The 141850-nt window shown below is 39.8% G+C and overlaps 8 protein-coding genes across 12 annotated transcripts; 3 read left to right on the plus strand and 5 right to left on the minus strand.

The window, feature by feature from the left end:
• Nucleotides 1-9498: 9498 nt before the first annotated feature.
• Nucleotides 9499-28201, plus strand: LOC111217703 (myosin-1B-like). The gene is made up of 39 exons (XM_022739687.1): nucleotides 9499-9702; nucleotides 10079-10222; nucleotides 13360-13516; nucleotides 13600-13627; nucleotides 13711-13819; nucleotides 13923-14015; nucleotides 14110-14173; nucleotides 14266-14364; nucleotides 14465-14568; nucleotides 14656-14794; nucleotides 14903-15021; nucleotides 17107-17256; nucleotides 17332-17502; nucleotides 17598-17904; nucleotides 18317-18378; nucleotides 18808-18895; nucleotides 18982-19099; nucleotides 19177-19300; nucleotides 19389-19525; nucleotides 20593-20848; nucleotides 20929-21171; nucleotides 21266-21442; nucleotides 21528-21673; nucleotides 22486-22576; nucleotides 22667-23056; nucleotides 23147-23273; nucleotides 23367-23485; nucleotides 23572-23768; nucleotides 23852-24035; nucleotides 25088-25253; nucleotides 25354-25478; nucleotides 25568-25876; nucleotides 25969-26172; nucleotides 27083-27208; nucleotides 27304-27474; nucleotides 27570-27674; nucleotides 27777-27872; nucleotides 27956-28087; nucleotides 28181-28201. Exons 1-39 carry the CDS (start codon nucleotides 9499-9501, stop codon nucleotides 28199-28201), a joined length of 5802 nt encoding a protein of 1933 aa, XP_022595408.1.
• A 1079-nt stretch (nucleotides 28202-29280) lies between these two features.
• On the minus strand, nucleotides 29281-31232 carry LOC111217732 (myosin-7-like). The gene is made up of 5 exons (XM_022739718.1): nucleotides 31071-31232; nucleotides 29968-30072; nucleotides 29755-29850; nucleotides 29521-29655; nucleotides 29281-29304 (listed from the first exon to the last, which is right to left on the minus strand). Exons 1-5 carry the CDS (start codon nucleotides 31230-31232, stop codon nucleotides 29281-29283), a joined length of 522 nt encoding a protein of 173 aa, XP_022595439.1.
• Nucleotides 31233-31340: 108 nt separating this feature from the next.
• Nucleotides 31341-43795, minus strand: LOC111217704 (myosin heavy chain, fast skeletal muscle-like). Its single transcript, XM_022739689.1, has 33 exons — nucleotides 43592-43795; nucleotides 43011-43154; nucleotides 42756-42912; nucleotides 41801-41828; nucleotides 41575-41689; nucleotides 41382-41474; nucleotides 41183-41246; nucleotides 40994-41092; nucleotides 40807-40910; nucleotides 40592-40730; nucleotides 40388-40506; nucleotides 39469-39618; nucleotides 39188-39358; nucleotides 38795-39104; nucleotides 38524-38612; nucleotides 38215-38302; nucleotides 37988-38105; nucleotides 37752-37875; nucleotides 37508-37644; nucleotides 37170-37425; nucleotides 36839-37081; nucleotides 36358-36534; nucleotides 36133-36278; nucleotides 35953-36043; nucleotides 35472-35861; nucleotides 35243-35369; nucleotides 35041-35159; nucleotides 34747-34943; nucleotides 33451-33634; nucleotides 33199-33364; nucleotides 32979-33103; nucleotides 32797-32877; nucleotides 31341-31388 (listed from the first exon to the last, which is right to left on the minus strand). Exons 1-33 carry the CDS (start codon nucleotides 43793-43795, stop codon nucleotides 31341-31343), a joined length of 4803 nt encoding a protein of 1600 aa, XP_022595410.1.
• A 5977-nt stretch (nucleotides 43796-49772) lies between these two features.
• On the minus strand, nucleotides 49773-67382 carry LOC111217701 (myosin-1B-like). 2 transcript variants are annotated; one of them, XM_022739684.1, is made up of 38 exons: nucleotides 67182-67382; nucleotides 66882-67025; nucleotides 66551-66707; nucleotides 65858-65885; nucleotides 65661-65775; nucleotides 65460-65552; nucleotides 65110-65173; nucleotides 64884-64982; nucleotides 64637-64740; nucleotides 63384-63522; nucleotides 63143-63261; nucleotides 62907-63056; nucleotides 62652-62822; nucleotides 62260-62566; nucleotides 62095-62162; nucleotides 61778-61865; nucleotides 61580-61697; nucleotides 61367-61490; nucleotides 60086-60222; nucleotides 59700-59955; nucleotides 58154-58396; nucleotides 57839-58015; nucleotides 57067-57212; nucleotides 56371-56461; nucleotides 55884-56273; nucleotides 55659-55785; nucleotides 55436-55554; nucleotides 54105-54301; nucleotides 53841-54024; nucleotides 53599-53764; nucleotides 53371-53495; nucleotides 52976-53284; nucleotides 52683-52886; nucleotides 50671-50796; nucleotides 50422-50592; nucleotides 50236-50340; nucleotides 50019-50114; nucleotides 49773-49916 (listed from the first exon to the last, which is right to left on the minus strand). In XM_022739684.1, the coding sequence occupies exons 1-38, from the start codon at nucleotides 67380-67382 to the stop codon at nucleotides 49773-49775; spliced, it is 5802 nt and encodes a 1933-aa protein (XP_022595405.1). The 2 variants fall into 2 exon arrangements, with proteins under 2 accessions (XP_022595405.1, XP_022595406.1); XM_022739685.1 differs by having other exon boundaries at nucleotides 66882-67015; nucleotides 67178-67373.
• Nucleotides 67383-72844: 5462 nt separating this feature from the next.
• LOC111217733 (protein SCO1 homolog, mitochondrial) lies at nucleotides 72845-78432 on the minus strand. Its single transcript, XM_022739719.1, has 7 exons — nucleotides 78421-78432; nucleotides 76259-76378; nucleotides 74795-74885; nucleotides 74425-74622; nucleotides 74239-74331; nucleotides 73608-73723; nucleotides 72845-73496 (listed from the first exon to the last, which is right to left on the minus strand). Exons 1-7 carry the CDS (start codon nucleotides 78430-78432, stop codon nucleotides 73362-73364), a joined length of 765 nt encoding a protein of 254 aa, XP_022595440.1. The 3' UTR covers nucleotides 72845-73361.
• Nucleotides 78207-80668, minus strand: tmem220 (transmembrane protein 220). Of its 2 annotated transcripts, none has more exons than XM_022739644.1 (6): nucleotides 80162-80668; nucleotides 80030-80059; nucleotides 79884-79944; nucleotides 79434-79557; nucleotides 78816-78875; nucleotides 78207-78688 (listed from the first exon to the last, which is right to left on the minus strand). In XM_022739644.1, the coding sequence occupies exons 1-6, from the start codon at nucleotides 80267-80269 to the stop codon at nucleotides 78556-78558; spliced, it is 516 nt and encodes a 171-aa protein (XP_022595365.1). In that variant the 5' UTR covers nucleotides 80270-80668; the 3' UTR covers nucleotides 78207-78555. The 2 variants fall into 2 exon arrangements, with proteins under 2 accessions (XP_022595365.1, XP_022595366.1); XM_022739645.1 differs by having other exon boundaries at nucleotides 80217-80313.
• A 1369-nt stretch (nucleotides 80669-82037) lies between these two features.
• LOC111217504 (dual specificity mitogen-activated protein kinase kinase 4-like) lies at nucleotides 82038-95815 on the plus strand. Of its 3 annotated transcripts, XM_022739402.1 has the most exons (13): nucleotides 82038-82451; nucleotides 83395-83430; nucleotides 84490-84522; nucleotides 87720-87822; nucleotides 87938-88112; nucleotides 88220-88339; nucleotides 88483-88602; nucleotides 88693-88744; nucleotides 88834-88961; nucleotides 93157-93234; nucleotides 94265-94413; nucleotides 94592-94637; nucleotides 95000-95815. In XM_022739402.1, the coding sequence occupies exons 1-13, from the start codon at nucleotides 82301-82303 to the stop codon at nucleotides 95111-95113; spliced, it is 1305 nt and encodes a 434-aa protein (XP_022595123.1). In that variant the 5' UTR covers nucleotides 82038-82300; the 3' UTR covers nucleotides 95114-95815. The 3 variants fall into 3 exon arrangements, with proteins under 3 accessions (XP_022595123.1, XP_022595124.1, XP_022595125.1); XM_022739403.1 differs by lacking the exon at nucleotides 84490-84522; XM_022739404.1 differs by lacking the exon at nucleotides 84490-84522 and having other exon boundaries at nucleotides 87732-87822.
• Nucleotides 95816-96840: 1025 nt separating this feature from the next.
• elac2 (elaC ribonuclease Z 2) lies at nucleotides 96841-111078 on the plus strand. Its single transcript, XM_022739446.1, has 24 exons — nucleotides 96841-97345; nucleotides 98611-98661; nucleotides 98768-98838; nucleotides 99742-99806; nucleotides 99933-99990; nucleotides 100081-100149; nucleotides 100251-100373; nucleotides 101164-101219; nucleotides 101307-101365; nucleotides 102450-102522; nucleotides 102611-102723; nucleotides 102836-102934; nucleotides 103048-103186; nucleotides 104041-104126; nucleotides 104443-104564; nucleotides 104764-104860; nucleotides 105915-106053; nucleotides 106146-106184; nucleotides 106363-106472; nucleotides 107459-107558; nucleotides 107647-107767; nucleotides 108225-108303; nucleotides 108680-108824; nucleotides 109947-111078. The coding sequence occupies exons 1-24, from the start codon at nucleotides 96990-96992 to the stop codon at nucleotides 110202-110204; spliced, it is 2628 nt and encodes an 875-aa protein (XP_022595167.1). The 5' UTR covers nucleotides 96841-96989; the 3' UTR covers nucleotides 110205-111078.
• The last annotated feature ends 30772 nt before the right edge of the window (nucleotides 111079-141850 follow it).

Consider the following 141850-nt stretch of genomic DNA (forward strand, 5'->3'; position numbering starts at 1 on the left):
CAGGACATATGCAGCTGCATCCATAAATGAAGAAGAAGTAACCCCTGGATTTTAATGTTCACTACATAATGTGGCCATTAACTATAGAGGATCCTGTGGGCTGTGAAAATGGATAGTTCAATTTATCCTGAGTAAAGGAACAATGAGCAAAAAAAATCTGTAATGTGAAGCTGCTGCTGCTTCAATAAAGTTTATGTAGAGCTACATCATCGCTACGAGCTTGCATATACAGAAAATGTAAATGTAGGAGTCATGAAAACCTCTGCAATAAGCGGTGTTATTACCATCAAATTCCCATATTGGGTTTCAGCACTTCTCACTTGCTAAATAACGCTGTTATTCATATGGTGAAATATGATCTGCTAAATGGATAAATAATGACAAATGCTCGCTCCACCTTATCAGTAGTCCCCAGAAGCCTCCACCACCATGAAGCCATTGTGTTCAGGCTGCACTCTGAGTATTTGACTGCAGTCTGCTTTACAAGGGAGAAGTCGTTTTTAATCTGCAGCGATCACCGGCTCGCTGTTCATTTTTAGATGCAGCGGTGCATGGCTCGCTCAGATCTGTCTGCTGCATCTGACAGAGGGACTGCTGAACTTCAGGACGGTGCACTCCAATCAGACATCTGAGGGGAGGTGGGCGGATGTGATCGGACAGATGTATAAATGGGGAGATTATTAGCGGAATGATAAAGAAGTCATATCGTGTTCTTCTGCTTGCCCGGGCAGCAGGGCAGAGTGGGTGGATGAAGCTGACTGATGTGCAACATTAAAGGGGCTCATTGGATCTTTTCTATCTCTGCTCCTCATTTTAAATTTGCTGTGAGAGCAGTAGATAGCTGTGGCTGTGGTTTGCAGTGGTATTTTAGCTGCTGAGTTCACACTGAGAGGACGTTTACTGCACAGAGAAGATAAGTGACCTCCTCTCTTAACAGTTAACAGTGAACCATCTACTGTAAGGTTGTCCCATCTTATTTTATGCCCCACATTATAGTGGTAAAAAAAACCCCAGATTATAAGAAGATAGAAGATTCATATTGACAACTGACAGATCTCATAACTAAATGACAAAATAGGTTGTTTGTCATTGCTTCCAAAATATAACTGTTGCAACAAAAAATTCATATGCAAACGTGTTGATGTTTAGAGGACATCTTTACCATGTTCACCATCTTAATCTAGTCTGTTAGCATGTTAACAGTGGCACTAAACACAGAGTTTTCATTAGATGAAAAGTAAGGGTCTCGCCAAATTCAGTAGGATTCATCCTCTCGACACCATGAATGTCTGAACCAAATTTTATAGCAATTCATCCAACATCTGTTGAGACGTTTCAGCCTGGACCTAAGTGGTGAATCAACCAACCAACATTGCCATAGAGCCATGGAAGAGCAATTTCTGCAACCTCTCCATATTGACTGTTTCTACAAAATGTTCACTGGATGGTTTTTAAAGCTTCTCTAATCCATATTTTATATCAACAATGGATGAAAGGATTATGTGAAAGGTGAATTTTCTCCCCTAGTGAGAAATCCACAGAGAAAAACCATCCAACTCTGCAGTTCCCCCTCAGCTTTATGGGGCTTTGGTGCATCTCACAGCTCACTGGATTGATTTCACAACCCATAACTTTACTGTTTTGGTTCACAAACTTCATCAACGCTGATTCCAGCTGCAGCAGTTTTCAGAGAAAAAGCTCTAAAAAGCCACTGTCCACTACCTGCTCAGCAGCAAACAGCAGACAGACACAGTTAGAGACCAGCTGGTGGACATAATGGAGCATTAACAGCTAGATAGTTCCCTCAGGAGCCGATGGAGACCAAAAACAGTGCTAAAAGAGAGGGAATACTGGACTCACATTCATCAGGTGAACAAAAACATGACTCCAAATCAATGCTAGTAATTTCATGCTAAGTGTAGTTTACCATAGCAAACTTAAAAGGTGATGATGATGATGATGTCAATGTGTTGAGTGTGTCGTGTTTACAGCTTCTTGTGCTGCCCCCAAGTGGCCACCCCCCCCCCTCATTATCAATTTATCAGTCATTTAAATGATAAATCAGTCATTTGGGATTTTATACTATTTTAAATTAAATGTTATTGATTAGTGCACTGTTGGTCAGACAAAACAAAGAATTGAGGACAAAATTTGGAGCTCTGGGCTCTTGTAATGGACATTTTCGGGGATTTTTTTGTTTGTTTTACCAATTAATCATAGTATAGGAAAAAAAAACATGAACTGATTAATGGATAGTGAAGGTAATCATTAGTTGCAGATGCAATTCAAAGATTGTTCAGTTTAGGTAACTTGCCTAACCCTGTAGGTCAAAGAAAGATGTGGTCATAGTTAGTGCCAACAACTAAGTCCTTCCAACAATCTTATTTTGCTTAGGACTATATGAATGACAAACCATTCCTGTATTGGTGACAAAGTTCCCATTGGACATGGTATGAAAAACGTTTAAAGTATCTGAATACAATTTGTAGGAGAAAAGGTTAAAATTTAAATTCACTAAAAACCATGCACACTGAACATCTTTTCATGATCATACAGGCGAGCAAAATCAAAGAATCCCTGCATTGTGATCCAAAGGTTCAGAGATAAACCCTTATCATGAGATTTTTATCATCACCCACTGATCTCCTTCTCATAATGATTTCACACATCCTCTGGCTGGCAAGGAGAAGTGCAGCCCAGTGGTATCTGAGCCTTTATATAAATCTTTAAAAAAAAAAAAAGAAAAAACAAATAGAGATCTGTAAGATATCCCTGCCAAATCCCACAATCCTCTGGGGTTCTGCTCTTAATGTAACCCTGAAACCAGGATCTCCACTCCATTCGTGTTAGCTCACTTTTCTCTGAATAGGAAGAAACTAACAAGACAGGATGTGTCAGACTCATGCAGAAGGGAGGATGCCTCTCGCTGCTTTACTGAGCTTCTGTTGGTTCATGAGGACTGACAGGGGAAGAAAGAAAGCATTCAGATCCTCTTTCTACCTGGAAAACAAATTTAATATTTCTCAACCTACTTATGGAGGTGAAGGAGAGGAACTCTAGAAATGTTTACATTTCTGTGCTTTTGTCTACTATTTTAGCAGTTTATTCAGGGAGTTATATCATTTCTAGCACCTCACACAGGCCCATTTTATAGATGAAAAAGACAGATGCAGGCAGCAGTAGATGGTGCCATGAAACTTCAGGCAGAAAATAATGGGAAATATAACATAAAAATGGGGCATCACAAAAAATGTTTTTAGTATTTCATTATGATAAATCTATTTTGGATGTGCTAATCTGAATGCACTGCATAAGAAAACTCACATTATCAAAAGGAAAAAGCTTCTGTGTGTAATTTTAGATGGCTCCGACAAAAGCTAAAAGCACAATTTTTCACATGGTTTGTTTCTGTGCCCCGAGGCAGCTACTGAGAGTTTCAAACAGCAGCAATTATAAAATACAAGAGGAAGCCTTAGAGAGGAAAGTACAGTCACTCCACACAGGATGCTAATACAAAAAAAGAAAGAAGCACAGGGCATGGAAAAAGCAATGAGCCCTTTATTCTCTCAGAGGCTAAATGAGCATATAGCAATGCATTAGTCAGCCTGCTGGCAGGTTGGGTTCCTGCAAGGGAGGCAAAGCTTTGGTCATGATGTAAATGAGAAGAGATGTCACTAAGCCTGAGTTTGTCAGCAGAAAAATATTCAGCATCTTAAAACTAAGTGTTTGAAACACTTTGGCAGTCATAGTATATATGTGAGTAAAGATGCTACATTTGAGGAGAAAACTAGACATGGACTGAGACGAAGAGACTGAATGAGTTTTGTTGTTTTTTTAAAAAAACTTTTTAGTTATTCTATATTTCTGCACGGAATAAAGGTTTTAGTTCAGTTTTTTGTTTCATTTTGATCAGTTCTTGATGTTATGTGTGTGGTAGCAAAAATGGGAAAGAAGAAGTCAATCCAACAAAAGTCAGTGGGATTCATCCTCTGGGGATCAACAAAATTTCATCCATCCATCTGATGGTTGTTGAGATACTTCAGTCTGGACCAGTGTGTTGACTGACAGACTGACATAGACTGTCTTTCCTATCTTAATAGTTGAAACATTGTTTACTACCCCACAAGTTAAAATATAGAGTGCTGTTGGATTGCTACACACATCACTGTTTTAAAGGTTAATATCTCACAGTGCACCAAATCTCTAAAAGTTATTATTTATTTCTGCCTCAGATTAGAGTTTTTTGTGAGCAAACATACAAAATTTACACCCAGCAACTTCATGTTCACTCATCACAAAGCTTAATCATGAATGAGGAAGTGGGAAACAAAATGGGTTGTTCAGCTGTAACTGCTGGAGTGGTGTGAGGTGAGATTTGAAGTTCTCTACTATAAATAAGTTACAACATAAAGCAGAGAGTTTTATAAAAGATGTGGATCCTAAACATCCTACATATGTCTGCAAACTAAATACAAAGTCTCACATTAATCACAGTATCATCACTTCTTCTTGTCTTTTTGCTATAATTGCTCTATGTGATATACATAGATACAAGTAGTTCACGTCTTTAAATAACACATAAGGCAATTAAAATGAAGGTCTTACCATGCTGCTACGCTGTGGAATAGTGTCAGTCAACCAGCTACTAGAAACATGAATGAGGAGACAGAGGGGATTACTGGATCTCATTAGTGTCCAAAATGATCCAAAGCTTGCAGGGTCACAGCTAACAGCACAGAGGGAATGGAAAGACACTGAATTTCTTTCAAGTTAAGTCCCTTTTTTCCACTTGTAGCAAATACAAGGCCTGGCAGAGAGACATGCTTTGGTTTTGATCAGTGAAAGACATTTTCTATGAGTCTTTGTTGAGAGGAAACATCCAGTGGCTGTAACTCTGTGTCTGAAAACACAAAAGAGCACACTGTGAGATAGAGCTGTGATGGACTGGGACACAACAAGGATGTTCCTGTCTTACCAGCTTGTACACTTCTGTTAAATCAGATTGACTCTGCATATATTGAGTCAGTCTGGTCATACTCAATCCAAACAGATGGGGTCTGTCTCTCTCAGGAGAATGAAGACACTTGTGGCCACTGCAGCATTTTGAAAAGCCTTGTGGGACCCTGAGCAAGACTTCAGAGGGTTACACTTTATTTTTGCTATGTGCAATTTAAGTTATTAAAAGGTTGGTTAAAAAGAACAAAAACTCTGTCAATCTAATGGAAAGTGCAAAAATAGAGCATGAAAGAACGCAGGTTAGGGGGCGTCGAGTGGCCCAAAAAATATACTTAAAAAAAAAAAAAACCGCAGGTTAGAAAGTTTTAAGAATGCTCTTTGAATAAGATACACTCCCTGATTCTATTATTTCAGTTCCCCCCAAGTCTCAAAGTTTGATATAACATTCTGAAAATGTATTTGTTATAAATTTTGCTCTGGGGTTGACAAGTGGCGAATCATGGTATCGCATCTGGAAATGGATTAGCTATAATCCCAAAATCAGTTTTTATAACCCTAGTATGATCTGTTGGCCCCTGAGCAGCTCCACTCAGAGTAGTTGGGGGGTCAAGTGCCTTACTTAAGAGCACCCAGTGGTGGTAATGAGAAGCAAGTACTGTTTTCAATTTCCTGCCAGTCCAGGGATTTATTTGTTTTATTTATTTGAGTTAGTACAGACTATACCTGCAAACTGTTTGTCAAAAACCAGAATTATCATAAAAGTCAAAATACACATAGTGTCCACTTAATTAGGTATACCTCTACGATCTGATACAGTCAATACAAAATTACTGCCATGATGTCTATCATTACGAAGTTTATAATGTCCAGGTTTTTTTTGACATTGTTGGAAATGTGCAAATTCAAGCATAATTTTATTACTAAGGCCATAGTTTAAGGTGGTGTTGTAGTGGACAATATTATATTAGGAGGAGTTTGTCATTTTTTTGTCCTCCCTATTTACAAACATGAGGGGGGGCAAGAATATTAGAAACACCTCCGAACATAATGCAATCCAGTACTACACCATCAATATGACCCCAATGCTAAAAGATGTTATGTATGTTTCTCTTACATGTAGACATTGTCTCCTCCTCATTCTGTCATCACAGCACAAAGTAGCTTTATCTAAAATAAAAGAGCCAAAAAGGGGAAAAGTAGGTTATTCTTGTTACATTGTCTATTTTTTTTTTATTGCTGATCAAATCACTCAGATGTCTCACTGCAAAGCAAAATCCTAGAAGAGAGCTAATATTAAAGAGTTTTTCATCTTCTTGACTGCTTTAAGACACTGATGAGAAAACAACAGATACAAGGCTGAGTTTATCTCACTCTGACTGATCTCTCTTTGTTCTTAGATCTAAAAGAAAACTCTACGACTGCCAGGATTTGGATGTTTATCTCACATGCCTCAGTTTTACCAGCTCTGCTTTGGAGATTGAAGGTGTCAAAAGAGTAGTAGTGTATTATAATTAGTAATATATCACACCCACGCATATTCTAGACATTTTGCTTTCTATGAATTGTCAATAGCATTTGCTGTGATTGATGAGGGTCAAAGGTCATTCCTCTGTGGTCAAGAAAATGTGCAAACCAAATGCCTGCTGGAACAGATGACAAATACAGTGTTGAACAATTTGGGATGTATGGGTGTTGTGTTGTATCAAATTGCCTGCCATGCAACAATAATAAAAAAGGAAATTGCAGTACATAGCTTTGCTATACATTTAGATTTAATAACAATTGAATTAAGTAGCTTATCCGTTTCTTCCATGTTAGTGCCATGGCTCTGTCTGTGGCAGTGTTCATCCAGACTAAAATATGTCAAGAGTTTTCCTGCGTTTTTTCAACAGCAGGTCAGTTTTCAGAAGGTGAATTGCTGCAAAATCTGTACAGAATTTAATGGTCCCAAGAAGATGAATCATAATGTCATCATCAATTCTTTAGTGATCCTCTGACTTTTCCTCTAAAGCTACCATGAGGTTGACATTTGTGGTTTAAGTGAAATGTCAACTACTGAATGGATTGCTGTGAAATGTGGTACAGACATTCATGTTCACCATAGGATGAATTGTTATTTTGGCAATCCCCTTGCCTTTTCATCTACAGCCACCAGCAGGTCAAACTTAAAGGACTGGCATAAAAAACTACAGATATTCATGGTTCCCAGAAATGTAAGTTTGAACATGCTAAGGTTTTCATTTGTTTGAGCACACCAGTGATGTAGTCTCTCCTACTTATAAAATAAATATTAAGAGTGAATGAGCTGTATAGATAAATAAATACCTGTGACTCCAGATGTCTTTTATAGTTGCTCTGCTGGGAGCTTTGGAGGAGATGGGAGGTGAGTGGTTAGCTGGGGCTGTAAAACATCTACTCAGACTCTGTGTCGCTTATACCTCGTCCGACTGGAGTACCCGAACCTGATGGCCAGAAAGTAAAGATATTTACTGCTTAGCTGCAACTTCACATGTTGACATCTGGAAATACTAAGTCACATGCAATTGAAACGAATCTTTGGTCCATTCTTCCAGAATCATCTACCTCAAAAACTCAAACTTTTCATGAGCTAAGAGAAACATCCCTGTTTCAGCTTTGTGACTATGTATTTGTAGATAATCCGATGGGTTTTAAATGGTTCACTTAGCTTACGGTAGGCCAGTTTTCTCAACCCATAAACAATAATTTGGTTTATCTGAAAAAATTATAATCGCAAATGTGTTTTTTTCCTCTGGAAAAAGATGTTGTGTAACTAAAATGTACTACTGTACTACTGACTCAGAACTCACATGTCCTGTAACCTTCAAGCTTCAACCCTGAATAAAAATCCTCATCCGCACATGATCAGATTTTTATGTGATGCTTAAGAAACCTGTTATAGTTTAAAAGGTTTGTATCTACCTCAGTGTTACTTGATTTATAAGTACTTTGGAAAGAAAAACGAGGTGAGACAAGTGAGTTCAAAGAGACTCGCTCTGATGGAAGGAAGGTTTACTGCCCAGCTGATATCAACTGTGCAATCAGAGTGAAACCTAAACCTGCTGGCAAAGTCACTCAGACTTTGTACTAAAACCCTGTCCCTAACCTCACCTTGCTGTGACATTATAGCTACAAGCCTTAATAACCTCCAACAAGCCAGAAACAACTGACAGAAGTGTTCACACTGAGCTATGATTGGTTAACACTGAAGATCACTGAGCGTCCTTGCACATGATCAACAATGGGCTTCTGACACTGGAGTGTTAACTTTGGGCCGCTGCCAGTGTCTCATTGTTAAAACAACTGTATCTCACTCAGGCTTTGATGGCCTTTATTTCCGTACCAGCTGCCTGCAATAATCCTCTAAAAGGAATATAATCAATCCTCTTCAAATCCACTTTTAAAGGTTGTCTGCCTGTTTGTGTCCAGACACTAATCACCTCAGTCTGCTTTCTCCACCAAAATAGCAATTGTAAGATCCTCAAAATATGTTGGGTAACCACAGGGAATATTCAGCTTATTTCTGTATGAATGTGGATGAGATCTAACAAATAGTATTAATAACCTGCAGCATCATGTCAGCTTTGTCAATAGGCAGGTTCATCTTTTTTTAATCTATAGGATTTAGGTGGAAAGAATCTTTAAGAATTGTTTGTTAATTTGTTGAGTTATAATAATATCATATGAACAAATTATACATTGCAGAGTTGCAATACAGAGTGCAATGTGATTAACTCTAAAGAATATGATGATTTTGGAAAATATAGAAGGGAAAATTATTTTATATAACTGGAAATTTCAGTATTCTGCAAATAAATCTTTAACTTATCAAATCAAAACTTCATGTACTTATAACATTCCTAACATATTGACCAATGGCGTGAGATCATTTCACTTTTTTTCAAGACATATAAGCTTGTTTCAAGATAGTTTTTGAGAATCATGTGTTATAATATGTTTTGTCGACTCTTATTACTTGGAAATCCAGAACAAGAGAAAACAGTTGGAGCACACCATTTTGTAAAAATGTAAAAAATGTCATAACGGTTGAATATGAGCCCAAATTAAATGTTAAAATCAGTGCTCCTGAAAGCGCTATATATAACTGTGCTGCATCTTGTGCTTAATCCAGGATCCATCCTTATCCATGATGAGCAACAGGTTTGTGTAACTCTACCGGTGCATGCCCATGTAAAGGAAGGAGGCTTCACACCAAGGACAATGGTGAGATATAAAAAGGGACAACGCAACTGGTTATGGTTATTTTTGCCACATAATCAAGAAGATAAATCCACGATCCTTCAGTACATACTGTGCCAGCTACTGCTGCTACTGTGCAGGATTATTTTCTGTGTTTACATCTTTACAAAACTTCTGTTTCAAACTTTAGTCCTGAACTTTGTGGTAAACACAGCACTGCAGTAAGTGGGTGAGTATAATGTGATTCTGGATTCAATTTCAAACATTATCCACACTGCTGCTGAAGATGCTGAAGGTGTTTTGTCTTTGATTCAGTAGGAGAAAATGAGCACAGATGGGGAAATGGCAATCTTTGGGCCTGCTGCCCAATTCCTCCGTAAGTCTGAGAAGGAGAGGACAGAGGCTCAGGCTCGTCCGTTTGACAGCAAGACGGCATGCTTCGTCAGTGATGAGAAAGAGCTCTATGTCAAGGCTGAGATCCAGGACAGTGTGGACGGCAAAGTCACAGTCAAGTCCGTGGACGACAGAGTGGGTGGACTGAATGGTTACACTGATTTTAACCTTTTAGTGGACACTGAACATAGCTAGTGAATATGACTTTTCTGACAAGGACTTCATCCCAGTGTGATGGAAAAGATGGTACACAGGTTGTCTGTCTGAAAAAAAAAACCTGCTGAATTTTATTAGTCTGGCTTTCAACACAGACATTTAGTTTCCCTTGAAGCTCTAAATGCTGCTTCACTTTCCAGTAATATTTTGTAATGTTTTTAAAGTTTGTGAAGTCGGTGAATATGTTGTGGCCTTTGAAAACTCTATCTTGTCAAATAATTAGTTGGTTGTCTGCAGGTGCATTAAAATTGCAGCGTCACACTCTGTTTTACTTTACAACTGTCTCTGTTTCCAGATTTTAACCATCAGGGAGGACCAAGTGTTTCCCATGAACCCCCCAAAGTTTGATAAGATTGAGGACATGGTGATGATGACGCACCTCCATGAGCCTGCAGTGCTGTTTAACCTCAAGGAACGCTACGCAGCATGGATGATCTATGTAAGTCAAGAAATATGATGCCAATCAGATTGTGATGCTTAAAAATCAAAGCCAGAACTTAAAATTTGTTTATTCTTAAACCACTTATTTCTAACGCAGTCCAATAATAAAATGGGTTAAGTAAGACAGGCCCCTTAATTTTGCACTTTAAGAAATCTGTCTTTTTAAAGAGATATCTAAATTAGTAAAAATTTGGAGCACGATAGAAACTGGTCTCAGACGTTAGACCAGACATTATGCTTTTACCATTTCATCAAAGGTAGAATAAGTAAACCCAATCAAATGCTGATCAGTAGACATTTAAATTTAATCTTTTAAAATGTAAATCTTTGAATGACAAAATATTAAAAGGAAGATTAAAATCATTGTAATATGCATGAATCCACTCTGCTCACACTGGGTATTATTTTTAACTGCCATCTGCTCTGAAGTTAATCCTCCAGACATCATCAACACAGCTAGACACGCATGTGTTGATATCTTGGACTAAGCATATTGTTTCACTTTGACAGTGACCAAACTATTACTGACTGAATGTTTGACATCTGATCATCAAAATTCCAAAACTGATCAGTCCATAACTCTGGAAAACAGCAGCCTCTACAGTCTTTTTAATTCACTGCTCGACTACAGACAACATTCATAGTGACTGTAGTTGTTTGGTTGACGTATCTAGCAGCTAGATAATGTGACTTGCAAGTATTTTTGGAGCTACAGTAAATGTATTTGTCTATTGTCAGTGTATGGCTGTCAAGGTGAATAAGTAAATTAACTGTGACATTTAATGGGAAAGTTCATTTTTGTTCCTAGAAACACTCAAATGACATGATTACCAAACAAACTTCAACCACTAAGTCAGTGAGGTTCAAAAAGCTTGTAACAGGTGCGATTTTTCGTCAAACTATAATAACACTGGTTTTTGTTGATATCGTCCAAGCAGGTTTTAAATTATAGAACAATTATCACATTGGAAAAAAAGAAATGGTGACTCACTTGGCTTGTAAAAAGACTGATGCCATGACTGAATCCTTCTTCCATTTTTAGACATCTCAGTCAGAAGAGCCATGGCTTAGTTATCATTAATCTACAACAAACCAAAACACAAAATAGATGTTTTATACAGTGTATATGCTGAATATGTGTATGTAGGCATGATACTGTATGCTTGGTAAATATGGCAATGTCAAGGGCATACACTGTAAGGTCAAGGACAATAGCTCTCCTTTCTTTAGCCATAAATGTTTATTGTCAATTTAGCAGTAACTTAATGGCAATAATAATCCAGTAGTTGCTGTATTTCATATCATGATAAAATTACCATAAAACTAACTACAGTAGTTTTTAGCATACTGTGAAATTAAGTACAGTATTATAGCTACTGTTATTTTTTACAATGGCGAAAGACAGTATTAAACTGTTATGGATGGAAATGTTACTGTAATTTATTTTACAGTGCTACTGTATAGCCTGGTGTATACTATTGTGTTTATAACAATAAAATACTGTCATTTAGCTGATGAAAATACGAAGATTGACGATTGAAGACTTAACTGCACAAAAACCTGAAAATGAATTGTGCAGTTTGAACAATTATAACTTTAACTCATAATACAGGTCCGTTTTATTCAAGCAATTGCAACTTTAACCTTTTTACAGCCCCCAAGGCACAAAGCTGTCACAAGCAATCACTTTTTATGTCTACTTTAAACTCATCTCTAACTGTCACATAACATGATGTCTGTTAGAGCAAAGGCTAAAACTATAAAGTTCAGAGTTAAAAGTATGTTGAATCCAATAACTCTCTAAACTAAATGTAACTACAGTGGGCCATTCTATAATAATGGGCCAAGGTGTGGTAGCTAGCAGTAATGGACATACTGTGTCAACAGTTGGAATCATGAAGACGGTCAGGTTTGTACAAAATGGCGCAGCTCCTGCTCTGAGGACGAATGAAAGCGATAAGCCAGCTAAAATAAAATTTAAAAGATTGCATGTTAACATTAATGTTACATGCAAACATCCAAAGCCAAGGTCAAAGCTCCATTAAATAATAGAAAGTGTAGTTAACTTTGGTCTTCAGCACAAATATAATAACGCTATGAAATAAAATGTGCAAATTTAAGCTGTAAAGCTATAAATGGTTATTTATTAGCTTCTATCTTACTGTTAAGCTAACAGGCCAACTATGCTACGCTAACGTTGGCTAGCTAATTTAACTAGCGGTGTAACGACGGTTACAGACAAAGACTGTATATAAACAAATAATTACAGAACAAAGTCACGTGCAGTTCTTCTGAGCTAACATTAAGATTATGTTAGTGCTTTTTTGTTTGCATAAAAAGAGTCACCATTCACCAGATATTAATGATGACGCAGGAGCCAGGTAAGCAGACAGACATGACGACAGGACAGAACGGGCTCGGATTATGCGTTTATACATACAGGTGTATATCACCCTGCTGAGAGCTAGCACTAAAGAGTGCATGCTAAAGGTCGCATACTATAATAAACAATAAGCCCTAACATGAATCAATGTCATTTATTATTACAGTGAAAGAAAAATCTGTTTTCTGTCTCATTAAGTTACTAAACTATTAAATTCAATCTCACTAACATTCGCTATCGATTTGATGAAGCATCATACTGGGCTAACGCTAAGTTACTTCGCTAGCCTTAGTTATTAAACCCAAACCTAACGTACCTAACAGTAAGAAACTGTTGAGAATACAGTAAAAATGACTACACAACCATCATTTACAGTGTATAAAATAATTAGGAGTACGTGGGTACTAACTTTTTTTACCTTATATCTATATGATAAAGACGGATATGTTGACACGTCTGTTTATAGTAGATGGGAATACGAAATACAAAAAAACGAAAAAAAAAAAAAACCCACTCGGATTTCAGAGAGGTCACTATCATAAACTTTCAGCTTGAAATCCAAGGCAAATGGAACACAATGCTAAATCCTGTTTTTTAATCTACCTTACCTTACATTGAAAGTGCATTATACCTCTGTCAGCACAACAGGAGCCCATTATGTTAGATTATACAAGAGTCCTTGCTTGATCCATGGATTTTCCAGGTTCCGTAAATTTAAAAATGCATCTGTGTTTGCTGTGTGTTCCATGCAGACCTACTCTGGACTCTTCTGTGTGACTGTAAACCCTTACAAATGGCTGCCGGTCTATAACCCAGAGGTGGTCCAGGCCTACAGAGGGAAGAAGAGGATGGAGGTTCCCCCTCACATCTTTGCCCTGTCTGATAACGCCTACCAGTTCATGCTGACTGGTGCGTTTGCAGCCCAAAATCAATTACAACTGAGTAATTATTATTTTTGCCACCATCTAATTGTCATCTTTGTTGTCTCCCAGATCGTGAAAATCAGTCTATACTTATCACGTAAGTACAGCAGCGATTTTGAATATCTAACGTCAGAACAAACAATCAGAAATTGAGATGTTTTTTTTTTTTATTTTGCTTAGTGGAGAATCAGGTGCAGGCAAGACTGTCAACACCAAACGTGTCATTCAGTACTTTGCGACAATCGCAGTGTCTGCAGACAAGAAGAAGGAGACCAGTACTAAAATGAAGGTGAGCTCATGCAGGTTTTTGACCGGCTGTGCAGCTGGTAGAGTCAGTCATTTGTTTTTCAGAGCAGAGTGGTTGTCAGATGTACAGGTCTACTCTCCTATAGGGGACTCTGGAGGATCAAATCATCCAAGCCAACCCACTGCTGGAGGCATTTGGGAATGCCAAGACTGTAAGGAATGACAACTCCTCTCGCTTTGTGAGTGAGCCTGAGGGACTTCATTTAAATTTGATTTTCCAGGAATATATTCAACACAGAGTAAGATGTAAATTTTTTTTTTTTTTTTGGGCAGGGTAAATTCATTCGAATACACTTTGGCACGACTGGTAAACTGGCATCTGCAGATATTGAAACATGTAAGTTACATACAAATGTTTTACAGAATATTGTCTGAGACTGATGATGTTGCTGCAAGATGAAGTTAATTTTGCCTTTTTATTCCTTGAAGATCTGCTAGAGAAATCAAGAGTGACATTTCAGCTGTCGGCTGAGAGGAGTTATCACATCTTTTATCAGCTTACTTGCAACAAGAAGCCTGAACTTATTGGTATTCTGATGAATCCATTTTCAGTTGTTTAATTTTTCTTTTTCTCACATGTAGTCGACGTTCATACACAAAGATCTTAACCTAATTTCTTTAACTTAAGATCTGCTCCTCATCACCACCAACCCCTACGACTTTGCCTTCATCAGTCAAGGGGAAATCAATGTCAAAAGCATAAACGATGCAGAGGAGTTAATGGCTACAGATGTGAGTTGACTGAGTGAAACCACACGCAGCTTGCTCCGTCGTTTCAGTTGCTTTACATCTGACTTTTCCTATTTTTTTTTAACGCAGGAAGCCATTGATATTCTGGGTTTCACTGCTGAAGAGAAAGCGTCCATCTATAAACTGACTGGCGCCGTGATGCATTATGGGAACATGAAGTTCAAGCAGAAACAGCGAGAGGAGCAGGCGGAGCCCGATGGCACAGAGGGTGTGGACCACCCATAAAAGCTTAAATACAAATAAAGGAATCAGGCATACATGAGAAGATAAATCCAGAAGGCGGCTTTTTGTTTGAGATGTTTTTCTTTCACTGCAGAAGCTGATAAAGCAGCATATCTGATGGGCCTGAACTCTGCTGATCTGCTGAAGAACCTCTGTTATCCCAGAGTAAAGGTTGGAAATGAGTATGTCACCAAAGGACAAAATGTGCAGCAGGTAAGACTGCAACCAAACATCTTTTAAATAGCCCAATGCTTCACATGTATCTCATTCTTATCTATCATAATCTCATGCACAAGATCATCCGAGATGAGCCACTGGTTATCAGCCATCCTGTTACCTCTCAATAACCATTTGGTTGATTGTGATTTTCCTATAACTGTATGTTGAGTGTATTATCACTATTATTCAATGAACACAGAATTGTTTACTAATATTCTTTAAATTTATACCCTTAAATCTGAATGTTGAACAGTGGTATATGGACTGCACTTATATAACACTTTTCTAGTCTTAGAGACAACTCAAACACACATACATACATCACACCCGTACACTGATGGAACAGCCACCAGGGGCAATTTGAGGTTCACTAGCCACTAGCTGAGATGGTGCTGCTACATCACACCACATGACTCTCAAAAAATAATGTTCAGCTTCCAGCTAATTTCACTCTAATATACAACAAAGCCGAGTTGTAACTATATACAGTGCAGTCTGAAAGTAAAAGGACAGTGATTATTTAGGCTCTTCATTACGATGACACAGCGACCATGAGTTTTAAAGGCTCACTTTCATATGTAAGCTGTTGAATGTTTATTTATCAAGGATTTTCTCTATTTTAACGTTCTGGACTGGTGAAGTCATCCACAAAACATCAATCCAACTGACTGTGATGGAAATCTTGCAAGCTTTTTTCAGGAGACACTTGAAGTCTTAAGCAGAGGTATTTGGATACCTAAACCTGAACATGATCTCATGTCTGACCTAACTCACATTGAGGATCTTCCTAATCGTCTATCCTAATAAACTAAAATAAATATGATGCATGCTATCTGTCCCTGGAACACTAAGGCACATCAAACTCTCCCTTAAATGTTTGCATCTTCCTACACTTGCTATCACTAAGAGGCCTGCTACAACCTTGGCTACTGCTGAAGTGAGTAAAGCAGCTGCACACTCACAAGGCTGCAGATAAACTATGGGCTTTAATGGTGACCTGTGACTGACCTTGTGTGTAGACACTTGCTAAATGAAAGAATACAGACTAACTGAAAACACTGAACTTGTGTTACACATACTAAAGTTCACATATACTTATAATACTTCACATACTACACTGAAGGAAAAAGCAAGAAGTGAAGATGGCTGCCTTCCAAGCCTGGCGAAGCATCAACGTCTGCTGAGGCCTGTGGGTCCCAGACATCAGACTGACTGCAAGCCAGATATTAAATACTTTATTAAAGATTAATAGTTAAACTTCTCCACCTACTCTCTGGCTCCTAATTAATGATTTGATCATTTTCATGCAATACATGCAGCTCAAAGTAGATAAAGAAAAGACAGTGGATGAAAAACAATTAGAAAAACAAGGGAAGAAATTTGACAATAACAATAATCATACTAAAGGTAACAACAGTAATAATAACAGATTATAATAGGGAGAGATAAGAGTAATAACAACAGTGAATACGAAATGGGCGACACAGGATTACATTAACAAAAATGTTTAAAAATGAAAGTGAAGATATTGAAGATGAAAAATGATGCAGTCTAATAACCCTCCTCATGTGTTAGAAAAGGGTTTACAACTTTACTGTTTTGGGTTAAATTTGACCTGTGTTTGAATTCATTAACACCAATTATCATCCAGTAAAATGTTTTATCTGCATAAGAAACTTGTTATTCATCCAAAACTATAATATATATATACTTACTTGTATGTAAGTTTAACTCACAGTGTACAAATCCCTTTTAGTTTAAAATAAAAACCCTGGCCTCTGATTCCCCTCAGCTTCAGGAATCATCGTCACAGGAGTCGCAGATAACTGCAATGAAACCTGTGGCGAGACATCAATAGAAAATATTGTTATTGTTATTTCAGTAATGACAGACAGAATGTAACGAGCCATCAAAACACTCATGCGTATATGTATAAACTAGAGTCTTAATCTGATGTGAGTCAGCAGCTCTTGAATGTCTGTTTCATTTCAAATCCATCGTGCTAGTTTCAAGAGCCAACACACTAAAATTACGTGACCTTCCAGATACTTGTTCCTTTTTAACTTTCCCTCTTTTCAGGTGTACAACTCCATCGGTGCCCTCGCAAAGTCCGTCTATGAGAAGATGTTTTTGTGGATGGTCATACGAATCAACCAGCAGCTCGATACAAAACAACCCAGACAGCATTTCATTGGTGTTCTTGACATCGCCGGCTTTGAGATCTTTGACGTAGGTGTTTAACGTCTGTAGGCTTCCTGAATAACGTCTGTTTATTTGAATATGATCTCTACTGCTTTCTTTTAGTACAACAGCATGGAGCAACTCTGCATTAATTTCACTAATGAGAAGCTGCAACAGTTTTTCAACCACCACATGTTCGTACTGGAGCAAGAAGAATACAAAAAGGAAGGAATAGACTGGGAGTTCATTGACTTTGGTATGGACCTGGCAGCCTGCATTGAGCTCATTGAAAAGGTATTGAATACTGTGGAATTTAAAATAAGAACCCAAATGGAATTAAATGTTGCAACTGTCATAATAATTATTAATCAAAATGCTTTGTTTCCAAGCCAATGGGAATCTTCTCCATCCTCGAGGAGGAGTGCATGTTCCCAAAATCAACAGACACCTCGTTCAAGAACAAACTGTACGACCAGCACCTTGGCAAGAACAGCTGCTTCTTGAAGCCCAAACCAGTGAAAGGGAAGCCTGAGGCTCACTTCACCCTGGTGCACTATGCCGGCACCGTGGACTACAACATCACCGGCTGGCTGGAGAAGAACAAAGACCCGCTTAACGAGTCCGTTGTTCAGCTTTACCAGAAGTCATCGGTCAAAACACTGTCCATGTTCTACGCAAGCTTCTCTGGGTCGGATGGTAACTAAGCTTTTTAACCATAGTTGGCTTTTCTGAATATTTATAAACTATTGGCTGTGTCTGATTCTCCCCCATACTGTATTATTGAAGATGATATCACTGGCTGGTTTCAGAGCCAAGTACTGAGAACTTGTGAACCCATATATTATTGCTGGAGTTCATGAACAGCCATCCTCATTTATTCTGCAGGCATCTGTACTTATTACCATGTTATCATGAATGTTTATTGTAATTTGTTTTCAGCATCATTGTGGAAATGCAGAAATACATACAGGGAAAAAGTGTGTGTGATTTCTGATTATGGATGCATTATGGAGAATTATTGTACATGCAAAATCAAAATGATCAATCAAAGTGAAACACAAATCAACCCATAAATGAATGCACCATAATGCAGATGCAGCTGCAGGAGGAGCGAAGAAAGGATCCAAGAAGAAAGGAGCATCTTTCCAAACTGTGTCAGCTCTGTTCAGGGTGAGATGAGAGTCTTCTAAAATCTTAAAAGCTCTGTGGTATTTTTTTTTTATTGTTTTTAATAAACTAACGACTACGACTTGAAAAAGAAGTTTAACAGTTTGGGAAATATGCTTATTCAGTTTCTTAGATAAGAAGATCGATATGACATCTGTACGCTAAATACTGTATGAAACTACAGCCACCAGTGACAGTTGTTTGCCCAGTTTTCAGTGTTTGTGCTATACTGAGCTAAGCTAAGCAGCTGCTGGCTGTAGGTTCATATTTAACAGACTGACAATAGAGTGGTGTCAATCTTCTCATCTTACTCTGTACCACAACACGAATATATGTATTCCCTAAAATGTTGGGGAATGTTCCTTTAGTAAAAAAAAAAAGGTCTGAATACTATAAACAGGTTCTACAGTTCACCTGTAAATGTTCTTCCAGGAGAACCTTGGGAAGCTCATGACCAATCTGAGAACAACTCATCCTCACTTTGTGCGATGCTTGATACCAAATGAGACAAAAACTCCAGGTAGTTTTGATAACCCCTTCATTTCTAGATACACAGAATATCCTAAAGAACAATATGAATAAAAATAACCATCTCCTTCATCGTAGGTGTTATGGAAAACCACCTGGTTATCCACCAGCTTCGCTGTAACGGCGTGCTGGAGGGCATCCGGATCTGTAGGAAAGGCTTTCCAAGCAGAATTGTCTATGGGGACTTCAAGCAGAGGTAAATAAAGCCTCACCTTTAAATAATTCATAATGATTTGGTCTCACACTCAGTCATGCCTGTTATTCCTCCTATAGATACAGGATTCTTAATGCCAGTGCTGTTCCTGAAGGACAGTTTATGGACAACAAAAAAGCTGCAGAGAAACTGCTGGGCTCAATCGACGTGGATCACACTCAGTACAAGCTCGGACACACTAAGGTTTTCTTTTGTTCAGAGCTACCTAGTTTAAAGGCAGAAATGTCAAGACTGAATAAACTACATAAAAAATAACAACCTTTAATTTCAGGTGTTTTTTAAAGCTGGTCTGCTGGGAGCTTTGGAGGAGATGAGAGACGAGCGGTTAGCCCAGGTTGTGATGTCCACTCAGGCTCTGTGTCGTGGATACCTCGTCCGGCTGGAGTATCAGAAGATGATGGCCAGAAAGTAAAGATATTTACTGCTTTAAAGCTCCCATCAACCAAACTCTGCTTTGAGCTAAATGCTAATGTCAGCATGCTAACACGCTCACAATAGCAATGCTAATGTGTTGATGTTGAACTTGCCATGTTCACCATCTTATTGTATCTTAATTAGGTCAAAATTTGAATTTGCCAAACACAGGTTTTTAACTTTGATGCTCAGTTTTATCTCATTACATTAGGTTCTGCTACTGGGTTTATCTTTTTAGTGGGAACACTAATAAAATTAAACACACAACACGTAATTTGCTGCTGCTATTGGTCTCTTAATCAAAACAATAACAAAAGACGGCGTTTGCTGACGTCATGAAATAGTGTGGGATTATGGGAGTTGTTGGCTTCACCATCATTGCCATCAGCTTGAAGTGAATTTTGATGCCTCTGTTAGACAACCACAACACCAACACATACACAAAGGGGATATGAAACAGACTATTAACTTGATTCAAATTATGGATTTCTCTAGGTTTTTTTAATTTGCTGGAAACATTTGGGATAATGTAAGTTCACAACTCAACAAAATATTTAACAGTGGTCTAGTCATTTTTAAAAATTTTGAAATTTGAAAAATTAATTAATTAATAAATTAATTAATTGTAATGAATGTGCAACCTAAAATCTAATGAAACTTCCAGAAATAAGAGATAATAATATCACAGAAGACACAATCTCAGTTTCTCAATAGTAGCTATGGTCTTGATGCATCACTGTAACGTAGCTTTGACAGCGACATACACATTATTCACATGTTGTGATGGCTGCCTGGTGGGAAAACACCCTCAGAAAAATGACAAACTTTAAAAATGTCATGTAAAATCATTGTCATACTTTAAAAAATCGGCCTAGTTGTGCCAATTGGATGGAAATGAGAATTTGGATGAGAAGTTAAAATAATTTCAGTCAGGATGTATCCAAATTCAGTGGTTTAGAATGAAAATATATGTGTAAAAATCACACCCAGTGCAATAAGAAAAATGGCACCAGACAAGCTGAAACCTGCAGAGTAAACTTATCCAAGTCTTATTTTGACAGGGAGGCGATCTACACGATTCAGTATAACTTCCGTTCTTTCATGAACGTGAAACACTGGCCGTGGATGAAGCTGTATTTTAAGCTCAAACCTCTTCTGAAGAGCGCAGAGGCCGAGAAAGAAATGGCCCAAATGAAGGTGGATTTCACGAAGCTCAAAGAAGATCTGGCCAAGTCAGAAAACCGGAGGAGGGAGCTTGAAGAGAAATTGGTCTCCGTCGTACAAGAGAAGAATGATCTACTACTTCAAGTCCAAGCAGTAAGTTATACCACAGAGAGAATTAGTGCAAGTTTACATAGTTGTACATGAATAATTTTGGTACCTAAACTTGACATCAGGAGGCAGACAACCTGCTGGATGCAGAGGAGAGATGTGAAGGACTCATCAAAAGCAAGGTGCAGCTGGAAGCCAAGCTGAAGGAGGTGACGGAGAGACTGGAGGACGAGGAGGAGGTGAATGCTGAGCTGACCGCCAAGAAGAGAAAACTGGAGGACGAGTGCTCAGAGCTGAAGAGAGACATCGACGACTTAGAGCTCACCTTGGCCAAAGTGGAGAAGGAGAAACACGCTGTTGAAAACAAGGTAATGTTACATACAGTACCTTGTGTTGTCTAATGTTACTGTATCAGCATGTTGGAGGAGAACTGTCACATCAGTTCCTTAATAATGGCTCTAGGTGAAAAACTTGACTGAAGAAATCATGAGCCAAGACGAGAACATCGCCAAACTGTCCAAGGAGAAGAGAGCGCTGCAGGAGGCTCATCAGCAAACACTGGACGACCTGCAGTCAGAGGAGGACAAAATCAACACTCTGACCAAAGCTAAGACCAAACTAGAACAGCAGGTAGATGAGGTGAGTTATAGAGTCAAGGCTGGAAAGACTGATATTTTATTAGCTTCAGTTAAGATGCACATGATGACCAGATTTGTGTTTTCAGCTTGAGGGGTCACTGGAACAAGAGAAGAAGGTCCGGATGGATCTGGAGAGGGCCAAGAGGAAGCTGGAGGGCGATGTGAAACTTGCTCACGAGTCCATCATGGATCTGGAAAATGAGAAGCAGCAGCTGGATGAGAAGCTGAAGAAGTAGGTTTTCCCTGGTACCCATAATGTTACAATTATAGATACGGTTTTACTAAATGAATTATAGCTATATTCATCTGTATGGTGGTGTGTTATAAAACATAATGGGCAAAGTTACCGTGGTTTCTAGATGCTAGGTTTCTGATCGTCTGCAGATCTGTCTCGATGTCTCACCATCTCAGCGACTATGAGATGGTTCAGAAACCTGGGTAAGGTGTTTACATGCAACAGTATCCTGGTTCCTATTAGAGTACTCCTGGTAGTTTATATAGGATTCTCAAAACCTGGATAAGGTCTTATCCAGGTTTCTCAAAACTGGGATAAGCTGTTTACATGCAAAAAACATAACCGGTATACTAGTGTGCATACTAGTGTCTTACAACCTGCAGCTGTTTGGCTCAGCCCCACAGCTCTTATTAGTGGTGTTTCCAACAGCATTTGGCAGCAGTCTCCAGTGACACAGAACGGCTAACAGACAAAGTTATCAACTAGCTGGTGAACATACCGCACATAAGGAGACGAATATTTCCCTGTAGCTCAAAGAAAAGCGCAAATGTTGGACTTAAGACTCATTACTGTCCCCCAGGTGTCAACTACAAGTCCTCAGAAAGGCAATAAATAAACTCATCAACAACCCCACACACGTCCGTTATGACTGCTTTGAGCTAATGTCACCAGGAATGTGTTTGAATTGAAACAAAATGAAATATTACTTGACTCCTTGACTCCTTGTGTAAAGAGCTTAAGTCCTGCTCCAATTCCAAGTACTAACATGAACAGCACAAATGAACAGCAGGCTTTACTTCACTTGACAGGAAAGACTTTGAGTTGTCACAGCTGCAGACGAAGATAGAAGACGAACAAGCTCTTGGTACACAGCTGCAGAAGAAAATCAAAGAGCTCCAGGTGAGGAATCAGTCACTGACTTGGGTTTTAGGTGACACCGCAAAGCTAAATTACTTCCAGGATCACATCGTTGTAATCTCGTATCTTCAGGCTCGAATTGAGGAGCTGGAGGAAGAAATGGAGTCAGAGCGTTCGGCTCGGGCCAAAGTGGAGAAACAGAGGTCTGATCTGTCCAGGGAGCTGGAGGAGATCAGTGAGAGGCTGGAGGAGGCCGGAGGAGCCACCGCCGCTCAGGTTGAGATGAACAAGAAGCGGGAAGCCGAGTTCCTCAAACTGCGCAGAGAGCTGGAGGAGTGTTCCCTGCAGCACGACGCCACCTCGGCTGCCCTGCGCAAGAAACATGCAGACAGCGTGGCTGAGCTTGGAGAACAGCTTGATAACATCCAGAGGGTCAGGCAGAAACTGGAGAAGGAGAAGAGCGAGTTAAAGCTGGAGATGGATGACTTATCAAGCAATATGGAAACCATGGCTAAAGCAAAGGTTGGTTATTGTACTCATCATGATTTTTTTTTTTTGTTCACTTCCATTTAAAGAGATGACAAGTGAAACTTTTCTCTTTCCAATTCAAAGATTCATTTAGAGAAAATGTGCCGCTCACTTGAAGATCAACTGAATGAGTTAAAAACCAAAGAGGAGGAACATCAGAGACTCATAAATGACCTTTCAAGTCAGAAAGCTCGGCTGCAGACAGAAAATGGTGAGGAATACTTTGTCAGATCTGAGCAATAAAGTCATAGTCACATTCACTCACTGACAAGCTATTTCTAATTTTCCTACAATTATCATCCAGCTGAAATGTCTCGCCAGCTTGAAGAAAAAGAATCGTTAATGTCACAGCTAACTCGGGGGAAGCAAGCCTTTATGCAGCAGATCGAGGAGCTGAAAAGACTCCACGAGGAGGGGGCGAAGGTAAGGTCCGGCCAAAGAGATGAGCATGGTCATGGTTCAAAGATGGAGCTCAAAGTGTTTATGCTGGTTCTGTAATTTCTTTTCAGGCTAAAAACGCCTTGGCTCACAGTTTGCAATCAGCTCGACATGACTGCGAGCTGCTCAGAGAGCAGTACGAGGAAGAGCAGGAGGCCAAAGGTGAGCTGCACCGCTGCCTGTCCAAGGCCAACAGCGAGGTGGCTCAGTGGAGAACCAAATACGAGACCGACGCCATCCAACGCACCGAAGAGCTCGAGGAGGCAAAGTAGGAAGTAGGAACTCCACATCAGTTTCAAACAGGATATTATCCCACGGGACCTTATGATAAACCATGAGTCTTTCCCACAGGAAGAAGCTCGCTCTGCGTCTGCAGGACGCAGAAGAAGCTGTGGAGGCCGTTAACTCCAAGTGTTCCTCTCTTGAAAAGACAAAGCAGCGGCTGCAGGGAGAGGTGGAGGACTTGATGATGGATGTCGAGAGGTCCAACGCTGCTGCTGCTGCCTTGGACAAGAAGCAGAGAAATTTTGACAAGGTTTTAACCTTCAGATTTTATAAGATATCATGTAAATACTAATGTAAGTGATACACTGACTGAGAAACACAGACAGTTTCATGTCGGGGAAGGAATCATTTTAAGTGATAGGTGCTAAAACTGCGTGCTGCAGTAAACCTTGAACCTGGGCAGATATATAGATATATAGAGTATTTTTAGTTTAAGGTCTCGTCTGGTAGCTGGCTTTTTACCAAAGTACAAAGGTGTTAAATATACTATTTAATATACTACTAATATATTTTAATGTGATTAAAAAGTGACCTACTTTGGGCCGGAATGTTTCATTAAAAAGTCTAGGGAAGCATTTAGTCAGAGGTGGGGAAGTTAACCAGATGTGCATCTTTGTTGTCCTCTCTGTTGTAAAACCTAAACAAACTCTGAAAACACTTCTGATTAAGTATAAATTTCAACTTTGTGCAACTCATCCAAATCAGGCATCATATATATTCTAGTCATAATGAGGCGAATATGACAAAGGTGAGATTTCTGCTTTATTAGAACTTGGACAACTTAATTGGCCCGTTTGGGAAATGCAGCAACGTGCAAGGTGGATATTTTACTGCAAATGAAAAGTACACGCAAGTTGAAGCTAAAACCATTTTACTGAAATAGCAAGTTAACACAAAGCTGCCAAAACCAGGAACATCTATATCATCACAGGGACGAGAAGTATCACTGCTGCTGAGGAATCTGGTGTCACATCTCTAGCAAAACTTTTACAGAACAGGATATTGTTCCTCCATTGCCTGATTTTGATTCGTCCGCTGTTTATGTTACCGTCCTGTTCAGGTGTCTCTAGGAAACTAGGTTTCCACCCTCAATGGGACTTACCTGGTTTGAATTAGTAGGTACTTTAGGACAACCTTGAAGTTATCTATAATAATGTTCAAGGAAACATTAACTTGAACACCATGGATCACCTTAATAGTCTTCTCTCTTGCACAAGTTCACATTTAACCAGACTTTTAGATATCAAACTTAGAAAGAAAAATTTGTGTTAAATATTCAACTTTCAAATGAACTTCCTGTAGGTTGTGGCTGAGTGGAAACAGAAATACGAGGAAGGTCAGTCAGAGCTGGAGTCAGCTCTGAAAGAGGTGCGCACTTTGGGCACTGAGAACTTCAAGATGAAGAATGCCTTTGAAGAATGCCTGGAACAAGCGGAGACACTTAAACGCGAAAATAAAAATCTGCAACGTATATATACACTCTTTTTTTTTTTTTTAATTTACAATAATGCTGTAGCCAATGTTTTTTAGTGGCAAATGGTAGAACATCATATTTCCTTTTGTTGCAGAGGAAATCATGGATCTCACAGAACAGCTGGGAGAAACAGGAAAAACCATCCATGAGCTCGAGAAATTAAAGAAACAGGCTGAGCAGGAGAAGTTGGAGGCTCAGACCGCTCTGGAGGAGGCAGAGGTAGGTGGAAGAAAATATCTAAATTAAATATATTTAAACATACTCTACAATATCTGGTCAACATGGCTGCATGTCCCTTTTTTAATCAGGCCTCTGTGGAGCACGAGGAATCCAAGATCCTGCGAGTCCAGCTGGAGCTGAACCAGGTGAAGTCTGAGGTGGACAAGAAGGTAACAGAGAAGGACGAGGAGATCGAGCAGCTGAAGAGAAACAGCCAACGAATCATTGACAACATGCAAAGTAACCTGGACGCTGAGGTCCGGAGCAGGAACGACGCCCTGAGAGTGAAGAAGAAGATGGAGGGAGACCTGAACGAGATGGAGATCCAGCTGAGCCATGCTAACAGGCAGGCGGCCGAGGCCCAGAAACAACTGAGGAACATACAAGTTCAGCTCAAGGTACTACCACATATTAGACCCTGTACAGACTGAGCAATGTTTCCTTTATGAAGACATACAGTAGAAGGACACTGTTTTATTTGATTGTGTAGGAAGTTCAGATTCAACTGGACGATGTCCTTAGAAACAACGATGACATAAAAGAGCAGGTCGCCATGTCTGAGCGCAGGAGTAACCTGGTGCAGGCTGAGATGGAGGAAATCAGAGCGACTCTGGAGCAAACCGAGAGGAGCCGCAAGTTAGCAGAGCAGGAGCTGCTGGATGCCAGCGAGAGAGTCCAGCTGCTTCACTCACAGGTTCTTCTTTTATCATGTTTTCATTCGTTTTCACTTTCAAGGTAGCCTCATAGAAAGCCTCTTTGAGGGAACAGGAACCTTTTGAGGAAATCAGGTCCTCTACCTGCCTTTCCACCAGGGGAACCAGGGTCTAAATTAAGTTCTGGGGAGACAGTTTCACCCTGAAAAAAACGACCCCCTGCTCGGGGGGTAGTACTTTCTGAGGGTTCAAGAACTTTCGGCGTGGGCCTCGCAGTGCTGAACGTTGGCCATTGTTCAAGTATACTAGCATTTTTTTTTTTTTTTAAACCTGCAGCTACAAACACATTGTTTGGCTTAAAGTTTGTGGCCAACAATAGTAAAGATGGAGCAGCCCGAAGAGCTTTTACAGCTGATGGACTGGCAACGAAGTCCAGGCTTTGTGGTTCATTTTTGTACAATGACTTGAAATGTTTTGATACGTCAGCTGACTTATTTGCAAAATCTTCTGGGGCTTTGGCCCTGCTGTGAAAACACAAATCCACAACGTTCTGGAGGAACTTTGACCCCTGGGAAAGTTCCTTGACATTAGTTCTTGGGAAATCAAAGTTATTAATTATTATAACACAATTATTGCAGGTTTAAGTCTAAAAATAGATACATTTATTCCAGTTTAAGATAAGATAAAAAGAAAAAGACTGATCATAGCTCAGTAAGATGTGCATTCACACAATTAGTGTCTAATTTGTCGGACTGAAGAAGAGAACTACAAATCAGCTGTTTTTCCTTCCTCAAACTGATTTCACAGTCTATATTACAGAATCAAGGTATCACTGTGTCATGATTCATTTGGCATTTATATAGCACCATTATATTGTATAAATCATCATACAGCAAACCTTGAATCATCATATATTATTAATCTAATGTGAAATGAAATGATCTCTGACAGAACACCAGCCTGCTCAACAGTCGGAAGAAGTTGGAGGCTGATCTGTCTCAGGTTCAGGCTGAGATGGATGATAGTGTCCAAGCAGCCAGGAACGCTGAAGAGAAAGCCAAGAAGGCAATCACTGATGTAAGAGCTCTGTGTGTGTTTTTGTGTCTGGATTTTACTCAATTTCAACTTGAGAAAAGCAGCAATCTACTAACCGTTTGACTCCATTTTTTCAGGCTGCCATGATGGCGGAGGAGTTGAAGAAGGAGCAAGACACCAGCGCTCACCTGGAGAGGATGAAGAAGAACCTGGAGGTGACGGTGAAGGACCTGCAGCAGCGTCTCAACGAGGCCGAGAACCTGGTCATGAAGGGAGGAAAGAAGCAACTCCAAAAACTGGAAGCACGGGTAATGTGTTGTACTTTATCGCCAAAAAATCCTGCTTGATTGACATTTTTTTGGTTTTGTGAAACTGCTACATATTCAAATTTTGTCTTTTGCAGGTGCGAGAACTTGAGAATGAGCTTGAAGCAGAACAAAGACACGGGTCAGATGCTGTGAAGGGTGTTCGCAAATTCGAGCGCAGGATTAAGGAGCTCACCTACCAGGTAAACTTGTGGGAAAACCTTCTTCCTTTTCATACAAAGGCTGTGTGAAGTTTTAGTGGTCAATCAGATGTGAAGTATTTGTTCTCTGTTTCGAAATATCAGTCTGATGAAGACAAGAAAAACACGGTGAGACTGCAGGAGCTGGTGGACAAACTCCAACTGAAGGTCAAAGCGTATAAGAGGCAGGCTGAAGAAGCTGTGAGTGACCTCTTTTCAACATCAACAATTGATTACTGTGACATTTGGAAAATTGTATTAATCACTTATTTGGTATCTGGCAGGAAGAGCAGGCCAACACTCATCTGACTAAGCTGAGGAAGGTGCAGCACGAGCTGGAGGAGGCTGAAGAGCGCGCCGACATCGCTGAGTCCCAGATCAATAAGATGAAAGTCAAGAGTCGCGACATGGGCAAGGTGAGTCAGTCAGCTTCTGGCAACAGACTGCATCTTATAAATATTGATAGAAATATTAACTTTTAATGTCTGTCTCATTTTCTCATTCATCAGGCAAAAGACAGCAGCGAGTAGCTGTGATTGGAGCCATGAAGAAGATGAAGTCTGCTGTGTCTCTGAAGCTAGTACGCAACATACTCTTAATCAGATATGCATTTATTGCTTCATTTAAAATCACTATGTGTATAATTTTATATGATCATTGCGTCTTACAAATTATTCTGATGGCCAAAGTTTTGTTTGTAGAGAAATGAAACTATCCAGGTGAAAGTCGGTGTGGACTTTGACTTCAGTTTCAGTTAATTCGTCTCAGCAGCAGTCTGTTATTTTCATTGTTTCTGCCACAGTGTCATTTTGTAACACTGGAGATGCCAAAGCAGGAAATTTTCAAATTCTACACGCAGCGGTTTTAAATATGAAGTTGTGCACAATGATGATTAGCACCTGGAATTGATTGCATTCTTTCATTTTGTGGTAGTGGATGTATGTTGCCTTAATTACAATAAAATATAAAAGAAAATCCAACTATGTTATTTCTTTTATTGCTCTAAAGATATATGACCATTATTCTAATTATTATTATTATTTTGATTTTTTTTTTTGTATTTGTATTGTTTTTGTAGCAGACAGCAGGGCACTGCAGACCTTAACCCAGGTAGAGACCGAAATATGAGCAAACAAACAAAATTTGACTTTAATTTTACAAATACTTATCACAACTGTGCAACTAAAAACAACAGACAACAGGAACAGGCCAACAACTAAACTATGACAGTGAAAGTTACAACAGAAATGTGGAAATTATGCCTTGGATTGGGAAAATGCTCCAATTAGAAATCAGATGATTACTCTATTATTCATCTCACAGCTGTTTAAGGGCATTTAATGTAAAAAAAAATGTCAAAAACACCAATTTCAAATGTCCTTTACATTACTACTGGATTAATAAATATCAGTTAAATATGAATAACAGTATTCAGTTATTTGATAGATGATTGCTTAATTTATTTTTGTAAGATTTACTATGAGTTAACATGCTGTGATATCAATATGGTATGGTCAACTATAAACTACTACATATCTATGACATGATTGTCATGCACATTTATATCCACTGCTCTTCAAACAGCAGAGGAGTCCTGTTCCACACTCAGTTACTCGCCCTGTCCCTCTTGTGCCTGGAAAACAAACACATTCAAATGAAAATAGTGTATATTAATATATAATTTTTTGTATGTATTTCTGGGACAAAACCCTAATTCTTTATAGTATTGTTTCTATCTTTCTCTCTCACAGAGTTCCTGCCACACTACCAACAAGAACAGTTGTTTAGCTTTCAGAGGGAACAGCTAAAGACTAGTATTTAGAGTTTGTATCAAATACAAGCTCCGTACCTTTGTCCCAATTTCACGGCTCTTGGCCCGCATCTTGTTGGCCAGAGATTCGGCCACATCAGCTCTCTCCTCGGCCTCCTCCAGCTCGTGCTGGGCCTTCCTGAATCTGGCCATGTGTGCGTTGGACTGCTCCTCCTGCAAGTCAGTCATGTTAAATGTATCGGTGATCAGACGCTAAATCACACATTTTTTATTTATTTATTTTTTTATACTGATTGATAGTGATTGACTCACAACTTCCTCAGCGTGGCGTTTGTAGGCCTTCATTTTGATCTGGAGCTTGTCCACAAGATCCTGCAGTCGAATGTTGTTTTTCTTGTCTTCCTCAGACTGAACGAAGAAGAGAACCAAAGGATTCTATCTTTAAACACTCTTTTATTTGGACAGTATTGTAATCTAGTGCAGTGGGTTTAATTGATTACAAACATGAAGAATCTTTTTTTTTACCTGATAGGTTAGCTCTTTGACCTTCCTCTCATATTTACGGACTCCTTTGATGGCCTCAGTGGAACGTTTTTGCTCGGCTTCTAGCTCATTTTCCAGCTCACGGACCTGAGTACAAGAGCAGAGTTCAGTCTAGTTTCTATGATTTCTAGTTCTATGATTTATGGGTTCCATGAGTCTTGAATTTTTACGAAGGTCTCTGGTTGAACTGCTTAAATTAATTTGGTTGCAGCCTTTACGGACAACTGATTCCAAGTTTGCCACATAACATAAATATCAATGATTGAAAAAAAAGGTGCTAAATTCTTGTGAGCATGGCCTATTGGACAAAAACTCAATTTCCTTTAATTGCAGAGCCATCTAGAGCTGCAACAATTAGTCAGTTAATCAATCAGCAGAAAAGGAATTGGCAACAGTCATGATAATCGAGTGATTGTTTTAATAATTTTTTAAGCAAAATTGTGAAACATGGTTCCATCTTTTCTTTGTCTTGGTGATTCATGACCTGTGTGGAAGGTGTTGCAAGTTGGCCGATCATTTGCAAAATAGGAGAATTTTGATGAAAAAAAATTAATGATAAAGAAATAAAAATAAAATTAATGTTTTTAAATGTTTTAAAAGAGATGATCAGTAAAAACATAAAAAATATCTAAAAACGCTGCTGGTTGGATGTTGGCTGCTAACAATTTTCAAGTGGGCCATGAGTTGGAAAAGGTTGGCAGGGGCTGTCTTACATGGTAGTAAACTGAATAGTTTTGGGTGTCAGTCTGTTGGCCTCAGACAACTAAGGATGTTACATCGGTCAGCTTTAAATTATAACAAGCATTTCTTTTTTTTTTTTACTATTTTCTGATTAATAGAGAAAATAATTGGCTGATTAACCGATAATGAAAATAATCGTTAATTGCAGCCCTAGAGCCATTCTGAAACAATTTCACATATAGATATGTATATATAGACTCTACTACATGATGGTAAACATAAATAGCCACACCTCAATTTCTAGTACTGGCAGTTTGTTGCTTTTTTAGGTCACCTCTCAGTACGTGAACATTCTCATGGTCAATATTTTTAAGTTGTAGCTGGACACAGAACACTGTACTTACTCTCGCCTCCAGTTTCTGCAGCTGTTTCTTCCCTCCCTTCATGGCTAAGTTTTCTGCCTCGTCTAATCTGTGCTGCAGGTCCTTCACTGTGACCTCCAGGTTCTTCTTCATCCTCTCCAGGTGAGCACTGGTGTCCTGCTCCTTCCTCAGCTCTTCAGCCATCATGGCAGCCTAGAGGTAGAAGTATAGGCACAACTGAACTACTGATTTTTCTTAGTTCTTATTTCATTAAGTCTTTGTTAAGTAAAATAAGAACCCTGCAAGAGCAGATTACATCAGTAATGGCTTTCTTGGCCTTTTCCTCAGCATTCCTGGCCTCTTGAACGGCTTCCTCTGTCTCACTGTGGAGCTGAGTTACATCCACCTCAAGTTTCTTTTTGGTGTTCAGAAGACTGGTGTTCTGCCATAGATGAAGCAGTTGTTATATACAGTGTATAAGTAATGCAAATCAGGGGGCGTTGTTCAATATGTCACTACAAGTAAATAACCAACCTGAGAATGAAGTAGTCCAGCTCGTTCACTGGCATCAACCAGTTCCTGTTCAGCCATTTTGCGGCTCCTCTCCGTCTGCTCCACGACTGCTCGAAGCTCTTCAATCTCAGCCTGCATCAAGGCCGTTCTGCGCTCCATCATGGCTACCTGCTCCTTCATGTCATCCTGCCCTCTGACTGAGTCATCCAAGTGGATTTGGGCATCCTGAAAATGCATTTTGTCTCGGTTAAGCCTACCCTTCCGACACGGAGGGGCAAGATCTCTCAACATCTATAAGAAGTCCAGTGTGACCATCAGGTCAAAATTTACACCCCATCAACAAGCTGGTCCAGGATAAGTACCTCAGAAACTTAAGGAATCTACAGACGGTGATTCCTAATACTGATGGTGACCTCCTGATCTTTTCTTTAGCACCACCATCAGGCCAAAAGTACCATGTGTAAACAAATGATGCAAAATTTTGACATATGAAATGTTTGTCAACTGCTAAATTAGATTTTGACATGAAAATATTTAATGTCTCTGTAAAGCACTTTAATTGCCTTTTGTCTCAATGGTGCTAAATATACAAACTTCCCTTGATAAACATTATTAGCAATTTAGTGTTAAGTTAACTTTGCAGCATATAGAGACTGCTGAGTGGTGCTAAAGTTTTATTTTAATTTTTTTGCTGTAGTGTTAATGAATTTTTAGTGAGTCTGGGTGGCACAGGGTGGCACTGCCCCTCCCTGAAATATGATTGCCCCCCCCCCCCCCCGATGTAGAGAACACACACACAGCAATATTTGTATTGAAAATAATAAATAAAACACCTACAGATAATTGAGTAATTACGTGATGCCTATGTGATGTTTTTTATTTAGTAGAACAAAAATGCCCTATCCATGTGCAACAGTTGTTCAATACAAAACCATTTTCAGGCTCTTGTGTGGTTTTATGTAATACCACCTGTATTGGGGCACAGGGAATCTTCACAAGAGCCTTTTCAACCATGTATTTGTTGTACCTTGAGTTGCCCCTGAACGTTCCTCAGTTGTTTCTGGGCCTCGGCCGCCTGCCTGTTAGCATGGTTCAGCTGGATCTCCATCTCATTCAGGTCTCCCTCCATCTTCTTCTTCACTCTCAGGGCGTCGTTCCTGCTCCGGACCTCAGCGTCCAGCATTGTCTGCATGGACTCCATCACTCTCTGGTGGTTCCTCTTCATCTGGTCGATCTCCTCGTCTTTCTCCGCTACTTTTCTGTCAACTTCTGCCTTCATCTGGTTTAGATCCATTTGTACACGCAGGATCTTAGACTCCTCTTGTTCCAGAGAGGCCTTAAAAACAGTTTCATTTGTATGTGTAAATGTCAGTAGTTCCTTATACCACGTTTGATGAATATGTGTGTTGCTTTTCTGCTGCTTTCAGTGATCAGTACCTCAGCTTCTTCCAGCGCAGTCTGCATGTCATATTTCTCTGTCTCCACCTGCTTCTTGAATTTCTCCAGCTCGTGAATCGTCTTCCCAGTCTCTCCAAGTTGCTCTGTCAGGTCTGAGATCTCCTCTGCATTTCAAAATATGGCATGTCAAAGAGGTGTTAAAATAATGAATAAAATAAATAAAACACTTTTTTTCCCCTCACAGTAAGATTTCACTCACGTTGCAGGTTTTTATTTTCCCTTTTCATTGTCTCCAGATGATCAAGAGCTTCTTCATACGAGTTCTTCAGTTTGAAGAGTTCAGTGCTCAGGGATCGAGATTCTTTCTGAGCGCCTTCAAGCTCTGCCTGAGCCTCCTCATACTTCTGCTTCCACTCGGCTAGAATCTGGATTCATTGAAACAGTCACTAATAATTAATGATGTAACATAAACAACTGGTGTCTTATTATGCGTGATTGTCAAAGAAAATACCTTGTCAAAGTTTCTCTGCTTCTTGTCAAGGGTAGCAGCTAAGTTGTTAGACCTTTCCACATCCACCATGAGATCCTCCATTTCGTTCTGAAGTCGCTGTTTAGTTTTCTCCAGTGAGGCGCACTTTGAATTCACTGCTTCGATTTGTTCTTCAGCCTCTTGGAGGCGCTGGGCAAGCTTTTTCCTTTGAAGTGTGAGAAGGTAGTCAGAACACAGCAAACCAGGCAAACACAGGTATCATAAAGAGGGGTTAAAGTCCTAAAATAAAATATTTATAAAAAATGATGTGCACATACTGTATGGTTGTTTGATTAAACAGCAGAATTATATGTGGTATATGTTTGTTTTTTGGCCACCATGTGGCAGCAGAAAAGGCTGTAAATGTATCATCGACATATTATCACCAAGTGGCAACCCCCAAGGCTGAAAAATGAAGCCAACACAGATGTATCACTTCCTCTAATGGCCGCTTGAGGGTGACTACAACAGTGAGTCAATCCCCATAGATCCCAATGTCAAAATGCCAGACTTTACAGTAGAAATAAACAGGTTTACAGGCTGGTACAAAAACAGTTTTGGTCTCTACAGCTAATTTCCTCCTTCATGACGACTGTACAGGGGTAAATTTTTATATAACTCAATCTTTTGAGTTTTATTAAGGCTTAAGGTTCTGCATAATTGAGGGCGTGGCTGCTTTGAGTGACAGGTGGGTGAGTGTATGATTGCCACAAGCTGGCTTGCACCAAAATCTCGGCTCCACACATGCTCCACCTCTTTGCCCATTTTTGGATTAACCAGGGGTTAGGCGGAGTCAGTCACTGCCAAGATGGCGACAGCGGAGCAGCTCACTCTGAGCAGCTCAATCTGAGCAGCTCACTCTGAGCTTCAAAACCAGGCTTCAGAAACCTGTGGGTGACATCATGGAGGCCACACCATCTTTATTTACATGTCTATTACATTGTCTATGATTATCACTGCACACAGTTGTGTTGAAGGTTAGTGGTTCCATATTTGCACATTATTTTTATGTAGTTATTCTTAGATAGTGATAGTGGAATGAAGAGAGAGATACAACAAAGGTCCACAGTCAGAATTAAACCAGTTCATGGGAGCACCCCACTATCTCTGCTAGTGGGTCAGGTAGCAAACTGAAATCTTTGCTGGAAATGAACCAAAACAAATAAAAGTTGTGGGCCTAAAACCAAAACAATGTGCTTAAAGGATACTAAAACACTCTGTAGAGCTTTCACATTATACAGTCATTGATGTACTGCCCAATTTATTATCTAATCTTACTTTGCCTCCTCGAGCTCCTCAGTGCGTTGGATGGCGTCAGTCTCATATTTGTTCCTCCACAGAGCCACCTCAGTGTTCGCCTTTGACAAACTCCGCTGCAGCTCAGCTTTGGCCTCCTGCTCCTCCTCGTACTGCTCACGAAGGAGATCGCAGTCATGACGAGCTGACTGCAAACTATGAGCCAGGGCATTCTTAGCCTACCAGGAAGACATTAATTGATGAAAGATCACAAGAAAAAAACAGAGTAAGTAAACCAGAGAAGTGATTGTGTTTGCAAGTGTGAGCTTTCATTACCTTTGTTTCTTCCTCAATCAGCCTCTTTAGCTCGTCAATCTGTGTCGTGAATCCCTGTTTTCCTCGCGTCAGTTGGGAAATGAGACTCTCTCTCTCTTCCATTTGTCGTGAAAACTCAGCTATGACAAGCAAAACAAGAAACCACATTTTAATTAAAGGTCTTCAACTTAATGAACTGAACTAAGATGAGGGACAGATCTACCATTCTCAGTTTGAAAACGGGCCCTCTGATTGGTGAGATCAGAAATATGTCGCATGTTTTCATCATTCTTGGTCTTTAGCTCCATTAGCTGATCTTCAAGTGAGCGACACATCTTCTCCAGGTTGACCTATGAGTAGAGAAAATTAACACAAATTTGACATTCAAGCAGTTCAATGAGTTCTGGGTTCCCTAATACTCTAGTAGGGTATGTCAGGTTTATAAGTCCCACCTTAGCTTTTGCAACTGCTTCCATATTACTGGCCATATCATCAATCTCCATCTTCATTTCACTCTTCTCCTTCTCCAGTTTCTGTTTGATTCTCTGGAGGTTGTCGATCTGCTCTCCCAGCTCGGCCATGCTGTCCGCCTGCTTCTTGCGCAGGGCGGCGGTCGTGGCCTCATGGTGCAGCGTGGATTCCTCCAGGTCACGTCGCAGTTTGAGGAACTCAGCTTCGCGCTTCTTATTCATCTCTATCTGCACAGCAGTGGCTCCTCCGGCCTCCTCCAGCCTCTCGCTGATCTCCTCGATCTCCCTGGTGAGGTCAGACCTCTGCTTCTCAATCTTGGCCCGAACCGCTCGTTCGGCCTCGACCTCTTCCTCCAGTTCTTCAATACGGGCCTTAAAACAGAAAATGTAATATACCACAATGAGGTGAAATTTGGTTGCAATGAATCTGATGAATGTATGACTTGAATCTGTGCTTTATTACTTGGAGTTCCTTCATCTTCTTTTGGAGCTGATTATTAATTGCTTGCTCGTCTGCAATGTTGCTGAGCAGCTGGTTGTTTTCAAATTCTTTTCTATGAGGAAAAAAACAAAAAGTTGTCAATTTAAGCACTAAAATGTATTTCCTTCACACATATTTCCCATGATCAATGCATTATCTTACTTCTTAATTCTTTCCTCAGATTGCTGCTTGTCATTTTCCAGATCCATCAGGGATTCCTGTGTGAGCTTCAGATCTCCCTCCAGCTTCCTCTTGGCTCTTTCAAGGTCCATGCGGATCTTCTTCTCTTGCTCCAATGAACCCTCGAGCTTGAAAACAAGTTGCACAAAGCTAATTAAAAATGTTAAGTAACATCAGGGTTGGAGCATGTCTTTGTAAGCAACTCACATCATCAACTTGCTGCTCAAGCTTGGACTTGGCTTTGGTCAGAGAGTTGACTTTATCTTCCTCTGCTTGAAGATCATCCAGCCCCTGCTGATGAGCTTCTTGAAGAGCTTTCTTCTCCTTGGTCAGTTTGCCAATGTTTTCATCCTGACCAGCCAGCTCTTCTATTAAATTTTTGACCTGCAATAGGTAATGTGCATACACATAATTATAAACCTGAAACTCAACTAAACCTAGAAGTAACTTGTAGCTCATGTAGTTCATGAAATTTTCTGCAGACATTAATGGTTCTCAGAGGATGAATCCAAATGACTTTGGTGATCTACTGCCACCATTAAGTTGGCATTTGTGGTTCCAAGGAAAAATGTCTTGACAACTTTTGCATGGACTGCCATGAAAAAAAAGCAAATAAATGAGACCAAACACAGAAAGCAGAAGGAACACACAGAGGTATGAACCAAGTAGTACAAGTGAAATCACAAACCTTGTTTTCTGTGGCATGTTTCTCCTTCTCCACTTTAGCCAGGGTAATCTCCAGGTCATCAATGTCTTTTTTAAGCTCAGAGCATTCGTCTTCCAGCTTCCTCTTCTTGGCGGTCAACTCAGCATTCATTTCCTCTTCGTCCTCCAGTCTCTCGGTCACCTCTTTGAGTTTGGCCTCGAGCTGGATTTTGCTCTTGATCAGTCCTTCACACCTCTCCTCTGCATCACATAGATTTTCTGAGTCCTAAGAAAAACACAGAGAGAACAACACTAATGTGATCATTTGGATATTTTTTGACTGGGATCAGTGGCTTTAATTTGCTGATACTCACAGATTGTACTTGCAGGAGGAGGTTATTTTTCTCCTGCAGCAGAGAAACCATTTTCTCTTCAAGCTCCTTTCTCTTGGTCTCTGACTTTGCCAGATCCTCCTTACATTTGACAAAGTCCTCTTTCATGGTTGCCATCTCCTTTTCAGTCTCTGCGCTCTTTAGAAGTGGCTTTATTTTAAAGAACAGCTTCATCCATGGCCAGTGTTTCACATTCATGAATGAACGCAAGTTATATTGCAGAATCCAGACGCAATCTCTGTCAGATACGCAGCATCAAAGGTATTAGTGGTAGGTTAATGTCCTTAATAAATAAAGAGCATTTTTGGTGCTAATATTACCTTTGTGCAATTAGATTGGAGAATTCCCTTCTCATCAGATAACCACGACACAGTGCTTGAGTCTGCGTCACCAGAGAAGCTAGTTTTTCATCTCGCAACTCCTCCAGAGTGCCAAGTAAACCAGCTTTGAAGAAGACCTACAACAACATCCATTAAACTGAATCAATTTGTTTCTCATAAAGGGTATTCTCAGTGGTACCAAAAGCTTTTAGGACTTTAAGCTATGAGGCATTTGGACACATACCTTTGTAGCCCCAAATCGGTACTGTGTGTGGTCAACATCAATTGAACCAAGAAGCTTCTCGGAAGCCTTCTTTCCGTCAATGAACTGTCCCTCAGGGATGGCACTGGCATTCAGGATTCTGTACCTGTTCAGATTGAGATTAAGATATATATATATATATACTCGCGATCTGCAATGATGTAGACAAAAACACAAGTAGACCATTACTTATAATTATCTAATTGTGTAATCCTGACCTCTGCTTGAAGTCAGCATAAAGAATTCTGCTGGGAAATCCCTTCCTGCAAATCCTGATACCCTCCAGCACACCGTTACAGCGTAGCTGGTGGATGACCAAGTGATTGTCCATGATACCTGCAGACAGGTCCACATGAATTACTTGGAAACTGACTCTAAAATCAAATTTAAACATCATGTTTTTGTCTTTAATTGCACAAACAATATACAGTGTTTGCACACCTACCTGGTGTTTTAATCTCATTTGGAATCAGGCAGCGCACAAAGTGAGGATGGGTGCTCCTCAAGTTTGTCATTAGTTTTCCCAGATTTTCCTGTAAATTTGAGGATATCAAACAAAAATAAAAGTTGACACAGCTTATCAAAGATGAAAACAATCAAAAAAAAAAAAAAAAAAAATCCAACAATCCAACCAAACTAAATTAATATTTGACTAGTGCGACTTACTGGAGACAAAATGATATGAATACACCACCTTGTATGATCATTTCAAGGCAAAAAGTCATATCCACATAGATTAATATCAGCTCTGTACCCTGAAAACAGCAGACACTGTCTGGAAGGAGCCACCCTTCTTCTTTCCACCTTTCTTTGCTTTTCCACCTGCAGCATCACCACCTGATTCTACAGAGCAAACAGAAATATTAGTTGTCCTTTGTTAAGGTGTGAAGACCAGTATTTATTATTTCTACAAAATCCAAATCATTCCTTAAATAGTTTCCACCCGGACACCCACTGTTCCATTACTAAGGATTTCAGTCTCTTTAATTGATGCTAATAACTCCAACACTTTGTAAATCCTGTACCTGCTTCAGCACCAGAAAACGAGGCATACAAGTAGCCCAGTAGTTTCATTGATGACTTCTGGTAAAGCTGCACCACAGACTCGTTCAGCGGGTCTTTGTTCTTCTCCAGCCAGCCGCTGATGTTGTAGTCCACAGTGCCGGCGTAGTGCACCAGGGTGAAGTGAGCCTCTGGCTTGCCTTTCACAACCTTTGGCTTTTGGAAAGCATTTGTCTTTCCAAGATGCTGGTCGTAGAGTTTATTCTTAAAAGAGGTGTCTGAAGCCTTGGGGAACATACACTCCTCTTCAAGGATGGAGAAGATGCCCATTGGCTGTTGAATATATCATAGGCACATATGAGACACTATGTTTAAAATGAAGTTAAATATTAAATTGGGCAGTACATCAATCCTACCTTTTCAATGAGCTCAATGCAGGCTGCCAGGTCCATACCAAAGTCAATGAACTCCCAGTCTATTCCTTCCTTTTTGTATTCTTCTTGCTCCAGTACGAACATGTGGTGGTTGAAAAACTGTTGCAGCTTCTCATTAGTGAAATTAATGCAGAGTTGCTCCATGCTGTTGAACTAAGACAACAATTAACCATTAACATATGACGAATCCACATAAAACTGAGAAACAACAATAATAATAGATGGAAACCATCAACCAAAATAAGCTTTGAGTCCGAACTCACATCAAATATTTCAAATCCAGCGATGTCCAACACTCCAATGAAGAACTGTCTGGGCTGCTTTGTGTCCAGCATCTCATTGATTCGTATGACCATCCATAAGAACATCTTCTCATAGACAGACTTGGCCAGAGCTCCAACTGAATTGGTGACCTGACCAGAAGATGTTGCACATGAAACTGATCGTAAAACTTACAACATGGCTACAGGACATAAAGGAAGTTTCTCAGTGGCTGATATTTGTCCATACTGGACATCATTGAGTGGGGGGTTTCTTAAGTTTTGCCCAAACCAACCAGTACTGAGTGATGTATCTATCCCGCAAAACTTATATGTAATCAATACTGTCTACTGGAAGCAGTTGGTAGGAGGCTAATTTTAGAAATTTTAGACCTGACGAGTTTACGACTTGTTAAGTCGACTTACAGCAACCTGTACACTAGTGTCAGTCTCACATAAGTCTGTCAGTAGCATGCTGACACTGAAACTGTGGTAGCAGCAGGTAACAAAGTGTTTCAGGACAATTAAGATTTCTACATACAGAGTTATTTCACTAAGCCGACTTACAACAACCTGGATGTTTTTCTGTTGCTATTTTCATGGTTGTAGCTGAATAACTAGCAAGCTTGATAGGAAGATAATGTCAATATTCTTAATTCCACCAAGGTTAAGCTCTGATTGGTTGGCTGCATGAATGACTACATGAATCCCTGAACAAACTGGAGATGTGGGCAGTGAGGCAGAGGTCTGGCTACTTGTTACCAACACACTGAGTCATTTTATTTATAGGCTTGGTGAGGGGAGGAAACACCATCGCACTTAGCATCATGGTGATATCTGCTTCAATCATGTGCATTATCTCCTATATTTGGAGAACTCATTGTGCACTATAGACGGTTATAACTTTGAGCTGTTTCCGTACCTGGGGGACCGTTTGACCTTTGGTGACATATTCATTCCCCACTTTCACTCTTGGGTAGCAAAGGCCTTTCAACAAGTCAGCAGAGTTCAGGCCCATGAGGAAAGCGACTTTGTCTGCAACTGTGAGGCAAACATGAGCATTTTTGTTAATTCAGTCTGCATCTTCACTGAAAACAAAATGACAAAAAAAAGGAAAAAGTCTCACCCTCAGTGCCATCGGGCTCCGCCTGCTCCTCCCGCTGCTTCTGCTTGAACTTCATGTTCCCGTAATGCATCACAGCGCCAGTCAGCTTGTAGATGGAGACTTTCTCTTCATTGGTGAAGCCCAAGACATCAGTGGCTGTCTGTTAAATTAAATTAACAGTGTTAGTAGAAGCCAATAAAAAGCTTGTAAATGGCGACTGACAAGAGAAAGCTCACATCTGTGGCCACCAGCTCCTCTCTGTCGTCAATGCTGGCCACAGTGATCTGCCCCTGACTTATCATGGGGAAGTCGTATGGGTTTGTTGTTATGAGAAGCATTTCTGTAGAGAGAAACAAATAAAATTACTTGAAAATAAGTCTAAAAAATATCTTAAATTGCAAGATATTAATGGCCTCGCCATACCTATAAGCTCTGGTTTGTGCCCAGTCTGAATCTGATAGAAGATGTGGTAGCTCCTCTCTTCAGACAACTGGAACGTCACTCTTGACTTTTCCAGCAAGTCTACATGAAATTATGAATGAAGTCATGATTAACAATAGCAGGTATACTGTACATATAATGCACAATATTTATTTGGCAAGACAAACTCACAGGTTTCAATATCAGCAGAAGCCAGTTTCCCTGTTGTTCCAAAGTGAATTCTGATGAATTTGCCCTATGAAACATAAAATCAGGCAAAATGCACATGAGAACATGAATGTTAAAAATGCATAGTGGTTCAAGGAATAAGGAATGTTACGTTCTTGCGACAGGTTATTCAAATAAAATCAATATTAGAGCTCATACTTACAAATCTTGAGGAGTTGTCATTCCTCACAGTCTTGGCGTTCCCAAAAGCCTCCAGCAAAGGATTCGCTGAAATGATTTGATCTTCCAGTGTCCCCTGAAAAACACAGCCAGCGTCATCAGAATCATGTCTTTTTTGTTAAAAATGTAATCTTATTGAGGGATTATGAGATGGGTTTCTGTCACATTTCCACTACCTGAATTTTTCCAGGTGAGTGGTCTTTCTTGTCACCGCCACCAGCCACTGCGATTGTCGCAAAGTACTGGATGACACGCTTGGTGTTGACAGTCTTTCCTGCACCAGATTCTCCACTGTGAACACAGAATAAAAGAGAGCTGAGGACAACAACAAAAAGTACACCCTTGCATCATTTATTGATTGAATTATAAGACACATTTTAAGTTTATATGTAACAGACTTACGTAATCAGGACAGACTGGTTCTCCCGATCTGTCAGTGACAAAGAAATATGAACAAGTTTTGGTGACGTGATGCCTTGAAAAACTCACTATGAGCAGTGATGTGTTTTTTCTTTAAAACTTAAACCTTTATATATTCATGTTTTTAGAGGTTCTAAATTTTGATTATGAAACTGTTGTGGAACGGCAGCCATTGTGGCCTCAAGTGGCAATTGCAAGCTAATGCCATATTGAATATCCAGTCAGTCAGTTGCTTTAAATCATTAGGCGACCTGATTGAAATAACAATAAGCTGAATGGGGCCACAAACAGGTAATGACAAATATGTCTCCTGGTGACGAATAATGTGTGTACCTCTGACTTTTTCTCCTTCTCACATTTATAATTATTTTAGTCAAACAAGTGGCGCAAACCGACTCCAAACTAACCCCAAAAACAATATTTAGCTATAGTTTGCTAATGTTAGTGATCTTTAGCCACCATAAGCTGCTGGTCATTCCAGACCAATTAAGTGTATTGAATTAAAGAATGTTTTATCTCCTCTGACTTTCTAGGATTTCTTTTTCAAAGTTACACACCACTGGGTTTAAAAATTCACCGGCTTTGACTGAGGCAGCCAAAAGTCTATATGGACAATTTTGTGCCATCATCAACATAATTATCTTCACATTGGGCTGAGTTTTGCAAAGACATTTGCATTTAGTATTTACCCCACAATTTTGATCCCTGAAACACCACTGAAACCCTATTTACTACTTTTTTACGTTACACATAAAATAACATTGCAGCACAATCAAGTCAATATAGATACATATAATGTATGCAAAAAAAAAATCTATATAATTGACAAACTTGGCCAACATCTGACATTGAAAATCAACATCTGTTCTGGATTAAACAATATAATCATTCAAGAATGTAATTTTGTTACATGCTCAAAGAAGTCATTGTTTGTTACCTGTAAGCATATTTTGATATGCATTATCAGAGACAGAGAAAATATGTGGTGGGGCCTCCATGCGCTTTTTGCCTCTGTAGGCCGACACAACCTTTGGGTCGTACACCGGCAGCCACTTGTATGGGTTTACAGTGACACAGAAGAGCCCAGAGTAGGTCTGCAGAGGAAAATATACATTATGTGAGGTAAGAGAGAGAGAGAGAGTCACTCAGACAAACAAAGTAGTTGAAACCCCCCCCCCCCATCATTACGTACATAAATCATCCATGCTGCGTAACGATCTTTGAGGTTGAACAGCACAGAGGGCTCATTGAGGTGGGTCATCATGGCCATGTCCTCAATCTTGTCATACTTTGGGGGATTCATAGGATGGCAGTCATCCTCCTTGACTGTTACCGTCTGGAAAATAAAAAAGAGAAGAGAAGAAGAAAAGAAGAGAAGAGAAGAGAAGAGAAGAGAAGAGAAGAGAAGAGAAGAGAAGAGAAGAGAAGAGAAAATAATATTGAAGGAAAAAATAGAATATTCCTGCCGCAGAACTAACAGAAACAGAAAAAGAAAAATAGCATGAGAACAAACTAGTATATAAAATTAAAAATTGCATTCAGAATAAATAAAATGTTGGTTTCTTTAAACACCAAACCAAGTGACGCTTGAAGTTCCACACCAGTGTTTTTGCATGTTTCAATCCATTTATTGCAAATCATTTACATAACACTGACTAGTTTATAAGGCATGCTGTAGTGTTTTAGATTGTTTAGTCAGTCTACACCTGATAATCAGTGATTTAAAGTATACGTGGTTTGTTCATCACTGATGCTGTGCAGAGAAATATTCACCTCATCAGCTTCAGTCTTCACGGTGACTTGGCCACCTTCCTTGTTCTGTATGATACCTTTGATGTACAGCTCCTTGGCATTGGGCACAAAGCAGGCAGTTCTGGCATCGAAAGGCCGGTTCTGAGCCTCAACTCTTTCCTTCTCAGGTTTGCGGAGAAAGATGGCTGCCGGCCCGTACTGGGCCATCTCGGCATCACTGCTCATGTTGATACCTCAAGGCATGAAAGTAAGGCACATTTAAGTTAAATTAATTAAGATGTTCAAAAGATTTTTTAGGAAGTTTGAGTACAATTTTGTTTCTTACTTACCAGGTCTGCTCAACCCAGTTGAATTGAATCAGAAGTTGGTCAGTGCTGCAGGTCAAACACACAAATAAAAAGATTATGAAGAAGGGCAGTTCCCAGCCACGACTGCTGACAGATGCTGGTCTCAGAAGGGTAGACGATAGATCTTACCAATTGTCAGAGAATGGCAGGCCTCTAAGTGAAGACCAGTGGGAGGCTGAGGCCCCTTTTATCAAGATGAATGTGCTGCTGAAGCAAACCGGATGCTCCAAACTTGGCAATGTCACTATTCAAATGTCAATCAAGTCGCATTATCGATTTCTGCTCAACACTTAAATATGGCACAGGATCCTCTGGTGGTAATAGGAACATGTCAGCAGCAACAGGCGATGATCCTCAAGCACTATTTTTACATGCCTTCTGTACTGTCAAGAGCTGTCACTAACTACTTAATGTTTATGCTGTTCAGCAGGATGACAGCTCATGTTTAATGCATGATGAACTGTTTAATCAGTGTATTTAGAGCAATAATGCCGATTTACAGAAAGAAAGTGTCAGTGTGTGTGTTTATGGGTGTAACTCAGTGTGTGTTAATGATGTGTCACGACCTTCATGTTCACCCTGGACTCGAGGACCACCTGCTCATTCACCTCTGAGGCACCTTGCTTGGATTAACTGGTTCAAACTCAAGACAAATGTCAGTACAATGTCAATATTACTTTTTTAGAATATATCGTGAGAGAGATTCGCTGCGCAAATCAGATCATTTCTTGTTGCAAATTGTTTAGGTTTTTATTTTGCATCATGCACATATCATAAAGATGAATCTGTTCTGTTAATGTCTGATTAGGGTTAATAATGAATAATTTCATTCTCAGCTCCTCATGGGTAAGTACAATCTCTGCATGTATAGAGCTATGATATAGTTATAAAGTGGACATTTGACTGAAATTAAGCACAAGTTGATTTTTTCAGTGTTGTTCAAGCTCTCTCCCACACAGCATGTCATTCTTAATCTGAAAACAAGCTTTACATCCTGCAGGCAGGACATTACATATCATAAACTGTAAATCAAATTTTAGTATTTAAAATCTTTTAACCATTCTGAGCTTGCAAAAGAACACTGCTGGTATATGTCATTGTTTGTTTTTGCTATTTTAGTGGTGCTTTTACAGTATCAAGTGTTTTATATTCCCCAAATCTTCACAAGCTCTGATGTCATTTAACATCAAGACGCCATACTATAACATACATATAATAATTGGGGTAAAAACACAAAACTCACCAGATATTTTTTCTAGAGAAAGACAAAAGCCAAGACATTTAAAAAAAACAAACAAAAAGCAAAACCAACAAACAAAAATGGACTCATAATTATCCCAGAAGTCACATTCTTCAAATCTTTTCAAAATCCAATAATCACAATTTCAGACAAGTAGAATCTGTGATGTTTTCTCTATATATATAGCACAGTGGCTGTGGTCAACTTAAATGAAAGAGATATCACAATACTCATAGGAACAGCTCAAACAGGTTCTGCAGTACAATAATTCACTAACACAAAATTTGTGTATTGTCAGTATAACAAGATATATCAAAAAGATTCATCATATGACTTAGAATGAGTGAGAGTGAGTTAGAAGTGAATTAAAAGTTGTATGCAGAGAACAGAAATGGACCAAGAATTGAGCCCTGTAGCGCACCACACGTTAAACAGGTCGATGAAGAAATAATCATATATAGAGACACTTACGTTGATATTATAGAGAAAAGATTTTAATAATTTTTGGACAGACTTATATAATAGACGTTAATTTACTACAACTATCTCTGCTGCTTCTCAATTCAAACCACAATTGATTTGTCTGAGACATGCTCCATGCCTATTTTCTCACTATTTTCTATGCCAAGGTTAGTGATAGCCACCTTGAGGGAAATTTTCTGGTTTGTCTGGTTTGTTTACAAGTTAACACATGACGGTGTCCTATGTGCGCTATACTTAAGGCAGTGTGAACATCTCAAGGAAGTGGAAACACATGGCAACCAGTTTGTACTACATTTAGAATAAGCATACAACTGACTGTCTGTAACCTGACCTCTCATCATATTAAGGGGAGCAGTGCGCAGAAGCAAGTGTGAACAGCAGCTTGTCATCTTGAAGATACATCACATCATCTCTTAATATCCAGTAGTAAGGCAGACTGTGTGTTTATAGGCTCTGCGACAAGGAGATATTACGCAAAATCAAAGCTTATCCCATTTATATGAGGGGACTTCATATGTGCATCTTTTTGGCAACTGGTGAAAATCAAGTCAGTTTTGGTGGTATGCTGTTTTGCTTGATTTCATATTATTGTTAGAGTTGTTGAGAACTTTACCGTCTGATAGTTCGAGTGCAGTCGCTGCAGTTTGGCCTTTGCCTTTGTTTTCTTGTTCAAGTAAATTTAAAGTTTTCTTGTCTTCTTGAAACTTGTCTTAACTCTTTAACCTTAGATACTGTTTGTTTTCCTTTATTTTTCCCAGTTTATCTGAATTCCTTCTAACAGTCCCGTGTTTACTTTATGTTCTCAGTGTAAAACTGTAATGTGCTCAGCATGAATAACAGGCATTCCTCTCCCAATGAGGTGGTGAGTGAATAACCCTATAGCCTGACTGAAAATGCTGACGAGCTGGTGGACAGTGTTGGTCCCTGCCTGTCCACTTAGTGTCCTGTTTCTGTTAGTGCAAACAACAACCTGTCAACTCCTCAAGTCCTCTTCCTCCTCCTCTTCGTACTTCGTCTCCTCTCTTGGAGGTTACCTTCAGCACTTGTACGTAACCCTCCCCTGCTGAAAGTCAAACATGCACTGCAGTAACTCTAACCTTTCTTCACAGGGATTTCTACAAATGTCATGAACATACCAGCTGCTGCCGATTACTGCACCGCTGACAGGAGGAAAAAAAAGTGGATTTTCATGACGTCCATTTTAACCTGCAGGCTCTTCTACAACACCCAAACGTTAGTGCTGTGTTTTTCAAGTTATTATCTCTTGTCTTGGTTTTCAGCTGTAGCTGTGAGCCGATGCTAATGTGATTTTTACAGTTGAATTGGTGAGTGACTGCAGTGTTAATGAGCAGATTTTCATGATCAGTTATGTTCTTCAGATTTAAGTTAAAAGCAGCAGTAGTGTAACCATGCTGGTTTAATGCATTATTTTTTCTTCATTTTATCTGCAACTGTGCGCAGAGAAGTGTGGTCTCATTATTATCAAACTGCATGTCTCCATTTACTCATGTACTGTACTTAGATACTCAAATAATTCCTTTTTGTGCAACTTTATAATGTTTCAGGGGGAAATATGTACTTTAACCTAACAAATTTAGTTACTAGTTAATTTCTTAATTAAAAGATATGTTAATATGTTGTGATGCTGCACTATACTACTAATCTACCAGCAGCATATACAAAATTGGCTCCATTTTGACAGAACTGCATCATTAAAATGCTCTTACATGTATTTGTTAGTGATAAAAACACTGTGAAAAGGGCATTTCTGACAATACTTAATACTTTTACGTCTGATATTTCAACTTTTATTTAAGGAAAGGATCTGAGTACTTCTTTCACCCCTGAATATCTCACAGCTGGAGAAGTATTATCGCATATCTTTTGCAGTCATGTTTTTTTTCCTTTTTGTTCTGAGAAGATAAAATAAAGATACTTGACAGATTCAGACTGTGAATGTGGATGAATAAACCAGCATCTCATGGGAAATAAACATCAGATGTTATGGCCTTTATTGGTTCCAGGGAGTAAACAACAGTTGATGAATAATGTTGAATGTGAATAAAGTGTCTCCATCTTTTGGCGGTCAACTTCTACTACAGGTAGCAAGACCAGACAATTGGTGCAGGGTGAATTCGTTCTTATCCATTTCAGCCTGTGAAGAATTTGTAATAAGCTAATAAGGAAGAAATTGAAGAGTATTGTTTTTTTTCTTGGGAATGGGATAAGAACCTTCTCTGATTTTACCACTGACTGAAGTCTGGGTCCTTCTTAGGATTAAATGTGTTTGGACTGCAGCGAGGATCAATGAGAGATTATTCATTAATCATTAAGTTCAGTCTGATTTCACAGTGCTTCACAGTTACACAGACTTTCATCAAATTTTAGTTCAGGTCAGTGCATAAATAACTGCAGCGTAGACACTATTCCTGGAACATGTTGAGCGGCCACTGTTTACTTAGCTCGGTCTACACTGATCCCAGGATTAACCACACAGAACGGCGACCAGATCCTGTTTATATGTGAGATATTCTTCTGATTTCAGTTCAAAATCTTTAGTTTAAACTGATCAAATGTTTCCAACTCTGGTGAGAAATAAATCTGTCGATAGATCGTCTGTAAATATTGTCTGTTATATCATAGAATCTTGTCTCCAGGAAATGCAACAACAAAAAAAAAAGGTTAGAAAAATAGTTGCGTCTCAAAAACTGGTAAATAACCAGTAGTATTTCTAGTGCTGCAATGAATGATAAAGAAATACACAACATCACATCAAAATCTAGTGTCTTGTCACATATGTGTAGCTCTGCCGTCGTCTGCCTGAATAAATAAAGACAGTAACATGATTGATGCGACATGTGCAGGGCATCTATTATTTATCATGGCTCACAAGCTACTTTCATGTGTTGTTTTGTGCAACTATACGTAATGACTGTGTGTGGATTTGGTGTCAGATCAATGCACCAGTGCCAGTGCATTCAGATTCAGATTCAGTGGCCTCCGAGTGTTTTGTAAGTCAGCATGTACTGAAGACTCTACTGCACTGCAAATCACACACCTCTCTGAAGCAGGTGTCTTCTTTATTTCAGCCACAAAAACAAGATTTTGGACTAGAATAAATGTAGGAATCACCCTCCCACAGCAATCTTTCCACACAATGATAAATTAATTATAAAATAAATTACTTATGAAACTAGAAACTGGCCTAAATTTCTCACTAAGTAATAAGCTTTTTATTTTTCCTTGTTGTATTTGGTATTAGAGGCAGCAACAGCTTAATGAAGTCACTCTCTCTCTTTCCTTCCTTTGTGAAGTGGTCCATGGTTCTGCAGGTTTTTGTGTCTCTAATATGGGTCAAGATCCAAAAAGACTGCATCCTACATTTACTATAATGCACCTTGGTCACATCTTTCCTTGGACCTTTACAGACTGGTAAAGACCCACTCCACATTCCCAGTTTGTAACCAGGCTTTCAGTTAACACTACGCTCTTCCCAGAGCCACAGAAGACATTGTACAGCTGTTTTCACAGACTGAGTACAACTCTACATGTCCACCATGTATCAACTCAGTTGTATCCCTTCAATGTGTAATAATATAAAACTGGGATTCCATTAAGCTGAATACATAAAGATTTATGATACTTTAGCGTTGTGTCAGGTTTGTTTATTACACTTTCACTATGGTTTATTCCACTACCATCCCATGATCAAACAACATAATATAATAACATGAAACTCTTTTGACCAAATCCCTATAGCTGTCCAAAGAAAACCATGTATTTCCAAGTTTGGTGACTTTGATTTTTACAGATAAATTGCATTTCCCTTTAAGAAAAAAACACAACTAAACTAGAATTACTGCCTGTTGTATGCCTCTGCCAACCAGTCCAGTTGCAGTTGAACAAATGAACCTTTCACCACCAAAATCGAATCAGTTCATCTTTGAGTCCAAGTGGACGTTTGTGCCAAATTCCAACAAATTCCCTCGAGGTGTTACTGAGGTATCGCCTTCACGAGAATGAGGCGGAAAACTTGAAAACATAATTCCAATGCACCAGCTGAAAGTGGAGGTACATGGTTTTCAGAAGACAATGGTATCTTTACTAAAGTGGATGGTACCAGTGTGTTTTTCTATTCCCCTTTACCAACCACATCACGGCTCTTGGCCCGTAATTTATTCAGCTGGGACTCTGCGATATCAGCTCGCTCCTCAGCTTCCTCCAGCTCATGCTGCACCTTCCGAAATTTGGCCAAGTGGATGCTGGTTTGTTCCTCCTGTGCGTCACAGAAAACAACATAGGGAAGGAGACTTTTTTTTCTTCAAGGTACACATCATGCCAGCAACAGTTCACATAATATTCATATATTTTTACTCACCGCCTCCTCACACTGCCTCTTATATGCTTTCACTTTCAGCTGCAGTTTGTTGACCAGATCCTGGAGTCGGGCCACGTTCTTCTTCTCCTCCTCACCCTAAAATGAAACATTTGAGGTTTTACTCTCACGTCTCACTTTGCATATGTATTCAGCTTCGAGCAGTCACATCAGAACTTACGAAATGCACAGTTATATAACCGGATCATATACCGCTTACCTGATAAGTGAGCTCTTTGATTTTTCTTTCATATTTCCGCACACCTTTCATCGCCTCGCCACTGCGTTTCTGTTCTGCCTCCAGTTCATTTTCCAGGTCTCGGACCTTAAAGATATTCTAGGTTTAAATCACTTTTCATTCTACTCCTACTCTACAGAATGGCTTTTGTCCTGTCTTGATTCATACCCTGGTTTCCAGTTTCTGAAGCTCCTTCTTCCCTCCCTTCAGAGCTATCTGCTCTGCCTCATCCAGGCGCTGCTGCAGGTCTTTCACCGTGGCCTCCAGGTTCTTCTTCATCCTCTCCAGGTGGGCGCTGGTGTCCTGCTCTTTCTTCAGCTCCTCAGCCATCATGGCAGCCTGAATGCAAATGGGATCTCAGTGTGAAATTTAAATCTACACAACCTCAAAGTCCAGCAGATGCTCAGTTAAACTTACGTCCATGATAGCTTTCTTGGCCTTCTCATCTGCATTCCTCGCCTCCTGGACAGTGTCCTCCATCTCTGACTGCAGCTGAGCTAAATCAGAGTCCATCTTCTTCTTAGTGTTTAGGAGGCTGGTGTTCTGATTAATACATAACATTTAAATATAAGGTGTTAATTCAAAGTTGAAGTGGATTAGTACCAAGGTCAAATAAGAAAAAGAGAAAGAATTATTTGCTTACAGATATATAAAGATATGTACAGATATGATACAAATTTCATAATCCATACTTAACTACAATGAAAGTTATATCTGTAAGTAGTTTTACATGTTAGTTCTAGCATACTTCTTATGATGGGGCTCTGTGGAGGATGCCATTTATGTTTTTGCACATGTAAACATCTTATCCTGGTTTCAAAGATCTGACAAAGCCCACTATGGTGTTTATGAACCTAAATAAACTAGATGTATTTCTTATTGTGTGTAAACAACGTATCTAGGTTCATGATCATAATGTGTCATGTGCACATGTCCATTCTCAACTCTAAGAGATATAAGAAGTATAGACGACTCAAGCTGAACAAAGGCTAGAACCACACAGCATTATGAGCAAGTGAGTCGTGGATCCATAAAAAAAAAAAAAAATGACAGTAAACAACCTCTGACCATTTTCTGAGTGCAAAACAGTGGTGTAAATAAACCGCTGTCTGATCTGTAAGATATCCGGGTATGTCTGAAAAGAACTAGCTCGTCTGGTGGATCTCCCACATCATGAATAAACATGACAGAGTGTATTCTCACAGTGTATCTAAGTTAGACAGAATGGGATCAATATCCAAGTTTCTGTATTGGGTCCTTCAGAAAGTTGGCGGACTTGCAAGAGACTGATAATCAAAACAATATCCACGATGTCCTGATTTTGAGTTCCTAAGCTTTAACTGGATCACACACTGGATCACACACTGCTCTTATTCAAATATCTTACATTTACTCATTTGGCAGATGCTTTTATCCAAAGCAACTTACAAGTACATCACTAAAGCTTCAGTGCAGTCGGAGACCTTGGTGTAAGTAGTGGGTAATACATCTATTTAACAAGTGAAAGAGATCAGGTAAAGAAGGGCACTAAAAGTTCATAGTAAGTGCTCGATTGGCATGTTAGGGTGTTAAAGTATAAACATAAATAAAGTATCTATCTATATGATGAATATTTATATGGTATAACATGTTGCGACCATATATGTTTACAAAATATATTTAATTAATACATGCAAGTTTATTGAAACAACATATAAAAGTTCAGTATGCTTGTATGTTTTTTATTGAAAGTTTCTCATTCATTTTAAACATCTCTATCTGGGCAATTAAAAAAATCCAGCACATTGTGACAGACTGAGACAGTGTGCGGGATTTTTTGACTGCCACTTTGGATCCACTCATGCTGTTCCAACGCACCTGCCTCACAAAATAGATGTGTGAAGTTTTCTCCTGCATTGAAACATGTCTTTCTTCCCATTCCGGGAGAGCGGTCTCAGACTTGTGGAACCCACTCTATATAATATCAACATATGTTGGCAGGCTTTGGGATGGATATACTGTTTATATTTACATAATATATATGTAAATATGAAATATATATTGAGCTTCCATATCTACACACAGTATATAACATTTGCTTATGGGATCGTCCAACCATGTCTGAAGTGTTTATAGCTGTTCAGAACAACTACAGTAGCAGGTTGGATGAAAATGGTGTAGAGGTTTGGGGATAATGATGCACATTTTCAGACAGTCTCTCTTTGATGGTGTCGCACTTAGTTGTTCACATGAAAAGTGACAGAAACAGTTAAGTAGAGAATGAAAAGTGAGATAGAAGGAGGTGAGAGAGGTGTGGGGTGAGGGGGTTTCATACACTGTTCGACCCTCCGACAAGCACTTCTGGCACCTTGTTTCTGACACCTTCTGTACTCTCCTGTTGTAAAATTGTCCTGTCCTTTCCTTTCCTGTCCTAAATAACGTCTCCTGACCTGAGAGTGCAGCAGCTGAATCCTCTCGCTGGCGTCGATCAGTTCCTGCTCGGCCAGCTTGCGGCTTCTCTCAGATTGCTCCAGCGCCGCCCTGATCTCCTCGTTCTCTGCCATCATCAGATTATTGCGGCGCTCCACAATGGCGAGTTGCTCCTTTAAGTCCTCCTGACTGTGGAGCGCTTCATCTAAATGGACCTGAGTGTCCTGAGACAGAGAGCCAGAATTTGAGGATTTAAAAGCATCATCAGCAGCCCCTTTGTGGAAACATTTTTCTTACCAACGCATTCACAAACCTTCAGCTGAGTCTGCAGGTTCCTCAGCTGTTTGGCGGCCTCGGCTGCCTGCCGGTTGGCGTGACCCAGCTGGATTTCCATCTCATTCAGATCTCCCTCCATCTTCTTCTTCGTCCGGATAGCATCATTTCTGCTGCGGGTCTCGGCGTCCAGCGTGCTCTGCAGGGTGTCCACGGTCCTCTGGTGATTCCTCTTGAGGTGGTCGATTTCTTCGTCCTTCTCCGCCACCTTTCTGTCCACTTCTGACTTGATCTGGTTCAGCTCCAGTTGGAGATGCAGGATTTTGGCCTCCTCATGTTCCAGGGAAGACTACAAGGAGAGAAATAAACACTTAGGGTTGTAGTTATTTTGTTGATATTGGAGACTTTATTGTCGTTTCAGGACGTAATACGAACCTCTACTTCCTCAAGAGCTGCCTGGGTGTCTCTCTTCTCCTGTTCAGTTTGCTTTGCAGCTTTCTCCAGCTCATGGATGGTTTTAGCAGACTGCCCAAATTGCTCTGTGATATCTGTGATCTCCTCTATGAAATGTACAGAAAAACATTTATGTTAATAAACAGAACAATCACCACAGCTTCTCAGTACCCCCAAAAAAGAAAGATCTGTTTCCAGCAGAGCTCTCACGTTGGAGATTTTTATTCTCTCTCTTCATGTTCTCCAGGTGATCCAGAGCTTCTTCGTACGAATTCTTCAACTTGAAGAGTTCTGTACTCAGCAGTCTGGACTCTCTCTGGGAGACTTCCAGATCTGACTGACCCTCCTCATATTTCTGTTTCCATTCAGCCAGAACCTGCCAGAGGAATAAGGAAAACATGTGTAGCCAGTCTAGCTTGTTTCTGAGAGACAAAAGGCAGGAAGAGGAATACCTTGTCAAAGTTCCTCTGTTTCTTGTCCAAAGTGGCATTGGCTGCGTTTGACCTTTCCAGCTCAACCATGAGATCCTCGACTTCAGCCTGCAGCCTCTGCTTGGTTTTCTCCAGTGATGCACATTTGACATTTGCTGCTTCTGTCATCTCCTCCGACTCCTGCAGCCGCACGGCCAGCTTCTTCCTTTGAACCACAGATGAATTGTGTTAAAGCATAAGGAATCAATCAGCACTGACTTGAAAAATACACCGCCCAGCTCTTACTTGGCCTCTTCCAGCTCCTCAGTGCGTTGGATGGCGTCGGTCTCGTATTTTGTTCTCCACTGAGCCACGTCGCTGTTGGCCTTGGACAGGCAGCGCTGCAGCTCAGCTTTGGCCTCCTGCTCCTCTTCATACTGCTCTCTGAGCAGCTCGCAGTCATGACGAGACGACTGCAAACCGTGAGCCAGGGCGTTTTTAGCCTGACAAAAGCAGAAACATATACAACAAAGTGGTTTATTCCCAGAGTAACAGCTGCCTTAACCAAGATGTAAAAATGTAATTATGAGTGGATTTCCATTTTGTTTGCAAGCGTGCCGGTGATACGACACACAACCCTGCCATCAGTGAGAGTCTATTCCCTATTAACTGGTGCTGAGAAGTGGAGCATTACGCCGAGAAAAGCACAGAGGAAGAAGACTGCAAGCTCGTTAACATGGTTGTTAAAAGTGCACGATTTAAAATATTCAAAGAAATCTGCTGTTTCAGGAAGGAAATCCACTAACAGTGTATATTATACCTCAAGGATACACACAATGCGCTTTATGGCTACAACTAACACTAAATTGTTTTCACTACTGATTGATGTGCTGAGGATTTTTTTGAATAATCAGTTCATCATTTGGCCTTTAAGATATTAGACAACAGGGTTATGATTATCTAAAGTCCAGGGTGAGTTCTGCTAATTGCTTGTTTTGTCAAGCAATCACTTCCCTCAGACCACGGCAAAGAAAAGCATCAAATTCTCTCTTTGGAGAAGCTGGGGACGTTTCACATTTTTGCTTTAAAAAAATACTAAATCGAATAATTGATCATTAGCTTGCAGATTAATTATCTGTCCATCGACTGCTCAACTAATCGCCTAATTGTTGCACCTCCACCTCCCCAAAACAATAACAAGCATTCACCCTGGCTGATAAAGTAGCATTAGCATGATTAGCATGTAGTGTACAATTTACTAACATCACAGCAGGATTTCTTGGTTTCAACTTTTTCTGAAATGATGTGCTGCTACTGTGTGTAGTGAAGGTTACTGGCGAAACAATTATTTAATAAATTGTTGATCGATCAACTGACTTTTATGTTATTGTAAACTTGACGTCTTTAGCTCTCTGTTGATCAAACCAAATGAGCACACGTGCAGACTTCACCTTGATCTCTGGGAAATCGTGGTCCATATCTTTCACTGTTTTTCTGACATGTTATAGACCAAACAAGTAATCGGTAAAAGATCAATCCATAACCAAAGAAACAATTAATTGCAGCCCTTTTGCAGGTATAAATCATTGTTGTGACTGCAACAGACTGTGTATCAGGCTTTATTGTTTGTTTCAGACCTTAACTTCCTCATCCAAGAGCCTCTTTAGTTCCTCAATTTGTTGACTCCCCACAGATTTCCCTCTGGTCAGCTGGGACAGAGCGGTCTCTTTCTCCTCCAGCAGACGTGTGAGCTCACCTACCCAGGAAAAAGAAGAAGTTAATTGACTTTTCTGTCAATCTAAAAATGTTCTTTTGCATCTGTTTTTTTTATTTTTTCAGTTTTTAATATCTGAAATCTACCATTCTCTGTTTGTAGACGAGCACTGATGGTGGTGTAGTCACTCAGAGACCTCTGGGCTTCTTCTGCTTTGGTCTTGTATTCAGTAATTTGGTCTTCAAGGCTCCTGCACAGTTTCTCCAGATTAGCCTGAGATACAGAGCACTGGTTACTATTTTACAGGTGGCAAAACAAAACAAAACAAAACAAAACAAAACGTGTTTACATCCCTACAGAAAGTCTATTACCTTGCTTTTCAAGACACTCTCCACGCTGCTTGCCATGTCGTCGACCTCCATCTTCAGCTCACTCTTCTCCTTCTCCAGTTTCTGCTTCACTCTTTGGAGGTTGTCGATCTGGTCGCTGAGCTCGGCGACGCTGTCAGCCTGCTTCTTGCGTAAAGTTGCAGCGATGGACTCGTGCTGCAGGGTGGACTCTTCCAGATCCCGACGCAGCCTCTGGAACTCGGCTTCACGCTTCTTGTTCAGCTCAGCCTGGGCGGCGGTGGCTCCTCCGGCCTCCTCCAGCCTCTCACTGATCTCCTCCAGCTCTCTGGACAGATCAGACCTCTGCTTCTCCACTTTGGCTCGAGCAGAGCGCTCGGCCTCGATTTCCTCTTCCAGTTCCTCAACGCGAGCCTGCAGGGAAATTATATTCACTTATACAGAAAGGGGTTTGTTGAGACATTACAGGAGGTGTGTTTAAATACTGCAGCACTGTTGTGATAAATCATACCTGAAGCTCTTTAATCTTCTTTTGTAGCTGAGTGCCAAGGGCTTGCTCATCATCAATTTTGCACTGCAGGCTGCTAATTTCAAAGTCTTTTCTGAAAAGAGATGAATTTTCTGTATTAATGCAGACGACACCCCTCACTCCTATTTGTTATTCTTGCTATGCTTTTCAGTCTTTGCCGTTTACATTGATAATGGCGGCAGATTTATCATCAAGTACTTTTTGTTAGTAGTATCTCTGTTAGTAGTAGCTGGTGACCATCAGTTTTGCTGAATGAAATGACAACTGTCCCAGTTTTATTATATGATAAGGAAACCTTATAACCCTGTTTAGCTGCTTAGCTTGCACATTTGTTTCTATTTCAAACAATATCTATTCATTTTTAACGTAACAGGATAAAAGGCTTTTAAGATGAGGAATAACTTATGTGTTTGGCAGATGTAACGCAATCTATGATTGACAATTGCTGTTCAGGTGAACAATCAATATCAAAATGCAGGTTTTTATACAGAAGCACTGTGAAACAAACATCCTCCTTCATTATCTTCATCATTATTGCTGTAATATATTTTATATTCATCCCTGTGCGAACCTGTAGGCTATTGAGTCTAAGAGTAGTTAGTCTTTAGTAATTAGACCCAAGTGTATTCACTTTGTGTTTCGGGATTTATGGTCCTGAATAACAAATCAACAAAATACTTTTTCAGTCTTTCTTCCATCTGCTGTCTTTCATTCTCCAGGTCCATGATGGTTTCCTGGGACAGTTTCAGATCCCCCTCTAGTTTTCTTCTGGATCTCTCCAAGTCTGCACGCACCTTCTTCTCTTGCTCCAGAGAACCCTCCAGCTGCAAGAAACGCTCTTATCAGAAACCAAATCAGGGAAACCATGCAAATCTTATTTTAAAGGTCCCATATTGTATAAAGGCAGATGTCCATGTTTTGTTTGATCATAAGGCAGGTCTAGGTTCTATATTAATACTGTGAAAGTATCAAAGCGCTCAGTCCACAGAGAAATGCACACAGCCTGTATTCAGAAACTGAGCCTTAAAACCAGTCGTCAGGACTTCTGTAACTTTGTGATGTCGCAAAAAAAGCAGTCACCACTCTCAGCCATGCCCCAAGCCCACCATGGACCCATGGATCCACCATCCAACCTTGCAGCATTTGGTTTCTCTGAGTGTTTGAAATCTGAAAATTTTATTAGACCACTCAGTAAACAGTCAGCCAATCAGAGGGAGAGATTCAGAGTCTCCTCTTTTCTGATTGGCTGACTGACCTGTTGTTACTAGAGCTCCAGAGAGAAGCCTGAGAGACGAAATGTAAAACTACACTGAGATGGTTTTTGGTACTTTTGGTACCACAAATATATCTTCTTATGGATCAACACTTCAAATAAAACATAGAAGTGTAAAATATGGGACCTTTAAAGTCATTAACTGGATTAAGAATTACTTTGTCTTTCTACACTTACATCATCAACCTGTTGCTCCAGCTTGATCTTTGTCTTCATTAGAGAGTTGACTTTATCCTCCTCAGCCTGGAGGTCATCTAAAGTCTGCTGGTGCACCTCCTGCAAAGCTTTGATCTCCTTCGAGGACTTAAGCAGATTTTCCTCAAGAGTAGTTAGCTCCTCCACCAAATTCTTAACCTAAGGAGAGAAGCATCTTTTTCACTAGCACATTAATATACTTACATTTACTCATTTGGCAGAGACTTTTATCCAAAGTACATCACGTGAAGCTTCAACTTCTCAAATCAAAACCTGTTTTGACACAACGTAGTGCACCTTGTTCTCTGTTGCGTACTTCTCCTTCTCCACCTTGGCGATGGTGAGCTCCAGGTCGTCTATGTCTCTTTTGAGCTCCGAACACTCGTCCTCAAGCTTCCTCTTCTTAGAAGTGATTTCAGCATTGATCTCCTCCTCTTCCTCCATTCTTTCAGAGAACTCCTTGACTTTGGCCTCCAGGTGGATCTTGCTCTTTATCAAACCTTCACAGCGCTCCTCAGCATCACACAAGTTCTCCCTTTCCTGAAGGACAGGGACACAGTGGTGCATTATTCAAGCGCAGTGAAGGTGGATTATTCAGCTATAGACTATTCTATTATTCTTCTTTAATTTTGTTTTCAGCTTTTTCATCTTGCTACTACATCATTGTTCCATATTATGGGTTCCATTGTTATGTATCTTTGTAAGACATCTACACATTTTGACATCTTTACTTTATTCATATACTTTTCTTTATATTTTTTCTCATGTTCTTATATTTCCTTGTTTGTTTCTTTTTACATTTTCTTATTAGTTTGTTTTGTTTGGACAATTGAACAAACTTTAATATATCACAATACGTATTTTAATCTTTATATATTGTTAAATATCTTTACACTTTTTTATATACAGTATATCTTTCCACACACATATTTTTATATATTTTGAAATCAGAAAAAAGCAATAGGTATATTTAAAAAACAGGAGCAAGGACAAATACAAAGAAGAATAAAAAGAAGATGCATATCTGTCAAAGGGGTAAACCTGTGGATAGGTTGTGACAATGAGTTAAGAATGTGTAGTTCACTTGGAAAACTTCAAAAAAGGTTTAAAAATATGGTGTTAGATGAATATAAAACCCAGATATGATCATTATCATTGCATAAACAGTAGTGAAAGGTATTTTTTCTTTTGGTCTCCGTATGTATGACACACAGGAACTCTTAATCTTGCTTCTTGCTCAGTTTTTGTTTGATAGTATGGTCTAATCCTAGTGATGGAAAGTTTCTTTCCATTATTGCTTCTACTTGTTGTTATTTTCTCTGACTATGTGTTTGCTAGTAGTGAGTATTGCTGAGTCATGTAATGTTTAGTAGTATATGTTAATGTTATATTGTCTATGGAACAGCGAGCAGGTGCAGTAAACTATTCCTTCAGCCTACACCTTTTTAGCCAATATAGTTATGTTTTATTTCTATGTGTAGTAACTATTTATAAATATTAATAAGGACCTAAATAAAGATGTATTTACAAATACAAATTATTTCAATAGTTTCATATATACAGTATATTTCTTTCTTAATATGTTCTGCTGTTCTAATCAAATATACGTTTGGGTTGGATAACTCTGTCTGCTCTGTTTGTCTTTAGATTTTGTTTTGATTTGGATGGATTTTCTTTCCGCAGTGTCCAATTTCCCTGCAGGCATCGATGTCATTTCCTCTTATCTTACCTCATTATTGATCTTCCGGTTTCTGAATTTTTTCCTTCTGATGTCTTTATCTGAGAGAACTAAATCAATACACACGGACCACTTTGTTCTGCTTGGGTTTGGGTGTTTACATACTGCCTGGATTTGAAGGTAAAGGTCATTTTTCTCCTGGACGAGCATGACCATCTTCTCCTCCAGCTCCTTCCTCCTGGCTTCTGACTTTGCAAACTCCTCTTTGAGCCGCGCAAACTCCTCCTTCATGGTCTGCATCTCCTTCTCAGCCTCCGCGCTCCGTAACAGAGGCTTTATCTTGAAGAAAAGCCTCATCCAAGGCCAGTTCTTCACATTCATGAAAGAGCGGATGTTGTACTGGATGATAAAGATTGACTCTCTACACAGTAAACAAACAAAACGATCAACAGAATTCAATAGCAGAAAGAAAGAAGCTGTAAAATCAGCCAAATTCACATAAATTCCCCTGATATTTGTTCTTTTGATAAAGAAATGAATGTGCCAGAGACCTTTTCTTCGACATCTCCTTGAGCCTCAGCCTGGTGACGTAACCTCTGGCCACAGCCTGGATTCGCGTCATCAGCACAGTCAGACGTTCATCCCTCATCTCCTCCAGGAGACCCAGGAGGCCGGCTTTGAAAAACACCTGTATGTTGTGAAGATTTTACTGAACTATTTACTCACTATTTTTGAATTCTTTTAGACTGAGTTAGACACTGTACTGTTCTCTGTGCTAAAATGCAGGCATGACTTGGCTGATGCGAATCTAAAATGCTCCACTGAAGGTCAGACTGATACAGTTCTTTTAGGTGGTTTAGCAGCGGATTTATAGAGGATAATCTCTGGACTCCATTTCACCTTTAAATGAAAGAACGAATGAATAAATGGATGTCACATTATGGAACAATTCAGTTTTTCATATCATAATGTATGGTTTAGTGTTTAACTCTAAGTATCTGGACCATGTCAGAAAAGGCTGTTGCTGTTGCTGATGTCTCTGAAAACCCCATCATATCAATGAGTGTCCCCCCATTTAAGAACATGATAACACTTTATTCTACAGATCCTGTATTTTCCAGCTCATTTCCTGGAAACTTTCCTCATAATTTCCTAAAAAATTATCTGTTCTTTCCCTGTTAATTATGGGGATATTTCCAAGAAAGGTACGTTGTGTAGAAGGTAAACGAACAACCGTTCATAGACAGATGTCAGTATCTATCTGAGTTTCATTTAAAAACAAACAAAAGTTCTTCATTCTTGATTGAGTTACTTAATTTACAAGTCCGGTCTTTGACATCAGGTAGAAATATGTTTGCAAATGTAACTGCTGAGTCGGGGAAGTTTCATAGCATACAGTGTGTTTTATTTGTTGACTGTCATCAGCTTGAAACACAAAGTGCAGGTGAAAACTGCAGGGGCAGCATGCAACCAGTATGCAGAATAAACATCAATTAAATTAATATTTACCGGTAACTGAGTGGTAATAATGTCACAGCTCAAAGTCATGAAGAATACAAATCAAGTTTCTAGGAAACTCTGATGGATACTGACGTCATTTTGTGAAATATTATATCTAGCAGGTACTTCATAACTGAAGCAATTATCACTATCTTCATTTCCCTTTTAATTAATACCAAATTGCGTCGGCCTGTCTTGCAAATATCCTCATAATTAACAGCTAAATGTTTCAGCTAATGTTTAGGAAATTATAAGGGTAGTTTCTAGGAATTGAGCTGGAAAATACAGGAGCTGTAAAATAAAATGTTACCTCAGATGTTTCTGAAAAATACCTTCGTGTATCCGAATCTATACTGGGCATGGTCCACATCAATGGAAGAGAGCAGTTTCTCTGAAGCCTTCTTGCTGTCAATAAACTGCCCCTCAGGGATCGCGCTGGCATTCAGGATCCTGTACCTGTCACACACAGAGGCATCAGGAAGTTCAGTTTCATACTCCAGTGAATTCTGCTGTTTATTCAGCAGAAACAAAGCAAGCTGTGTTACCTCTGCCTGAAGTCTCCATAGAGGATCCTGCTGGGGAAGCCCTTCCTGCAGATCCTGATACCCTCCAGCACGCCGTTACAGCGCAGCTGGTGCAGGACCAGATGATGATCCATCGACCCTAGATGGAGGGAACGGGTTAGCCACACACTGAAAAGTAATTAAGGTTTTCTTTGTTTCTTTGTTGCTGTTTTTTTTTACCAGGTATCTTGGTCTCATTTGGGATGATGCATCTTACAAAGTGTGGATGTGTGGACCGGAGGTTGGCCATCAGTTTGTTCAGGTTCTCCTGCAGGACATCAACAGGTTACTAATGTATTTCTTACTGGTAATTTGGAGACATGAAGTTTACATTAAATAATTTAAAGTAACACATGGTGGGTGTTTAAAATGCAGATACCAATATTTATAAGACTTAACATGCAGAAATTTGGACAGATTTAAGGCAGGGGAAAATTATGAAATGCATAAATGATTACAATTATAAAAAGTAACACTGTCTTATTATTGGTTTTTACCCTGAAAAGTGCAGAAACTGTCTGGAAAGAAGATCCTTTCTTCTTGGAGCTTTTCTTACTTCCACCAGCTACAGACACACAAGAGAAGGACTGTAACTGATGTAATGGATTCTCACTGTAATATTATATACATCTTATGATATCTGCCTTTAAAAGCGAACCGACCGTCAGCAGATGCATATGTGGCGAAGAGCTGAGAGAGTAGTTTGAGGGAAGCTTTTTGGTAAAGCTGCACCACGGTGTCATTCAGCGGGTCTTTGTTTTTTTCCAGCCAGCCGCTGATGTTGTAGTCCACGGTGCCGGCATAGTGCATCAGAGAGAAATGAGCCTCTGCCTTTCCTTTGGAGGGTTTGGGCTTCTGAAAGATGCTGTTCTTCCCCAGGTGTTGGTCGTACAGCTTGTTCTTGAAGGAGCTGTCTGTCGCCTTTGGAAACATGCACTCCTCTTCCAGAATGGAGAAAATACCCATAGGCTGTAGGACAGACAGATGTTTAGTGTTGGAACACACCCATCTAGTGTTAATATGAATATCTGGATTCATATTTAGGGGAATGTACCTTTTCAATGAGCTCAATGCAGGCTGCCAAGTCCATGCCAAAGTCAATGAACTCCCACGCTATCCCCTCCTTTTTGTATTCTTCTTGCTCCAGCACAAACATGTGGTGGTTGAAAAACTGCTGCAGCTTCTCATTCGTAAAGTTGATGCACAGCTGCTCCAGGCTGTTCATCTGAAATAAACCACAAGATTAAATAAATACAGACAATTTCGAAAAGATTTGTTGGATTTTTTCATGAGGGTGAAACCAGTTTACCTCGAATATCTCAAACCCTGCGATATCCAGGACGCCAATAAAATGCTGCCTCGGAAGTTTGGTGTCCAGCTGCTGGTTGATCCTCGTGACCATCCACAGGAACAGTTTCTCATACACGGCCTTAGACAAAGCACCCATGGCATTGTTCACCTGTAAACAAACATAACCTTTAAATTGAATTTTTAAATCAGAATGAACATAGTTAACACGTTTTCAGACGCAGAAACACACTGTACCTGCTGTGGAGTTTGCCCTTTGGTGACATACTCGTTCCCAACCTTGACTCGAGGGTAACACAGAGCTTTCAGCAAATCAGCAGAGTTCAGACCCATGAGGTAGGCGACTTTGTCTGCCACTACGGAGGTACAGGTCAAATCATAAAGCACATACTTGGCTTCAGAAGTGTACAGTATAAAAGTTAGACTGAAGCATGACTTGGTTTAAATTTAAAGTTATGTGACAGCTCAGGAGTGTTACCCTCGGTGCCGTCTGGCTCAGCCTGCTCCTCTCGCTGCTTCTGCTTGAACTTCATGTTCCCGTTGTGCATCACAGCACCGGTCAGCTTGTAGATGCCCACCTTTTCCTCCATGTTAAACCCCAGGATGTCGATGGCGCTCTGCAGAGCGGACACAGAAGCTGAACTATTGTGATTAGTACCAGTCAGTCTTAGTTTGTTTCTACCAATGCATTACTGTTGGAGTCAGAACTAATATAAAAATATGTTTTTATAAAAATTTATTCTAAAATAACACCATACATGAGATGCTGCACGTGATGAATGAAGCTTAGCGCAAGTTCTACCAGGAAGACTAACTCTATTCTGCCTCTCTCACCCCACTCCTCGTAATCAGCTGATTTCAGGTGCTCAGGAACCAATCACATCGCGCCACGATCTCATACTGCCAATCAAGTTGTCCCCGTCATACTTTAAAATCTGTTCTCCTCTCTCCTGTTGTCAGCTGTCATTTCAGTGCAGTTGCTGCGACCCTCCTCCCCCCCTTTCATCTCCAGTCTTCCTATCCAGTCAGGCTGAGCTCATCATCATTCTCTTCACATCCAGATCTCCAGCTTCCCCTCTTCCTATCCCCAGGACCACCGCCAGGTCCGGGGGGGGGGGGTCTAACCGCCAAATACTGTCATATCTCTCCCTTTTTCTCTCTTTGCACATGGCAATAAAAGTTTAGTTGTTAAGCAAATGAGTGTTTCCTGATTGAAATAACTGCACAACATACACAGCTCCATTGCTTTCCTTTCGACATTTTAAGATGGAAAATTTACATTTACAATTTACATAAATTTAAGTTTTTATATCACTTTATATGATATTGTGTGATACAAATAAACTTATTTAGTTAGCTTGTTTTGATATTTCTATAATAATATATAATCTAATAATCTATATATAATCTATCTATATAATCTATAATATATTATTTACAGACCAAATATATTTCAATGTCACAATTTCAATTTCAAATGATTCCAACCAAATTTGAATTAACTGTAATTAAACTAACAACATTAGTTTTTACAGTTGTAGGTTTTGTCTGATGTATTGCATGGATCAGAGTCCACTGCATTGAACATCAACCTGATTATTTTATGTGATTTTGCATACAGTGCCATATCATTATATATATCCATATCAGAAACATATTTCTATTCATTTTATGATTTAAACCACTATGCCCAGTCCTAATTTAATATTTCTGTACATAACATTCACTCACATCTGTGGCCATCAGCTCCTCGGTATCGTTGATGCTCAGCACAGTGATTTCACCCTGGCTGATGAAAGGATAGTCATATGGATTGGTGGTTATCAGCATCATCTCTGAAATGAAGCAGAGACAGCATTGATATTTCTGTGTAGGATCAGAAGCTGCAGTAAATGTATGAATGCAGCATTAATTACAGCTTTAGTATTCTCATAATCATTCAGGGCTGATCAAGTTCACAAGTTAAAAGTATATTTACCAATTAAATCAGGCTTCTTGTTTGACAAGATCTGATAGAAGATGTGATAGCTCCTCTCTGCCGGCAGCTGAAATGTCACCCTGGATTTTTCCAAAAGGTCTAAGCATAAATATAAATATAAACATCAACTTGTAAACTATATATTGAAGAACTCTGAATAGCAGTGGAATATCACTGCTGTAGACCTGGATATATCTGTGAATGACACTGATAGAAGAAAACTTACAAGTTTCAATATCAGCTGATGCCAATTTCCCCTTTGTTCCAAAGTGGATGCGGATGAATTTTCCCTAGAACAGTAATTACATTGTTATTTTAGTTTGACGTTTGAGTTCCAGCATATGAAAACTGAAACTTGCTCTGACACATGGAAGCTGAGAACAGCCATTATTGTATATTATTTCAAAATTAAAAGTAAGTTATCGCATTAGATCAAAATAAAAAGTTTGTTTTCTCGTGATTACAGATGTTAACAGGATTAAAAAATTAATAATAACAATAATAATAATAATAATAATAATAATATGTGCAATCAGGGGCACTTTTGAGTTCTGTATAGATCAAATTTGAACTCACAAATCTAGAGGAGTTGTCGTTTCTCACAGTCTTGGCATTCCCGAAAGCTTCCAGCAGAGGGTTGGCCTGGATGATTTGATCCTCCAGAGTCCCCTGCAAAGGAATTTTAAATAAAATGTGATTTGCAAAGTCGTTTTTACAGCACATGATTTCAAATCGTTTTTGATCACCTGTTGTTAAATTGACATAAAGGTACTGAACCTGCATTTTGCCAGCAGGTTGCTCTTTCTTGCTCGAGTCTCCAAATGATGCAATTGTTGCAAAATACTGGATGACGCGTTTTGTGTTGACCGTCTTCCCGGCACCAGATTCTCCACTAACGAGCACAGTGCTTAAATGAATGATGGGAAATACAGTAATGACAGTACATGTAGGCAAGCATGTTAAGTCGTACTTACGTGATCAGGATAGACTGGTTCTCTCGATCTGTGGAAAGGAAAGAGTTTAGGTGGACACTCATTTATTTCAACTGCATTTGAGGTTTTAATGTGTGTTAATTTTGGCATTTAATTTTGATTTATTTTAATAAACTTTAATTAGTCAAACTTGGTCTAAATTGAGTCATGAAAAATCATGTAAATATTGTTATTATTATTTATTTTATTTTTTTAATTTATCAAGGTATGCTGTTGTGTGAAATCAAACTTTCATCAAAGCCTTGATACCTGTTTTCTGTTCTGATTAGAACAGATGTTCTGTCATTTCAGGCTGATTTTAGTCAAAATGTGGTCTAGTTTTAGTGTGAACAAATGACATATATTGCAGTCCTTTTAGACAATTTGGTCTAGTTATAATAAATTTTAATCTCTTATATCTTTAAAACAGAAATGTTGCCATGTATAGTATTATATAGCAATTTTTCATTATATTCCAGCTGTATTTGAGGTTTTAATCTGTTAATTTTGACACTTGATTTATTTTCAATCAAACTTTTAATTAGTTGCCATCACATGTGAGTTATTTCACTATTTTTGTTTAATGACAAAAATGAAGTTTGACAGTTTGGTCTACTTCTACTGTTACAATAATATCAAGAAACCGTCAATAATTCAAATTTGCGATTAGTCAGGCATGTTATGATGAGAGCATACCTGTGAGCATGTATTGATAAGCGTTGTCAGAGATGGAGAAGATGTGTGGGGGGGCCTCCTGGCGTTTCTTCCCCCGGTACCCGGCCACCACCTCTGGATTGTAGACCGGAAGCCACTTGTAGGGGTTCACAGTCACACAGAAGAGTCCAGAGTAGGTCTGTGAATGAGCAGGAAAATAAAATGTGAAAATGTAATAGGTCATGTATCAAAATATTATATCTTATATCTACCACATAAAGTATTTTATGTGTTTTATTTTGAAAAGTGTTGGTTTGGTTTTTAATTGTTTTAGAAATAGAATTTATATTCATTTTATGTTTGCTGTTCTTACATAGATCATCCAGGCAGCGTAGCGTTCCTTGAGATTAAACAGCACGGCTGGTTCGTGGAGATGCGTCAGCAGGGCCATGTCCTCGATCTTGTCAAATTTAGGAGGGTTCATGGGCCGGACGTCGTCCAGGTGCACTGTGACGACCTGAAATATGGATTCAAAAGATCCAGTTGCAGACAGAAATAAGAAAAGAAAAGGATATGGGATGTTATAATTCTCCCAAAATCTCTGCAACTGCTTTACTGCCTCAGTTCAAATTTTATTATCTGCCTAAAAGAAAATGGTACAAACTACACCCACCTTTCTATCCTCAGTCTCCACAGTGACCTTGGAGCCGTCTTGGCTTTTGATTTTTCCCTTGACATACTCCTGCTTCGGGTCGGGCACAAAGACGGCTGTTTTGGCATCAAACGGCATATTCTGGGCTGCGATCCTCTCCCGCTCTGATTTGCGGAGGTACGGGGCCGCCACCCCAAATATTTCCATCTCGGCGTCACTCATTTTGTCTCTCTGCATGATGGGGACAAACTGAAAACTTAACAAGACTAAACAGATATTGGTCAGAATTTTAAACATCGGTTTGTACTGTAGCAACTCACTTACCTGAGAGCTGCAGACCGAAGAGAAGATGCTTGAATCCCACAAGGTTCAACAAGTGTTTCAGGGCCTTTAGATAAGACTCCCCGTTCTGTGCTGTTGTTAATTGTTCCAACAGTACACCACAGACATCCCTCACCCTAACAAGACAGCTTTTTATAAGCGGTGGTCTGGCCTTTTTCATGGCTGCTCCTTCTCCTATATTTGGAGATGGTTTCTGCGCCACTTTGGAAAAGTCAAGTATGTTCATTTTGTATTTCAAACTGTCTATGTATAGCTGTATTGTGTCACTTTTAAACAGTTTCAATTGTAATCCTTCAGACTGTCCATTAAAAAGCAATGAATGCTAAGGACGACAGCTTAGAGGGCTTACGGTCCCAACACGGCAGGCCTCATTTTCTGGGATCAGGGAAGATTAGGTCTGTTAGGGCATCGCTGAAATTCTGGCATTGGCTGTCTGGAGAGCAGAGCTGATCACACACAAGTGTTTGGAGCAGCCAGTTGACGGGCAACATTTAGCACATTCCAGACAAAGGCCCGGCCTCTGTTAACCCACATTTATTAAAAATGTTTCACATGGTATTTTGATTCCTATTCAGCATTACACTCATCTTGCTCAGTCCATCACTGTCCATAAAGTCTGCTTGAAAATCTGCTGTTTGATGCGTCACACTGATTGTTTTGTATTCAGCCTTAGCTGCTGCTTTATGTGTGTTATTTAGTGTTTCTTTAATGGTGTGCTTACTCCCCACTCACCCCTGCAAAATTTGGTACAGACATTCATGTTCCCATCAGGATGAACTGTAAGCGTCATTGATCGACAGAAAATTAATTGGCAACTATTTTGATCGTCGATGAATCTGAATTTTTTTAAGCACAAATGGCAAACATTCTGTCATTGCAGTTTTTCCAGTTTCTGTTTTTTTTCTGTATTTTATGTCGATGTAAACAGAATATCTTTGGGCTCTGGGCTGTTGGTTGAAAATGTGACCGTGGACTCTAGGAAATAATGAAACATTTTCACCGTTTCCCGGCATTGTATGTAAGAAACGATAAATTGATTGAGAAAATAATCATCAGATCAATTGCTAATGAAACTAGTCATTAGTTGCAGCCATTATTAAATTCAATTCAAGGTTTTATTGTCATTCAAAAACAATGTGCATGTAATGTAACGAAATTCAGATTGCTTGAGTCCTGGTGCAATAGGATATTAAAAAAACACACACATTCAAACCACATTAGATATATATCTATGTCTACTTTTTTCTTTGTCACTCTGTCGTGTTACACTGCTTCATCTCTTGTTGTTGCAGAAAACGCCTCTTCGCCGTCCTTTTGTCAAGTACATACAGACATTTCAGTCTGCTACACTGAACCTCAAATCTTCACTTTTACGATTCGTTCTCCTCCCCAGAGCGGAGGAAATGATGTGCTGTTCCAGAGGGAAAAGAGCTGTATGATGTGGGCATTTTGTCTGGCAGTGCATCACAGACAGCCTAATTGGTGCTGATTTAATAGCCTCCTAATGTCACTTGAAGGTCTGGCAACAGCTGCGATTATAATTGGCTCTTGGTAGACAAGCAAGGCCCGGGCAGGCAGACCAGCATGGGGACTTACAGTACGATGACCCCTCTGTCACATCTCAACACAGCAGCAAATGTGCATGTGAAAGTTTGACTGCGAGGAGGCCACAGATTCAAGGGTCACAGGACAAGACAGAGAAGAAGCAGGGAGAAAATCCCCATCAGCTGGTTGTGTTGGGGAGAGACCCGGTGCCTCACCCCGGTGGAAAATAGATCTGACGACGGGTGCATCTGTACAGGATTAGGGGGTCAACGGGAGAGACAAGGACCTGCTTCGGAGTAAAGCTACTGCAAACCACATGTACAAAAAAGACAAGTGTTTTCTTTGATTCACAAAGGAGCAGCATTTCAAAAGCGAGATTTACATGTTACACTAGAGGCAGTTTGTCACTCATAGGCTGCTTTTCCGGACAGGGATTAAACCCAGCACTCAAAGCAGAAACAGCTTCTTCACTGATCTGTGTCATTTGTGAGCGTACACTGCAACAACCATGAAAGCACGCAGTAAACTGCATTTGGATTGACAGCACGACTGATCTGCCCAGAAGCGGGCTGATTGTGGGAGGTGTTGGCAGAGCCCGGAGCCGTCACACATCAATCACACTGTCAATCCAAATCCAGTTTGGTTCTTGCTTTCACTGATGCTGCAGTTTAGCTTCACAAATGAATATAAAATGGAGCTGGATGGTATTTTAATCACAGAGGTTAAACATATGCTGCATCTGTTGTGTGTGTTCAACGCCAACAGATTTAGTTGTTTAATTTGGAGGACTGTGCAGGGTTGGCGGATCACTTTAAGGTTCTCTGTGTTATGTTCATTTGTTCTGTTTCCATTGTTTTGTCTGTTTTTACTGCTCTGACACAAAAACATCACAGTTCTACGCTACACACTGGGATCAACAATTAGGCTCAACCGTAGGCCAGTTTTTTCAGCACTCGTCATTTGGGAGCCAAGGAAGAGAGGAAGTTAAAACTGCATTTGAATTCAGTACCACCACTACTATTTATTCATTAAAATAAATAATATGCATTTATGTTATTCATCTGTTAAGTTTCTTAGATTTGATTTAAGCATCATGCACTATTTAAATAGCCTGGCACTTGAACTGGGAACAATAAACCAAACCGTGAAATCCAAAGATCTCTCTGTAGATCTGCGATAAAGTTCTGCGGTGAGGCATGAATCAGGATAATGGTATAAAACCATTTTAAAGCTGTGAGTGTTCCCAGGAGCACAGTGGCTTCAACAACTGTGAAACGGAAGCAGCTTGGAACCACCAGGACTCTTCCTAGAGTTGGGCGTCCAGCCAGACAGGTCAGGGAAGTGACCAAGAACCCGAAGGTCACTCTGAAAGAGCTTCAGAAGTTCTCGGCAGACATGGAGAACCTGCTGGAGGGACGACCACCTCAGTTGGTGCAGCCAAATACAGAGAGGCCCGTGAGGAAAACCTGCTCCACAGTGCACGCAAGACTGAGACTGGGGCGATGGTTCATCTTCCAGCAGGACAATGACCTGAAGCAAACAGCCAAGACAATGCTGGAGTGGCTTTGGGACAAGTCCTTGAGTGGCCAGACTTAACTCCAACAGACCGTCTGTGAAGGGACCTGAAGATGGCAGCTCATAGACACCTCCCATTCAATATAATGGGAGTCTGACAGGATCTGCAAGGAAGAATGGGATAAACTGCCCAAATCCAGGTGTGCAAAGCTTACCCAAGGAAGACTGGAAGCGTTAACTGCTGCCAAAGGAGCTTCTTCAGTACTGAAGTACTGAATTAAGGGTCTAAATACTGATGTTTAGTAAAATTTGTAAAAAAAAAAAAAGTTATAAAAGCATGTTTTCCCTTTGTCATTATGGGTTATTTAGTGCTAATTGATGGACAAGAATGGGAATTTTATCAATTTAATTGAATTTAATTCAATTCAATTAAAGAACATAATAAAGTGTGTAAGAAGTGAAGGGGTCTCAATACTTTCTGAAGTCAGCGTATGCTTTGTTTGAGACAATTGTCCACAATTTTTGTCAATTTTTCAGTGAGCAGCTCTTTTTTTTTTTTTTACTTTGTCCATTACAGGTCAATGATTAATCTGCATCTTTGAACTTAATTAAGTCACTTTTCAAACTGCATACTCTCAATACCTGCTTAGAATTAGTTTAATGTCTGGATGTAGGACGCAGCACAGGGTGTTTTGTTGTCAAGCAGTATCTGAATTTAAAATGAGTGTCAGGCAGACAAATTGTAAGTTGAGTGTTAATTTTAATCATCACAGTGAGATTCACTAAAAAAAGAGTTAGGAATGCAAATGTGTTTGTGTTGTTTTGAGTGAAATGCTTGGAAAAGAACAGGATTACGGCTCAGCAGAGGCACTGAAGAGGTTTTTAAAATAACTTATCAATCCAGTAATCAATGTGGTCCATTCTGAGTGCTCCATGTGACGGCAGTCTGAGCTGGAAGGCCTCTCTCCTCCAGGAATAAGTGCGGTGTCTGGCTGCGGAGAGCCAAACAACTGCTGTGTTTGCTTTACTAATCCAATTTCTAAAGAAGGAACATGACAGGTGTGCAGCCACAGAAGATATTAATAAATCAGCACTGGCTGCTGGGAAGTTCAGGTTTGAATTAACGTTTTTGTAAACTTAAAAACTTAGCCCCTATTTATTGTCTATGAAATAGTAATATACAGAAACATTTGTCCAGAGGCAGGGATATTAAAGGAGACTATCAATGGAAGTCAACAGTATCTTTCAGCAAACAGTGAAGCTTTTAATGACATTATCAGTCTGTGGCTAACCTCAGTCTCAAAGCAATTATTCATTACAGTGATCTCAGTCTTAAAAGCTTTCTGACAACACTAATACACGAAAAGATCTGTGTTTTCTGATCATTAGTCAGTATCAGGTTTTAGAGAAGATTTTGTCATACCACTTGAAGATAATCAGATCTCCAATCAGTTCCTCATCCTGCTGCCTGTGGTTGAAATTGTCTTATGTATTTTGTTGACGATGGATCACAGACAAAATTCAAAATTGAAACAAATCGTCAGTGGGGAACCTAGAGTGGATAATGTCATCAACATCATTTGAGACAAAAAATAAAATATGATGCTACTGTCACTCTTCACTTTCAGCTTCATATATGAAATATTAAACACCCATAAACTTCCATTTTCCGGTTTTCTTGGCATCAAGTCTAGACTGTGGTGCAACAGTTTGAACAGCACCCTCCAGTGTTGGGGAGCTGTAGTTATTTTTCTTTGGTCACAAGCTGCTATCTCTCCAACGCTCAGAACTCAGTATCTGTTAAAATGTGTCTATGGAGGGCGACCTGATGGCTGAGGTGTTAGGGCACATACCATATGGGCGTATTAAGCCCTGGGCATGTCCCTGGTTAGAGTACCAGCCAGCCGGATCCTTTGCTGCATGTCTCTCCTGTACTTCCTGTCTGTCTCTACTTTCTTATCAAAATAAAGACATAAAAATGCCAAAAAAATGTATGTGGAAATAAAAATAAAAAAATCTGTGAAAATTGGTGCACTCTTTGCCATCATTTCTTTTACAGCGAATTCCATGCTAACTAATTTTGACTAAGCTACATATTCAATGGGACATTTTACAGTGTAAAAATAAACTTCAGTGCCCTCTGGTACAAATATGTAATGGTGACTCGATTTCTAAATAAGCTCAAATCTAGTTTGGCACTTGTCTCACTCAGTCAGTCTCACTAGATTCTTTCTTGATACGGTCAATGGGAGTTGCAACACACTTTAAAATCCTACAAGTTAGTCCTGATCAACATTTTCCTTTCTGTGTGTAGGCTTGATGAAAACAAATTTTAGTTTATACTTATATTGCCTGTCAAGCACAAATAAAACAAATCCAAAAAAATGTGTTGTATTTTGGTTTTTATCACAAAATCAAACCTTCATTTCACTTCCTATATCTGTTTTCAGGTGTTCTCTTCTTATTTACATCAGAAATCAGAGATACTGAGGAGCTGGAGCTCATGTATACAGTTTTTTTAAGCAGGAAGCACCTGCAGTCTTTTCCAAATTGGGTGAACGCAGCAGCAGTGTAGTGTGTTATGGATCATAATGAAGAACATTGTGACAGCACCAGGCTGCAGACCTGTTTTTCTTCTGCACACCACCCACTGAAAGTAATGTTACTGCAGACACATTAACTTTATATAATAGTGTATCCAAAATAAATAACATAGCAGTGAAGATTTAAGTCGACCAAGCTATGCAAAACACCTGAGGACAGTGTGTCAGACTGTTGGGGGCTTTAGCAGGCTGCAGCTCACTTCCCCTTCTTGTACTTCCTCATATGCGCTGCTATCGAGCTGGAGATCTCTGCGCTTCTTTTGTTCTGTCCAAAATACTCCATGAACTCTCCGTCTGGTCCAACGAGGTACATGATGATCGTGTGATCGACCTAAAGCCAACGAGAAGAGAATTCAGACACTACCCTCTTAAATCTATTGTCCTAGATTATCCTTCCATCCTTAAGATACGTAGCATTAGTAACGGCAGAGTTACTACTCACAATGTAGTCATTGTCTTCGTCCTTTGGTCCCTGACTGTAATAGACTCTGTACGATCTGGAAACCTGCTCAATGTCAGCTATTGTCCCTGTCAGGCCGATCAGCTTCGGGGAAAACTCTGAAATGTAAATCACATTATCTATTAGACTCACCATGGTAAAAAAAAACAAGTCAACTATTACAGAGGTGAAGTGTGGTTCAAAAGTCAAGTGGACATGATCTAAAAAAAAAAAAAAACCTTAATATCCAGAAACACACTTAATGAAACAGAATGAATGAGCTAAAAGGTAGAGTTTTGTTGAGGATAATCAGACACACAGTGTTTATATTTTTATTTATCCTGTTGAAGGTTGTCAGGTGATTTTGAAATTCGTAATAGGAGCGTTTAATGGACAGACTTGAGTATTTAGCTACAACAGCTGTGTAATAGTACCAGCTGAGGCATCTTTGTTTTAGTACATATAATAGTCTTGAGTATGCAAACACACAGGTGCACAGAAACAGGTTTTTGTTAGACTTCTGGGAAATTCCAGGATCTCAGTTGCCCTTATTCAACCAACAGGTCTCTCCACAACTGTAGTGTGAAAAAGGAAATCCAGTTACAAACACAGCCGGGTTATGTGGTTTTTGTACCTTTCACATACGCAGCCATGGCCTCTGGTGTGTCTCTGTCAGGATCGATGGTGATGAGGAGAGGCGTCAGGTTTGGAAGAGACTTTATGTTATCTGAGGGAAGCCGAACACGAACAGGACAGGATGTTTGGTGAATTAAATTTACTCTTGTGTGTCATAGCCTGTGATGAAAACTGTTTTTATTACCTATTTCATCCACTACTTCGATCATTTTCTCTAATTCATCCGGGCAGATGTCCGGGCAGTGAGTGAACCCGAAATAGATGAGGACCCACTGGCCCAGGAAGTCCTCACTCTTGGTGGGCTTGTTGTTGTGATCAGTGAGCGAGAACGGACCGCCCAGCGCCGGTTTACCTATTGATTTGTTCCTCTCTTTTTCAATCACTGCACAATTCAACAGATAAACAGAGTTAAATCAAGCATTATCTCATAATTCAACATAAAAAATAACTTGGTTCAGACATGACACAGTTGCTTTATTGCCTAAATTCACCAAATGAATTTCATATTAACTTTACCTTAATGCGTTCAGTATATTGCCCAGTAAAATACTCACTTTCTTCCTTTTCTTTTTTGAAATATTTCATTCCTCCCAGCAGAGTTCCTCCAATAGCAAACGTTATTGCTAAAGATTTCCATGTCACAGGCTTTACAGAGGAAACATCGAGAAAAACAAATTCACAGAGTAAAAATTACATTTCAAGACAACTACTTCTTGGGTTTATTTGAGCTAAAACCTAAATGTTTTTTTTCTGCCACACAGCCTGAAGCAAATGTTCATATAATCAGGAGTTCACAGATTTATGATTCGTAATGAGTTTAATGTGTTAGAATAAACTGTAAATATTCTTACTGTAGTCAAATAGAAACTGCTCAAGTAATAAGTAATTTATGAATGATGACTTTGTGCTGACAAATTAATTATTCATTATAATAGCTAATTATCCAGTGGGTCACCCAACATTAAATTAATTAATCATTTTTTAGTTTATAGGGTCTCACAGTATTTTGTACGTTATCTCAGAAGCCTTGATAACAGAAAAATTTATAGCTGATATCATTTGACCAAAACTTTTCCATTAACGTGTTAAAACAATGAACAACTTGTGTTTATAAAGAGTATAAAGATACTCTCCATTCTCTTAAGTGTTTATTAGGTCCCACCTTTAGGCTTGGGTGATATCCACAGTGTAATATCTCGGTACAGTCAAGCTCAAATATTGCAATATACAACGTTATTGTAATATTTGATATTATTGCATTTGTTTCAGTTGTTGTTTTTCTAATAAAACATAATTATAGTGTTGCATATCATGTTGTTTTATGTTCTATTTTATAATATACTGTATATAATTATATTATTGTTTCTTTATGTTTCAGGTATAAGTAATGCTGCCACTAAATACCAGTTAACAAAGCAGCTAAATGAGGATCAGACTCAGCAGCAGGGCAGACTGTGCAAAACTCCAAAAAACAAAAATGTTGGTTTATTCAAGATTATCAAGAAATTTGGTATTCGGTTTCTCACACTCAAAGACACCTTGACAAGCAGAGAGGGGAAGAAGAGGATCAGATCTATCATGCCATGAATAATGGCTGAGTGGCTCTAACTGATCGATTGATGACATAATTATTGCCAACAGAATGAAAGTAGTTGCTCTATAATTTCTGATGAAGTTTAGTGTTTGTAGTGTGTAGTTACAATAATCACTGTACGAGGCTTAAAATGCACAATCAAAATACATCTGACTAGTGAATTGGCACCAAATGCAGTTACTGTTTACTGCACCTGCAACAAAAATAAGTTACTACAACATGACAAATAATGCCTCTACTAATTGCAGCTTTTAAATTTGAGAATGCCTTAAAACTTTTCCAACCTTTGTATGGCCACATGAATACTCTCTATTTGACCATTCAAAATAAACTCCCTACTTGCCTGTTAATTATGATGAGATTTGACAAAAGACCTGTTCAAAACTGGGGATTTCTAACCTTTTTGTGAACTTTCGTCACTTACCCCAGACTTCTTCGGCTCACCCTGTGGTGAGGGTGGTGGAGGCAATGAGGAAAATGTTCTTGAGCAGTGCTGATTCAGCCATTGTGTTTTTCTGCAGGTGTACCACTGACTGGGATTCACCTGTTAATGAGTGCACAAAGAAAAAAGAGCTGTGGTCAGAGTTAATATGCAATATGAAGTCTCTATTCAATTCCGTTCATTCTATTCAAACATTTCAAGTGGTGCTGTTTCATGTGAAGACCGATGGGGTAACTGATGGGGTAACTGGAGATCTCTACTGAATTATTAAGCACTTTTTTAATGTGGACAGCTTCACACTGTCTGCTGGTATTTTAATAGGTTGTTAACTGTAAGAAATGTTACGTATAAAATTCTGACAGCTTTATATCATAAATATACATTATATTTATTTAAAGAAAAGCAAAACATGAAAATCAAGTTCAACTAAAACAGCGATAAGCTACAGAGAAAATTTCTGGAATGGATGGAATTTGTTGTGTTTATTATATTCAGACTACATTAAGAAAAGACCTGCCATGCAACGATGTTTTAATAACTTGTTAACTTTATAAAAACGTTTCCTCTAATATTTCATGCAACTGAAATCAGTGGTACATGATGGGTTGTATGTAGGCGAAACTGACAAGTGTTTATGAAAGGTTAAAGTCGTATTTAAGCTCAGAGGCGTGACAACAGCATTGACAGTGATGCGTACGCTAAATTATCACATTTCTTAATGGAGTTTGGTGTTACGGCTGATTCAGTCAGCTAGCTTTGACCTACCAGACAGCAGTGGACTCTCCGCGGCGACAGTGTGTTTTTCAGCCCAGTTTCTCTCCGTAAAACATTGTGTGTGAATCTGACGGAACATTTCTGTAAGACTTTAACATTGCTGTGAAACAACCTGTGATATAACACACTCTGGGCCATGTTTGGACCTTGACAGAACCGCTGCTGATACAAGGAAGCGGTTACTAGTTTACAAAACGTGAAACGTGAGTGGAGAGGCGGCATACTAACTGCTGTTCTCAGGTCAGCTCTCCAGATTCATGATAAGTCAAAATGGTCGATTCAAAAGTTAAAAGGCTGCTCTCAGATCAGTATCGAGGTAAACGTTATTAAACACAGGAAATTGCGTCATTACATCTTCTTCTACGATTGGGGAAGTCCCTCTGCTTTCTGCTGCCCCCTGAAGGCTGTAACATCCAGTTATAAAATATGTTTAAGTAACTGCTTTGATAAATAAATAAATAAATAAATAAATAAATAAATAAATAAATAAATAAATAAATAAATAGATGAATAAATATACAAAATGCACATATGTACATCACTATAGATAAAATTCATACATACTGTATTGATCCTTGATCCTTTGCGCAGCCTCTGTAGGCGCAAAATAACTGAATGAATATATAAATGAAGTTTATATTTTTCATTCCACAGGTAATTACTGACTTGATTCACATTTTGTAGTTTTTCATATATATTATATTTCCATGGCTTCTGTTTTTCACTCTCTGACTACACTAACACCAGCACGATATTAATTTAGCACTGCAAAACAAACCCACATTAATTATATGCACTCATGAGAGTGTAAAGGATCTGATCCCAGTTTAAACCCTGGCATGATAAATAAATGTATAGTCACCTATCGGTTGTATTCAAATGTAATGCTCAGCATTACAAAACACAGGCAAGACACAAATATACAAATGCATCAATTTCTAACCACAATCTGCTCCTAATCATTACAAAAGCAGCTATCTGTTAGCCCGTCATCAAGTATATTTTCTAATCTAGCTCTCAAATCAGTAAGACATCTTTTCTTTTCGTGCAGCCACCCTCTTGTGATTTCCAGCATCTCACAGTCATCTGTCTCCCTGTCTTAATACATGCTTGAATCTAATTTACCACTAATATGAATTTTGAATTAAAGGCCAACTTGATTTACTTTTTTATTATTACATTCAATATTATTTACACAGTGCACTTCATTTGAAAGAGTAAATGTAAAAATCAATAACATTGATTAACTCTCTAATCTCTATCAGTCAAAATTTACACATTGAAATTGAAAGTCAAAGACAAAGACAGTTTGTAGGTAAACATTAAATTAAAAAAATATTTTTTTGAAAAATAACACCATTTCAATTCACCTCGGCAGCCATATGTTTGCATATAATGATGCCACAAAAACTTTACTTAAGCAGCATATTGTCCAGGATTTTCAGTCATAACAATATCACAAAATTAATTTTTGATCAAGTAAAAAGTAGGAAAGAAGTCGATGTCTAAATAGCAGTTTTACAATGTGAAGGCCAGTTCAATCTCAGCTCCTTATTGATGTAGTAGTAAAGCCAGGCCACGAAGGGGAAGACTGTGATGGCAACAGCTGTAGAGACTCTGAGCATCCCGACCGGAGCCCTGACACAGAAGAGAAGAATGGCATCAATCTTTCAGACACAATGTGAAATAATTTTTAAGAATAAAAATAAAAAGTTTATGAGATTCAAGATCTGAAATAAATCCCTTGGTTACATCTTAACGTTACCTTCCAGAGTGGCGACACAGGAGAAGCCATACAACTGTCAGCATGAGACCAGAAAACTCTCTAAAGGGGAAAAAATATTTAACCAAAATAAATAAATAGATAAAAAATGTATCCTCAGTACAGTGAAGCCCGGAAAGCATTTACATGAAATTTCCATTTCCATTTACATACCAGGACTGAAGAGATTTACATATACATATTTTTTAAATTCCTCTCAAATTATAAACAACCTTTCAGGTATTAATTGAGTTTTAACTCTATACTTCTGAGTCATTTTAAAGTCAAGTGAATCTCTAAATTTCAGGGTAAATTTTTAATTCAATAAACAGTTAGTTTATTGGTTTGTGGTAAGTAGATTTGTTTACAATACTCTCAGTGCTCTCTCTTTATGAAAATTGGATTTGTATTTGTTTGTTTTATATAAGTGCACAGTATAAGATATAGAATGATGATTCAGACATGGTGATTCATACGAATCTGTATTTACAGTATTGCAAATGAAATTTTTGCTTTGGTGTAATTTATATGTGGTTTCCAACATAATCTATTATTTGTTACCACTGCCAGAAAAGGAATTCAGTCAAATGAAAACATCAGTTTCACAGTGAGGTGTAGTACCTGCCCTCCTCCTGCTGGAAGATCTGTGTGATCCGCTCTTTATAAAGTGTCCATCCCAACATGGCAATAACAGCACTAGATATCATCACATGGAGATCAGCAACACGCCTCCAGGGCAAAGTCTCTGCAATGAAAATGCAAAAACCCAAATGAAGACATCATGCACTGAATCCTGCTCTGCAGGTGAGCTTCTATGAGCTGTACATACACCATACAGCCACTTGATGGCGCTTTCAGCACTGGAAAACTGCACTAAAGCAGAGTTCAACTACTTGTGGTGAAATGTGGAAAACAGGAAAATGCCAACTGTCAGTGTCAGAGGAAAGGAAACTCTCAGAGAGCAGCTGCGTCCATGATCATTAAAGTGAGGTTTTTTTTCCCCAGTAGAAAAGCATCTAGTAAAGTGACAAACAAATAAACACAACTACAGATCCAAACTTGTCACTCTACCTGTCACATGTGGTTTCAAGCCAATAAAAGCACACAGGACTGCAGGGACCCCATACCCAACCTGCAACAGAAACGTGGTGTGAATAACAAATCACATATAAAATCCCCAAAGAGATAATAACCATGAGGCATGGCTGTAATCTTACCATCCACAACCCTGCGTCTGGATCATTGATCTAAGGCCAAGACACAGTTAAATGCTTGATTATTGATCACGAATTAAGGATAGAGGAGAAAAGGAGGGGACATGTCGTGTGTGTAAGGGGGGGGACTCTCACCTGAACATACGTGGCAAGAGCGAAGAATAAAGACATGAAAACGTTGCAGACTTGCCAAATGACAAAAAGCCATGTCCCGGTGCTCTGCGCTTTACTAACTTCGCCCATTGTTGCTTCCACGTCCCCGCCCGGGCGTGCGGGAAGTAAAGACGTAAGAAAGCAGACGCACCGACCACCCCCCCCCGAGTGCCGCTGGTCTACTAAAAGATAAAGGGTTTGTTTGATATTAACTACACCAATGCGAAGGTGCAGTTTCGATATACACTACGATTTACAAATGATTTAATGCCATTATCTCCCAAGTGAATCATACACCAGACCACAAGCCCCTTTTAGGTTTGATTTAAGACCACAGACCAACACTACAGAAGATTTATAAAGATTTTTTTTTAACATTTTGTGTTGCATAACTGTCAGCACGACACCCACGAATACAGTCCTTTAATTGCAATGTAGTTCTTTAAATGTTCTCTGACAGAGCTATGGCTTGAGCTTGTAAGAGGTAAAAAAAAGGTGTCAAAAATACCTCATATAGTCTATCTTCATTTACTATATCAGATTAAATCTTGGACTTTTTCGTCCCTGGCTGCCACGTACAACAAAACGAGCACACATTTGCCAAGACCGCAGTGACGTCAAGGCAGCAACAATGAAGAAATACTACTTCTGGTGTTTCTTTACAAAATAAAATCACTATTGTATGTCAATTTAATACATTTCAATTGGCAGGAAAAAAAATGCATTAAACTTTATCATGGCAGGAAACTGATTCACCAAAAAGAACAAGCACAATAGGAGACAATAAACATGACACCACACCCAAAATCTTAAACAATATAGCAAAGTATTGAGATATTTTACCGATGTTTGTTAGTTATATAAACTACACTTGGTACAAATTATCCCTTGTATCCTCTATGTGAAAAATCAGGGGGTTTATTCATTTATTTATAATATATTAAATTTTTTAAATACATTTTTCTCAAGGCTTGATTACAAATTTGCAGAGGGCCCCAGACCTCCAATGTCCCGAAGGCCTGAAGCTCATTGTTTGGCAATTAGTTTGCATTGATTTGATTAATTGCATATTGGTTATTAGGTACATGCGCCATAAAAGGACAATAGCAATATGAATAAATCCATTTTATGTAATATTCAACCTCTAGATTATGCCATGTTTTCTGGAGGTCCCCCATGTTTGTTGCGTTTAAAATTTCAGTTTCTATTTATTTACACTATAATTAAATTTCACGTACTAAAACTAGACTACCAACCAGGCAAAGTGAACAACTGCCCAGGGATCCCAAATGCCCCAGGTTTACTCCATAACAAATCGGTCTACATAATGTGATTATTAGCAAATTTGTTAGAGATTTGAAACCATACCAGGTCCTCCATGCTCCATGTTGTGACTCTATCTATGTGTCCCTGTGTCAAAATCTAGTGTTGAAACCTTAGTTTTTTTAGTTTATGTTGAGTTAATTTGTTTTAAGCAATTTTGTTAAAAATAAGTTAAAACAATTAGTCATCAATTAATTTTCTCTTACTCGACTAAAGTTTCTGGGTGCCTGGGGAAATAAGCTGCCATGTGTAGTGGGGCAATAGGGGTCTAACAACACATTTTTGTCCAGGAGCCCCTCAAGGTGTTAATCTGGTAATGTAAGTAGCTATCTTGTGTTATTTAGATAGGCTATGTGCCTAGATATCAATTCAACTTAATTTTGATTTAATCTTAATCTTTTAATTAATTTGCACTGAATTTAAGTGACATGTTCGTTTTATTTTGAATGTGACATCCGGTCTGGTCGTGGCTCATTGCATGTAGCAGCTGTGGGTGTTGACATGTCAGTGTCACTTGGTCAGCTGATTGCGGGTCGTAAAGCCCCTTGACTAGCCAGTTTAGTTAGCTTAGCCTAGCTGGATGTTTGTTTTTGTTAACGTTACCACACAGGTAGCTTTTAACCTAGCCTAGAAGTTTTAAAATTTCTAGATAATTGACGCATTTTGAAGTATTCTACAGCCGCCGGCAGCTCGTTTTGCGGTGTGAAGTTTCCGTTAGTGAGGCAGCAATTATCGTGGCTGGGAGAGAAGACGGGTGAAGTTGCTCTCCGTTCTCTGCATTGCAGCCCGGTGCTGCTGATGGAATTCAAACACACAACAATGGCGACTCCCAGTCCTAACAACTCAACAACACCTAGCAGCCACAACAGCAGCAACAACGCAGGCTCTGCAGCGCACCACCATCACCAGTCCCAGTCTCAGCACATTACCACCATGAGCAGCATGCAGGGTAAGTGAAGGGTGAAGGTGGAAATATCTGCTTGTAGCCGGGAGCTCACATTCTGCTGCAGTGAAGGTTAATGTTAGCAGGGCTAGCCGTGGGAGGCTGAGGCTACTCCCAGGACTGAAAAATACTCTCAAGGGAACGGACCAGTATTTTTCCCAAGAGGAACGTGCTTACGTTTAATTGCTTGAGTCCATCAATTGGAAAAATAATTATTCCCTTGTACCTTTCAAATTGTATTTTATGTTCTTGTTACCATTTTGATATTTTTCAGCCCCGTTACATTATGTTCTCCCTTGTCTGGGCAGATTCTCGCCAAACTCTGTTCCTAAAATGGGCAATTTTAAGTCACAGCTATTGCTACATATGTCATATAAACCAATGATTAAACTCTCGTTTTTTTTAAATCGTGCAAACAAAAAAACCACTATTCCGCATAGATTTAATCAGTGTGTCATCATGCATTTGAATTACAGCTCCCTTGATATTCATGACGTCTCTATTTTCCAACTTAGGCTTCATTCGTCCTCTACATTAATACAACGAATTTCACCTCTTTGGATTGAGAACTATGGTAGTGTAAAATATGCCGAATTTGTCCAAACACCTTCACAACTAAGACATTATCAGAAGTTATATTGCATTGGGTGTATATGTTTGGCAATATGCAAATCCAAATTAAATTGCTGAATTTGACTTTAAAGCTTGATGGGTTTCCATACAGTCTTTAAAACTCTGTTATTAAGTAGTGAGTGTTTGTAGTGATGCAGCTTGGTCCTGCTTGTATGGAGTAGGCCCAGTGAAACCTGAGGCTGTTCTGTCCTTTTAAGGCTCTTGTCAACAGAAACAATTAAACCAGTCTTCTCTTTATTCATACAACCACCACTAAACCAAATGCTCATTATAATGATGTATCTTTGTACAAACAATGTCTCATTTTAACTTTCAGAGTCCAACACCTGCTGGAGATGTCAGAGTGAAACAGGTAGCTACACACTTCATTTGACTTAGTAGAGTAGGATAAGCAAGTTAATCAAAATCCAATTATTAAAAGTTTTTAGGTGAAGAACCAAGCACAAACATGAGTGTTAACACATTTTAGTGGTCTTGGTCAATCCCTCATATCTGCCATAAACAGATTTTCATACCAGACCAAGTTTAACCCGCCACTATCTAATGATGTTTGTACTAGATTGTACAGTTGATTAGATTTTTTATTATTATTATTATTTTAATCTTTCATTGATTCTATGGATTTATATCTGATTTGCATGTTAATTTTGCATTCCTAGTACCACTCTATATAAAGAAGAAGATGCTACCTTAATCAAGTCTAACAGTAGTAATGATTCAGGCATAAACACTTTGACTTAATTGATTATATAATCATAACGTATCAGATATCTGGCATTTATCCCTGTTATGTAATCCTGTTTTCATTCACCTTTGCCTGACCATTTTTCACTTTTTTACCTTAATGCTGCTAACTAATGATTCCTAACTCCTGACATGGTGCTGAATAATGGTGAGCTGTCCCAAGAAAAAAAGATGTTTATGAAACTGTAATATGTTTCCCTTTGCAAAACCATTTCATGATGGTAATCCATACTCACTTTCAGATCCTTTTTTGTTGTATCTACAGGTCATTTTGCCCCTTTCATTTGCTGTTCCACTGACTGACACATGACATAATTCACCATACTGAAGTGCTTGTAGCTGTTTCATAAAATGCGTGTGCATGCTAATGCATTACCCTCCAGATAATGCATTTAACCTGCAATAGAACTCAGCACAGCAAGGCCAATTTCTGTGATTATTTGTCAACCCTAAAACTGCAGGATTCCTGTTAGTCCTGGGTTTGCTGAATGAAATGGACACTTTTTTTAATTCCAGGAAGAGGTTATTATAGAATCCTTTAAGCAAGGGATGCCACATTAAATCTTGGAGGTCTACTAATACAGCAGTCTCTTGAGAAAGACATAACAAGCTGGCAAATTTGAAGGGTGAACTATGAAGAAAATAAAAGCTGTCTTCTCACCTCTAGGGTTTCAGATAAACCTGTCTGGAGCTCCCCCAAGTAAGCCAACCCTCTTTTGCTTCAGCACCAACAGTTCTCATTCCTTTGTTTCCGCCTGACAGTCTGGTATGGGGGAGTCTGTCCTGCTGTTCTCAACTAATCCAAGTCAAGACTTCTGACGGGTTCAAGTAGGCTTGTGCCGGTAGCTCAGATAATAGAGAATGAGAAAGCTGCAGCTTGTCAGAAACTCAGTTTGATAAGTCACAACCTTTTTCACACAAGATACAGACTTTACAAATCTGTGCTGCATAAAAAGGCAGTCATTTCTAGTCAAAAACACTTACAGGTAATGTATTTCTCATCGGCACAAGCCTAAAATTCAGAGCTTCCATTGATATTTTGGCACAAACTGATTTTAACTCCTCAGTGTGATGGAAGAGCTCTCCCAGATAAAGAAAGACCCTGTTTCCCTCATTAAATACTGTAATGGAAGCTCTACTTCACTGGTTTACAGTGTGTCACTAACAAGCAAAAGTAGTGCCTGTAGTGTTGTCACATCACTGTTTTTTTTCCCCGACTGGTTTGTCTTTTTTTTTTTTTTTTTTTTTTTTTTTTTTTTTTTGGCATGGGTGCACCTCAGCATAGCACTTGCTTGTCGAGACAAGGTACACACACTCAAAAGATGTCATTTCAAGCGATGCTGCTTACTGGAATTCAAACACACATTCTTGTGGTATTTTTGGGTGGAGCAAGCTGGGAACACAGTCCTATGATTCAAGGTGAAATCAAAGCAGTTGGCCTTGAGAAGCATGTGCGAGATATATATATATATATATTTTCTTCTTAGCCTGTTTTTTTTTTTTTTTTTTTTTTTTTTTTGTTTTGTTTTGTTGTTGACCTGTGTTGGGTTTGTGTCTGCATTGTGAATGTAGGTGTGTGGGATTTTAGCAGCATGCTTGCCTTTCTGTTTCTGCATCAAATAAAAGATTCAAATGTAGGTAGCGCTGCTGGGTGTTGATAGCCTCCTCAGATAAATAAATGAATGTGTGAGGCAGCCGCTGAACAGGTGACACCAGTGTAAGTTAGGGTTGGGCGATGTGATGATATATTCAGTGAGATGAAATGAATTTGACAGAGACTTTCCATGTAATTTACACTCAGCTGCAGGGTATTACGTTCCCCTAGCACAAGCTAATGCAGTCTACTACAACACCTGCATCAAATCCTGCCTTCATGAAGCTTATAATGTTTAATTTTGTCCATTGCATTACCATTAATGCGAGTCGGTTTAATAAACACCTCTCTGGTCTAATGTGATCAAGATATATCCTGATATTTAAGTATTACAACATGAAAAGCACTAAAATATAAGATATGAATTGTAGTTACGTTGACAGGTGTTTCTGTTATTTTGCCTACCCTAGCCAACTAGCAAACAAATAAGCTACATCCACTGAAATGATCTTATAGTTGAAAACTTGAAGGAAGGATTTCTTACAGTACTGTTGTATTAGATGCATTAGTTTAAGCTAAGTGGACCTCATTACAAACTAGAAACTGAACACATCTTCCTTTTTACAAGTATGATGTAGTACAAAAAATGTACTACATCATGATGTATACCAGTATTGCACTATAACACACTATATACTATATATATACTATGCTATACACTACACTATAAAAATATATTATGACAGAGCATCACCCACTGTTATTAAAGGGACAATCCAGTTGTCATCTAAGTGTAGGAGAAGAAACTCAGTGGCCACCTTATTAGATATACCTGTGATGGTATATGTGATCTAATGCAATCCAGTGCACCAGCTCAGCCATGAATTCAACCTTTACAAAGACGATAATGTTCAGTTTTGATTGACACTGTCAGACGTGTTAAATTGTTTTATATGTTTGTTGTTGAAGTTGTAGTTTTCTGTGGTGGTGTTGAACTGGGCTGCTTTACCACCCACCCCTTCTACAGACATGACGGGGAGAATATTAGAAACAGCTTTGATTATAACGCAGTCCAGTACAACACCACCTCCAACTACCTACGACCTCAGTCATAAACATAAACACAACAAGGTAAAGTAATACTTTACATGTAATAAAGGCAGAATGTATGTTGGAGCTGTTGTACTGTATTGCATCAGATTGTACAGATGTACCTAATAAAGTAGTCAAGGAGTGTATAAGTTTTGTAATTGGATTATAGTCATAATGAACGCAGAATTATAACATATGATATACTCATCTACATGACTGCAAATGCTATTGCTTTGCAAACAAAGCTTCAATTAAAGGCTGAACAGCACCTGTTAATTCTTGAAATTACAGGTGACATAAAGAATGAGGAAGATGTATGGATAAGACTAGCATGAGGTTTTCTTACTGTCAACACCTCCCATGAAAAGTACTTTATGACTTCCCCGCCTTGTCTGTGGTTTTCAGCTATGAGACAGTTTTTTTGCTTCTGAAGATGGAAATCATTTAAAACTGCTCACACACATATGTATATATATCATAGATAGTTTTCAGTTTTTAAAAGAAGGCTCAGTAATTTCCTAAAAAAGCTGGGCACTGTAGTTTTCATCAAACATTACTCAAACAGGAGGAACCACTGCATTTGTTAGAGACTACTTTCACCGGCGGATTAATCCTCATTTGGTGCTTTAGTGAGTATTTGGTGCATCAGGATGGTGTGTGTGGGATTGAGTCAAAATAAACTACAGTGTGTGGGACACCCAGTGAAACAGTGATGTGTAATGTAATAGTTTTTGGAAACATTGAAGCTCTATGGCTCAGAGAAATAACATTCATCAGGCTTTGGATCACACACAACACTTGTAAGTAGGAGCCAATCATTGTTGGTTTGGGTCTTTTCATGGGATTTGTTGACAGTAAGAACAAATAAATACCACCAGAGATATCAGAGGCTCATAGGTGAGTATGTCTTTGGAAATATGACAGCATAGTTTGACTATATTCTGTAAAATCTCCATATATGGTGATGCAGAAGTTGTCCTCTTGTTCTGTGGAAAGCATGAGATCCATAGATTTGAGTGAATCTCCTCATTCTTCCCATTATCTCAGTTTATGGTTTGTGTTGTTTTCACTCACTCTCACTGATCATTCTGACCTTTCATGTGGGATGAGTTTGTTTTTTTTGTTGTTTTTTTTTTTTTTTTTTGCTCAATCCTCAGCATTTGCTGTTTCATTTCAAATCTGATCTCGTTACTGTTTCTTTCCCTGGTCAGGTAAACGCAAAGCCCTGAAGCTGAACTTTGCCAACCCTCCAATCAAACCCACAACTAGGTTCACACTGAACACGGCGGGGCCACCCTTTCAAAACCCGCACATGTGAGTGAACCCCAGAGATCGTGCCACAAAGAAATCCAGCAGTACATTTCTTTTTATCCTGCATTTTCTCTTTTCTTTTGCACACACTGTAAATTTATGGATGTATTTTTTTTAGAGAGAGGCTGAGGACACACAGCATCGAGTCGTCAGGAAAGCTGAAGATTTCCCCAGAGCAGCACTGGGACTTCACGGCCGAGGATCTCAAAGATCTGGGCGAGATCGGCCGAGGGGCCTACGGCTCCGTCAACAAGATGGTGCACAAGCCGAGTAACCAGATCATGGCCGTCAAGGTGATCATTTACCTCTCTAACTCCCACATATCCAGGTATCTGCACTCTGACTGTTTTACAGCGTGGTCATGTCTTCATTTACACTTTTTGTTACGTTTCTGTCACAGAGAATCCGGTCAACGGTTGACGAGAAGGAGCAGAAGCAGCTGCTGATGGACTTGGACGTGGTCATGAGAAGTAGTGATTGTCCTTACATCGTGCAGTTTTATGGTGCTCTGTTCAGAGAGGTGAGATTGTTTCATATCTGAAACATTTGTTATTTTTTTGATATATTTAATTCTTTTTACTGTTTCTCCGGTTTAAAAACCTTAATGTTTTATTTTGAAATCTACTACTTCTATAGGAAATGACTTTGTTTCTTTTGTTTCAGGGCGACTGTTGGATTTGTATGGAACTTATGGCTACCTCCTTAGACAAATTTTACAAATTTGTATATTGCTCATTAGACGATGTGATTCCAGAAGAAATATTAGGAAAAATAACATTAGCTGTAAGTTTCTCTGATTATTTTCCTCTTTTTAAAAACAAAGAAGCCTTATTATCAACTGCCGCTACTAAAGAGTTGTTTGGTATTTTGCAGACTGTGAAAGCACTTAACCACTTAAAAGAAAACTTGAAAATAATACACAGAGGTAAGACAACACCAGGCACCTTTCCTGTCTTATTATTTTTCCAGCTTCAGGCTCCTTTTCATTAACTGTGTCTTTTCTTTCACCGTCAGACATTAAGCCGTCGAACATCCTCCTGGACAGGAACGGCAACATAAAGCTGTGTGACTTTGGCATCAGTGGTCAGCTGGTGGACTCCATCGCCAAAACCAGAGATGCAGGGTGCAGACCGTACATGGCAGTGAGTAACACAGAGTCCGGTGTGATTGAGTTCTGCTGTTTATGGAACATCGTAGAGGTCTTATCAACAGAGTGCAAACGCATGGGTCTCCGAAATAAAAGACTATTAAATGTTCCCTTCTGCTCATCATCCTGACATCCTGACTACTTGTCATGACTACTAAGTCATAGATTACAAATGCAAACTGTTGTGTCCCAGAATTCAGTAAAACAACTGATATGAATCAGGGCAGGTGTCTGACTCGTCTGCTGACACAAGGCAGCAGGTACATCTTAGTGCTGATGAAATGATTCATGATGAATAAGTGCAGCTGGTATTGGTGGAGCTGAGAACTGCGAAACTAAACAAAACAAAATGACCTCATTGTGACTGAGACCTGTTAAAAAAAAAAAAAAAAAAAAAAAAAGGTCATCGAGTCATGTATGACCTTAAACCTGGTTGTGACGCACTGATAGGAATCACTTTTGGGTGCAGGAGTCTTGAAATGTGAGCTGTGGTGAGGTTTTGATGTCTGAGACAGACCATGAGTCTTAAAAGTCAGACACCTCAGTACTACATCAACGCCCTCCAGATACTGGACTGTGTTTTCTGGTGCTTTTAGTGTTGCGTTGTACTGGAAAAGGATACTCTACTAGTAACAGTGACAATATGAAAATTTCACTGAGCAGAAGTGAAAGACTGGATTTCAGTCATGTTTATTACTATGTATCATTGCAGTTTATACCTCTGTGCAGAATCAACGCCGTAGGTCGCACATCCTGCACCGTACCCTGATGTGCACCTCCCTAGAAATGTAACTACATGTCGCGGTGATGCATACTCTCAGCAACTATGATTGGTCAGCTTTGTAGCATCGCATTTCCTCCTAGCATGTCTCTCAGCAGCCGGACAAGCACTACAAACTCCCCCTCCTTCTGCCTCAATCAGATCAATGGTCATACACACCATCTCCTCCAATGCCTCTCTGTTTTGCTTTGCAGTAATTTCAATCAAATTAACCGCTGTTCAACACTAATTAGTTCCAGCACCAGCTCCAACATGATCACTCAGTTTCAGTCGCCATTGTTTGAAGAACACTCACCAAAACGATGAAGACGCAACCTACCTGATGAATTATCATTTAATTCTCAAAGCTCCCAGTATGTAAAATAACTGTTTTCACAGGCTGAATAGTGCTCTGCATGACAAATAAAAGAGTTCCCTGTGGTGGAAATCTGAAATAAGAATCAAGACTCGGTCACCCCTGAAATGAGAACAAACCAGTCTCTCATACTGACGCAAACATAGATATGGGAGTATCGGCCCCTAGCTGGCAGCTGGTGGTGTCAGGATTCACAAGCAGGTAGCTGTAACTTCTCAGGAGTCAAACCCCAATTAAAAGGGAAGATATGCAGAAATACAGTCCAGCTCTAACTGGAACAGTCAGTTCAGTATTAACTACAAAGGGGTTACATGAGGGTGCTCATATGATGGATTAAGACAAGTTACAAATACAACTATACTAAAAATTTCCACTACATTCCCTTTTTGATAAAAAAAAATCTGTTATCAATAAATTAATTGATTTATCAGAATTTCCTGGAGCCCACGTTGATGTCTTCAGATAGTTTTTTTGTCTCACCAACAGTCTAAAAATCCAAAGATAATTATGATAGAAAATTGTGAAAAGCAGCAAATCCTCACATTTTAGAAGCTGCATGTTAAAACATTTCTTCTCAATAAAATACTTAAATGATCAATTAGTTATCAGGAAATTATGAGACCATGTTTTTAGTGCACAGCCCGTGTGTGAATGTGTGTGTGTGTGCGCGCGTGCGTGCGTGTGTGTGCGTGCTTTGTTGTGCATGCACCAAATCTTTGGCGGTGCAAAGAGGTGATCTCACTGTGTCGTCGCCACTCTGAGGTTATTTTCTGTCTTTGGGGTTACATCAGCAAGTGTGTGGGTGCCCCCCCCCCCAGCCGCCCCAGTCACTCCACAGCAGTTTCCATTCTAAATTTGGTGAGGCACTATCAGGACCCCTAGCAGCACATCCTCACCACCACCACAACACACGCAGTGCCCGCCCTCTGGAGGGCCGAGGCGGTCCGCTTCATTCATGACTCGGTCTGAGCGAAGCCGCCCAGGATCTTCCCGCGGCTGTGAACTCAGGGTTCAGGAATCTTAGCTCCAGTTTCTGGTTTCCAGCTGGCACGCTCGCCAGGTGTTTGATCACCGCACTGCTGGTGACTGCAGGCTTAATGACGTAAAAAAACTGACCTCAGTACAGCTGGAGGGCCTGACTTGCTGTGTTTGTATGTGGATTTTATGGAACCAGTAGCTCTTATTCACAACTCTTTGCGGTCGCGGTTATGATTATGTGGTTTTCTTTTTTGTTCTACTGTACATGATGATAAGTCTAGCACGTCTGTGGCTGCTGTTTATGTCAAGAAGTAGAGACAGTTTTTTTACATGAGGCTGCACACATTTCCCTTTTTAATTTCTTCTTTCAACGCCCTGTGCACAGGTCTCTTTACCTCACACCCAACCTCTGTACGATAACACTGACAACATTTGTGTCCCGAGAAGAAAACTGTAGCTTTTAATTTTTTATATTTTATTTATTATTCTGCATGAAACAAGACTCCGTTCTTTTCTGCTTAGACTCTGCTGCCTTACAGTTCTCATTGCAGAAATGCTGCAGCATGCTTCACCAGGCTTTATTTTCCTAAAGTAATTCCAGTCATACAAAATAATAATGTCTATAGAGTGTGTATGTGTTTTTGATGAATTATTTAGTCTATAAAATGTCAGTTACAATACAATAAAAAAAACCTGGAAGTATTCCGTTTATAACCAGAGATAAGAGAGGAGAAGGTGGACCTTATAACCTTGTAACATCGTTGTCTAATCGCTTCCCCACTAATGCTGTTTATATTTGAGATAATTTATATGCTGTGACTGCAGAGACTAAACACTGCCAGTGTTGGCAGATGTGAGCAGGCTCTCTCTGCAGTAGTCAGCTGCTCTTCTATAAAACCCAACAGTGCTGCAGCACAGACTGTCCCACTCTGCTGGGGTGACGTCAGCATCTAATTCAGGCCTGTAAATGGGCCAGCGAGGTGCTCCCCTTCCTCTCAGCACAGCAGCAGGAGAGGCAGGAGATTTCTGCAGCCCTCTGCTGCACACCTCATTACCACGTCTACCACTGTGAATTGTGATGAACGGAAGAGGAGGTTGTAAATGGCAGTAGAAGAGTCTTGTAAGGCAGGCAGGCAGGCAGGCAGGGCCACTCTGCAGTCCTGACAGACAGCAATGAGGGAACGTGCTGTCTTCGTATGTGAGCTCCAGAGCTGATGGCATCTTGTGGTGCAGGTGAAAACATGCCCAGAGGTGATGAGCTGGCTCGGTATTCTCAGGGGGAGAACTTGTCTAGCAGTGGATTTTTATTTGGCCCAGTTTCGGCCTGAACACCTGTTTCTCTCTGATGATCTAATCTGGAGCTCAGAGTGAAGAAAGGAATAAAAAATATATTTTAGGTTCCTTCACAGGCTTGGAAATTGAAATTTTGACACCATAAAACTCCAGTTAAAATTCATGATCAGTTGTTCACATGTATGGGTTCCCTAAGCTGCAAAAGATTTGAAGCTTAGAGGCTTTAAACTCAACAAGCACAGTGACATCTGGTGGTCTGAAAAACTTGCAGCCTCCAACTGATCTGATAGTTTCAATCTCATGTGTCCAATAAAAGATATGATAATCTTGTTAAGGCGAGCTGCATAAAACGCACAGATGATTGTTCAATGTACGACAGTAAAATAATAAGCAAATGTGTTAATCCACCGTTCTCTGTCATTAGAGCTGCTACACTGTCAAAGCTGACTTCAGGCCTCACATGGTATTTTTTCATTTGACACAACGGGAGTGAAACACGTCTCTGCGCTTCAGTATCTTCTGCTGAGTTTCATCAAAGCATCATCTGACAACCGAGTTACTTCAGTGATAATGCACATGTTGAGATGCTGCCTTGAGTCAAAACATTTGTTTGATTTTGAGTATCTTTTGTTGGTGTTCATGTTGGCGGTCTCTGCTCTTATCGTATCACCAAAAGTCCTGGTTTGTTTGGATACCAAAAGCTTTTGTAATATTTTTTCAATTTGGCTGTTTATTGTTGTTTCTGGGCCCAAATTTTAATCTGATTTCCTGTCTAATTTTCAGCCAGAGAGAATAGACCCCAGCGCATCCAGGCAAGGCTACGATGTCCGCTCAGATGTTTGGAGTTTGGGAATCACACTGGTGAGTCTTAATGCCGTCTTGACTCTGTTCGAGAGGACAAAAAACAGGTTTTCAGTGAATGTAGGGAAATTATTCCATTCTCTATATAAATTGTAGTCCTAACTGTTCAGGTACCAGGTGGTAAACCACAGTGTAGTTAGTAGATGACAGTGTAAACCATTGCCTCATTCAATAAATATATGACAATTACTTTGTGGAATAGAACATCTGCTCTTTTTTCCCAGAAGCTTTACAGTTTATTAAATAAAATTGTGTTGATTTTTTTTATGATGTTAGTCGAGGCAGTCTTTATTTCAGGTGAGGTAACAAGCCTCTACTATGAAAACACTGCAGGAAAACTCTGTATATTAATTTCCTCTGGGTTTTCTAGTGTAATTTTACACCGGATTATGTAGTTTTACATCATTACTCTGGGAAATCATCAGGAAGAACACGCACATCCATAATTTTTCGCAGGTGCTGGGTAAGAATAAGTTAGAAAATACCTGCACATCAACATCTTGTTCTCGGTTCTTCTTTAATTCTGCGTGGACTTGAAAACATTTCAACCACAAATGCTTTTCCTCAAGGTGAAGGTGTGGACAACTATGATCACACATCACGCCTCATTTGCAGATTAATTAAATTGGTTTAAAGTTAGCCTAGCCCTAACACTAAATTAAAACACGTTGCACCACACAAACTAGTTCTTGGTGTAACTGTTGTGCAACATTAGCTTGCTTATTTAGAGTGAAGAATAAGAGATAAAATGGAATAAATCTTGTTTAATAATGATGTAAATCAAAATAACACAACATGCCTTAAACTAAAGTAACATCTGACCAAATTGGGACATGTAAAGAGTGCAAACTCTGAAACACACTAACCTCTCCATGTATGCACATATAAATGAAACAAAGTTTACCTTTTAAAGTCCACTTAGAATGGTCCCCTGCCCCCCACCCTGAAATGATGATGATTTTAAATATTTGTATTTGTAAATATTAAATGTTCAAATTTCTTCATTTTGTGCTTTTATAATGTATTTCAGTATGAGCTGGCCACAGGACGGTTTCCCTACCCAAAGTGGAACAGTGTGTTTGACCAGTTGACCCAGGTGGTGAGAGGAGACCCTCCACAGCTCAGCAACTCGGAGGAGAGGCGCTTCTCCCCCAAGTTCATCGCCTTTGTCAACGTGTGGTAAGGGAAGATTTCTATTGTCAGGAGATTGGTTCTACTGGAGGGTTTCTCTGGTGTCATTGAGTACAACCTCCAGCTGCTGCTTGCTTTGGTTCTGTCTCCCCCTGGTGGACACTTGCCTGAAATGCATACTGCAATGTTTTAATACTTTTTTTCCTCTTTTTTTCTTTTCCTCAAGCCTTACAAAGGATGAGTCGAAGAGGCCAAAGTACAAAGAGCTACTGGTGAGTTTGTGTTTAGTCGTCATGAAGGCTGCAGCCTATGGAGGCCCATTTCTGCCAGTAAAAGAAAAAAATTAAATAAGATAATGATCATGTTAAATCAAAATTATGAGAAAACCTAGAAATTATGAGAAAAAAAGTCAAAATTATGAGATAAAAAGATGGAATTATGAGATAAGAAGTCATAATCATGAGAAAAAAGTCAAAATTACAAAAGGAAAGCTTTAAAATGTAATAAACTGACTCAAAATCAGTCTTAAGCCTCTATTTTCTGACTTTTCGAGAGCATCCTTTCTGCTTTAGAGCTCAGAATTATTTTGTAGGAGTTTGTATTAATAAATAATCATTTGTTTTTCCCTTTGCAGAAAGACCCGTTCATTCAGATGTACGAGGAGCGCTCGGTCGACGTAGCCGGTTACGTCTGCAGGCTCCTGGATCAGATGCCAGCATCCCCCAGCTCCCCTATGTATATGGACTGAAAGCAGCACAAAAACAAAAATACACCAATAAATATACACCAGTCTGCATCAACAAAGACAGTGAAAAAAAAAAGACAACAAAGTAAAGAAAACAAATCCTCATGTAAATTTGCTTGGTCCCCTTATTGCAGTGTTAAAAGAGAATTGTAAAGCTTAAAAAAAAACAAAAAAAAACAAAAAACAAAAAACAAAACACCATTTGCAATAAAATTGGTGTTCATTTCAGTCATGTCTGTATAATATATAAACGTTAACACACTTCTGTTTCTCTCTTGTTCACAAACACACACTGACGCACAGTCACGTAAGTATAATAGCAGCTGAAATCAATCAATCATGGTCTTGACTCATCTTGATGAGGACTCATCTCAGTGATTAGTAGTGATTTAAAAAAAAGAAAAGAAAAAAAAAAGTAAATAACCTGGAACTTGTATTTATAGAACCAAAATCATGTGGAGTATCTGATTGGAGATTCTTCAACATACTGGAATCATGCTCTTTGTGAATTGTCCCACCTCTTCCATGTACGTGAATGAAAGCATTGTGTTTGGTATGTTAATGGAACTTTGCTTCTCTGGGTATAAAGCAGTTTAAAAAGGTTAAAGTGTTGGTGGTCAGAATCATGTTATACCTGCAGTCCAGTTAGTGCTCACTGTGCAATGGACTATATGCTGATATATGAATAAAGAGAGAGAAAGAGAAGGGAAAAGTGTGTTGTCTTTTTTTGCCTCTTTGCTGGCGACTGCCAGGCTCAGGTGTTTTCAGGTTGGCTTTGTAGCCATTACTCAAGACTTCACACAGCCATTATGGCAAAATTTCACACAAATTGTTAATATTTTATATGACTGGATAAACAGGGATGTAACCTGAAACTAGTCTGAGTGGTGAAGGGATACAACCACAAGCCGGTAATTCTAGTTTTCTTAAATAAGGCAGCTGCACTGATGCTGAGATTATATAGTCCTTTGAGGTCATGTCTTCCGTATTTTCCTTTTTTACAAAACTTACAGATATTGTGAGAACTTTACAGGTTTTCTCAGCATTTTTAGGATCATTGTACTTAAATTTTACTACTTTTAGACCAAACAAACCAAACCAACAAAAGATTAGTCCTGTGTATTGATATTAGTGCCTAAAGGCAGTGGTGGAGGGTACTATACGTTTACTCAAGTGTATTTTGACCCTCTGAAAGCAGCAGTGTGGCCACAGTCCCTCAGACGTTTATTCCGAGGTTGTAATCACGAAGGTCACTGATGCAAAAAGCAGCCACTGTGGAGCAAGTATGAGCATCATCCTAGGCAGACCGGAGGCGCTGTCTCCATCAACCTCTCTTCTTCTTATGTGCAGACTAAGCAGAATGCTGCGACCGGGACTTCCGTCTATGATTACAAGTTATGTTTCAACAATAAACATATCTTTCTATTTATATTATAACATTTCAAATTAATTTACGCTCGCTGTTATTTTTTTCTGAAAGGGTATTTTGGGTTATTTGATCATTAAAACACTTTATAAGAGCGGCTGAACATGTGCAATATTTTTTTTATATAGTACGTTTTATTTTGTAGTAGTTTGTTTATGTTCACAAGAAGTTCCGCCTCCCTCCCTCCATGAGCCGCTGTGATTGGTCAACAGACCTGCTCAACAAGCCCACAAACCAATGAGGGACAAGATGTGGAAACGTCATCTTTAGCTGCCGGACGAAGTGTCACATGTGTCAACCAACCTCTGAGCTCCTGCTGGACATACAAACGGCGTCTTTTAGGTAATTAATGCATCAAAAAACGTGTAGAAATGTATGTCCGAACGTCAACTGAGTGCTTTACGTGTGACTCATAGATTTTTGCTGTTTTAATTATCGGCTGACGTTTTTATTATGAATAGGGTGCATTTGAAGCTGAGGTGCTTTACGTTTCTGTTTGTTAAAGGCAGTATTCTTCCTGCGGCTGCACCGCCGCTCGCACGCTTGGATCCCCGCACTGTTTTCCAGTTTTTCCGAACAATGGCGACTTATAACAATAATAAAAACAACAACAACAATGGTGATAATAGCCCGGGGACGAGACAGCTGCTGGGTCCGAAGAAAGCCAAACACAAGGAGCCGCTGCGGAGACTGAAAACCAAGAGCAAACGAGGAGACCTTCACGGACCATCCACAGTGTACCTGCAGGTGGTCGGTGCTGGGAGCAGAGATAATGCTGCGTCACTTTATGTCTTCTCCGAGTACAACAGGTACTGTTTATAGAAACATGTGCACGCCTCCTTAACCACCTGACCCACCTGTCACATCTTTGAGGTACAAACCGTGAAACAAATGTGAGGAACTTGTACTTGTAGATGCACTGTAAAAGACTACACTGCCCAACAGCCAACTTCCAAGTGTTTTGAGAAGCTCTGGGTAATTGTGACAGACATTTTCCACAATTTTCTTTTGTTTTGCAAACAGATCAATTAATGTATTGATCAAAAAAGTAATCAGCAGATTAATCCATAATGAAATAATCATTACTTGCAGCCTTATATTAAATAATTTAAAACTAGCTACACCTATGTCAACTACAACTGTAAAATTTTGCTTACACATCAATGCATCAGAAATAAATGTCTAATTAGATAATGGACAATATTATGCATTGAGTATGTTTACGTTTGGTACTGTAAGTGCTGTTTCCTGATAGTAATTAACATACTTTTATTAGAGTAACATACCTGAGTAAATTCAGGAATTTTACTTTTAATGGAATAGTTTTACAGTGTGGTCACTTTTACTGATGTAAAGTATCTGAGTACTTCTTCTGCCACTGCTTGTAAAGAGAAGAGGGCATAAACTGTTACAATTCTTAACACATAAACCAAAATAAACAGGTAAACCGATATGATCAGCTGATATCAGGATATCACAGATGCTGTATATGAGTTATAAAGTGTTGCAGATTAAATGAAAATGCTGTCTTTTAAAGAGAAGTGGCAGAAATTGACACTATTATTAAAGTATTAGCAATATAGTTATTAATTATTGATTAATTTGTTTAACTTTTCAATTAATCAATTAATGGGTCCAGAAAATGTCAGAAAATGGTAAAAACAAAAAGTAAAAGCCCAGTCTTGTACCCCAATAATAGAGAAGTGATTGGCTAGATTTCTCTTTAGCTAAAACAAGTTATTTTTATAATTTTTTTTTTAATCTATCTATTCAATTAATCAATTAATCACCAGAGTCTTAGGTGACGTCTTCAAATGTCTTGTCTTGCGCAAGTCCAAAAGCTCAAACTCTCAAGTGGATCTTTCATGAATGCATGGGTCCAAAAAACAGAGCAGGCTTAATTGATTGTCATATTTTAGAATTACATTAAAATGACATAATATTACTGAACCTACAAATATCGCACAGTCCCTGATGGCCCAACGTGACACCACAGTAATATTGTGCACCAGTCATATTTGTTTCACCATCTGCACATAAAAAACCTTTCAACCTTTCCTCCTCTCTGCTGCAGGTACCTGTTCAACTGTGGTGAGGGAACACAGAGACTCATGCAGGAACACAAGTAAGATGATCTTACCATCACGGTGTAAACACATTGTCATCTTCTCGGTTGGTTTGATGGACAAGGAAAAAGGAAGGGTTAATATGAAGGTGTTTTCCTCTGACAGACTGAAGGCTGCTCACCTGGACAACATCTTCCTGACCAGACTGAGCTGGGAGAACGTGGGAGGTTTATCAGGTCAGTCACATCTGTCTGATCATTTGGAAAATTAAATAATCCATGTTATTGACTGCAGCGGTCCATGGTAACATTGTTTGCTTACACTATATTGAAGCAGACAGACTCAGTCAGAGCGCAGCTGGTGAACATAGTGGAGCATTTAGCAGCTAAAGAGACAGATGTTTCCCTCAGAAGCTGGTGGAGACTAAACACCGAGCTAAAAGAAAGAGAGGGACCTCTGGACTGAGAGTCATCAGGTGACACAAACATGACTCCAGCTGAATGATAATGTGGTCTGTAACTGCTTCATGTCAACCTTAAAGGTGGTGATACAAAATGTCTATGTTGTGTTCACAGCTGGTTTCTGCTGCCCCCAAGTGGCCAAAAATAAGCAGTTTACAGCAGGTTTAAAATGAAAACTGACAGAACGTTTTCATGAAATGGCCACAAATACTATCAACTTAGATGTGTACCAAACAAAATTAGTGCAGATATTGATTTGATACATTACATTAATAATTTAATATATTCAGAGAATGTGTCTGTTTTTAAATCATGATAACAAGAATCTTATTAAAAGTATAATATGAGACTTTGAAATGAAACAGTGGACCTTTACCTTTATTTAGACCACATACAGTAAAGCACATGAAACATTTATTAACATTTTTAACATGGCAGATTTATAGTATAAACAAAAAATAAAATGTATGTTAATGAGGGGAAAAAAACATTGTGTTATTATATTCCCACATAAAGTGAAAGTAGCTACAAGGACAGCTTTATTTTTGCAGGTAGGGCCACAGCTATAGATGATTTTTATCAAAGATTTTCTTGTCATGTTTTCATCAGTTAAATCAATATCAGCAATTGAAGATATATATTTTTTAAATGTATCCATGTCTGCTGTCTTTTCTGCAGGGATGATACTAACATTGAAGGACACCGGTGTCCCTGAGTGTGTCCTCTCTGGACCTCCACAGCTGGTGAGAAACTGAATCACACAGTACAAACACATCTGCAGGAGTTTTACATGTGACACATGTTCACTTCACATCTGACTCTTCTTCTCTGCCTTTGTTTTTTTTTTTTTGGTTTGTTTTTTATCAAAGGACGACTACGTGAACGCCATCAAGTCATTTTCTGGACCACTGGAAGACATCAAGCTGTGTATGTTGACTCTGCTGAGCTGAATTAGATAACTGCACTAAATTGTTTATATTATATCAGAGTGATGTTTACTGTGTCGTGTTCTCCCAGCGGTTCGACCGTACACTGCAGAGACTTACACAGACGACACAATGGCAGTTTATCAAGTGCCAATATTTGGTGAGTTCAGATGTTGTGCTCATGAGTCTTTTCTGCTTCGCCTCGACTTCTCAAAGTGTTTTCATTCATCAGCTGACTCTCGTTCGATCTTCACTCCGTAGCCCAGTCGAGGGGTCACAGTAGGAAGCTCTCCCCCAGGTCAGGCAGCCCCTCTCGAAGGCCGGCTTCTCCAAAGAAATGTGACAGTCACCTCGACAGCTGCAGAGACAATCCAGGCAGTCCAGGTGAGTCCAGGAACCAACTGTCAGGTACACCTGGAGGCCACCTGTGGAGCTTTGGGAATTTGCACAAACTGAATTTGAAATCCTGATCAGAAGCTAGGTTGTTGTGTTTCCACCGTAGGAACTTGTTTTTGAAGAACCTTTTGAGGAACTCGGTTCCCCTACCTGCCTTTTCACTGCAGCAACCAGGGTCTAAATTAACTTCCAGGGAGATAAACTATTTTTGAGGGGGACCTTCAGAGGGAATCTGATCTGATCTAAATGTATATTGAATATTGTTGACATGAAAGGCACCTGTCGTGCTTTTGATACATCCGTGGACTGATTTGCTTGATCTTCCCAGTGGCTTTGGAGGAACTTTGTACCCTGAGAAAGTTCCTCGACATTAGTTCTTGGGAAATTAAAGTTCCTGGAACCTTTGGTAGAGAAGCACGTACTGTTTGTAAAAATTATCTGGTACTTTGAGGAGTTCATAGATTCATTCACAACCACCTCGCTCAACTTGCACTGAGATCTTTTTCTAACCTGTCCATCAGAAAATTCGAGAAAGGTGTGGTAACGTTATGTATTTGTGCTTCTTTGTCCCATAAGGACAAATCCTTTGTCCTAGTTTCATAAAGTCAAACTGATGTATACATAAGAAGGCTGGCATTGAGTCTAAAATTGCTTGATTTCTGAGTGTGGTATTGAAGGTGACGGTTCCTTCACAATGGAACACAGTGGAAATTAAAGAGCCACTTACACCCGGAATAAAGTGGAAACATGTCTCTTCATCATTATTTGTTTGTTGTAGGTGAAAGACGAACAGCAGCTAAAGACACGTCTCTGGTGGTCGCCTTTATCTGTAAGGTAGGAAAATATAACGTCATCCTGTGTGTGATGTACAAACTGAGGAACTTTGATTCTGACTTTCTTCTTCTTTAAAATCTTTTACAGCTTCATCCCAGGAAGGGAAATTTCTTGGTGGCTCAAGCCCAGGAGCTCGGTCTGCCTGTGTGAGTGGATCTTTGCATCAAATAAAAAAAAAAACATCTGTTATTGGTGTTTTATTACAGTTAACATGAGGTCCAGTTGGTGACACAGTGAGGTTGGATTGATTGATTATTGATTATTTCTATAAACCATCAATAATGGTTCTGATAATGCAGATAATGAGATTTCTTTTGTTTTTGATTAACCTTTTCTTTAAACTTTAATCTTGAAGATTTCAGTCCTGGTTGATTCGGCAACACCTGTAGTAACTCTTGGTAATGGGGAAATATGGTTTAATACAACAGGTCACAGGATTCTGGAGGCAGCAAAACAAACTATCATCGTTTTAATAAAGAAGTCAGGCAGTAATTGGCCTTACCCCATCATTCTGTGAGCAACCGCGATCTGATTGGATGTTGCACACCGCCTGAGTGTGTGAACAGCTGGACACAGTGAGAGCAGCTAGTTACCTGGCTGAGGAGGTGGAGGTGTGCAGCCTGTCGCCTGCAGCTCTAAATCTACCAGCTCAGTGTGGCTCCTGTTCCACTTCTCCCTGCAATGTTTCAAACTGATCCGCTGTCAGGCGATGACCGCTTTCTTTTTTAGATGCATTTTTGATGAACGACAGTATTAAGTGCTGAGCTCACTGACAAACACATTGCATTTCCCGTGACTACTTCGTAATAAAACTCAACTTATGTTTCGCTAGTTAATGTGAAGGCAGAACAGCAGGAAATGTTCAGTTTGCATTCGCAGCAAACTATCGCAGACACTCAATTCAAACTGCACATACTGTAATATTTTAAGCAGCGGGCCTCATTTGGTGATAGATAGTGACTTAACAGACATTTATTTTAATGAAAATCTTTGAGACTGCCACAGAAAATTGCTTATTTTCTTGGACCAGCAGCACAGAATACAAATAGATTCAAAACCCTTATATTTGAGAATCAATCATTTGTTTCTTTGTTTAATAAATGAATTGAAGGATCAAAATGGTTATTTTTTGGTAGCCTGACTAATCACCTCAGCTCTACATTCATGTGTTTTAGCATTTTAAATCTATAGCTATCTATAACTAACTATTTAAAATCTTTTCTCCCACAGAGGCACAGCAGCCATCGGCCCGCTCATCTCAGCTCTGAAAGCTGGGAACAGCATCACGTTCAAAGGGAAAGAGGTGCAGTATGAAGACGGACTCTCTGATTCTGATACTGCTTCTCCCGACGGTATCAGTACCTGCTGACGGTTCTGCTGTTCTCTTGTAGATCCGGCCTGAGCAGGTTTGTACTCCCGCCGACCCGGGACCAGTGTTTGTTATTGTGGAGTGTCCGTCTGAGGAGTTTGTCGAAGCCGTTTGCACCAATCAGCAACTGAGAAGGTAAAACAGATCGTCTGAGCTGTACATGTTAAGAGCTCATTGTTTCTGTATCTGGATTACACTGAGCGTGTGTGAAAAGCTGTATCTCACGTCACTCTGTCGTCCCGTCTAGTCACCAAACGGGGGGGACAGAGGACCCTGCTGTGCTGGTGGTCCACATCACTCCAGAGTCTGTTCTGAAAACAGATCAATACAAAGAGTGGATGGAGAGGTTTGAGTTCTCCCACTTTGAAACCAGACTCCTGCTTCTTCTTTTTTTTTTTCTTTTTTTGACATTCACTTTGACAGAGTGACGCTGAGAGTTTTCTCTCTGTTTGTCTGTAGGTTTCCATCCACAACACGACACCTGATCCTTAACGAACAAGCCCAGACAGTCCACAACATCAGAAGTCACAAGATTCAAGCTCAGCTCAACATGATTCACCCCGAGATCTTTCCACAGCTCAAGTCTTACAAAACGAAGGTAACCCTGGAGCACTTTATTAGGAACACCACACTGACACTTGGTAGCTCCTCCCCCCTCTGCTCTCAAACAGCCTCAGTTCTTCGTGTCATGGATTCAACAAGATGTTGGAAACTTTCCTCTGAGACTCTGCTCCATGTTGTCATGACTGCATCACGTCATTTCTGCAGATTTCTCACGTTCGTGCTGTGACAATCTCCTGCTCTACCACATCCCAGAGGTGTTCTGCTGGATTCAGATGACACCAGTTTGACACGACTTTAGCTTTGTGACATGGAGCATTATCATGATGGAAGTAGCCATTAGAAGATGGTAAACTGTGGCTATAAAGAGAAGCACATGGTCAGCAACAACACTCAGATAGACTGACATTCAAACCATGATTGATTGCTGTTAAGGCCCAAAGTGCCCAGGTTGGGTCCATGGATTCATGCTGTTGATGCCAGATTGTAACTCCGCCTCATCAGAAATCCAAATCCATCAGACCTGGCTTTGAGTGGTTATCTGAGCTACTGCCAACCTGTCCGTTCTCCTCTGACCTCTCCCATCAACAAGGTGTTTCCTCCACAGAGCTGCCGCTCACTGGATGTTTTTTTGTTTTTGGCTCCACTCTGAGTAAGAACTCTACAGACTGTTGTAGGTGAACATCCCAGGAGATCCTAAAAAGTCACGGTCAAAGTCACTGAGATCACATCTTTCCACAGAGAACAAAGGGAGGCTCTCCCCAGTGTTAGTCTGGTGTTCCTAATAAAGTCCAGCGTATATATTTCTACTTTGCTTTAAAGGCAGAGTTCACAAAGTCATAAATCAGGTGTGGTACATAGTGAAAACATCAAAAACATTTTTTCCCTCAGGAGCCTCAGGCTGCCCTGCACGCCCCCAACGTCAGAGCCGAGTGTCTGCTCAAGTTCCAGCTCAGACCCGTAATGGAGTGGCAAAGGTTAGTTTGTCCTTCAATCCCCCCCAATTTACCCAACATTACTCTGCAGCTCCGAGCGCTGCGTTGTCACAGAAAACAATCTGGAGTGGACCATTACACTCAGCCTCTTTCTTCTTTTTTAAACTCGTCTTACAAGTGTCAGTGTTTTTTTTTTTTTTTTTTTTTTTTTTTTTTTTCTCTCTCTCTGCACTGTTTCTGTCAAGTACTGTAGAGGCACGTCAAGGTCAGATGTGAAACGAATCCTTGTTTTCCACGCCTCGCGTTTTGTTTGCAGGCAGTGGTGTGTGTCTTCTTGACTCTGTATCTCATTCATTAGAGACGCCATCCCCTCCTGCAACGCCGAGGAGTTTGTGAAAGAAGCTTCGGAGGTCCCAAACTTTCTGGAACAAGTGGACGAGTGCAGGAGGATTTGCTCCACTGATGCAGCAGAGCTCTCCGGTCAGTTCTCCTCTGGAAAACACAGGAGGGGTACTTTTAGTTTTTAAGGCTGAGGAAATAAGAGATTGCATTGAAGAGGATGCTCCTGCAATGATGTTTAATGTGAAAAAAAAAAAAAAAAATTCTTCCATTTTAAATCAAACTGCCCCTTTTTTTTCTCTTTGCATTCTTAATGATTGGACAAGTTTTCATTCTGCAGGGCGAGGCGAAAAATACCCAGAGGTGGTTTTCCTGGGAACAGGATCAGCTCTTCCAATGAAGATCAGAAACGTCAGCGGCACTTTAGTTAATATCAGGTATGGATGTCTTGTTTTGTTCAGTTGTATTTAGTTAATTAGTATTCAGGTCCTGAAATGTGGACTATAATCCATGTTATAGTTGGATTATCAAATGGCCATTTGCAACATGACTCATCCTTGAAATGGACTCAATCACTTCAGTTTACACTTCCAGCACAAAACTTGACACAAAATGCAAGCTGCAATCTGTAAAAACATAATAGACACAGATTGAAAAGGAGCAGGGAGAAGACAGGCCTTTCTCTCTTCATCTGGAACCAGAAACAAACAAACTGTGAACGATTGATAGTAAACTGCAGCGAGCCGTTCCCTCCGTTTTCTTGCGGCAGGAAAGCAAAGATCTTGATGTCTGGAAATATTATATACATATACATTGCAAACATGTATTTCTTTAGAAAAAAAACTTTTCATACTAAATGACAGTTTCAGTCTTTACTGAAGCTTAACCTGAATTATAAAAATAATAGAAATAAATAAAAAAATAAAATGATAGAAACACCTGTCAGTTTAACACAATACAGTTCACAAACTACAGCCTACAAAATGACTGAAGTTAACACATCAACACTGCTCCAACCGTTTGAACAAAAACCTAAACCTAAAACATAATGAACTTCATGAAGGAGGATTTACTGCAGGACTGTTGTATTCGATTCTATTAGTTTTAGCTGTTAGCTGTTCCTAATAAACTGGTAAATTAGTGTATTCTAAATGTTCTATGCATCGGATCAGCCTTACATATATTGTATGTATTATTTTAAACTTCGGGATCTTGACTTCAATTTAAAATGATGATTGGAGCAGTTATTCACCACAACATGGTGACTCTCCATCCAGGTCCAGACAAGTTTAAGAGTTTTTTCTTTTGTGAAACAGTGATCCCTGAATTAATACTGACATTTACACTGAGATTTCAGTGTCTGAGAAAAAAAGTGCACAATGAAAAGAATAAAGCTGGAGTCCATTGTTAGTAGTTGTTGTCTGTGTGTGTCCTGTATGGATTTCATTCCTCTCTGGCCTGTTGTTAACGTGTGTCTGTACCTGTCTGTAGCCCGACTCAGTCGGTGCTGTTGGACTGCGGAGAGGGAACCTTCGGTCAGCTCTGCAGACACTACGGGGACGACGTGGATGACGCTCTCTCCAAGATATCGACCGTCTTCATCTCACACTTGCACGCTGACCATCACACAGTAAGCAGCTGTGCACCATGTTGAACTGACCATTAGAAACCAAACCTGCTCTACACAGCTACTAATCCTCATGTTCAATGCTTTTGTCTCAGGGCCTGCTGAATTTGCTGTACCAGAGGGAACGCGCAATGGTAAATAAAGAAAAATAATTGGCATTTTTAACATTAATACATTCTCTAAAAGTTATCAGATTTTTTTTGCAGTTAATGTATTAAACAGTCAATAGTCTTTGTTATTCCTCCTTTTTTTGTATGTATGAACAATCGAAATGATTACGTTTGACTGACTTTGTCATATTTATCTTTCTAGACAACTTTAGGAAAGACGTTCAGCCCCATCTACCTGATTGCTCCAGGCCAGATCATGATGTGGCTCAACCAGTATCACAACCAGTGCGAGGAGATCCTGAACCATATCATGTATGTGGACACGGAGGCGTTGTCGCATCACAACACAAACTTCAGTGTTACGCTCTCAGAATGTCAAAAAGTGTACACTCACTTCGGCAAAGGACAGGTCTGATGATGCACTGAGCCTAGTAACACATGTGTATCAAAGCCTGATGTTTCTTATTCCTCTGTGCTGTAGAGCTGCACTGTAAAACAATCAATGAGCCACACTGTTACACTTCATCACCATGAATACACACTGTAGTTTATTTTTTTATTTTTTATTTTTTAAAGTATATTTTTGGGCTTTTTATGCCTTTATTTGATAGCACAGTAGAGAGAGACAGGAAATGGGGAGGCAGAGAGAGGGGGAATGACATGCAGCAAGCGGCCGTCCGACGCGGGATTCGAATCCGGGGCCGACTGCAGCGAGGACTGTAGCCTCTACATATGGGGCGCCTGCTCAACCCACCACGACACTCGACGCCCCCACTGTAGTTTATTTTAACTCAGTCCCAGTCAGACCAGCCTGCTGTAAATACTCACTAGAGCAATAAATCTGTATTAATCCGCCACTGAAAGTAGTCCCCAACAAATGCACTGTTTCCTCCTGTTTGAGTAGCGTTGGATAAAAACTACAGATCCCAGCTGTTTGAGGAAATGACTAACAAAACAACTGTATTTTGAGCCGTTTGTCTTCAGTAGGAAACAGTGGGTGTGGAGCTGCAACACATGAGTTGGGATAGTCATTTTTGTATTTAATTTTCACTGATGAAAAAAAATATAGAAATGATGATGATGTGATTTTTTTTTTTTTTAAATTATTTTTGTACCAAACGAGTATGTTCCTTTATGTCTGGAGAATATGACTTGCAGGCCTGGGTCTGTTGTGACACATGTTATCACCACTCCAGATGTGTAATGAGCCTTACAGCCTCACAGGGTGGTTAGGAAGACCGCAGACTTTTGGTTTTGGTTTGTCATCATCTTTAAACGTCCTCTGTTCTGGTTTTCAGTCTCGTCCCGAACATGTCTCTGAATGATGAGGCTGAGCCGCCCACACAGTGGACACAGTCTGTCATCAGAGCGCTGCTGGAGAAGAATGATCTGAAGAAGGTCTGCAGCTGTTTGAGCCTGACGTCTTTCAGTATTAAAGACTTTTTTATAAGTTGCTCATCATTTTGTTTGTTTGCTTGTGCCTCAGTTCCAGACGTGCACAGTGCATCACTGTAAGAACGCCTTCGCCTGCAGCTTCACTCACCAGTCCGGCTGGAAACTGGCCTTCTCTGGCGACACCATGCCCTGCGATGGATTCGTACACATCGGTTTGTACCACTCACAGTGATAAAAGTCCATATTTCACTGAGGTGTATCTACACTGACGCACTGTAGGTAATAGCAAATTGAGCATGTTCTTTCAATATTTCAGAGATTCATATAAAGGTCATCTTAACCGTAGCTCGACTACACGGGTTGTTCTGAATAATTTATCCGATATTTCTTAATGCTTTCGATCACTCTCGCAGCTTCCAGGCTCTTCTAATGGTTCCTGCGGGATCCCACTTCATTGACTCCTCTTAAATTGCTTGACTGGATTCAGTCCAAGCAGAGCATCCACACAGACAGCGAGTATATCCCATGCCTGTTCATTATAGATGGCTCGGCTCAGCAGACGAACAGGGCGTGCCAGTTCTTGATTACGCCGACTACCTGATTGATTTCCTGCGGGACAGGAAGAGACTGTAAGTGCTCGTGTGTGATTCAGGCCTCTTTCTTCTGCAGGGAAGAACGCAACCTTACTAATACACGAGGCCACGCTGGAGGATGGGATGGAGGAGGAAGCTGTAGAGAAGAGGCACAGGTGAGTAAAACAAACTGTCACCGAGTAGCTCTGCAGGGCTTTAATGTAATTTATGTAAATGAATAAAATGGTCGAGAAAAGGAAGATTGCGGCAGTTAAAGCCCCGTGTCAGCCAACAAAAGAAACTTTATTGGCTCTTGGAGGTCGCAGTTATCCATTGAGTAGCTTGTTAAATTTCCTAACTCTCCACAGACAATTGCCATTGATTTTTGCAGCTTTTTATGGAGGACGAGTGAGCATCTGTCTTCACAAAAGCATCTTTTATATTTGTAGAAAAACAATATTCCCACGGAAACTTTCCCTCAGTGAAATACTGCTTCAGTGGGAAAGCAGCGTAACGTAAACATCTGACTTTACGCCTCTTGTTTTCTGACAGCACGACCTCCCAGGCCATCGGCATCGGCATGAAGATGAATGCCGACTTTATCATGCTGAACCACTTCAGCCAGCGCTACGCCAAGATCCCACTCTTCAGTGCGGACTTCACCGACAGAGTGGGAATATCGTTTGACCACATGAGAGTAAGTAGAACTGTGGACTCAGTAACTTCCCGTAACAGTGTTCGTTCATCCAGCAGTGATTGACAAATATAGTAAATAATAATAGTATATCTACACAAGTGTTTTACCAACACTTCTGCAAAGTACAAATTGTGATTAGGGAAATCCTTTTTCCAGCCTGTACAAGTGCTCGTGAATGCAGCATTCAGATATACATTTACATAATGGCTAATTGGATAATGGCATGACTAAGCAGATGTACAGGTGTTCCTAATACAGTACCTGGTGAGTGTACTTTTCAATAGGTCTACACCACGACTGTTTCATTGAGTGGAGACTGAAATGAGTATTGAAAACTCTTTATTATCTACAACTGGCTTCAATATTTTTTTTCAGATTCTCATAGTTTTGTTTTATTTATAGTTTGATCAGATATTTTCTGACCTAAAACAGGAAATGAGAAAACCTTACTTCAATAAAATGTGATCTGAAATCAGCAAAGTTGCAGAGTAAGTAATCCCAACTCAAGGTCCACTTACTAGCTTTCTTTGAGCTTTCTTCCATATCACACCCACTTGCTCACTTGCCATAGAGATGGATCTGTTGACATGGTGAGCTCAGAAAGATGATTTTATCCTCAGGACGTGTAGAACTTTCCTCCTCTCAGCTTAAAAGTAGATCTGCTGATGAAGCCTGTAGTTGAAATAGTTTCACAATAAATGTGACATTTTGACTTTTCAGTCTTAAAAGTTGTGTGAATCCCTTTCGAAGTCTGAAAATTTAAGTCACTTTTGCTGTTAAAACTCCCAGAAATAAATATTTAATTTGAGATAACGCTGCATGTTGTGGTGTTTTCATGTCTGTCCGACTGGTTTCTCTGCTGTTGTGTTAAAAAGACCTGAAACTGGAACCTCGGACTGAAAAGTCTGAAAACAGTATGTTTACCTGAACAACTGCATTCAGGACCTCCATATTGTTTTAGTTTTAGTTTAGATTCCTTTTAGATAAAAGGCTGAAAAGAAGTAGGTTGACAGAAAAGACTCTGTCCTCTACCACAGTATCTGTGAGCCTCTCTCCTTCAGGAGTTAACATTCAGACCTGGTGCGGTCTCCTGACCATTTTCTCCATTTCCTCCTCTCTCAGGTTCGCTGTGGAGACTTTAAAATCCTCCCCAGACTCATTCCTGCACTGAAAACCCTCTTTGCTGAGGAGATTGGAGGGATGGAGGAGAGAAGAGAGAGGAGGGAGCTGAGACATCCGAGAGGAAGCAGCTCTGAGGGGAACAGCGAGAAGAGGACTGGAGCGGCAGCATTGGGCCGAGGTGCCAAACGAGACCAGGACGAGGCAGCGACGCACAATGTAGAAACAAAGAGACAAAAAACCTCCCACAGCAACCATTAAACCATGAGCTCAGAGAAAAATACTTTAATCTTGAGTTATTTTATTTAAATGAACATGAGTTTTATTTGCCTCGTGTGGTTTGATGGATGAAAATGCATTTATATTTCTTGCTCTGGAGTGAACAATGCTGAGCTATGAATAGAGTTTTTGGTTTTTCATTAAACAGAATAAAGCAATACCACACTGCTGTAATGTCATACAGTGTCATAGAGCCACAGTTAGTTCAGACATGTATAATAACAACAGGACACAGAAATGACTAAATGAAAGAAGGTTTTAGACATCAGAGATTACAACTAGAAAGTTGGATGGCTGTTTCAGTAGGTCTGAAAGATGTTCATGCGAACACCAGCACAACTTGGAGTGATGGAACCTAGATATTCCTATTATTGATACGAGCTACTTTGGCTTCTCTGCTAACTTGCAAGCTATTTTTCATACACTCAAATCGCTGGCAGGTGTGTCCTGTGTGGCTTTGTTGGTGAACATGACAATATACTAAATTCCATACAATTCTATATAATCTGTAATCCTGAAACACTTTTACTTTAAGCCCTCCTGTTAATCATCTATAAGCAGTACATAAACATCTAATACATGCTTTTTATAACAGATACAAGTGGTTATTAGTGTATTTGTAACAGCTGTAATATGTCCTGTGGACACCTATATGTGGAGGCTACTGTATAAACATAATGAATGACATAGTTAAACAACTGTAATAATATAAAATGTTTTCATAGAAGACATTTTTAATTGATTACAAATACTGTACATTGGTGAAAACTTAAAAATGTCCATATCTGTGTACAACCACAATACAGTATGTTATAAACCATTAATAAATATTTATAATGTGATTTTAAATGGTAAATAAAGGGATTTAAAGTAAAGTGTTACAGCTGAGCTGCTTCACAACATTTCCACATACAACCCCCTGGCACTTCTGGTTGGTAATCACTTATATTTGAAATGTATAAAAATGGAAGGAAGGCAGCAGAGGCTCAGGACCACTGTGATGGTGAAAAGTTCCACTTCAGTCCACATGGGGGCTTCAGTGAGCCATCAGTGTTCAAACCAACCAGTTACTGAGGCCTGAAGTTTAAAAAAAAAAAAAAAAAAAATCAGCCATCATGGTAATACGCTCATGAGGAGTCATTTATTATCCCATGCCACCGGAGGGAGCGGTGGCTGCAGGAATCTCCTCTGCTCATAGCAACATGATAGGGTTCAGGTGTATTGTTAAAACAATGAGGAGATTCTGAGGATTTTGCCTCATTTGCTGAGGATGGGAAGCCTCTTAGACGTGGATTGGTTTCTATACGTATAGCCCTTTTGTATTTGACATATGACAGGTGTCATCCACATACAGCCTGCAGGCGTGAATGCACTTTGATTTCAGAGGCTTGACCTTTCAATTATAGGAGAGGAAGTAGCGCTCAGAGAAAACATTTATCACCGCCTTGTTTTCCGGCACTTCACTTGCATTTGGATTTTCAGCTCCCTGTTCAATGGTCAGCCTTGGTTCTCCTCTAATTCAAGGCCAAATGTTGAACTGACTGAGAGGACCCCCCCCCCTCCCCTCTTCAGATAAGACAGGTGCCAGAACTCTGAAGTAAATGTGAGTTTTCAGAGATTAGTGGGCTGAGCGGTGGGCCGGCGATTAGCCTATTTTCTGGAGTGTGAAGCAGCGAGATGAAGATGCATTGCTCCTGAGCCTGGAGTCCATTTAGGGGGGCTCTTTGCCGCCGCCGAGGCCGCTTCTATCAGAGAAGGCATGGATGATAAGCAGGAAGGGAGCAGAAATGGGTTTTGACATACGCATTGCAGAGTCAGAATGGTGGATTGATAGACCTAATCATCACTTGACCAGCGGTGGACCACTGCAAATGAATATTGAAGGCACAATTCAAATGTATTTATCACGCTGCATTTAAGGAAAACCACCCCAGGGTCCACTGGCCTGCTTTTTTTAAGTCTATTTTTGGGGTCAAGCATGCTAAGACTTAAAGTAAAGCATGGGTGTGTGTGTGTGTGTGTGTGTGTGTGTGTGTTTATGTTTATGTGTCTGTGTTGGTCCTGGAGACACCTACTGTAGCGGGAACTACCACAGAGGAGGTTTTGAGCACTTTGGGCAGGTGTTTATGTCTGTGGACAGATTTCATCAATGCCACAAACGCAAAAATACAGTCACGAATCTTTACAGGTGTCAGACCCATGAGGACTGCGATGTAGTAATGACTACTGAGTACTCGGGACATCAACATGTGGATGGGCGTCATGGCTGGTGTGATCTCATTTCAAAATGGCCTCTAGATTGCAATTCTTGTGGATTTAGCCATAATTTCTATTGATTGTGCTAACACTGCTGTACAGACAAGAAAAGTGTTTATCCAGATGATCTAAACCACTTTATCTGGAGGTTAAATGGAGTCAAACCTGAACGAGAAAGTTGGTCTGCAACCTGTTATCATTTACAGCTTGTGTCATTAGTTAAGTGTCCGCCTTAGTTGTCTCCTCTAACCGGGGGGATTGTTTTGAAACCTCCTCTCCTCCTCTGGTCGTCGGTCACCATGTTCCCAGATTTTGACACTTCACTTCATTATCGTCACTGACGAAGATCCAGATCATCAAGGCCTTTTTTTTTTTTTCTCCCCCTTGTTAGTGTTGAGTCTGCTGGTGACTAATGAAGCCTTTTGGCATGAAAGGTTCCCCCTGCAATGGTGGCCATGTGAGACCAGAACTCAGATTGGGAGAAAGTGCCAGAAGTTCTTCCTTCCCTGACTCATTAGTCGTTCCTTTGCCAATGATTTTGATCCGTCAGAAGTTTGTCCTGTGTATCTTCAGTGATCCACAGACTTTACGTTGAATGCTTGAAGCTGTTTTTAAACTACAGCTCTGGATGGTCGACTACTTGCTTCATCGTATATTACAAAAATATTTGTTTCCATTTGTCTACAGGTTTTGAGGTATCTGTTTGCACCTCAGTGCAGTGGAGATGAATGGGATTTTGTTTGTGGTACTAAAAACTTTATTTAATTGAAAAAAATTCAACACCAATGTTTCTTCCCAGAAAATGTCCCAGTCACTCTGGATAAGCCAGTCAGTTGCTGGTTTGCACCGTTTTGTTCACTGGTAAAATGGACTATACTTACATAGCACTCTCAAAGTGCTTTACATTACAAGCCACATTCACCCATTCACACATGCATTCATACAGTGCTTCTCCCCTACACATATAGCACTTCTCTACCGTACAATTGGGGCGGCAATTTGGGGTTCAGTGCATGAAATGCAGACAGGAGGAGACAGGAATCGAACCATCGACTTTCTGATTGGTGGACGACCTGCTCTATTTCCTGAGCCACAGTTCAGTGCGGTACAAAACAAGACCCGGTGGTTCAGCAGCCACCTGTCTGCAGAGATGTCACATCATGATAGTTTGTGTGGATTTTGCAGTTTTTAACCAAGAATCAACATATTGTACATCACATCACAGCTAACCGACTATGAGTCTCTCAGTTTCCTGTGAGTACAGCTCCTCTCCAACAAGATACTGATTCAGTCAGTAACACGGATGATTCAGTCCTACATGTAGACGACTGAACACGTCTCTGTTAGAGACTAGTTCCAGTGCAGGTTGTTCTCAGGAGACAAGAGATGTTAGTCTTGATTTTTTTTTTTTTTTTTTAGTTCCACTGGTTTCTACTGTACTGGGTGGAGGCCATGGCTAGATATCAGTATAGGTGAATGAGAAGATATGACTTTTGGTTCGGCATGCTGCTGAAACGTACGGTGGCTGAGAGGGTTCAACGCACTGCAACTTAGGAAAACATTAATTTGACAACACATGCTAAAAATAGCACAAACGACAAAGGAAGTGTTTCCAGGGGAACCCAAAAAAGTGATGAACCTAGCTGGACCTGGAACCTGGATGTGTTTTGTTGATTTACATGTTTCCAACATGTAACACAACATGTTTTCTTACATGTGGAAATATAAAACAACATTCACACGACATCAGGCGTCGTACCGTTTCTTCTGTTGCAGATATTCGTGAATATGGTTTTGTCCCTCGAGGGATTCTTTTTAAAATTAAGGAAAGAAGAAACTTTCCTGCCCCCTTCTGTAGTTCTTACACTGAGGACCAAAAATAACTGCGGATGAGAGGGGAAGTCATTAAAATATAACATCATCAAACTAACAGGCACCTTCGTTATTCATGTTTGTCATTGTTTATTCGGTGTGGAATGAAGGCAGACAGATCTGAACAGAGCGGGACGCAACTAATCAGATACACCTCCTCCACCTGAATCCTCCGCTTCAATCCAAAGTCAATTATGCAGCCTGCTCGCCTCTCTTCACATTTTCTGCCTGGCTGCTGATTCAGAGAGCAGCCCCGTTCTGCTCTGGCAGGAATCAAAGTGTGAGGTAATCTGAGGGAAACTGTGTGGAGCGATCAAAAAAAAAAAAAAAAAAAAGGAGGCACTGGGGCCCCGGAGCCTCACAGATTGGAGGTCACACTCATGGCCAGGCGCAGCACTGTCACACGGACAGGTCGGTAATTGTGGGCAGACGATCCATCCCTGCTGATCTGACCGGCTATTCCTGCATTACTGTCCGTCAGCTGTCACCTCACATCTAGATCTTCATTCAGACCGCACAGGCACCTTTATCCATCGGCTGTAAAGCACTCTAAAGCCAAAGGGGACAAATCCAGAGCCCCCCCCCCCTGCACCCAAGCATGAAAAAGACTGACAAAACTGAAACCAGAGATCCAAGGCAGACCTCTGATAACTTTTAGATACTCTGCAAATGGCTTTTCGAAGCAGCTTTTGTGCTAGGAAAGGAGAGGTGGTGCGACACAGGGCATTAATATTCCATGTAGTTCTGCCTGGGTTAGCCCCCCCCCCCTGCCACTACCACCACCACCACCCACCTCCCTCCTCCTCAGCATGGCTGCTCTGCATTAAAAGAGAGGAACATCAGGAGGCTGGGAGGAAAACACCGGCACTCACCTGGCCCTGCATGTGAATAAAGTAAAGATCCTCCCTCAGCCAAGAAAACAAATCGGCCGCTCTGATATTCACAAGTGGCCGCCACACAAACCACCACACACCTGCTGGAGGGGGCTCTGAAAATCCTTGTTTTAAACGCGTTGAGCTGAATAAACTAACATTGATTTTTCATTTTTCTTCTGTTTGTTTTATTTTTTTTGATGATTCAGATAAAGACTCACAGAGGAGCCTGCAGTGAAAAGAGCAAAGAGATGCCTTACATGCATTATTCCTAACTTCTGAAATAAAGTTCCCATGAGAGTTTGTGTGGATCAGGGAGATTCTCCTCAAAATATCACTCAAGCTGAGGATTATGAAGCAGCTTTTTTTGGGTCAAGCTTTTTTTTTTTTTGATGCTTTGTTCATGGAGGAAAACATCGTAGCTGCTGCTCCAGACTCGCTCAGTTTAGTGTCTGAGAGCTGGTGACTGACACAGATGTGGTTTGTAGCTTATGCTGTGGGGAATACTGATGAATTTCAGCTTAAAAAAAATGTCCTGCATCGTAGGACAGCGTGTAATATCGGAGAAAATGACAAAGAAGCGGATGTAACAGCCTCATACGCGTCACCAAGGAGGTGGCATGAAGGTGAAGCACCGCTTTACGTTTCAAGTGTTTGGAGATGACTGCTGCTTTTATTCTATGTCATACAAAAACAACATGTAAACTTTTAATTTGAAGATGCACTTTAACTTCTTTTAATTTAATGATGAAACCATCAGAGAGTACTCCTGCCCTGCAGATGGAGGAGAAGAGGCCACTCCTGTCAGGACAGGAATATTTAACAGGATATAAGTGATCATTATATTATATTATATTATATTATATTATATTATTGGCACTGAGCTGTTGAAAACCCCATTTTCAACAGATTTTACACCCCTCATTAACTCAGACTTTTATTTTAGCGGTTCCCAGTATTATTCGCTGCAGACTTTACAGCTCTGACATTTTCATCCCGTTAAAGCACATTAACTGATATAAAAATTAAAAGTACATCACAACAAAAATCACACACATGACATAAATCTCTCTGATGATCCATTTATTGAACCACTGACACAATAACGAGTGCTGACGTCTGTTTTAAAACTGTCTCTGACCTCTTGGCCACAGTCGTGCAGTAATTCATAAAAAGTGCTGTGAAATGTCATTCAAGCCTGAATCAGGCCTCGATGACTCATTCCTATAACATGGCTGTTGTTGCAAGAAAACCTTGTAACTCCAATTTTGATTGTTTTCCTTTTTAATAATGCTCCCGTATTGGTATTTCTAGGTATTTACAAGTGAACTCAACCAGATAATGTGTTACACTGGATTTTTAAATAATCTGCACCTCAATCCAGGAAGTAGCTTGTTGGTCTTTCTGGTGCAGCATCAGAACTGAGGGATCAGGACCAACTAGTGACTTAAAGGCAAAAATGCCTTTAAGAAATGCTGTTATTAGTTAAAGTCATGTATTTCAAAGTTTTTATTTAAAATTAGCCTAAAATTACAAAAATATCAAAATATACTTAAAGTACCAAAAGTAAAATCACTCATTATGCAGAAATGCCTATTTCAGAGTAATGTATCGTATATAATAGGATTATTGATGCGTTTTAATGTTGCAGCTGGTAGAGGCGAGCTGCTTTTACTTATTTTATATACTGCTGGTAGCTTGTGAATTCTCTTCCTGGCTCCTGGCTCAATAAAAATACATTGTAATTTATTTGTTGATCATATTTTATTTTATCAATCAGAATCTGCAAACTACTTAACGTTATCAGATGAATATCTTGTTGTAAAAAGATAATATTTGAAATATATAGTAGCAGAAATATTCAAGTAAAGCACCAGGACCTCAGAATTGTGGTCTGTATCATTTATAATGGATTATGTCTGTAGCAGTAAGTCTCACATCACTACAGTATTTTAAATGTGTATCTTAACCTTAACTGTTTGTCCCTGCAGCCAAGATTAAAAAAGAGACAAAATCCATGTGGAGGCCTAAGAAGCATTGAGTGTTTTTTTTTTTTGTTTTTTTTGTAGTTGGAATAATTGGGCAAAGTAATCTATCTGGAGAGCTCCTGCAGAGAGATGGACTGCAGGAAAATCAGTGAGGAATCAGGGGATCTGAGTGTTTGTGTATGTGTGAAGGTCGTAGCATCATGTGTGACAACTTCTTCACACCCTGTTGGCTTTGAGCTGAGCTGTATAGATATTCCACACTGGTGGGGTGGGGTGGGGGTGGGGTTTGGGGTGGTGGTGGGGGGGAATAGCAACTTTCCTACAAATGAGCTTTTGTGGCTGCCTGTAGAAACTTAAGGTGAATGTACTCTGAGCAATGCACAAAAGATGCATTTAGTTGCAAATCTCCCATTTGCTTTAGGACTCTTTCACAGCCTGGATGAAGACACTGCTGCACGCAGCTGCCAGCGCCTGACTGCCGACTGGCTTGTAGCAATTAACTGGGAGCATTGTGGATGTATGTCCGTGAACTGAAATCAGACAGGAGTAGAATAATGGCAAAATTGCTCATCAAAACATTCAGTCATTCTACAGTGGATCCAGGTGTTCTGAACAGAGACGAGTCAGTCCGTCCTTTTCCCGCACAGAATACATCTGCAGAGAGAAAAGCACGTCGTGTGAGAATGGAGTTTGTTCTGCAGCAGACGTGTTGACTTGGCTCAGCAGGAAGAGCGCAGGTGTAATTGATAAGTGTAACAATGACTGCATTTCATTTAGAGGGTATATAATTGTGCACGTTGGCTTTCCGAGATGACTGAAGCTGCAGGGGGATATGTGGGAAAATGCGGTGGCATGGAGTGGGTAAAAGCAAGAGGGGGCAGGGGATACTGTGGGGAGGGGTTTAGAAACGAACTGGGAAAAGTTATTATTGTAGTTTTTAATGTGAATCATACAGTGTTTGTCTGTGTCCCTGCACTCAGTACAGCCAAGCGGCATCCATTCCCGGAGTTATACAAAATGAATATGAACAAACAATCAGGCCCATCTCTCCTCTCAAACTCACTGGGCACTGAGCTTTGACACAGGTTTCTACAATCAGGTTGGAGGAGGAGGAGGAGGAGGTGACACAGGAGGCAAAGCCGTAAAGGCCCATCTCCAATCTGAAGACAATTCTCTTCAGATCCCATCAGTACAAACTCTTCCCATTATAAGACAGAGCTGCAAACCACCAACACAAAATAGTGTTTTCTATGAGAACATAGAAAAGGATGAATGTTTGTATGTGTCTTTATTTTAGCTGACAAAGTGGCTCCACTGCAGATGCTAGAGACTCTTGGTCTCGTTTTACAGCTTCTCTGAAACACTTAAACTGTGTCCACAGATTCCCCAGCTGCTGCTCCAAATCACTTTCTTCTGCCATTCACTCTCTCTATTCAGCATTGTGGTTGCCTTCTCCTGGTGGATCTACTGTACCTGCATGTACAAGCTGCACTGCTCTCACTGATGTCATTAGTTCCAGCTGTTCCTGCTATGATGAGGCAAGATGTCTCTTCCATATACAACAGATAAGAACTTTAGAAAACTTAGAGCTGAAAATATTTTAAAAAGTGTTATTTAAAAAGTTATTTGAAGTGTTGATCCATAAGAAGATATACGTGTATTTGTGGTTTTAAGAACCAAAAACCGTCTCAGTGTAGTTTTACATCTCTCTCAGGCTTCTCTCTGGAGCTCTAGTAACAACAGGTCAGTGAGCCAATCAGAAGAGAGGAGGCTCTGAGCCTCTTTTCTGATTTGCTGACTGTTTTCTGAATGATCTAATAAAAATATAGCAGATTTCAGGTAAACACTCAGAGAAACCAAATCCTGCAAGGTTGGATCGTGGGTCCAGGTGGGCGGGGCTTGAGGTACGGCTGAGAGCGGTGACTGCTTTGCTGTGACATCACAAAGTTACAGAAGTCCTGACAGCTGGTTTTAAGGCTCAGTGTTTGAATACAGGCTGTGTGCATTTCTGTGTGGACTGAGGCTTTGATACTTTCACAGGATTAATATAGAACCTAGACCTGCTTTACAATCAAACAACACATGGACATCTACCTTTATACTATATGGGACCTTTAAGAGTCTGTGCTGAAACATCAGTTTCAGTCTAAAGTGACCGTGTTAAACAATTTAACTCAAAAACTACTTGCCATTTTATTTATATTGCTATTTTGAGTGCGTTCAACATGCAGATCTCTTCAAGGACCCAGATGTTGCTCTCAAATGGTCAGAAAGTTGAGTGCAAAATGCTGGAAACTTCTCACCCTCAGCAGTTGCCATCTTGGCTTTGTGGCAGAAGGGGAGAGACCATCAACGTGTTTTTAAACTTGTGAAAATGACGATTGAGAAAGGAGGAGACGTCATCGGCGCAGATGGCGGAGAACACATACAGGATGAGCAGCTGGCGGAAATTTGGCAACAATCACAGTCAAATGTTGTCATCATCATTTCCGGTAAGTGCACAACAGGAGTGTTTGATTTGAGAGATTCAAACACTACATCAGTAAGTATACGTAGTGTACACAGTGTGCTACATGTCAGTGTACTAATAGAAGTATGTGAATTGAGACACAGCAATACATTTATGGAAGTTTTGAGTTAAAATGAGATTTCCTGAAGGAAGATTAGAGCTAAACCAGGACTAAAGAAGGCGAAGAGTCCAGTCTGAAGCTGGTTTAAATTAAACTCCGTGAAACTTTAGGAGCTTTAAAGTGAGAAAATATAAAACCTAATATTTAACAACTTGGCGAACAACAAATTTTTGCCATCGGCGTTAACCAAGGTGAATTCTTAGTGACACATTTGTCACAACAGCGCCTGCTTGTTCATTGTGTGTTATTATCTTGACAAATGGCTGAACTGGTTTTCTATTGTACTCATTAGGAAACACTTGAGTCTTGTGTTGTCTCAGATGATAATGAGTCATATGGGAGGAATTCTCTGTTTCTATGCCTCTGTATTCTGAGTGAAATGTGTAAAATCCAGTGTTGTACTGGAGGCCATATTAATGTCCCACCACACAATTTATGACGCAAACATCCGTGATGCTAAACACTGAGTAAACATGTAGAGAAGCTTGGACATTACAGGTGAATGAGTAACTAAAATGTGTTCATGTGTGTTGTGTTGCTCCTCAGCTCTAGTTCCTCATCCTCCCGTGTGCTATCGGCTTGTGAATCTGGGGACTTGCAGCCAATCACAAGCCATCTGGTGTTATTTACAGTATGTATGTACTGTGGCCTGTTTGGTCAGGAATGACTCGCTCGAATGTTGTTGTTGCCGTCGTTGGGTTAAGGTCAGAAAAGTGATGAAGCTGTTAAATTTCAGTTAATTAGTTTCTCATTTCTGTCATGATCTGACCCTGGTTTTGACTGTTTTTTGACTTTTGGACATTTGTTCATTTCCTGTTTAATTTCAAAGTAGGTTTCCTTGTGTGTCCACTGTTGTTTTACTTCCTGTCTTTGTCTTGTGTTTTCCCTCCAATGTAATTGTTTGCCCTGCCCTAATGTGTTACACCTGTGTCTTGCTACCTGCTCCCCTTGTGTGTATTTAGCCTCTGATTATCTAAATAGTTAGTCTGTTTTGCTAATGTTTGCCTTAGTGGAGTTTTCCTGATGTTTTTTGATGCCTCTGAGTTTTGCCCCCTATTTGGAGATTCTGAGTTTTGCTTTCTGGACAGTTTTTGTAAGTGATTTTGGTTATTCAATTCACTTTTGTTCTTGTCTACATTTGTGTCCTGAAATCACTAATCTTTGTCAAGAGCTGCAATGTTTGTTACTTTCCTTTTCCTGTTCTTTTTGTGTGTTGATAGGGAGAAGTTTGGCACTATAACTTCTCTTTTTGGGCAGTTTTAGTCACGGGAATTTATTTCTTATCAGTGTTGTTTTAATATGCTGATCAAATTGTCTCCTCATATTCATTTCTCTTTTATACCGACTTGGGGTCAAACAGAACAATAACACAAAGGCCTCAACCCATTCAGTAACTGATGAAACCAGTTCAGAGACAATTTTTACACGTACAAATGACATAATATTTTTTTATTTTTTGATGGTCTGGTTTAGGGCCTTCACATGCAACATGAAAACACTCTAAAAATCACATATACTAATCTTAAGACGAGACCCCGCTGGTACCATCAGTGCCAACAGGCTAATGTAACCATTTTTCCTTCAGCACATTGTCAAAGACCTCCAGTTACCCCTGCTGGTCCAAATCCACACATCTCTTCATGTCAAATCTCAACATTTTCGAGCTCACTGGCCTCGAGTTTCCTCGCCCACCTCCGCAGCTTTGATTTCCCTGCAGACCAGCGTGCAGTCCTGCCGCATTCATGCTTCAGACAGGCTTCCCTCGCTCTCCACGTCGCCTCACACCTGTAATAAGGAGAACAAGGGAAAAAAAACAAAAAAAACATGCTTCATCATACTGTGTCCTTGTTGTTCTAAGTTGGAACATCTCTGAAATAAGAGGGCTGTGATCTTCAATTCCTCCGTTTTGATGAATCACAATGAAAAGCTGTCCTTCAGTAATAAAGCTCTCCAGATGAGGAATGGGAGAATTTCCCCCTTTTTCCGTCTCACAAATGCTAATCAGCGTTGAAGTGAGCAGCCGGTAAAGCCGGGGAGAGAAAGTGACAACATTTCTTTACTGCTGAGCAGAGAAGAAAAAAGGATAATCACACTCTGCAGAGGCTTCTGTGTGGAGATGCTGTGAGGAGATAAACACAGCCCCCTCGGGGGAAGGTAGGCAGACAAAGACAGATTTGTTTTATCTCCTTAAAACAGCGACATACGTGGAAAAAGGTTGATTTTAAGAATAAGTCCTGAGATAATTAAGGCCTCAGCCCCTTCCCACTGACAGGACGTTATAAAGAGCAGATATCTAAAACCCTGAGTATTCACACACATAAATATTTCATTCCGTTCATTGTGGAGTGGCGTGTCCACACATTCTGGATCAGTCTCTCCACTGCTGCACAAACACAACTGTGCTTAAAGGTGTTTGCAAATTTGATCTGACACACCATTTCAAAATAAAAGGCTGCAATTCGATGCTGTTGTCAGACAAAAAAGAGATTACTACAGGGCTTTAGAGACAACCAAAGAGCATAATGATAAATGATTTCTCCCGTTTCACAGTGAAGTTTCTGAGGATTTATCTTATGACCAAAAAGTTGAGACAGTACACGAGGATTGAGACACGCGCACACACACACACACACACACACACACACACACACACACACACACACGCTTTATGTTATGGTAAAATTGTGACTGTAACATACTGATAAATTGCCTGGAAAATATTGATAATTTTTCCCTAGAGTGTTAAAATTGGTCAGTTTTGGAACAGGAATGATGATACAACACCTTAGAATGTAAATAAAGATGGGAGTAGCCTTAGTGACATCACCAATAAGTTTCTGAAGAGCGGTTTTGAAGCTCAGAGTGGGCTGCTCCACCATCGCCATATTGGCAGTGCCTGACTCTGTATAACTCCCAGTTAATCCAAAAATGGGCAAAGAGGTGGGGCGTGTGTTGAGCTGGGATTTCAGTTGGAAATTGGAAATTTTAACATGGGAGTCTGTGGGGATTGGAGCCAGCCTAAAGTGGTCATTGGAGGAACTGCACTGTTTTTGGTACTTCTGTGTTGGCTTCATTTTTTAGCCCTGGAGGTTGCTGCTTTTACAAGACATGCACCTTGAGTTGTCAAACAGTGACAGGAAATGTTGTTGTTCTGTAGCACAAATACCATTTTCAGAGCTCTTGTCACATTGTTTTTCTTTCTTTAAAAAAAAAAAAAAAAAAAATCTTATACAGTATATTGTTTTGCAGTTAACACTCACTTTGTAAATACTCAAGATTGTATGTATGTGTGTCTTGTCCTCTGTGACCCTTTTCACCTCCCATACACACATACCAGAAGTTTTGTAGCATATAGTAAATTTAAACCAAGGACACAGCCGGGGATTTATGGAAAGACTGAGATTATATCACCACACTGTACGATGATAATAACCCTCCACCAATTCATCACCACAGCCAGGAACCCTTACCTCAGCTAAAGTCTCCATTCATTTCTTCTCAATAGAAACAGTCTCACATCCCGTCTCCCCCCTCTCCACACCCTCTGATTCTTCCTCATGATAAATGAAAACTTCCCCAGCTCAGAAACAATTGGCTTCCCTGTGGATCCGTTGTCTTTTCAGAAACATTTGACTGGTTTCATTCATTTTGTACTGTGAGCTGACATTTCTCATTCAGTAGATGCAAACAGCAAGCTACGCTGTTTATATTCACTTAAAAAAAAAAAAAAAAGAAAAAGTGATCTGAATGCTGTTACCAGGGATTTGTCTTCTTCTCTTGTGCTTCTGTTTATATTGAGCTGGGTGGTGAGTGCATAGAGTTCAGCTTGTTCCATTCAGACGATGGACTTTAGAGAATAAGCAATAATTTCTCAGTGACTGAGCATTTTCTTGCAGAACAATGTGAGATATTGTATTGTCACATCCCGGCTCTGGGAGGGGAGGAGACCACATTAACTGAAAAATTTCAAATAAAACATAGGAAATTAAACATGTGAAGTATGAGTCAGTTTGCATTAGATGGATGCATGAGAAAGTTTGTGCAAAAAAAAAAATGAAAGTAACTGAAGTCCAAACCCAACCAAGAAGACTGAAACTACGAAGCAAAATCAACATATCCAGGCTATCTTTTCATTATCTGGCCTCCCTGAGCCTAACAACAATAGTCATGCTATGAGCGATCACTTGACGTTGGTTTTAAACTCAGTAAATCAACCCAGGTTTTCCCTGAGCGTGTTCCCATTAGAGGTGCGGTGTTTGCAGCGTATGAATGAGGGTCGCTCATAAAAAAAAACAAACAAAAAAAACCAAAAAGGGGTTTTTTGCTGGTCTCCAAACACCCTCACGATCTGCACACCGAGCTCTTCAACGAATGATGATGCATTTTCCAATTGATTGGTCAGTAGCCGGGTGATTTTACACTTGTTATCGAGAACCTTGCAACATAAGTCAGCATGGCTATACATCCTGGTAAGATACCGTCAAAACCCTTAAACCTGGAGTTACCTGGCTAACCCCAAATCCTGCTTCATAGTACAAGCTTCAGGTGAGACACTGACTGCCTTATCAAGCTGAGGATCAGCCAGCACAGGTGTCAACTATTCCACTGATGGTCTTCTTGCCTTTTAAGGAGAATGAGCACAGACAGCACTAGAACTGTGTCCCCAAATGCAATATTAATGGCATCAGGTCTTTAGGTACGTCGTGCTTCCACATGGGAAAAAGTGGCAAAATGAAATTGCCAAGTGTTTTTTTGTTGTATTTTGACATGCAGATCATTTTGAATTTGAGATTAGAGTGTGTAAGATTTCTGCCTCTTGTCACAGCTCACAGGCAGGACTCAAAAGACACAAATCAGATGATACACTTAGACAGTTCAGCTTTACTTGGTTCAATTCAAAGAAACAAGCAGAAGGGCGAGGGGTAAAGTCTGCTACCTGCTGCTGTTGGCAGCAGGTACAAAAGGCAAAAATCTAAAAAGGCACACAAGCATGGGGAGGTAATTTGACATGAAATGGCAGAAAGGTGCGGCATGATTGACAATCTGGCAAAGACTGAGGGGAGCTGGGTCGATTTAAGTACTATGGGGCTGATTAGGGAATGGGAAACAGGCGGGCAGGTGAGTGTGGGCTGGTAGGCGTGGCAGGGTGTGAAATAACATGAAGGGGAAAACGAAGGCAGGAATGAATGAGATGATGATGAAAGGGAACCATGACTACATTGAAGGTGAATGTGGTATGGTGCTCACAGCATCTAAAAAGTGTACAGTCTGTTTAATAATAGAAAAGGTCCCCGTTGCGCCGGCTGATCCACAGACCAAAGAAATGGTCTTTAAATCATGCAATTGGTATCTGAAATCCTGAGCAAGGAGGTAACGGTTTATAGGATCTATAGAGAGATCAGTGTGTTTATGGATGTGTTTTGGGTTATATTTACTTATTTTCAGGGGTTTCTGCATGTATAAGAGACATGCATCAACACATAGCCAACAAGTGTGCCGGTTTTACACCAGGTGTACCCATTGATACAACCTTTAGAGGTGCTCGATTCCATAAATTGGTTGATTTGGCTCTAATCTGCCAGGTGCTTCAGGGCCACCTCCAGCTCCAGTCGACAGAAAGAGTGAAGAAATCTTTGGTCCTCAGCGCTGACTGGCAGCTGTATTTCAGCCGTGGGCACATAGCTGCAGGGTGGCTGCTTATTACACCTGCCTGCAGTATCTCTAAGTGCCCTGGAGCAAAATGATGAACTCCAAAAAGCGCTCCGTGCTCTGTCTTGACCCCCTTGAAGAAATCCATATGTATGAAATAGATAACCAGGGAAAAGGGAAAAACCACTTTACTGCCCAGTGCAGTTGGGTTAACAAGTTTCTCAGTGTGTTTGACACATTTGTAGAAACATTCATCAAGTCAAAAAAAAAATAATGTAGGGCTCATTTTATTAACAATAAACCTCTCTGCTTTGCAACAGTTTCATTAAATAAAACATGTCAATTTCCTGCTATTAGGGACAACATGAGATCCCATACTTTGGTACCAAGTTGATGCCAAAATTCTGAAAATGTGATGGTACTTGTTTTTCTACACTAGTTAAGGTATCTTAGATGTTGTAGGTACTAGAGATGTTATTCTTCCAGGACTGAGAGAGACGGAGAGCAGCACAATAACACTACAAGTGTTCTAGTCTGACATCAAACTTGATGAGAAGAAGAAGGCAGACACAGTAAATAACAACACATGGAATGACAGCAGCAAGTGCAGGTGAAGCAGCGGGTCCGCGGCAACTTGTAGAAAAAAAAAAAACCCAGACACACACACACACACATACACACACACACACACAGACAAAGATATTTTCTACTTGATGTGGATCACCAGGGACAAGTTATAGACGACCAGAAGCCATAATGCAAACGCAGCTCAAAGACATCCAGATCTGTACACAGAGTTCAGGCTGAGTGAGTTTCAGTTGTTCATTTTACATTAACAACATGTCGTCAACATGTTCACGTCCTGAAATGTTACTGTTTGTGACTCATGACATTTGCCATCTGTTGTAGCAACACTCACAACGTTCACCAAGGCCAATGTTAGCTTGTTCAGGCTAACGTAGTGACAGCTCATAACATTAGCAGGCTACAGTCATCATCTTTCAGTCTGTTAAAAAATAATGCTGACTTTTTAAATGAATATTTTCATGGCATGGGTCTGTCACCTTCCTGCTTGCACACTGACTATATGGAAGTGAACACGTGCATGTGCTTTTAACTTCAAAAGTCACAAAGCACTGAACAAATGCATCCCAGCCGGTTTCATCACTTTTTTGTCCCTACACTTCCAGGGCTGGTTTCACAAAGACAGACTTTGACTATGGTTTAGATATAACAAACAGTCAGACTTCACATAGATGTCTAAATTCATCTGCTGCACAGAGCAGTTTAGTTCTATCTTAAGCAGGACTGTGGTACAGTGAATTCTGGGAAAATTAAGAATTTTTTCAATATAAAAAAATGGCTGACCGAGGAACTGCATCCAACCACTCCATTTGCCCAACAGAAAATGTTTGTCTTGTGGAAGAATTCAACGTTCTTGTTGCTCTCTCCATAACAGTGTTAGCAAACCACAAATTATGAGCCATGTTTGTCTGGTCAGCGCAGGTGTCTTTGATTGTTACCAGGGTAACGTTGGTCTTATGCCTGAGTTAGCCTGGGTACTTATAAGGTGTCTAATGTTTCTGGTTTAAAACGAGTCAGTCTTTATTTTTGTGAAACAGTCTAACTAGCATTAGATTACTATATGAGCAAAAAATGAAGACTGGAACAACACTACAGATTAGTCAGGGCCCCGTTTTCATCTGTGCTACTTGCAGCACGCTTCTGTATTTGGTATTTGCAGTACATGTGTTGTCAAATTGATGATGTTTTCTGAATTTGTTTGTGATTTGTCTGCTTGCATGTGTTTTCTTAAGTTGCAGTGTGTTGAGCTCTCAGGGCCACAGTATAACAAAAAAAACTCTCTAACCTTGTGGATGGAAGGAGCAGTCTGGAGCAGAGTACATCAGAGTATTGACATTCCACAGGTTGGTCGGTTTGTTCTTTCCTCACCACAGGCTATAAAAACAGTTTCATTGCATTTGATTAAAATCCTCCATTTCCTCTCTGCACAGCCCACAGAGTAAATATGATCATTCTGCTTCATCTGCCTTACAATCCAAATCGAATCGTACACCCTTAATCTTGCTGCACTCCCTCTTGTTGATGTTGTTGTTGGTGCGGCAATGGCCCTGAAGCGATATATTGCACATATTCTCACCACGCAGCAGACGCAGAATAAAAACCAGAAAAAAGGAGACAAGATGGATGAACTGTCTGACTGACTGGCTCTTCCTCCTCTCTGCTACGTGACATGATCTTCTTTAAGTAAGTTGTTTGCAGCCGCTGGCAACAAAATCTGACTCCTGCTGTTAAAACGGGGTGGGGGTGGGGGGTGAGGTTTAACAGTAGGGAGAAATTCACCTGCAGACACAGTAGGTCATCCCGACACCTTCTCTAATCTGGACTTTATCTGCATGAAATCCTAACAACTGTAGATCTGATACACTTTCTTTTTTATTATGAATTATTTCCAGTCTTTTCCACTGTGGAGGGAGACCTGGGGGACCCGAGCTTGTCCGAGCAGAGACATTCATTTCCCTCCAGTAGGCCTACATAGCCTGCAGTCGTTCTATTTATACTTCTGCGTGAGGAACCCTGGATAAGATCTTTAAATTTGATGTCACAGCAGTAAACTGGACTGACGGTTGTCCAGATCTGCCACCACACTGCCTTCACTTCACAAACAGGTGACTTCAGTGCTGGTGTTGCAGATTGATGCTAATTTGCTCAGAGTTTGAAACCTTTGTGTCCTGGGATCTGAACTCCTTTTTTCTCGTTAGCTCCTCTGTTGCTCTGCTTAGGTTTGGTAAAGACTTATAATGAGCTGAAATAGACACGTTCTGCACGTCTCAACACTCGAGCCTCTCTCTCTCACACACACACACACACACACACACACACACACACACACACACACACACACACACACACACACACACACACACACACACACACACAGAAGATACGTGAAATGATTCATTTTGACAGGCCTCATCCCCAAAACACAAGTCATTGATTATTGATTGAAAATTACAACAAATCTTGGCACTGCTTTAGCTAGACTGGCCTGGCTGCTTTCGAGGTGATCATATTAATAAGTTTAATCTTTATTTAATGTCTGTCGTTTTTTTTTTAAAATGTCTCTGTAGTTTTTTTTTTTGATTGGACAAATAAAAGTTCATAAAATAATAAAAAAAAATGCCTAAAGTCATGTCATCAAATAGCTCTTTTTGTCCAACCAATGCTCCAAAACTAAAAGATATTTTGACTTAAACTGCTCTTGATATAACAAATGTGGAATTTTGTCATGTGACTGAATTGACAGGTCAAGTGATGCTCTGGGATAAAAAGTTTTGTCAAACTATGTTGGTTAAATGAACTGACAAGCTCAAATTAATATCTTAACATGAAATGTTGTGGACTGCTATGAGATTTTGTACAGACATTCATGGTTCTCAGATGATGAATCCTATCAGTGATGAGCATTTCAGTTTGTCCAATACTTTGGTTTTTGACCAGATACCTACACAATTAATGACATTCCCATCAGCCTCAGCTGTATTTTGTGTTTAGTTCTGGTATGTTTACATGAACATTACACCTGCTAATATGTTGTCATTTTAAAACAAATACAATCTCCATCCAGACGAGCGTTTGAGCTCCTTATCAGAAATAATCTCAGTCCATACTAACACGCCTGAAAACACACATAGCAGAAAGATGGGAGAAAATAAAATAAAATGCAGAATTTAACTGCACAACAGCTGCTGGCAATGAGAACAAGGCCTGCAACGCTTGCAATTCGTTATCTATGTTGCATTCACCACTGGTAGTCGTGACTGATGAGACCAAATCATGGAGCATCATCGATTCTGAAAGTCTCTGTTTTTGCCTGTCCAGACTAAAATGCAACCCCCGAAGTTTTCAAACAAGCGGCGTTTCCAAAAGTCTCTGTTTAAGGTGCTCGAAAACTCCGGAGTAGTGTGGACGTCAGGCTTAAACGTAGAAAAAAACTAAAATGTATTAGTGTGGGTGCAGCCTTTAGTTCCCCAGGTGATGCTGTATGTATGATTATATACATACAGTATATTGCCATGTGTTTTGCTGCACAGGGCCCTTGATTAAAATCACTGATTTGGCTCCTGCAGAGAGCACACAGATGAGAACGAGCGGGCGAAAGAACAACTTACACAGAAATCCACAGAGACAGACAACTGAAGTAAATCACCCCTGCTACAAATCTTTTCTCCTCGCCTCTCACAATCAACAGCTCGGCACACGCCGAGTATTGCCTGTCCAGTGTAATCACAGAGCTGTCTCAAAGCACAGGAAGCCTGGATGTGCACTGGAGGCTGAATATGACAGACAGACACATTCCAGATAAATTGCAACTGAGTTCAAACAGAAGGGAGAGGGGCCACAAAAAAAAAGAAAAAAAGAAAAAAGAATTTTAGCATTGAGCATCCCTGTGCAGTTAGTCGTGTGGCACTGAGAGATCTGTTTGGTCCTGAGGTAATGAGTCATGTTGAAAAATATTTAAACCCAATACTCTAGACTGACTGTTTTGAACGGCTGCACCCTTCCATCAATTATTCTAGATACACATCCTTTCACGCTCTCTCCAGAATTCAGCCCGACATATTTGGTATCTTTAGAAACTTTGGGATCTCCACTAGAATATCAAGTAAAGTTCTGTGGGTTTCAACAAAGTTTAGCTGCACAGCATGAGTTTGTACTGACTGGCCTTCTGGCGGGTGGAGATGTTAAAGGGGTTTGAACTGTAGGTCTAGGTCTGAGCAGAAAACATTCAGTCTGGGGAACTCTTGCTGCATCCAGCCCTCCAAAAATCCTTAGTCATGTGCTTTTATTTTAGTCATTTCTTTCCAGTTTTTTTATTCATAAGTTCAAATTTCATAAATTCAAACTCAAAGGGTTTCGATGGCCCCTGTGGCTGAGAGGTTAAGATGCTGACCTTCAGTTTGGTTGGGGACCTTTGAGTCATCTCTAATTTCCTTTCCTCTCTCTTCTGTAGCTGTAGCTTTAGTGTAAAATACCCGTTAGAATGACTATATATATATATAGACAAATAACTTACAGTTCTGCATACTTTTCTTACCAGGTGTGCAGAACATTATAGTGACCTACTCTATGTATACAGCGACTTATAGGGACTTAAAGGGAAGAAAGCAGAAAAATGAATCAGTGTTGCTGCTGTTTCCAAGGTTACTTTTAGTCTAATAAGATGAATGCAATGCTTTCACTGTTTAAGGTGTGTGTGTACAGTTTTTAAATACACCTGACAACCAATCAGCAATAAGCGTTTTATTTTACCACATGACTGTGCTAGATTCATTTAAAGGAATAATTCAACATTTATTTGCCTTGCTGAAATTTAGATGAGATGATCAATACCACTCTCATTTTTATTCCATACATACAAATTGACACACTTGAGGTTTTACTGGGAGAGTATTTCTTGGCTGGGTGCAGTGATCACACACACTGGTACGGGGCAGGAAACACTTCAATTTTTTTTCTAAATGATGTCTTCACCGTTACTCTCCTGTTCTCCTGGGTGATGTAAAGCTCATAAGTTTACAATAGGACCACCGACTTTATTTTGTCATGTGTTATCCGTCGTTATGGCATGGTGGACGGCCTTAAATACTACAGTACCCATGAGCATCAAGCTCTGGACAGGAAACCAGTGCAGAAATGCAGATCAGAGCGGCAGCTGCTTTAAAGCACCGCTTCGTCGCAGTTGAACAGAACGCGACGCCACAGTTGCTGAATCACTGCTGAATTTCAAGCTGCAGATTGTTAAAATCAGCTCATTTCTCCCCCAAGGTTTTTGGCTTGTACCTTCGACTTTTTATCAAAGAGCCAGATAAGTCATTCTCCTGATTCTTATTTTATTGACCATTTTAATCACTTTAGAATGCTCTACTTCATTTCACTTTTTCTCTCAAATTTCTGCCCCAATGCTGTAGAAACTTTAATTTGTTTTATATTGTTTGTCTCAATTTGATATTGTCTTGTAAAGCTTTATATTTTGAAAGGTACTATATACATAAAAAGCCTATTATTATCATCATTATTATTATTATTATTGATGCAGCTGTTCTTTGTACTGATGATTCAACCAGGTGAGTTTCATACTGATCCAAGCATTTCCCTCTGTTTCCATCCAACCAGCTGCTGGCTGTAGATTCAGACTGCTATCAATCTTCTACTCTCAAAACAGCAAATAAGCATATTTTCCAAAATGGTGAAATATTGCTTCTTCTTCTTGTTTGCGTTGCCTTTATTTGCTGCACACTAAAGCCAGCCTGCTGTGGTCTTATTTGTTTGCCACGTATGTGTGTATACTTTCAAATCAGAGACAACTTTGTGTTTCAGTCCCCCTGGGCTGAGCCAGCCAGACCTCTTATTGTAGTATGACTCACTCCACATTATACAGCGAGAGGCCAGAAAGAGCCGGGAAACTGTGCAGTAAAGTCTATTTGAAAGCTATTACTGACACTGCATCCCGCTCAGGAATATCATTTCCCATCCTCAATAAGTCCCTGTTTCTCTGGTGTCCTAATTTGTGGTGTGGGGATATTGCTTGTTTTCTCAGTATAATAGGCCACGCAGAGGAGTAATGGCCAGACTGCTGTATGGTTGCACTCTTTCTCTTCTCATCCTTCACTCATTACTCCTGCTCTGGTATGTGCAGCAGCAGCGAGGCCAGGTCTCACTTCATTGCAGGTCAAATGGCTGCTCGTCTCTCTCTCCCTCTCTGTCTCTTTCTCATCGTGGGAGTCGGGGATAGAGGGCGAATCTCCTGGGGAAACAGAATCTAGACCAAAGCCTTCCTGTGTGCCGGCCTCATAATTAAATTGGCAGATTAAACTCGCTCTTATTGTGGAGGATTTAATGAATATTCACCAGGCTTTGGATCGTCTGGGTGATGTGAGCTTTGCTTTAGTTATCACACTGACCCCATCAGACTTCAGCCCTCCCTGTGCTCATCAGCTCGGCACACTCTGAAGACCTTTTGACTTAATTGATCTGCACTGTAGTGACACTTTGGTTTTCACTAATGGATGGCTTTTTGAAGACCAATATCCAGTAACTTTTACTCAAAGGTGTCCATGATTGATAATGAGTATTAAGTAGTAATTGCTATTGGACTCATCAATTTATTTTCTAGTGACGCCAGGTTGGAAAAGTGACAAAATACTTGACTAAACTTGATAAAGACTATACTGTTTACCCCGGGCCAGTCGCATCATATCATCGCAGGACGTTGGGTTGGGTCAACAAAGCGTGACCGCGGCTCACCATCCTGTCTTGTACCAGCGCTTATCTCTTTCAACCATGACAGCAACATTTCCCTCGTCTTTACCAAGCAGGTTTAGTTGCCTAAAAGGGAAGCAAATGTAACCATAGAAGTGGCATCAGGTGATGTTCATATGAGGCTACATCCACACTCATATGTTTAAGTTTGAAAACAGAGACAGAAACAGAAACCTTTGGAAACCGTCATAGTCACCCACATTCGCTATCTGATTGGGTCTTACGCTGGGAACACACCTGCCCTGCGCGTGCATAGTGGCTGCCATCGCTCCTGCCAGCTCTTTCTGTCTACATAGAGTTTGCAGGCTACTTGTATGGTGGATTTCTCGTATTATAAATTAATTTGTTATTCATTTTTGACTAAAATGCCACTGTCTCCACATGCAGCTGCTAAAATAGTAAAAAAAATATACTGATATTTTTTTTACTATTTTAGCACTATTATAGAGCACAACTGTGTTACACAGTACTACACAGAGCATATCAAACTGCTTCAAATTAAATAGCTTTTTTCTTCCTGGTACAGCATTCACATCTGCTCCTTGACCTGTGTTCTCCTTTGAGAAAAAGAACTCAGAAACCAAAACAAAAAGAAGAAATTTAATACTTTATATGTTTTTAGTTCCATGATGGTGCCACCTGTCTTTGCATTTACCCATCAGTTCCTCCAGAGTATCCCCGGGCCTTACTTCCAATTAAATCGACTCCTTTAAAACCATCTCTGCGTAAATGATGAGATAATGATGATGATATTCATAAAAATTAACGGGGCAAAAATGATCGGGATAATACAAAGTAGAAGTAAGAGGTGACATAGCACATGCAGACCAATTCATGCAGAGAAGCAAAATTGATAAAAATGAGTTTTAAAGCGAGTCACTGAGGTAATGAACGCTGCTCGGCCCCTGACAACAGACACACGGTCTCACTGTCAACAGAGTTCTGCTGCAAAATCTGAGGTCACAATAACCACCACCTGTGAACAACCACCCAGATGAGCTTTGTCGTGTTGAACAAGTGATCAAACAAACTTTTTCACCAGAGGAAAAAAAAAGCAGGAATTTTTATTTTTCCAGTGTGAACACAGACTAAAAACCTGCTTAGAATCAGTATTTAGTCTGGACCTGGGAAACAGTCCTGCAGTGAAAATGGCCCAAAATGTTAACTGGTTAAAAAGTTATGCAGTCTGAGTCATTGTTAACGATCCATTAGAGTCAATGCAGGGCAGGTGAAGCACTTTTCATGGTAAATACACAGTCAAACAGCCTGTGTTATAACCATCCTCTCAGAGGTGGACAGCAGTGGTGGACTGATGCAGTACAGAGGCCTTTACAACAGCTCTGTTGACTATGGATGTTGGACAGGGGTAAAAGTGTGACAGGCAGGAGCATGTGTGCGTGTGTGCGTGTGTGTGTGTGTGTTACCTGCGAGCCCAGAGGAGCAGGAGGAGACGGAGGACAGGTGGAGGAGAGTTGGGGATATTTTTGAGACACTCCTTTCATGCCATTATCACTGTCATTTTGATGGTTAGGCATTCATTAGGCTTGTCCTGGCGCTGCCCTGAACCCTTCCACAGTGCCAGTTAATATGTAATGTGATTTCCACTGTGTGAATATGATTATGCTGTGACAGACAGTGGAGGGCAGGATGCAAGGGCAGGTGCAGACAAACAGGAAGGAGGTCATGCATAATGAGGAGTGGTCTCTCCGCCCGCCAAAGAGAACATCCACACTGACAGGAACAAGATCTGAACAGTTCAGGCAAAAAACAGAAAACAAAAAAAAAACTACAAAACAAAAATGTTCCAGACGAGCCGGCGACTGCATCAGAGAAAAGCTGTGTGTGTCAACTGGTATCGCAGAGGAAAATGAAGCTTACAGCCGGATGTCGGGTCTGGTTTTGAGTGCTGCTGACGTGTAGCAGAGGCTCAGTGAGATAACTGCATCTCAGTTTAACAGACTCCGGAACGGAGGACTGCACACACCCACACCTGAGGTTGAAATATGCATCTCACTGCAGCATGAAAAGTTTCTCCCGCACAATTGATCAACTCGTTAGTACAAATTGGACCGACTGAACATGTTTGATTATTCATTCATCATATATATTTCACGGTTTTGCCTGATTGTACATCAGGGTCATTATAAACAAAAATGCAAGAGAAATATGTCCAGCTGCAAATGTGAGCAAACTCCAGAGAATGTAACACAGCACGGTATGAAAAAAACAACAACCCTGAAGTTAGTTTTTAACACGATTATTTCAGCATCAAATACATGTGTCGAGATATTCTACCTGGAATCCAGAGTTTAATTCCCACTACATTTGCAAGCTTTTCTCCAGTTTTAGAAAACATCAACGAATTCGCCATTGCAAAGGTGCTATTTCCCTTTTAATGTAAACTTAATAACAGTAACAAAGCTTGCTGTCAGTCCAGCAGGCAGAGCCCTGAAGTCCCGTTAATCGATGCGCAGCAAGCCGTTTGTATCCGTGCTCAGTATCAGTGGCTGAATGATGCATAATCTGTTTTGCTTTAGCACATTGGATGTAATTGTTTTGAGAAAGGAAGCCAGTTAATCAGCCCTAAATGAACTGAATATAAGCTGTAACTTATTGTTGATGTTCTTTTTTTCAGTTTTATATTAAAGTGAAGAAAATAAATAAATCCACACAACAGGTTGAAATTGTTTTAACCCATGCAGACACATATTTCCCTCATTTCCCTCAGTTGTGTCTCTTACAGTAACTGCGTTTGCTATCACGTCTAACATTCACTCTGTGTTTTTCGAGAATTAATTCACTCCTTGCTGTTGCTTTTTCCACCAATGTTCAACTCTGTAATCGTTTGCTAAAAATGCTCAGTTCCTTGACGTAAATGTCTTTGATTAAATGCTGGGTTTGTTTGCTTATTCTACAAGTCCGCCTGTAAAAAAAAAAAAAAAAAAAGAGCCCATAGGTCGTGTGTGTGATGTTAAACAGGTCGTCCCTCAGTTTTGTGCCTACACACCACACTGTAACGGCTCCACAACCTTAACCTCATGTTTAGCAGAAATTTTTATTTTTATTCATCTCCTATTACAAGTACAAATGACCTACTGTATATTGTCATTTAGTTTGGAGGCTTTGTTGGTTTTTTACTGTGCGTTTGCATCGGTGTGTTACAATTTTCCTACAGCTGCTTCACATCCCAAGTGATGCACCCACTTCTTGCTTGCTTGCGTGTCTATTTGTCACACTGACGCAGGCAGCCCACACCCTGATCCAGCACTGACGAAACATGGTCAAATAATGCATCTCTCCATGGCAACCCAATACTGTAATAATCCCACTGACTGCCCCTGAGGAATGCAGAGCAAATTCATTGGAGGTCAAGGTGAGGCTCCCGTTCGATTGACCCCGAGAAGAGCTGCATTATTCTTGAAAAACAACATGTTGGCTGTTTCCTTGTTTGTGTGCAGCTGAAGTCGTGTGTTTGTACAGTATCATCCGGTCTTGTCCAAGCAGCAGAACATTAAAGAAAACCCAAAAGTTAGAGAATCGACTGTTCCCACATAAATCATAGTGTGTTATGAGTGGAAACAGCTCGGGCAAAGTTGAGCAACTGTGGTGAACACTGAGGAAAATAAATCATTTATCACCTAACTGCACCACTGAACCGTGCAGCGGTGAAATAGAGGAGGTGGGCCCGAGAGCGCTTTGTCACAGAGTCACAAAAACAACTCCAGTCTATCGGCGCTGGACTGATACTTACGAACCGTGAGCTGCAATTCAAATGAAGATTATGAGTCAGGGGGATGAAGGTGTGTGGGTGATGGAGGAACTGACGGTATGTGGCCACAGCTGTCACTGTGATTTAAAGAACTGGTTGTTAGTTAATCAAAACACTTTCTGTACTCTTGCTTTGTGGAAGAAAATGATCATTAGTCTAAGTTAACACCTTAGTGGCACCATTAGTGCTCCTAAATTAGACCAATTTGCTGTGGTGAGCGGCAACACAGTGGAATTGGTTTCAATTAAGGCTGCCGAAGGTGTTAAAGTCATTTCTTGGAGCTCATCAATATGGAAACTAATTTCCTCTGTGGCTGATGACATACAATGAGCTTCTATTGTAATCTGTTCATTTTATAGGAGCAACAGAACATTGTGTAGATGCTGAAATCCAACATTTCACATGAATTTTAATCAGCATGAATTTGCTATTCTCTCTAACCTCTCCTTGCTCCCTCCTGAAGGGAAAAAAGAAAAAGAAAAACAGTGACAAGTCAGCAGCTTCCTTGGCCGTACGCGTTTCCCTCGAATATATCTGAGGGATCAGAAAGTGCAGCAGATTTATGGCTCCCTAGACTTGCGGTGACCAATCTGATTCAGCAGATAATTGCTGAGTATGAGCTGTTATCAACTGGACAACCAAGGTGCCTTGATTTATTACCCAGATTCTCAGGTTAACTTCATCAGGCGAGCTGTCAGAGCAAGAGGGGATGAGAGGAGGAGAACAAGGGAGTGGAGTCGAGACTGGTGGAACTGCAGCTAGGGGAGGGCGTTCAGCTCTCAGCGGTTGTATAGCTATTAATTATATGGACATGTGCCAGATTACATGAACAAAATGTTAAATTTCTATGTGACAGCATGTCAGCAAATGAAGGTCTTCTCTTTTGGAAAATCTAAAAACAAATGGGTAAATAAACATAAAAGTGATCAATAGTCTGATTCTAAAACCATTCACCGATCAGGAATGAAGGGAAACTGTTTAATCGGTTATCCTTCATTGTGTGATCTAGTAACACAGCATGTCCCTCATAAAGTCACTTTAAGTAAAACACATTTATTAGCATCAGAAGAAAAACAGTCATTCAACTGTAACACAAACAGCTCACAAAGCTTTTGACATTTATCCACTGAGCTGTTCACATAATGTGAGACAGTAAGATTTTAATTTACTTCACTTTTACAATGATGTTTTGACTCTTATTTAACAAGGTGTGAGTTTAGGGCCTATAGAATAGTACAATGCACATTTTTATACTTTATATAAACATACATTTTTATACAGAAATACATGTGCAAGCATCTCTGCATGTTACTGTATTTATCGAAGTGTCCTGTATATAGTTAATTATTGTGACATTCTTCATACAGCTCCACTGATCTACATATATTCACATATTTCTTAACGCATCTTTTTTCCTAGAATTGCTATTTTATAATTCTCCTTTTCTTTTAGGGTCCATGTATTTCTTTTCTCCTATTTTACGATTCTTGCGCTAGTTTGTGGAGGAGGCCACTTTCACTGCACTCTGTACTGTGTACAATTATGTATGCGATTGATAAATCTTTAAATGTCTTGAATCTTAAAATATCTCAACAAGAAAGCACTGAGAGAGTTCATACTGCAGCCAGAGCTGCTCAGTGTTTAAAATTTCTTATTTTTGTAGTAATCGAAATCCTCAGCTGAGACCTGTCAGAGAATAAAAATTCATTGGGATTTTGTTTTATGCGAGTGTAAATCTTTAAATATTCAGGGGGACTCATACACCAAATTTTTGCAAAGTGTGGAATACTGAGAACAAATTAATTTATTAGGGTCTATCAAATTAAGCAAAGATGTAAAATGTAGAAATGAGTTCCTCTGTGGTTTGTGAACTCCAAATTGAAACCAAATTCAACTGAAGATTTATTTATTTATTCTTTTTTAGAATTCCTTGCTTACAGACATTCTGACTGAAATCCTAAATAAACAATTTGGTGTTAATGAGTTTAATTCTGAATGTTTATTTTGCTGGTTTGAGGAATGCCGACTACATGAAAGCTTGACAACAGAATGTATTTCCACACACAAGTAATATTTTTGCAGTAAGAAACAAAGCTAAAGGGAACTGATGTTGTGTGGGAGTGAAATGACATCAACGGTCTTTTCAAGGACATCCCAAGGTAAGCAGGGAGCTCACACTCGGCTGTACATCACTTCTCCATTTGCCATAGGGCACAATGGAGTGCTCCCTCACCACTATTCTTCTCCTTCCACTGTGACGACAGGCGCTTTAAAATGCCACCCACAAGGGCCAAAAGATGATAGCTGAGATGTGATTGGCTCTGCCGGGCTGTCTGGTTGCTATGGAGAGGCTAGATTTATAAAAAAGCTGCTTTTCATACGTCTCGAGAGGATGTAATGACGCCTATATGGAAAGACTGGTAGGTGATTTGTCATATGTCTCTTAAATTAGAGGCAAATCAGATTAAAGTTTAATGACTTTTAATGATCACTGTGAGGAAAATGGGTCACTTCAGCTGCAAATAGTCATAAGATACAGCAAAGAAAAATAGGATATTAATAGCAAACAGAGCTCATGTTCTGCTAACATGTAATGTTGACAATAGAAATGCTAAAATCTATATGGAGAGGTTAGGGATGAAGTATTCAAGCAGTGTGCAGAGAAATATCAACATTTACTCAGACAAAATATGATGATTTCATTATGAAATAGGTTTAATAATATATATATATATATATATATGAGAATATTTGAAATCGAAGGAAACGATAATTGAAAACAGTGACATTCTTTATCATTATCATTCTTCAGTTTCAAATCTCAAAACCTTTACTAATAAAACCCAAACTGATAGCTTGATACTGGAAAGCATGAATAGAAAAGTTTTTATTCATTTATTTATTCATTCATTTTTGTGTTTTAGTTGAACTGACCCTTTAAACTAAGATGAGGCAGTCTGTGCACAGTGGCAGTGGACTGAGTTTTACCATAGATAAATACTGAGTAAGTTTTTTTTTTTTTTATGTGAAATCATATCAACAAAGTATCAAAAATGGTGTAATGAAGAGGGGTAATATTTGCCTAAATGCAACGTTGCTAGATATGATCCAAGGACAGAGAACACACTGTGTAAATAGTAAACTTTTCAGTGGCATTGTTGTCTCCAAGATGCAGCAACCAGGATCTGGAACAAGTTGATAGTGAGCATGACAACAGGTGCGGCTAAGTAAGAGCCAAATAAGACAAGGCAAAATACCTTTTTTTGGCATGCCACACTGTGTTGAATGCTTCTAAAAAAAAATCCATGTTATTCTAAACATTAAAGAATAACATAGTAGATTTACAGTATGGACAATTGGGATAACAAAATTTTAGATTGTAAACATATAAAAATATAATCTAGGAGGATGTTAAGAAACTTCAAGGTGCTATCAACAGATAGAACCTGAGCCACACAACCTCCTCTCCACCATGACAAACACATATAAGAGGCAAAACCAAACACACCATTCACACACTTGAAGTTTGAATTTGGACTCAGTGGAGTCAGACAGTCTGATTTCAGTGGGGAGGTTGTTCCAGAGGTAGGGGGCATGATAAAAAAAAGGCCCTGCCCTTAACTCAAGAAAAAGGAGCCCTGAACTCTGAGAGTGAAGTGCATGGGTGGAATGTAAGGTTTAAGGGGATCAGACAGGTATGAAGAGCCATGCCAATTTAGGATTTTGTATGTCATTAAACACCTTGAAGTCTGATCTGACATGGATAGGGAAGGGAAGCTAAAATTAGTGTAATGTGGTCAAGTTTCTTGCTGCAGCATTCTGAACCATTTGAAGACTTCTAGTATGAGCACATGGTAGACCTGAAAACAAAAAGATCAAGTCTGCATGACACAAAGACAGGAATTAGGGTCTTAGCATGTGCTACAGACAGAGAAGACCGAATTGTAGCTTTATTATATTAATGAAACAAGATGGTAGGATCAAAGATAACACAAAACTTTAGATTGTTGGGTGCTATACTATGAAAAATCACAAAGTTGTCAATAGTTACTGTCACTTGATCAAACTGGTATTTATGTTGTGTTGGGCCAATGACAGCATCTCGTTTTTATCTGAATTTAGGAACCCTAAATTTTGTGACATCCAGAGTTTCAAGCTGAATAGCAAGCCTCTAATTTAATAATTTGACTATCATCAGCGTAATAGTGGAAATTATTGCCATGACGGTGTATAATTTGGCCAAGAGGTGGACTGTATATAGAGAAAAGCAGAGGAACAAGGGGGTATGCCACATTTCACATGGGAAAATATTGATGTAGTATTATTGTAGGAAACACACTATGTTCTTTTTGATAGGCTAAGTAAAACTTTAACCATGTGAGAGCCAGGCCAGAAACACCAAATTAGACTCAACTCATCATAAAAAAAGGGACTAGAGATTGACTTAGGTTCATCTGTTGTGAGACTTGAAGGCAAAATGTATTTAGTTATAAAGCATATAATCCAGATTATGGTAGAATGAACCAAATAAATCAAAAAGTTTAATACTTTTGTTTTCCCTGTATGTGTTCGGGGGAGGGAGGTTAGGCTGTTTCAGTAAACTGGGCAGCATGGAGGAGGTACATGGAGGTTGAATCTGCAGAGCAAAAAAAGCTCTTCATATCCAGTTGAACCACTGCTGTGCCATTGTTACTGTCAGCATTCGGAGACCCAAAAGACTTCCCTCTATAGCCCCAAAAACTCCAACACAGCTCCATTTATTACCATTTTACTGGGGAATGTAGAAACAGTTGTTCAGCTATATTAATCGATCATCACCTTGATGGTGAAACTGTAATAAAATATGATGTATCAAAAGTAGCTTCACCACCTGGACATAATACATTTTAAGAAACTTGACAGCAGCTCTCACTGCACTGCACTCCTTTCACCTTGTAAAATCCATTTTAGTTGTTTATTATCTACCAATTAGAGAGTAAATGTTGACTAAGACACGAAGGCTGTAAATATGGACAGTGGTTCCATGCATGTGGAATTGATTTCCTGCTGTCAATTTCCAAAGGATAACAGTGAAGATGAATTATTCAGAAAGTTCACACCTCTCAATAGATGGCTGACCTTTAAGAAGGACTTTAACTGCACTTGTTAGCACCTGACTGATAAACTAGGGAGCTTTTCACAGGGGCTCCAAAAAATTCATGGGGTGAAATGTCAAATATGAGAGACTATTTCTGAGGTGATTGTCCGT

This window comes from Seriola dumerili, unplaced genomic scaffold (assembly GCF_002260705.1).
Source record: "Seriola dumerili isolate Sdu_G_001 unplaced genomic scaffold, Sdu_1.0 BDQW01000044.1, whole genome shotgun sequence".
In the NCBI taxonomy this organism is placed as follows: domain Eukaryota; kingdom Metazoa; phylum Chordata; class Actinopteri; order Carangiformes; family Carangidae; genus Seriola; species Seriola dumerili.

Bases quoted from the DNA above. Each gene is read 5' to 3' on its own strand.
- LOC111217703 (XM_022739687.1), top strand. From the start codon at position 9,499: ATGAGCACAGATGGGGAAATGGCAATCTTTGGGCCTGCTGCCCAATTC. The intron at 17,503-17,597 runs GTATTGAATACT...TTTGTTTCCAAG, and splicing joins GCATTGAGCTCATTGAAAAG to CCAATGGGAATCTTCTCCAT. The intron at 28,088-28,180 runs GTGAGTCAGTCA...CTCATTCATCAG, and splicing joins AGAGTCGCGACATGGGCAAG to GCAAAAGACAGCAGCGAGTA.
- LOC111217732 (XM_022739718.1), bottom strand. From the start codon at position 31,232: ATGGCTGAAGAGCTGAGGAAGGAGCAGGACACCAGTGCTCACCTGGAG. The intron at 30,073-31,070 runs GTAAGTACAGTG...TCTTGTACTCAG, and splicing joins TGCAGAAACTGGAGGCGAGA to GTCCGTGAGCTGGAAAATGA. The intron at 29,851-29,967 runs GTAAAAAAAAAG...TTCTTCGTTCAG, and splicing joins TCAAAGAGCTAACCTATCAG to TCTGAGGAAGACAAGAAAAA.
- LOC111217704 (XM_022739689.1), bottom strand. From the start codon at position 43,795: ATGAGCAGTGATGCCGAGATGGCCCAGTACGGGCCGGCAGCCATCTTT. The intron at 43,155-43,591 runs GTGAATATTTCT...TTTATTTTCCAG, and splicing joins TGAAGACTGAAGCTGATGAG to ACGGTAACAGTCAAGGAGGA. The intron at 38,106-38,214 runs GTAGGTGTGCAA...ACCTGTCTGCAG, and splicing joins AAATGAGATTAAAACACCAG to GTATCATGGACAATCACTTG.
- LOC111217701 (XM_022739684.1), bottom strand. From the start codon at position 67,382: ATGAGTGACGCCGAGATGGAAATATTTGGGGTGGCGGCCCCGTACCTC. The intron at 62,567-62,651 runs GTACATTCCCCT...TCTGTCCTACAG, and splicing joins GCATTGAGCTCATTGAAAAG to CCTATGGGTATTTTCTCCAT. The intron at 49,917-50,018 runs GTGAGTAAAAAT...TGTGACGCACAG, and splicing joins AGAGGCAGTGTGAGGAGGCG to GAGGAACAAACCAGCATCCA.
- LOC111217733 (XM_022739719.1), bottom strand. The intron at 74,332-74,424 runs GTAATAAAAACA...GGCTTCCCTCAG, and splicing joins CGAAGTAGTGGATGAAATAG to ATAACATAAAGTCTCTTCCA. The intron at 73,497-73,607 runs GTGAGTAGTAAC...CGTTGGCTTTAG, and splicing joins ACGAAGACAATGACTACATT to GTCGATCACACGATCATCAT.
- tmem220 (XM_022739644.1), bottom strand. From the start codon at position 80,269: ATGGGCGAAGTTAGTAAAGCGCAGAGCACCGGGACATGGCTTTTTGTC. The intron at 79,558-79,883 runs GTAGAGTGACAA...TTTTCATTGCAG, and splicing joins CTTGAAACCACATGTGACAG to AGACTTTGCCCTGGAGGCGT. The intron at 78,689-78,815 runs GTAACGTTAAGA...CTTCTGTGTCAG, and splicing joins CTGTGTCGCCACTCTGGAAG to GGCTCCGGTCGGGATGCTCA.
- LOC111217504 (XM_022739402.1), top strand. From the start codon at position 82,301: ATGGAATTCAAACACACAACAATGGCGACTCCCAGTCCTAACAACTCA. The intron at 84,523-87,719 runs GTAAGCCAACCC...TTCCCTGGTCAG, and splicing joins CCTGTCTGGAGCTCCCCCAA to GTAAACGCAAAGCCCTGAAG. The intron at 88,340-88,482 runs GTGAGATTGTTT...CTTTTGTTTCAG, and splicing joins ATGGTGCTCTGTTCAGAGAG to GGCGACTGTTGGATTTGTAT.
- elac2 (XM_022739446.1), top strand. From the start codon at position 96,990: ATGAATAGGGTGCATTTGAAGCTGAGGTGCTTTACGTTTCTGTTTGTT. The intron at 100,150-100,250 runs GTGAGTTCAGAT...TTCACTCCGTAG, and splicing joins TTATCAAGTGCCAATATTTG to CCCAGTCGAGGGGTCACAGT. The intron at 102,523-102,610 runs GTGCAGTATGAA...GTTCTCTTGTAG, and splicing joins TCACGTTCAAAGGGAAAGAG to ATCCGGCCTGAGCAGGTTTG.